The sequence below is a fragment of the Muscardinus avellanarius genome, assembly GCF_963383645.1.
Source record: "Muscardinus avellanarius genome assembly, chromosome: X".
NCBI classification, from domain to species: domain Eukaryota; kingdom Metazoa; phylum Chordata; class Mammalia; order Rodentia; family Gliridae; genus Muscardinus; species Muscardinus avellanarius.
The window spans coordinates 74,257,838-74,402,016 of NC_137792.1; the positions used below are offsets into that span (position 1 = coordinate 74,257,838).

General features: G+C 36.4%; 1 protein-coding gene across 2 annotated transcripts; it reads left to right on the plus strand.

Annotated features, from left to right (window-relative positions):
- Positions 1–21,553: 21,553 nt before the first annotated feature.
- On the plus strand, positions 21,554–91,813 carry MBNL3 (muscleblind like splicing regulator 3; the record flags this gene model as incomplete). Of its 2 annotated transcripts, none has more annotated exons than XM_080718777.1 (8): positions 21,554–21,730; positions 58,696–58,860; positions 79,976–80,167; positions 81,255–81,491; positions 85,474–85,624; positions 88,258–88,293; positions 90,721–90,815; positions 91,757–91,813. In XM_080718777.1, the coding sequence occupies 8 exons, from the start codon at positions 21,554–21,556 to the stop codon at positions 91,811–91,813; spliced, it is 1,110 nt and encodes a 369-aa protein (XP_080574903.1). The 2 variants fall into 2 exon arrangements, with proteins under 2 accessions (XP_080574903.1, XP_080574904.1); XM_080718778.1 differs by having other exon boundaries at positions 85,579–85,624.
- Between the last annotated feature and the right edge of the window lie 52,366 nt (positions 91,814–144,179).

Below are 144,179 nucleotides of genomic sequence, written 5' to 3' on the forward strand. Positions count from 1 at the left end.
TTTATTCTTCTTTATTGCTGAGAAGAATTCCAATATGTGTATTTCCTATAATTTTGCAATCCATTCATCTGTTGATGGAGACCTAGGTTAGGTCCATATTTTGGCTATTACAAATTGTGCTGCTATCAACCTGGGTATGCATATGTTGCTGTAGTTCTCTGTTTTCAACCCCTTTGGAAAAATACCCAGGAGTGGTAGAGCTGGATCATATGGTGGATCTATTCCCAGTTTTCTAAGGGATCTCCACACAGATCTCCATAGTGGCTGAACTAGTTTGCACTCCCACCAACAATGTAAAAGAGTTCCTCTTTCCCCACATCCTTGCCAGCATTTATTATTGTTTGATTTCTTTATGCTTGCCAATCTGACTGGGGTTAGATGGAATCTCAGTGTAGTTTTGATTTGCATTTCCCTGATGGCTAATGATGAAGAACATCTTTTCATGTATCTATTGGTCATTTGCGTCTCTTCTTTTGTGAAGTGTCTATTCAGTTCAGTTGCCCATTTCTTGATTGGGTTATTTGTTTTGCTAGTGTAGGGTCTTTTGAGCTCTTTGTATGTTCTGGATATTAGCCCTTTATCACAGTGGTGACTGGTAAGGATCTTTTCCCATTCTGTAGGCTTTCTCTTTAGGTTCTTGGTGGTTTCCTTTGGTGAGAAGAAACTTTTTAGTTTGATGCCATCCCACGTGTTAATTCTTGCTTTAATTTCCTGTGCTTTGGAGGTCTTGTTGAGAAAGTTACTCTCTGTGCCTATATGTTGGAGTGTTGAGCCTATGTCCTCTTCTAATAACGTCACACTCTCTGGTCTAATTTCTAAGTCTCTGATCCATCTCAAGTTGGTTTCTGTGCATGGTGAGAGGTAAAGATTTAGTTCCATCTTAATACAAATGGATAGCTAGTTCTCCTAGCATCATTTGTTGAAAAGGCTGTCTTTTCTCCCGCATCTGAGTTTGGCTCCTTTGTCAAAGATTAATTGACTATAGGTGTGTGCGTTTGTTTCTGTAACTGCTATTCTGTTCCATTGATCTGTATGCCTGTTGTCATGCCAATACCATATTTTTTTTTACTACTATTGCTCTGTAAAATCAGGAAGAAAACAAGGATGCCCACTATCACCACTCCTTTTCAATAAAGTACTCGAGACTCTTTTCACAGCAATAAGACAAGAGAAGGATATCAAAGGAATTCACATAGGAAGAGAGGAATTAAAATTATCCTTATTTGCAGATGACATGGTTCTTTATCTAGAAGACTCAAATAACTCAACCAAAAGAGTACTGTAGTTGATTAACCAATTCAGCAAAGTTGCAGGATACAAAATCAATCTAAAGAAATCATTTAATTTTCTATATGCCAACAATGAATCCACAATTAAAGTAATAAAGAAAAAAATTCCATTCACTATATCCTCAAAACCAATAAAATACCTAGGAATAAACCTAATCAAAGATGTAAAAGACCTCTAAAATGAAAACTATAGATCATTAAAGAAGGAAATTGAAGACTTTGGAAGATGGAAATATCTCCCTCGTCCACGGATAGGCAGAATAAATATCATCAAAATGGCCATTTGTCAAAATTATCTACAAATTCAATGCAATTCCTATCAAAATACCAAATACATTTTTCATAGACCTAGAAAAATCAGTCATGAATTTTATATGGAGAAAGAAAAGACCCAGAATAACCAAAGCAATTTTTAGGAATAAGAATAATGCAGGAGGCATCACAATCCCTGACTTCAAATTATACTACAGAATAATAGTATCAAAAGATATTTATTCTTAAATTGCAATTGCAAAGAGCCTACAAAGGCTGCTTATTTTCAACTAGTTACTATGCTTGCAATTCCATTCTTTGCCACTAGGTGCCTGGTTATAAATAGTAACCATTTAGGGACCCATGTGTAGGTAACAATGAGATAGGTTCATAGTACAGCACTGAATCATGCTAATTATTTCTATGAAAATTAATTTATTATTATAATGGGCAATATAAATATTCAATCAACAATTATAGGCTGGTTGATACACAATTTTAATAAAAATTTTGTGGTACTAGGGATTGTACCTAGGAACATCCTACCTCTGAGGTATGCCTCAGCCCTATTTTTTGTTCGTTATTTCAAAATAAGGTCTCACTAAGTTGTGGAGGGCCTCACTAAGTAGCTGCGGCTGGCCAAAAAGCTCTGATTCTCCTGTCTCAGCCCCCCTCCAAGTACTGGGATTACAATTAATAATGTTTAAATAAAGAAAATGCATTAGTTATGAGCATATTTCTCCCACCAGACATTACCTGGTGGTAATTATCTTGTATGCTTTCCTTCTGTGATTTTCCCTTTAAGTAGAATTTTTCTTTTACCCCAAACGCTTTTATTTGTAGCTTTCTCTCTTACTGCCCTAGTTAATTGTTTGGCTACTAATTCTGATTGCCCTAAATAATGAAAGTCTAATTTATTTGGGTTTTAGATACAGTGTTAGTCCCTAACACTTTTTATATAGGAAATCACTGTCATGTATTCTGTAAAGTGTCTCTAGTTTGGGCTCCCTTTCTACCAACAGACCTTAAGTCCCCCCCCCTTCCGCCATACACAGCAAGTTCACTAGCTGATCCCTTGCACTACTATATAACTGTGTAATGTATACACATGAATATGTGGCTATATCTTCCCTTGGACTCTGCAACATCCTGTGGAGGGCTCTGTTCTACTAGCTAGCTGCCAGCTTCTGTCACTCCTTCTAAGTCCTGCTTTCTTTTGGACTTTGATGCTTGAATTAGTATTAAAAACTAATTTGCATCAAGAGAAAGATTATCTATTAACTTCTGTAGCAATTTCTCTGTCCTTTTATAGTTTGTTTTGGAAAAAGAGAACATTACTCTATTTCTTCTGAAAAATGGAAATAAATTATATAAATTTTTAATCCAAAAAATAGAACGGCTTTTTTTGTGGTACTGGGGTTCCTGGAAGTCCTTCTACCTCCGGGCTACACTCCCAGACCTATTTTATAATTTTTTATTTGGAAACAGGGTCTCTTAAGCCAGCACAACTGGCTTCGAACATGTGAGATCCTCCTTGTCTCCGCCTCCCAAGCATGGGAATTACAAGCGTGCGCCACCCTGTCCGGCTAGAATGGCTTTTAAGTAGAGACAGGGGCTTCAGTTCTTATGACCATATGTATACTCACTCCATTAAAATTAAGAATTTTTCATGCGTGGTGGCACACACTTATGATCTCAGTATTTGGGAGGCCGAGATAGGAGGATTCCAAGTTTGCGGCCAGCCTCAGCCACCTAATGAGGCCCTCTGCAACTTAACAAGAACCTGCTTCAAAATAAAGAATAAAAAATAAGGCTGGGTGTGTAGCTTGGAGGTAGAATACCCCTGGATTGATCCCCAGTTCTGCAATAAAAGTTAAGAATTAGGCCGGGCGCGCTTGTAATCCCCGTGCTTGGGAGGCGGAGACAGGAGGATCGTGCAGGTTCGAAGCCAGCAGCGCTGGCTTAAGAGACCCTGTTTCCAAATAAAAATATAAAAAGTAGGTCTGGGAGTGTAGCCGGGAAGTAGAAGGGTTTCCAGGAACCTCAGTACCACCAAAAAAAAAAAAAATTAAGAATTAAACTGTGAAGGAAAAGAGAGAGAAGGAAAGAGATAAAAAGGGATGAGAGAGAGAGAGAGAGAGAGAGAGAGAGAGAGAGAGAGAGAGAGAGAGAGAGATATCAGGAAAGGGATCAAGATTAATATGCTTTTTCCAAGGTATAGAACAAAGTGTTCAGCTCTGTCTCTCAGAACTGGACTCTCTTGCTAGCTCTGTCATTAACACCTTTTGTAACTGTGACCAAGTCATTTATTCTATGTAGTCCTGTCATCATCATGAGTAGGTCAGTAGATCATCACTTCTCTTATTAGAAGTCTATAACTCAGGCTTTCATAATAAATGAAACTAAAAATGTGGGGGGAATGAATCTTAGCTTTAGCTTTTGGTCACAACTGAATAATTCAACAAAAACATAAATTTTTGTGCATAATAGAAATATGTGAGCTTGGCAAGGTGATGCATGCCCAGTACTTGGGAGGCTGAGATAGGAAGATTGCAGGCTTGGGGCCAGCCTCAGCTACTTAGTGTGGCCATCTACAACCTAATGAGACCCTGTTTAAAAAAAGAATAAGAAAATAGGGCTGGGGTGTAGCTTAGAGATAGAATGCCCCTGGGTTTAATTCCCAGTACTGCAAAAAAAAAAAAAAGTGGGTTCATTCTTTTTTATTCCTGCATTTTCCAGATCTTCTCTTTTCAGTATAGTGCTTTGCATTTGGGAGATCTTGGTAGATAAAACACTCTCCCATTGTTAAAGGTAAACAAGAACCTTGCAGTGATTATTTATTTTGTTCATATAGATAATGTCATTTCAATTTATAAGAAATATTATCTTTATCATTTCTAGGAGCTTGTGGTAATAAAACAGGTGAGACTCAGAGCTTAATTATATATAATCTATAATAGTTTTAGAGTGTAAGATTATCACCTAACCAGATTATAAATTCACTGATGAAACAGCTGACTTGTGTGCATTTTATTTTACACCCAAACCAAAGACATTGCTATGCACAAAACACATAAGTTAATAGTATGTTTATTTTCTAATACTATAATAGAAAAAGGGCTGGAAGTATAGCTCAGTAGGATAACACTAGCTTAGCATGTATGAAGCCCTGGGTTCCATCCCCAGCATGGAAAAATATTTAAAAAGTTACTGACAGCCGGGCGTGGTGGCACACTCTTGTAATCCCTGTGCTTTGGAGGCTGAGACGGGGATCGCACAGGTTTGAAGCCAGCCTCAGCTACTTAGTGAGGCTCTCAGCAACTTAGTGAGACCCTGTTTCCAATATTATATAGGTCTGGGAGTGTAGCCTGGAGGTAGAAAGCCTCTGGGTTCCACCTCCAGTACCACTAAAAAAAAATACTGACTCATGGCATCCTTAGCCTTGTGTGATAATTTTGAGATTTCTGGCCCACATTTCCATCCAACATGACAGAAACTCAGTCAAGAGGAATTTACCACCTAGTGAAACAGTTCAACATACTTTTTCAGGTTGTGAGAACGCACTAAAATGTATCTCTCCAAGGCTTTCACTTATAGATCCTTCTGTGAAAAGAGAAAACAAATGAATCACTTGCCTTTATTATTTCTTATTCATCTCCAGAATTTCTCATTTTGTGTTTTTATAAGAAAATTGATTACTTCAGAGAAAAACACATACCAAATCATTTTTTTCAAAATTCTGTCACTGTATTGGACACAGTGTTGCATACTTGTAATCCCAGTACTTGGGAAGTTTAGGTTGTAGGATTGCAGGTTTGAGGCCAGCATGCAATATCTTAGCAACACCTTGTTTCAAAATAAAATAATAAAAATAGCTGGGTGTGTAGCTCAGTAGTGGAACACCCCATGGGTTCATTCCCCAGTAAAACACACACACACACACACACACACACACACACACACAATTTGTCATTGTAAAGTAATGGGATGTGTCTTATCAGATTCCTATCTCCATGTTGAACAAGATGAGTCAGTCGCTTCAGAACTGCTTGGTGTTTACTCTTCACCAGACATGATTCCAAGTGCTTTATAAATACCAACTTATTTCATTTGACAAAACAACCTACAAGATAGATATTACTATGCACATGACTTATAGATGAGAAAATTGAAGTACAGATTGTTTAAGTAACTTACCCTAAGTCTTTTAATTAGTAAGAGATGGAATTATGAACAAGGCCTTCTTGCTCTACAATCCTATTGTTAACCTGCAGACTCTGTGCTGGTGTACCTTTTATGGGTTTTAAAAAAAAATGGAAGACATTCCAATTTTTCTTTTTTCTCAGAATAAGTATTCAGATGTTTAAAGTTTCTAATGTTCAGACATTATTTACTTATTTCAAAAATAATCTTTCTTTTAAAAGATCTAGAAATGGTACTGCCCAAAGACCTGTTACTAGTTTCCTTTGTTCTGCTTATGCCACCTTGAAGCACTGTACTTTTATTTTGATTATATACAACTTCTACCTATTTAACGGACATTGCTAATATATAGGTAAGTTTTGCTATAGTCTCTAAGGATGCTATTACATCAGCTCTGTGTTCTGTCCCTAGGGTAGCTGTTTACTTTTTCCATCTAGGTCTTTTGCACTCTCTCAGACTGACTTTATTTCAGTGTTCACTTTGGCAAGGCAAGCCTACATCACCATATATACTCTAATTTTCTCACTTTTGATTTTGAAAAATTTCCCAAAACCCACCTACCATGTCTATTACCTTATAATTTCATTAACTGAGATCTTGATTTTATTGAATGATTACTCCCTACCAGAGTTTTGCACATCTGTCAGATGATTTATCCTGTGTAGGTAATATTGCTGCACTGAGATTAAATATCTTGACTAAAGTTCACGCTCATGTCTTTGTGATTCTAAATTTTATTCTCTAGGCTAAACTCTAGCAGGTATTTCCCCCAATTTTCTGAGCCCTATTTTCCATATCTAAAAAATGAAAAAAAGTGGACTGAGAACTTATTGTGTCAGGCACTAGTGGAGATCTTCTCTGAAAAGTTAAAATCAAATAAGATGTTTGGGCAGTGTTTTGAGCTCCTATTGATGCCTTTGGTTTGGTGAATTTAGGAAGATAATTTCAGTGGAATGAGTAGGATTTCTCAGGAAGTATATTCCACAATTTTATAGGATATTAAAATGTGGTTTTGCATCTGTGTGCAACGGTACACACCTGTAATCCCAGGACTTGAGAGGCTGAGACAGGAGGATTGAAGGTCTAAGGCCAGTACACAGTAACTCAGTGGCACATCTGTTAAAAATAGTGTTTAGGGTGTAGCTCAGAGTTAAGATGTCCCTAGATTCACTCCCCAGTTCCACAATCTATGTTTTTGCCCATAGTACTTAATACCTATTTGCAAAATGAATAAAGGAAAAATTTTGCAAAGAGTCTCTTATCTGTACATGACTGACAATTTGAAGTTAAATTTAATGAGTCATTATCATATGATATATACTACCAACTTTTATTTTTTAATATTCAACTTACACAGTATTTGTTGAGAATCTGGATGTGTCATGCGCTGTCCTGGGGAGATAATATTGAATGTACCTATAGTTCTACAAAACTTTAACTCAAATTAGTGTTCTTGAATGCAGCCATTAAATCATGGGCAGTTTTAATAGAGTATTTTTCACCTACTCTTCCTCTAGTGATAAAGGCTTTGAAAGCATTCCTTGTGAGAGGCAGAGTTTAAGACATGTGGACATTTGTTGGAGAGAAAGAATTGCAGCTCAAGAGATAATAGGAAGATGCCTAACCCAAGGAATGAGCAGATTACTAATGATATTATTGTTTAGCCTTGTCACCAATAATCTTGTAAGCCTAAACATTTTTTTTTTTTGGTGGTACTGGGGTTCCTGGAAACCTTCTACCTCTGGGCTACACTCCCAGACACGTATTTTTTTATATTTTTATTTGGAAACAGGGTCTCTTAAGCAAGTGAGGCTGGCTTCGAACCTGCGTGACCCTCCTGTCTCTGCCTCCCAAGCACTGGGATTACAAGTGTGTACCACCACGCCCGGCTGAGCCTAAACATTTTTAATGGAGGTGTTTAATGACATCTGAACTTCTAAAATTGTATCATTTATCCACAAACACCTAATCATGTGTGCCCTGAGTTAGTCCTTAATAAATGTTTATTTAGTGAATATATTAATGAAAATTTAATTATGGGTAACTACTAATGATATGCATTTAATAACTGGACATAATTAATCTACTCGTAGTAGTTCCAAGGCTTCACTCCCTACTTGCAAGTTTGAAATTAGACTTGAGATTTCGGGATTACTTCCAACTTTAAAATTCTCAAAGTCCTTATTCGTTGCTAAATGAGTCTAATTTGGCTTTTGGCAAACCTGCTAACATGAATTGTGTTGTCCCAGGTATCACTAATGTGAAAGCTGCCTCGTTGCTTGTGCTTGAGGATTTTTAGTGGAGTCAGTGTAGTGCATGTACTTGATAATACCATCTATATTAGGACCTTGGGGATTTAAGCCCAGTTTTATGCCAGTGCAAATTGGAGAAGTTTGTTTTACTGAGAACCATTATGATGTTTTGTAGGATTATATTGTTAGTTTAAATGGAAAAAAGACATTTTGGCTCTCTTCATGTATATATTGAATTACATGGCTGTCAAATTTAATCACCTAAATAATTCAATACAAGCTGATAGAGATAATATAATGCTAACCTTAATTTCTTCCTCACACATATAATATGTATTCACATGGTTTCAAATTGACGAATGCAACATGGTAGTTACAAAACAGGATTTCATCCCCTTTAATGGGCATTCCTTTCACATCAGTATAAATTTAAATGCTTTTCTTAAACTAAGTCTTTAAGCACTTCCGACTCTACTTTCTACTTTTTGTCTAGCCATTTTAATTGAGTTGACAATTATGAGATGATTCTTAATCTATACTTATCTTCTTACTTTGTGTATATATTAATACTTAAATGGTGTTCATACTTCCTTGCTGATCTAACTCGAGCATCATCCTTGAGTTTTACTTTCAAATTATTCCTTTTTTTGCTTTTAATCAGATCTTGTCCTTAAATATTCTCACAGCAAAATAGTTTCTTTTAATTTTGCCCTAGCTGTATGAATTGCATATTCTAGGTTTTGCTGTAGTAAACTTATGTTAGCAAAAGAGAGTTAAGTATTTGAAGGTATTGACAGCCTTATTGTAGTATTATAAAGTTACATATACTTGGTTTTATTTCCTAAATTAAAAAATTAAATTGGTGCATTGCAATCATACATCTTAAAGGAGTACAAGATAGTAGAGGCATACCTACACACATCGTTCATTTAGCCCTTTTCCAATTCCCACCCCTTTCCCTCCCCCTCCCTCCTTCTTGTGTTTGGATTACCGATTGAATTTGATATGTTTGTGAATGTACATCATGTATATTAGGAAATTTTCCTCTCCCCCCCTCACATCACCTCCCGTTGGGCATCCTTATTGCTCATCTATGATTTTTTTGGGGGGTGGTACTGGGTTTCCTGGAAACCCTTCTACCTCCAGGCTATACTCCCAGACCTATCTTTTTATATTTTTATTTGGAAACGGGGTCTCTTAAGACAGCGAGGCTGGCTTCGAACCTGCATGATCCTCCTGTCTCCACCTCCCAAGCACAAGGATTACAAGCATGCGTCACCACGCCTAGCATGCTCATCTATGATTTATTCCCTTCATCTAGAGTTCCTTTTATGACCCCTTTTCTCCCTAGCTTCTGCATATTAGGGAGAGTATTTGATTTCTTACCTTTTGTGACTGACTAATCTCACTTAGCTTAATGTTTTCCAGTTCCATCCATTTCCTTGTAAATGATGTAATTTTATTCTTCTTTATGTCTGAGTAAAATTCCATTGTGTACATATCCCATAGTTTTGTACTCCATTCCTCTTTTGAAGGATATCTTGGATGGTTCCATAGTTTGGTAATTGTGAATTGTGTGTCTATGGACGTAGATATATATGCATTAGTTGGTAGTTTGGTTTTCATTGTTTTTGGTAGATACCCAGAAGTGGTATTGCTGGATCATATGGTAGGTTCATTTCTATTCTTCGGAGGATCTTCCATACTGTTGTCCAAAGTGGTTGCACTAATTTGCGATATCATCAACAATGTATTAAAGACGAAATTCAAATGGGCAATAAATATATGAAAAAATGCTCAACATTATTAGCAATCGGAGAGATGCAAATCAAAACTACGCTGAAATTTCACCTAAGCTCAAGTATAATAGCAATCATTAAAAACACTAAGAACAACAAATGATGGCAAGGATGTGAAGAAGTGGTAAACCAAACTACCAAACTAATGCATGTGTATCTATGTTCATAGCTGCACAATTCACAATTGCCAAACTATGGAACCAGCCAAGATGTCCATCAACAGAGAAATGAAGTACAAAACTATGGGATGTGTACACAATGGAATTTTACTCAGCCAAAAAGAAGAATAAAATTACATCATTTACAGGAAAATGGATGAAACTGGAACACATTATGTTAACTGAAATTAGTCAGTCACAAAAATAAGAAATTGGATTCTCTCCCTTATATGAAAAAGCTAGGGAGAAAAAGGGTCATAGAAGGAACTCTAGATGAAGGAGGAGAAACAATAGATGAGCAAACAAAGAGGCCTAACTGGGGGTGATGGGAGGGGGAAGAGGAAAATTTCCTAATATACATATATACATCCATAAACACATCAAAGTCAATCAGTAATCCAAAAATGAGATAGAGGGAGGGGGATGGAACAAAGTGGGAATTGGGGAAGGGCTAAATGAGTGTTGCATGTTTGTATAAGTCTACCATCTTTTACCCCCATTAAGATGCACCAAAAAAATTTTAAAAAGAAAATAAAAGGATTCTGTCAGGCCTGCATGAAAATTGGGAAATAGATAATTTAAGATTCAGTTCTGTCTGTGCTCCCAGTATTTTATTACTATCTTGTTCTTAAAGCAGCCAGCTTTCCAATGAACTTTAGAAAATTGATTTATAGATGTGTATGCCTGGAATGTGAGATAATGCCTTCTGAGGCAATGACTTCAAACACTAAGGTTTAGAGCTCTTGTATATTCTTTCCTGGAAACTTCACTATCCCAAAAAACTTCTTTTGAGCCTACTAGGTTTATCATTGGTCTTTGAAATCAGATAACATTCATGACTCTCCTAACAGTTTCAGTCACAATGCTTTTTTTAAAAATATCTTTTTAATAGTTTTATAAGTGTTCCTAATAAGGAGTAGGTCTTTAGTATTGAGAATGAGAATCTAAATTAATTGGCTGTAATGCCATGATGAACTCAGGTAAGGAAGCCCTTACTGGATACCTACTAAATACAGGGAATCTGTTTACACCATGAAAATCACTTAGATGTTGCCCTCAGTTTACCTTTGACAAATCATTGCCCTTATGTGGCTCACATGTTTATCTACAAAAGTACTTGGTGGCTGGAATTGTAGCTCAGTTGGAGAGCACCATCTTAACATGCAAAGGACTTGGATTAGATTTTCCAGCACTACACACCAAAAATTGAGTTAGAGAGGTACTTGGACTGTTTATATAAGGACTTTAAAAAACAGCATTTAGTGAAAGCATTTTATTATTATTTTTCAAAATGTGTATGTATTGGGGGATTGTGTGTGGGTTGAACAGTGAATATTCAACCAAATCTTATCAGTAAGTACATGGGTTTTGAAAATTAAATGCAGTTTAGTTCAATGTACATGTTGGGCACAGACATTTACAATCCCCTGGGGTGCTGGTTAAAGTCCTATAGCAGAAATTTAAAGGTTGTCATGATACACAAATTGTTACTATGAATTTTTAAGTTTAGCTCTTGGTATGAGCTTGTTCTCTAGTAAAATATAACCCCAAAAACATTTTCAAAGGAGATTTCACTATAGATAATATGATTGAAAATATAGATATTACGATTGAAAAAAAATATATATATATATATATTTTGGTGGTATTGGAGGTGGAACCCAGAGGCTTTCTACCTCCGGGCTATACTCTCAGACCTTTTTTATATTTTATTTGGAAACAGGGTCTCACTGAGTTGCTGAGAGCCTCACTAAGCAGCTGAGGCTGGCTTCGAACCTGTGCGATCCTCCTGTCTCAGCCTCCCAAGTGTGGGGATTACAAGCATGCGCCACCACGCCCGGCTGAAAATATATTTGAATCAATTCAGAGACTGAAAATGCAGTTATGAAGCCGGACATGGTGGTGCATGCTTGTAATCCCAGCATTCAGGAGGCTGAGACTAGAGGATCACGGTTCACGGACAGCCTCAGCTACTTAGTGAGGCTCTCTGCAACTCAGTGATTCCCTGATTCAAAATAAAGAATAAAAAATAGGGCAGGGGGTGTAGCTCGGAGGTCAAACGCCACTGGGTTCCATCCCCAAACCTGCAAAAAATAAAAAAAAGAAAGAAAGAAATGCAGTTATGCCCCCTTAGTGACTAGATCATTGCTAAATGGGTACTTAGCAAAATTCACTCTTCATTTTTTTCACTCAATCTTCTGTTCTAGCTGGCTGGACCTTTCATGGCCTCACTGTGCCTGTGAAGTGAAAAACAACGCTCTGACCTTTATACACTTCCCCTGTATCTTTTGTTCTTCCAGAGTACGTTGGGTGCATGAACTTTACTCTTTGAGTTTTAAGCTCCTCAAAGAAAACAATTTTCCAAAGGCAGATCATTGTTAATATTCTACATTTATGGCCACTTGAGTCACTACTGAACTTCAAGACTTTGGGACAGACTCCTGTTTCTATACTAAATATACACTCACCTTACAGGTCCTTCAAAAAGTACTCATATGTTATTTCTGTTCCCCAGTATGAAGTTGCCATCCTACTCAGTCCATGCATGCTCAACATTCTACAAACGCTTTGCACTCTATTTGATCTTGCCCGCATGCATGCTGTTCTTCCTAGGAATGCTCTCCACCCTTCTACCCCCAGCTTCCTTCTCATTCCTTAAGGCCCAGCTTCTTTTTCTCCTCCTTGAAAACTTCCTAGACTAGTCCAGGCCTTGAGGACAATTCTGTTCTCAGAACTCTCATGCAGTTTGTTGTTGGTCTTACTGAATTTTTTCCTTCATTGTCTGAATTGTTTGCTTGTATTACCTGTGTCATGTCCTTCCTTTTCCAGTGGGATTAGGGGCTTCTGGAATGCAGAGGCAGTGGCTCAGAGGTTTTCTAATTCCCCAGAGGCATATGACCCAGGTCTGTACCAATAGTTAGTAAACAATATTTATTGATTGATATTTTTCCCACATGAACATTTTTTTTTGCAGGTCTGGGGATAGAACCCAGGGACATTCGACCTCCAAGCTACACTCCCTGCCCTATTTTTTATCTTTTATTCTGAATCCAGGTCTCACTGAGTTGCAGAGGTCCTCACTAAGTAGCTAAGGCTGTCCGCGAATTGCAATGCTCCTGTCTCAGCCTCCCGAATGCTGGGATTACAAGCGTGTGCTACCATGCCCGGCACTACATGAACATTTTTAAAGACTTCACTTGCCTTGATAATATTTTGTTCCATAAACAAAAAGAAAGATGAATATTTTTCTTTGGTTTCTGCTACTCTCCCTATCTTCACTTGCTGCAACCCACTTCAAGGTATGACTCAGAGGAGAAGATTTTATTTTATCTTATTTAGATTTATTTTCTTAACACCCACCTCAGTGCCTGGGTTGTGTTAGATGCTCATTAAATATATGTTGACTGTCTTGTCAGAATAATCATTTTGCATATATTAAATGCAGTTGGTCTTGTCACTCATTTTTTATTTCACTCAAATGTTCAAGCATTAGGGGATAGGAAATGCCCAATATGTTAAATTCCTACTGTTTTCAAGTTTAAATACAGGATTTGGTGGAAGGATCGCTTTTAGCTACACTGAAATTTCTGTCCCATGTATGTAAGCAAGCACTTTACCAGTATTATTTAAAAACAATGATAATAACAGCTACTCTGTGAATTCAGTTTAAGACTGGGATGTGACTCAATGGTAGAGTGCTTGCACTGCCTGTGTGAGGCCCTGTGTTTGATTTCCAGCATTCCAAAAATAGTATATAAGTTGTTTTATATTAAATTGGACTGATTTATATATTAAAATGGCACTTATAAACAAGTTCACAGAATTATGTATACTATTCAGAAATAAACATACCTTCAAAAGAAGAACAACTCCTTTGACGAACAAAACCAGGAACATCCATTGCCACAACTATGTTCAAAAGAAATACTGAAGCACCTGGTTTTTCCTCATCACCATATGTATTAATAGGCTGATTTACTTGCTTTATAAAACTGAATGATTTGACTTAGCTGTTTTTGTAAAAGGCAAATAAAATTTGTTATCTAAGGACTATTTGAAAAAATGTATAAAAACTTTAAAAGAAACTTAATGAAAAACTTATGCACCATGGACAAAATATTCAAATGGACAAGAGACTAGAGTAGACTGGGGTTTTTTGTTGTATGCCTGTGAGACCATGATTTCTGTCCACCATGCTGTGTATCTCTTATAGGTATTAAAGAAGGCATGGTGGTGTACCACTAACCAAAACGTGGGTGGGAGGAAAGTAGAACCTGAAGCAAATCTTAAAACCCAAAGGCTTTTAAGTCTTGTCAGTCTGCCAATTCAAGCGTGTGTGGCAGGTGTGTCATTAATTTGCAGAGCCAAAATAAATGTCCACAAGAAATTCAGTGGTAATACAGATGTTTGAGAGAAGCTTAAAATAGAAAGAAAGAAAATATTGTTTTTTATCATTTATTCAGCAGTTTGATAAATCTTTTCAAAGGAATGCCTCTCCAACTAATGGTTTGGGTGCCAGATAGTATCTTTGTGACCTTCCTGACTATGCATTGGTCATGTTTTCTATGTTATATACTTGCTTGTGAAGAGAAGGCAGAAGAAAGGAGGAGACGAGAAAAGTGGGGCAAAAGTAGCTGTCACTAGTGTTCTTAAAAACAGAACAAGTCCTTACTTCTATATGATCAGTAGAAAATATTTATTTCTTCTTTTGTTTCACCTTCAAGATAACTCCAATAATAAAAGTTGTGAAGCCTTCAAAATATTCTACTTTTTATTCAAAGGATGCACCTAATAGTGAATCTAGTCCATATGTAATTTTAAAAGCGCTTTTATAGTTTTCCTTGTCTTAACTAGAAGTCTTCTAGATGAACACTAAAAAGTCAAAGCTAACTTTTATGTTCAAGGAAAAACATTTAGGGAATGTTTCTTTCTGTGGCTCAAAGTGAAATAAATTTCCCCCACCCTCACTTCTACTACCAGTTCAGTTTCATTTTTGGGCAAAAACATTCCAAACTTATACAACATTATTTATGGAAACTGAATGCACTGTATAGCAGGAATCTCAAGGATTATCATCTCATTTGGAAGTTTAGAATAGTTAGAAAATAATCAACTTTCCAGTTCCAATGTACTCAAAATATAGAGAGGTAGCTGAACCTCAGCCAGCCTAGAAGGTGCTCAGTGATAAAATTCCTTTTTAGCAAGATGTAACAGAAGGATTGATGTTAAATTACCATTTAATATTAATACCTTTTAAATCAGGAATTTGGGGGAATTCTCTAATGCTCTAACCTCCAGTGATAAGATAGAGCCAGTAAAACTGAATAAGACCTGATCTCTACTCTCAAGGATTCTACAGTCTAATAACAGAGCAGCTATAATGAGGAAAAATTTGATCATGCCGTAAGAGAGACACAATACTGTGGCATGGTGAAGGGGGGGGGGGGCTCTGAATCACCTACTGTCTACATAAAGTTGTTTAAGTTAAATAACTTAAAAATTTCCACCTTCATTTCCCTGTCTATAAGGCAGGTGCAATAGTACCCTCTCCAAGAGGAATCCAGACAGCAATGAAACTTAGTATGAGTAATTCCAAGTCATTTTTTCAATTACTCACTTCTATATAAGTGTTTGATTATGGTTTTAAGAATATTAAGTTACATAACTTGGTGCTTTATGCATGGCGAATTAGAGGCATCGCTCATAATACCTAGAGTGCAGCTCTTCATAAATGTTAATCATCATTCCACTTCTCTGTGCCTTATTTTACTTTCTTTATTTAAATAAATATAGGAAGTTCCAAGAGAGCTGGGACTTTATCAGTCTTGTTTCAGTATCTGGAACAGTGCCTTGCACATAGTAGATACAACATAAATGTTGGTTCAGCACAACTCAGAGATATTATGAGAGTGATGATACATTAGTCAAGAATGCCATTTTGAGAACGTACCATAAGTACTCTATAAAAATGACTGACTTTCCTTATTGATTCCCAAGGAAGATAAAAATGTTCTCCCTTTCATTCTCTACTAGGATCTTTGTGTAAGATTTGGAGGGAAACGATCCTACCTACAATCTTGGCTTTACCACTTAAGGCTTAGTAACTTCAAATAAGTAATTTAACCTCTTTAAACTTCATTTTCTTCATCAGCATCTTTGAGCAAATTATCACTTATACTTTAGAATATTTTTTAAACAACCAGCATGAGGCCTTGGGTTTGATTCCCAGCACTGCAAATCTTAGAGATTCAAAGATAAGTGCAAAGCAAGCCCCTGTAAACGGCAATTACAGTAAAGTACAAATTTTCTGAGAAATGGTAACTTGAGCTGGCTGTATAGCCCAGTGGTAGAGTACTTGCCTAGCATGTTTGAGGCCCTGAGTTCATCCCTTGCACTGTATAAAAGTAAGTAATCATGTTCTACATTGAACTATAAACCATACAAAGCAAAGCTATATTCCTATAACTCAAATCTAAAGCAGTAGAAATTCTCTAATGCACATGATGTACTTTAACAAACACATCAAAGTCAATTACTAAGTCAAGCATGAGAAAGAGGGAGGGGCAGGGAATGAAGTAGGAATTGGTTAAGGGCTAACTGGGTGATGTATGTCTCCACCATCTTGTATCCCATTAAGATGTATGACTTCAATGCACTAATAAAAAATTAAAAAATATAAAGCAATAGAAACAAATCTGTACTGTCCCCTCCTTCTCAAAATGATCTTAATACAGTGAAGACTGAACCTATTCCCTATCCTTTATACACAGGTCCTTTATACACAGGTAAAGCAAAGATTCATGAGAGAACTTCTCTGTGTCATCATACAGGCACTCTATACTAGTTGCACCTAAGTTTCCCTGAGCTACCCCTAAAAATATTTCCAGTCTTCAGGATGACATTTAAGGAATTGGCCAGGGTCCCCCAGGTTAGAGGCCAAAAAAATGCCTCTTCTCCCCTTCCTGATCTTACATAAAATGCAATGATAGAAGCCAGTTCTTGTTTGCATTTTTAATTTGTAAAAGTTTAAAATTCAAATTTATTATTCATTATCTGTTTTGTTACTTGATGAACCTCTATAAAAAGTCTCCAGATCCTGTCGGGGCCCACTCGGCTGGACCGAGATGGCACCCAGCCTTGTTGCCAGCGTGGATTCAAGATGGCACCTAGGCTTGCAGCCAAGTCATGAGACTCACAAGATGGACGTCTCCTTGAGCATGCGCAGTGTGCCATGCTACGTGCCTGCAGTATGATCAGTGATGCAAAGCCTCATGCTATAACCAGCCTGCCTATGAGAGAGTCAGAAATGTGCATGCCCTAGCTGTGGAAGCTTGGGGTTGGTAGGGAATAGAGGGAGGGATTATGATGCTGATATATATTGTGCTTGTTGTACGCATTGTCGGACATATAAGACATATTGAGAGACATATGAAGAAGAAACATATTAAGGATCCATTAAAGAAGAATTCATATTTCAGCTGAAGAGGTGTCTGTGTCGTTCTCTAAGCCCCTGCGGGTCGGAGTCTTAGGGGACGATAAGATCCTGGCTGTTTATGTTCTGAAAAATTTCAACCTTTATATATTCCTTTTTTGCTTATTTTTCTTTCAGATGTGTTCAGGCAGCCTATATAACTTAATTGTAGGATTAAATTTGATTATAAACTTACAAACTCACATACCATACTCTTTTTTTAAACAAATTTTTATTGAACATAAATGGTATACATTTAAACTATATTTGGTGCCCTCTCCCCCCGCCCCCATTTTCCCTTCCCCCCTCCCACCAATGGTTGTCCAGGTTAACCATGTCATATACATACCATACTCTTTCAGCAGGCTATTCATTGTGTAAACTAACTTACTATTAAAACTTAATTTAGTAACTAACACTATTTAAACATTTTGTGAGCCAGGCGTGGTGGCGCACACTTGTAATCCCAGCACTTGGGAGGCTGAGACAGGAGGATTGTGCAGGTTTGAAGCCAGCCTCAGCTACCTAGTGAGACTCTCAGCAACTTAGTGAGACCGTGTTTCCAAATAAAATACAAAATAGGTCTGGGAGTGTGGCAGGAAGGTAGAAAGCCTCTAGGTTCCACTCCCAGCACCACACACAAAAAAAAATTGTGACTATGGAGAATCTATAAAAGCTCATAGTAGCCAACCCCATTACTCATCAAGCCTTTTTTTTCATCTTTTTTGGTTATCATGTCTCTTTAGACTTTAAAAAATATAATAAACTGGGTGTGGTGGGCCATGCCTATAATCCCATACTTGAGAAGTTGATACAGGAGGATCACAGGTCCAAGATCAGCCATAGCAACTTAGCAAGACTGTCAGAAATCTAGTAAACCTCTTGTTTCACATTACAAAATAAACTTAAAAAGGTGGCTGGGAGTGTAGCTCAGAGATAGAATGCCCATGGATTTAATCCCTAGCATCACACAAAAATAGCCTTATTGAGATGTTATTCACATACTACTAACGCATTCATTCAAAGTGTTCAATTCAGTAAACAGATTTAAAGATCTATAACCATATCCACTATCTAAATTCAGAATATTTTACTCACCCCAAAGAAAACCCCTTGACCATTAAAATAGTCATTCTCCTTTCTCCCTTCCCCCCAGCTTCTGGAAATAACTAATCTACTTTCTGTCTCTGGATTTGGATATTCAGGGTATTTTCCATAAATGCATTCATACAATATGTGGCTTTTGTGACTGGCTTATTTTAATTACCATAATATATTCAAAGGCTATTCCTGAAAATAGAGAATAATGAGAGAATATTATTCATTTCTGTGGACATATACATTTTGTTTACACATTCCTCTGTTGATAAACACAAGTGTTTCTACTTTTTTGGCTGTAGAATTAATGTTGCTGTAAATATTAACATACAAAGAATTTTTGAACTTATTTTCAGCTAATACTTAGGTATGGAAGTACTAGATCATACAGCAAGTCAGTTTAACATTTTGAGGAACTCTCAGACTATTTGCCATAGCAACTGTGATATATTCTCACCCAAAATGTATGAAGATTCCAGTTTTTTGTAATTTTTATGTCTTTTTATTATAGTCATCCAGGTGGTTGCGAAGTGGTTTTACATTGTAATTTTCATTTACATTTTTCATCAGTCTGTTTTTTATTAATGTTTTTAGTGGACATTTTTCTGAAAATCGTAACTTTCAAGAACATGGTTGTACATGTAACACAAAAGGACCTTGAGAAGTAGGAGCAGTTATAGAATTTCTTCAGGGAAGTCTGCACCTTGCCCTTAGGCTTCTCTTTCAGTAACTATTATTAAATTTTCATGATTAAAGCCAGGTGTAGTGGCATATGCCTGTAATCCCAGTACTTTGGAGGCTGAGACAAGAGGGTTGTAGGTTCAGGACTGGCACATAGTTACTTAGTGAGACCCTATTTCAAAATAAGAAATAAAAATGGCTGAGAATATAGCTCAGAGATAGAGCACCGCTAGGTTCAATCTCCAGTACCACACATAGAAAAAAATATTCATGATTGATCATTAGGTTTCCAGAAGGAAATTAGAAAATTCCTTATGGAAGATACTGTGACGGTTAAGAGAAGTTACAGTAGAAGTGACATGTAACAGTCTACCACTGAAGAAAGACAACCTTACATTCAGTATATTTAAGAAAGCAAAATGTTTTATAAATCCTTTTAGAATTATTTCCATGAAGAGTGTCAGAAACACAGCTTTGCATCTTTAATAGATAAGCTTGCTTGAATTTTCTAGGTACTTAATTTTGCAATGATACCTGAAAAATCAGGAGATAATAAAATCCTCTTGTATATGGAAGGACAAGCACATTTCATAAAGTTATTGAAAATATTGTCCAAAATGTTAAGTGAAATGTTTTTGTGACTTTAATTCCACTTTTTATGACATTAACAATTAGTTGATTTTTTGGGTGCAAATAATGTGTTATTTCAATATGCATCATGGTATGTATTTCTAGTAATTTAACTATTTGTGTATATTCTCAGCTGATTGCTTGTACCTGTTGCTGGTTGACAACACAGGGTTAAACTACCATCCTTAAAGCTGCACATTATTTAATGTATTACTCAATGGTGCCTTCTGTCTCACTTATTTCTCTATGCTAAAATCTTTTGCACTATTCCAGTTTCCCTTCATAGAGACTAAGAAGCATACCGATAAAAAAAAATCAGTATCTTTGCGAATGATTTTTTTAATCTGAAAAAGATTTTATATTTCCATCTTCCACTCTATCTCATATGTAGTTAATCTCCTGGTACTTGTGTTATGTCTATTTTATGTAGTTACTAGTGATTACGTTTCTAATATACACACAGGTTACCTACCACTCAGAACAACTTAAATTTTCTTAGCAATTCCTGTTTTCTGGATATTGAAAGCAAATGTTCAAGCCTTTATTTATTTGGTGCTGGGGATGGAACCCAAGTCCTCACTGATCCTAAGCTAGCACTCTACCACTGAACTATATGCCCAGCCCTATAGTAAGCATTTAATCATACCATAATAAAGTTAAAATCATGTCTTTAGTAGCCTCTAAAAACCAGAGACACACAAGTGGAATATGAATTCATAAGGGACTGTCATGTTAAGCTCTGGAATTTTCTTCACAGGGAACACCAAAATAATTTTCTACCCCAAACAGGTAAAACATACTATTTTTTTAAATTGACACTGTTGCCCAGTTTGATGCTGCAACAGTAAATCAAAACAGTTGCTATGCAGTTTTACACTGGAAAAGGTCCCTTTTATTTATAATAGCTGACTGTACTGTGTTGCACTGTCAGAATGTAGATGCTTCCTGTCTTAAATAGGGTAAGGTGACTTTCCAAATCTAGATTTTGAAGTGGAAGCATTGTAGTATTTTAGCTAATTTTACTTATTTTTTTCTTGCAGGTTCTGAAAAGTGCCTTTTCTGAAAACTCTGCTGCTTGGATTCTACTCTAGAGCTGTCTCTTTATAAACCCCTCTCCCCTTCATACTCTCCCCTGTTCCGCATCCCCTACAAAACTTGGTGTGCTTCTAGTTCACTGTCAGTGACTTGTCCATTGATTTTTTTCCCGTGATTCCCAATTTTCTTAGTCATTTTTCTGCCCCTTGATTTTGCAGCAAAACATTTTCAGGTTGTAACAACCTTCCCCAATTTCACTCTTTAAAGCTAACACCCTTGCACAAAGCAAAGGGCAGCCAGCAACGTATGATTTTTGTAAAAATAATTGAAAACATCAACTAGACAGCACAGAATTCTTTTGAAAGCCTGCCAGGTTTTTGAAGCAAATTCAGAGAAGAAACAAAATAAAGTATTCAATATCTTAACCTTTGCAATCACCTTCTAAAGAGCTAGTAACTAAAATTTGATTTTTAGTTACTCTGATACAACTTTGATATTACGAGTGGCTTTTTGTTTGACTAGATCGGCCTGTACTTAAAAGGAAATTAAGTGCTAACAAATAGACATTCCACCAAAGCAATCTGGTGTCTCTTCACATTTAACTTGAACTCATTTTTAGTCCTTTAACAATCCACAGTGATATTGTCCTAGAGAGGGTGCATTTGAATCTAATTTTGCTTTCAATATGACGGCTGTCAATGTTGCCCTGATTCGTGATACCAAGTGGCTGACTTTAGAAGTCTGCAGAGAATTTCAGAGAGGAACTTGCTCTCGAGCTGAGACAGATTGCAAGTTTGCCCATCCACCAAGAGTTTGCCATGTGGAAAATGGTCGTGTGGTGGCCTGTTTTGATTCTCTAAAGGTGAGCACCATCTGTATGTGCATAATTTGCGTTTGATGTTTTTTCTGGCTTTTGAAATATCATGTGCTTTGAAATTAGTAAAATTAATAACATCGTGAAATCAGTAAATTTTGTTTATCTTTTAAGATGGGATGTAGATTTCATGTTTATCTAAATGAGTATAAATCTCATTCCACCAAAGCCCACTTAACAAGATAGATATACTTAAGGAATAAAAGATTCTAGAATCTTTGTGTGTGAGAGGTTAAGTGCAGTCACACTTTACCTTTTTGGTGTGGAACTGGGGATTGAATCCATGGTTGTTCAAGCTGTGAGCCCAGGTCCTTGTTTTATTTTTTATCTTGAAACAGTGTCTCATTAAGTTACCCTGCACTATTCTTGAGCCTGAAACCCTTTTGTCTCATCCTCCCAAACACTGGGATTACAAGCATGCTTTACCACACTCAGTTTATAAATTACCTTTTTTATAAAAAGTGTTTATATTTTGAATATAGTGATCAAAATCCTCATTATAATCTAAAGAAGCCCTTTACTGAATTATATATAGTTTATTATCCATAGTATAAAATATGCTTGGCAAAGCAATCAGTTTTCAGATGATAAAGTCAGAAATAGAGAATGTAAGGTGAAAATCTCACCATTCAGCAGGAAGATTATGGTATTTGGAAGCTTATTAGTAAAAAATATTTTTAAACTTTAACTTAAGCATACTTTTACAAAACTAGTTCATAAGCTGAGAATATAGCTCAGTATTATAGTACTTCCTTAATCTGTGCAAGGCTCCTGGGTTCCATCCCTAACACCTCAAATGAAAAGAAAATCCACTGGGTTTATCTTAAGTAACTGATTGACCAAATTCATATTTGAGAGCACATTTTATAAGGAAAATCCTACTGTCGAGTTCATCAACCCTGAACACTGTGTGCCGGAGTATAAACAAAATAGGAGAGAAGATGAGGTAGTATGTAAAATAGGACATCCATATTGAAGAACAAGAAAATGCAGATTTTTATAGTTTATTCATAGTAACTGTGTACAAATTAAAGCACAGAAGCAAAAAAGCACTAATGGGTTCTTGGCTTAATAAGATTTTCTACAATGAATTTACAGTTTTTATAAGATATGTTAAGATGAATTAAGCTTAACAAGAACCTTTTCAACTTTTTGATACTGTTTTAGCTTCATTATGGCCAATTTTATAACATTAACATTTTTATGGCTACATTAACGAATAGAGATGTACTCCTTCTTGTGATTGTTTTCTAAGAAAACATTTTCTCAAACGACATGCTACAGGTTGAGCATCTCTTTTTTGAAATGGTTTGGACTAGAAGTGTTTCAGATTTTAGACCTTATCAGTTTGGGGAATATTTGCATGTATATTATATGTCTTTGGATGGGACCCAAGTCCAAACATGAAATACATTTTTGTTTCATATACATCTTATACACATACACTAAAAGTATGGGTATATAATACTTTTAGAGCAACAACACCATTTTGACTACAATCCCAAGAAGCCAGTTGTGGAGTTTCCTGCTTGTAGCATCATGCTGTTGCTCAAAGAGTTTTGAATTTTGAAGCATTGTTTTAGTTTAGGGATGTTCAACATGTACTTAAGTGGTTGTTTTTAATTATTTCATGGTTACTACTTTTTATTTCATATTATTCCAGTTTAAAAATTGGAAAATTGTTATGGTAAAGAGAAAGGTAATTCCTACCATCGAAAATCTCTAAGTTGCTTTTATTTGAAAAACACATGATGACTGAAGTACTTGATTTGTTTTCTTTATTTTGGAGTCATTCATGTTTCATCTATAATTATTTTGTATGTTATTTAAATCTACTGCCACAGGATTTGGCAATGTTTTGTAGCAGAATAAAGCAATGGCTTAGCTTGGGAGGAGGGTAGTTTATTTCATCTAGTTCATATGGAGATTAAGGCACTGTACTAGGCACTTTACATATGTTGTTTCTGAAGATCTAGAGCATAGTCCCAACTCCAAAACTGCATTTGACCTCAAGCTATGTAATTTCACTCGAGTAACTTCATGTCTCTCTACCTAATACTTCTCTAACAAACTTTCATGATCACTATTTAGATTTCAAAGATATAACACAAATGAAAAACCATCACTTTGTAAATAAATTAAATGAAGTGTTATTTTCTTATTATTAACTGTTTTTCGAATTCTTCAAAAAGGTTTCAGTTAGTTAGAGTTTATTACTTAAAACTATAAACTCATGTTGCAAATAAACATGCCAAAGTCCAGTTGCCATGAGCATGGTATTAGTTATTCAAGCTTTTAGCTTGTGATTGTTTTTATTGCTTACTCTTTACTAAAGAATTCCTTTAGGTTAATATTCTCATTGAAAACAAAAAAGGTACCATATACTAAATGCTTTGAAGAAAATAATATGGAACATGGTTGTTCAAAAAATTCATACTACACTTTAAGGCTTGAAAATGTTTAATTCAGAAACCAGCCAATATGTCTATCACCAGATGAGTGGATTACAAAACTATGGGATATGTACATAATGGAATTTTACTCAGCCATAAAGAACAAAATTATGCCATTTGCAGGGAAATGGATGGAACTGGAGAACATTATGCTAAGTGAGATTAGTCAGTCACAAAAGTAAGAAATAAGGATGCTCTTCCTAATATGAAGAAGCTAGGGAGAAAAGGGATCATAGGAGGAACTCTAGATGAGGAAGGAGAAGCCATAGATGAGCAAATAAGGTGGCAACCTAACTGAGGTTGATGGGAGCAGGGAAGAGGGAACTTTTCTAATGCACATGATGTACATTCGCAAACATATTAAAGTCAATCAGTAAAGTAAACAAGAGAAGGAGGGGGGAGGGAATGGGGTAGAAATTGGGGAAAGGCTAAATGAGTAATGTATGCATGTATGCCTCTACCATCTTGTACTCCGCTGAGATGTATGACTACAATGCACCAATAAAAAATAATAAATTACCTAGATAATGGTTAGTGAATATAAATAACCCCCTAATAATTTAAATAAACTGTCTAAGCTGAGTGTTGTGGTGCATATCTATAATCTCAGTACTTGGCAGGTTGAGACAATAATATCTCAGGTTCAAGGTCAGCCTCAATTATTGAGCAAGATCCTGTTTCAAAATAAAGAATAAGGAGAGTGAGAGATATAGTTTGAAGGTAGAATACCCCTGATTTCAATTCCTAGGACCAAAAAAAAAAAAAAAAGCTAACTACTCACTGTATCTGATGCTTTAAAAAAATTAGTGTATAATGTCAATATCTTGATGACTTGTCACAAAGGATGAGGATAATTTGCATGATTCTTACATTTTGAAATGTTTAATGAAAAACTTAATATTTCAAATATACAGAGCCTTTTAAACAATTATTTACTTTGCCATTTAGCACATTCATCTTAGTTTCATGCCCCAAAAAAAGCTTTGTAGTTCTCTTTTATACTATTTTGTATCCATGATATGCATGAAAACTATAGTAAGTTGAGGGTAATTGACCTATGGGAATTGTACTACTGTCATAGCTACAATTCACAAAGAACAAACCTCAATGGTTACTGCAGCATTTGCTGCCCCTCTTGAGTTTGTAAAATTGAAAGACCATTGAAATTCATCTGTGTACTATTTCTTCTTCCATGACTGGTAAGTAACAGAAGCAATCATTTAATGAGTTTGGGGCTGCAGCTTTTGTGTTTTGTTTTTGTGAGGATTCCATTAGCAGTAGCTATTCTACCGGATGATGGCTCTTTGCTTTCATAATAGGTACAATAGGCACAATGTCCTTTACCCACCTCATAATGGGGGATGTTAAGAAAATAAGGGTGAGCTGGATGGCTGATTGTACACTGTGCTGAAGTGCTTTTCACTTGCTCCATAAATGTTGAGTTTTCAATGATGAAGATTGTATCATCTTCAGAGATAAATCTAGGCAGTGCAGCCTTGTGGGTTAATTTCCAACTGCATAGAAGAGTCTGACTTCATATTAGCATGCTGTTTTTTATTCAGTTGTCTTGTCTGCTTGGCATGGTTTATTTCAAAAGTTATCTTCAGAATGCTGCGTAATCAATTATATGTCAATTTCTTTATATGACAGTTTATCATTGATCTAAGTTGGTAGTTTTAGTTACTGTCCCTTGAATTTAATAAAGAAGCATCACTTTTTTGGAGGTGATCTTGGGAATTGAAGCCAGGGCCATTCTTCCTCCAAGCTACACTCCCAGCCACTTTTTTCCTTATCTTTTTTTGTATGTTTCTTTTGAAATAGGGTCTTGCTAGAATGTTGAGTGTCTCCTCAAGTTGTTGAGGTTGGTCTTGAACCTGAAATTCTCCTGTCTTAGCCTCCCCAGTACTGGGATTACAGGCATGCACCACCATATCCACCTAGGAACATCACTTTAAAACTAAATCAATCTTTGTGATTATTCTTCTTCAACAATGTGATGTGTTGAGCCTTCATTCAATTCCATGCTTGAATTAGTATGTGGTATCAGCCACCTGTTATTTGGAAAGGATATAAATTGTTTCATTATTTAATTATGACAGATCTACACCCATCACATCTGTATACCTTACTTGCCACTTCAGCCAGTTAAGGCCATAGCAGCAGGACAGTCATGAATTTATGCTGTGGTAAAAAAGTCTATTTAATAAGATTTTTTTTTGTACTGGGAATTGAACCCAGAGGCATTCTACCTCTGAGCTACAACCCTAGCCCGATTTTTATTCTTTATTTTGAAGTAGAGTCTCACTAAATTGCAGAAAGCCTTACTAAGTAGCTGAGGATGGCCACAAACCTGTGATCCTCCTGTCTCAGCCTCCCAAGTACTGGGATTACAAGACAGCACATGTGGATTCCTTTTACCATTACAGGTAAGCAAACTGTAGAGCCTGTGAGGGAATGGCAGTTACTCCAAGTCGTACATACGGTTATCAAAAGATCCCTCCTAGACTCCACTGCTCTTTTTATCATTCCTGTTTTTTTTCCTATAGAGAAAATGGAAATGGAGAAAACATCAGAAGTTCTATTGTTTTTACTAAGGACAAAAGATCAGCTCTTATCAGAGCCTCTTATGTGGGTTGAGGCTGTTCCACTTAACATTAGGATACACTGCCTGTGAAGTTTTATAGTTCTCCTTGACTTTTTGTACTTAGAGGGGGGACTTGGAATGAGAAGCCAATGTTTTCTTTCTTAATCCCTCCCTCCTCTATCGTTTCATTCTTTATTTAGAGTAAAATTAAAATTAGGGTTCATGTTTAGTTCATTGATAATCATTCAGACAATTTGTTTTGAAAAGGAAGAGGAAATGAAGCACGATATTATTAATTTGTAGACAAAGTTATTTAACTGTGATACTGAGCTTTGCATAACACTGGGTCAAGTTGTCTGTGCTCTCTGTCATTGTGCATTTCTGGATTAGCTGGCCAGAATTTGAGGTTATTATTGCATAATATTATGTGATTTCTGATTCTGTCCAGCTAGGGTGGTAAACTGTTAGATCAGCTGAAAATATTTCAGTAGCAGTTTAGTCTTATAATTGGTGATTTTTATTGCAAATAACTTGGTATCTAACACAACCTACTTAAAATGATTTTGGGGGCTCATAGATCAAGATCATTTCTCTCTCCATCATGCAGCCAAGTTGCAACTGGGCATTTGGTGAGAAGTAACTCAGGATATGTTTAGATATGTATTCAGTAACCACAGTTTGATTATACAGTCCCCATCAAGTAGGAGATATTTGCAAATTGGAAAGTTGAAAAACTGGATATTACAAGTCAGCCCTTTTGTTTGGAAGAAACTCTAACATGATAGAAAAATGCATAAATGATTCTTTTCCTATTAGCATAGTTGTATGAAATCATTACGAATATTGTGTTTATACAAGATTTTTGTGAAATGTGGCTAAAAGTTACTTTTGTGCACCTGGAAACAATAATTAGCTTATCTAAGAACATGACTTTGTTCTTAAAACATCATTCACTTACTACTCATTTCACCTTCTATATCTACCATCTTTGAGAAGGACCCTGCATATATATATATATAATCAGTGCCATTTGACCCTTGACTTATGGGATTATGTATTTCATTGGAATCTTAGCCATCTGCTTTTTTCTCATCATCTATAAATACTCTATCCATTTTCTTCTCTGTTTCTCTCACTAGGTAATCAGTCTTCAGTTTTTTTTTAAATTTGTGTTTTTGTTATTTTTGCTATATAATCTAATCTTGCTTGGCCTTTCAATTAGTTTTCACCCCAGGGCCAAGTTTTACTGCTAGATGTGATTAGAAGTTTAACTCATGTTTGCTCCCATCTTTCTTGATATTGTTTTCTATAAAGCCAGTAAATGATTCCATGTGTTTGAGAACTATTTTATTTTCTAAATGATGTGAATATATATATATTTGGCTTGATCATGTTGTCTCTGGAGATGATCATTTTCCAATTGTTTATGATGAGTTTGTGTAATTTTGCTTTAGTGTCACATCTAATCTGTTACTTAGTTAAGTAGATATGTCTTCAATAACACATATGATCATAAACACAGTAATACTTAACAAGTGAAACCTATCATATAGGCATATGGATATGAGTCTGTCCTTGTATGTAAAATTGGCCCAAGATATCAATATATTATATATTAGTACCACTAGTCACAGAAGTATCTACTAGTTTAGAAATTTGACTATTTTGATTGACTGATTGTTACCAGGGATTAAACAAAGTGGTGCTTAACCACAACCACTAAGCTACATTCTCAACTCTTTATTTTTTATTTGAGGCAGGGTCTCGCTAATTTGCCTAGGCTGCCCCCCAGCTTCCTGTCTTAGCCTCCAGAGTTATAGGAGTGTGCCAACCCACCCAGCTAAAATTTGACTGTTTTTAACTGAATATTTACTCATCCCTATTTGGTAAGGGAAAATTTACCATAAACCAAACTTCTACCAACATAATTCTAAGGATCAACAGACTACACAAAATGTATCAACATTTATAAGCTCCAACAGAGAGGTGCCTAAACACTGAGATAAAACTTGTCATAGCCTGGGCGTGGTGGGACACACTTGTAATCCCAGCGTTTGGGAGGCTGAGACCTGAAGATCACGGTTCCCAGACAGCCTCAGCTACTTAGTGAGGCCCTTTGCAACTCAGTGAGACCCTGTTTCAAAATAAAGAATAAAAAATAGGACTTGGGATGTAGCTTGGAGGTCAAATGCCTCGGAGTCCCATCCACAGCCCCGCAAAAAAACAAAACAAAACAAAACAAAAGAAAACTGTCATCCTGTAAATTGAGGAAAATAACACTTTTAATACTGACCTTTAAAAGGAAGTATTCTTTACTGAAAAAAGTCACTACTATTTTGGACATTTCAAAAACTTTTGAAAGAAAAATAGAATTACAATTAGTATTTAAGTAAACAAATAGTGCTAGCTTAGCCTCATTGTTTTTTAACTTTTTAAAATAATTTGGACTTACATAAAATTTAAAAATGGTGCAGAGAGTTATAATCTTCACCCAGATTCCCCTCAAGTCAATGACTTACATACTGTAAATAGAACAGCTATCAAAATCACTGTCTAAAACATTTATTTATTTATTTATTATATTTATTTATTTATTTATTTATTTATTTATTTATTTATTTTTGGTGGTACTGGGGATGGAATCCAGGGGCCTTCTACCTCCAGGTTATACTCCCAGACCTATTTTTATATTTGATTTGGAAACAGGGTCTCTTAAGCCAGTGAGGCTGGCTTTGAACTTGTGCGATCCTCCTGTCTCAGCCTCCCAAGCGCAGGGATTTCAAGCATGCACCACCACGCCCGGGTGTCTAAAACTCTTAACAAGAAATCTTATTTTTCTCAACTTTTCTCCCTAATGTCCTTTCTCTCTTCCAGGACACAATCCATGATCTCTTGTTGTATTTATTCATTATATCTCCTTGGCCTCTTCCAATCTGTGATAGTTCCTTAGTCTTTTCCTTTTCTTTTCATGACCTTGACACAAAGAAAGAGGCATTCCATAGAATAAGCTGATCAGTCTGATCCAAAGTGTCCTGGTCATAGGCATTAGGTAGAAAACTGGTGAGACTAAAATAAGATCCTTAGTTTATTTAAGAGTCTTTTACTAATGTTAACAATTTCCTGGATTGGGTAATAATTTTATGGTTATAGAGTTTTTTGGTGTGTGTGGTACTAGGGATTGAACTAAGGGGCATTCTTCCACTAAGCTATAGCCCTAGCCCTATATTTCTTTTTTTTTTTTTTTTTTTTTTTGGTTTGGAAACAGGGTCTCACTAGATTACTGACAGCACTGCTAAATTGTTGAGGCTAGCTTTGAACCAGCCATTCTCATATCTCAGCCTCCCAAGTACTGGGATTAAAGATGTGCACTACCACACCAGCCATAAATTTTTAACATTAAGTAAATCTAGGTGAAGGGAATAATAAGACTCGAAGGATTATTTTTGCAATTTTTATGGGAGTCCAAATTATTTCAAACTAAAATTGGGGTTTGGCACTAGTGATTGCACCAGGGCCTTGCAGATGCTAAGCACACTCTCTGTCACTCAGTCCCTCAAAATAAAATGTTTTTAAGGTTACTTTGTAAAATTGTACATGTTTCAGGTGTATTCATTCGAGTCACCCCTCCATGCCAGTCTGGTATGGAGCTGTACTTATCCTCTGTATTTCTATCTTTGTAATAAACTTCTTTAAATCTTCAGCAACAGAAAGTAAATAAATAAATAAAATTGTACACGTTTCTACTGTCCTTTGAGGCTTAGAAATATGTGCAGTACTGCTTTTCTTTTCCTGTTTCTTTATTCTTTAAAAATAATTTGGTGTCTCATAAAAAGAAAAGTCTAAATTCTATGCAATGGCGGATGCAGGAATTGTACCCCCACCACACAAAAAATTATTGATGAGTCTGATAATTAGGGTTTTTAAGGTATTTGTACCCATATTCTTATAGGCAGTGAAAGTGAAAGCAGTTTTATGCTGTGAAGGCAATTCATAAAATTAAAAATGTAGATCCCACAGTACTATATAGTTGTTTTGAATGATAAAATCTGTGTCAGCCATATTTACAAAGTTACAAAAGAAGAGGTTCCTACTTAACCTCCTAGGTTGAGATTGCCCATGTTATGTACCATAAGTAAAGTATAAACTTGCAGTTAAAAGAGTTCAAGAAGAAGGGCAAGGACTGGGACTACATCTAGTTGTGAGAACTAAAGCTGCAGTGGTGAGAGAAGTACTGTTTGAAGTATTATTTTTTGGGGGGAGGGCATTCTGGATATTTAACCCAGGGGCCTTCTACCTCCAAGTTACACCCCCAAACTTTTTATTTTTTTTATTTTGAAACAGTATATCACTAAGTTCCTGAGAGTTTTGCTGAATTCTTGAGGCAAGCCTTTAACCTGTGATCCTCCTCTTTCAGCCTCCCAAGTACTGGTATAACAGGCATTCCCCACCACACCCAATCTTGAAATTTTCTTTGAAGAAGGAATTAGGGAGATATTGTAGGGCAAAGCAGAAAAGTTTAGCAGTGACACAGATAAAAAACTGATGTGTTTGGGAAGCTGAGTGTTAAATCTGATATTGGAACTATAAGAAATATAGCCATCTTGCAGCATAGAACTGGCAACATCTGCCTTTGCAAGAAAATCAGTAGAGTATAAAAGACTGGTGAGAAAGGACCTTGTAGAAGACGTGTAACATACTGAAGGTATTAAATAATAAAGAGCTGAGTTAGAATGTGGCGGCGGAAAGAGACAGCCAGTGATGGAGCTGAAAAGTCAGTTAAGCCACTGTGGTTAAGTAAGAGATTGTTGACGTATCACTTTAGCCTCCAGCTCTTGTGCTCAACTTACTATAAGCTTGCTTTTACTAAATTGGAGCACATGTTTTTAAAATAATTTCCATTTCAGGCATTTTAAGATAAAATGAATACTATAACATTTATAAGATTTAATGGTTGCCACTCAGAAAATTTTATAGGTTTATAAAAATTAAAAAGAATTTTTTATTATTTATTTATTGTGACACTAGGTATTGAACCTAGGGGTGCTCTACCACTGAGCTACCACCAGCCCTTATGTAATGTGTGTGCATGTGCGTGTGTGTGTGTGTGTGTGTGTGTGTGTGTGTGAGTGTGTGTCTGTGTTGCTGGGCATGTACCACCACTCCCAGCTTTAAGTGAGTTTCAAGTGAAGGCCTGCTGTGCTGGCTTTTGTTTCATTTTTTATGAGATGGTGTTTAGTTCACCACATTATCTTTTGTGCCTAGCATGTAGTAGAACCATTGGAATATTTGTTGAATGAAAATGAGCTTGTTGAATCATTTAGTGAAAGAACAAGTATGAACTTAACTCACAGGTTTTCGGAGAACTTTCCATCTACATCTATACTTCTGTCTCGGTCCGGTTTTTATTTAAATATGGCTGAAAATTGGATAACTCCATGTACCGACATTTTTGCATTTTAACCTAGACTTAATGGCCTGAAGGCTGCTGATTTTTGCACATGTAATTCTGTTCTTCAGAATCATAGAGATGATCTGTGTCCAAAGGCTGTTGGACACTTTCCCAATGTTGCACTTCAAGTGCTTTTACCTTCTATAAGGATTAAAAAATGAGTGGGTATTGTTAAATATTACTTGAAAACAATTAGTGTGATCAGATAGTCATATTTAAGCCTTATTTTTTCCTAAAGTGTTTAAAATTGAATTTTACAACAGATAGGTAGCTCGAAAGTCAAGGCATTGCTGGAAGCATGATTAGTTCTAATAAGGTCAGTCTGAGTCAAGTACAAGGCTATGTTCTGCAGCAATGGGTTTTGTGGAAAAGGTGACTACCCAATCCAACAAAATATATATTTAAATTTCAATCAACAACTCTTGCTCTAAGGAAACAGTGATATTTTAAAAATCTCAAAGAGCTTGAGAATAGAAAAGCAAAAGAGAATTCTAATAGAACACATGCTTTGACACTTTTAAATCTTCCTTTAAATGAAATGAGAAAGGGGTTGGGACTTAGCTCAGAAGTAGAGAGGTTCCTAGGCCTAGGGATGCACAGAGTTTCCATTCTCATCATCAAAAAAGGAGGGATTAAGAAAGTCCTGAGATGGAATTTTAAGGAAGACTATTTCAGCTTATGAGCTGTGTCCTGGAGTTTGGGAAGTCAGCCCAATCTTTTACACCTTCTCCATTTTTGTTTCCATTCCTGGATAGTAATTGCTGGCTTTTTTTAGAAGAGAGTATCCTGAGGCTCTGATGCAATACTCAATAACCAAGATAAGATTTTGTTTGGCAACTGACTCTACTTTCAAAAACAGGCAAGATGCCCGGAACATTTTAGAAAAGTATTTCAAACAAGAAGGTAGCTTAAAATTATTTTCTAAGAATTTAGCAGTATTTGGCCGATGTCAGCATTGGGCACTGATTTACTTAATTGTGACTCGAATATGTTAATAGGCAACTGGCAGGTAAAACCAAACCAAGACTATCTCCCACTTTTTCCAAATTTTTGAGACCTCACTTTGGTGGTGTGTGACATTTACTTCTACTTTGCAATGATACTTTATACCAGTGATATCATAATATTATATGTTGTGAACATATTTTGCAAATTTCTTTCCCCAAATTCTCTATTATTTCACTAGAGAAAAAATGAGAAAAAATGACATTACTCTCAAGTGAGAGATTGTTAAAAAAGACAAGAAAGAAGAAGAGAAGGAGGAGAGGAGGGGAGGTTAAAGAAAGGAAGGAAAGAAAGAAAATAGGAGATATCTATTGAGAAATGTTTTTCATCCTGCAATACTTCAGCGCTTAGCAATAATGCATTTCAAACAAAACCAGAATGAATTGTAATGAATAAAATAACATGAAAGGTAGGTAATAGAGTGGGACCCCTGTAAGAGAATTATTTGTATTGCTTTTATCATACATCTGCCATTATCAACTCCTCTGCTTTTCATGAAGCACAGAAGGAAACTGTGAGTTATTATGGTTCAAAGAAGCCTCCTCCCCATTAAGCTTGCTTCTCCTTTTCAACAGCACTGCTAGACATGACCCCAGTCACCTTTGATTTCTCCTCCATCCTTTACAACCTCCAAACTGGTGTCAAGTCCTAGGTCCCCCTCAGCAGGATTCCTCAAGCCTCTAGAGTTGCTAGAGAGAGATTTTAACTCTTTGTGGATATGTTTCTTTGCTCAAGCAGAAAGAATAATGCATTCCAGTACATTTTCTTGTTTACTGTGGCTGCCAGACAGCTCAGGACAATATTTTGGGTCCAGCAGTTAACTTTAGTTTAAAATTGTTTCGATGTCATTATTCCCATCCTCTCACTTTCCCCATGATTTCAGTCTTGTTCTTTACACATAATGTAATGATCTTTTGGAAAAGGTATCTTTCCTCTAGTCATTCTCAAGCCTTTTGGAAGGGTGTAACTAGTAAGAGAGCAAGTCTGCAAGGGAGGGGGCTAATTCTATTTCTGATTTTTTATTTTCAATTTATGACACTTTCAGAATGGTTTTCATTTATACATTTTAGTTAATGCATTCCAGGCATTCCAGTACTGGAAACAGAGAGTCGCAGTTTAAAATAGGCTTCCAGTGATACTCAGATTTTATCATTACACAGTGGATACATAAATTGCAATAACACATTGTACCCTATAAATACATGCAATTATTGTATATCAGTAAAATAAAAATAAAAACAATCAAAAGAAGAAATTAAATGCAACTGACATTACTCTTAATACAGTAAAGAAAGATTAAAGACTACTTAGAACTCGTTAGGTAGGTGTTTATCTTCTTTATTATAAAAAGTAGGATGGCAAAGACAGGGAGAAAAAAGGGGGATGGCTAAGTGTGTAGCTCAATGGTTACATGCCCAAAGTCTTGGGTTAAGTTCCCAGCACCATGGAAAAACAGAAAAGGAGAGAGTATTGTCTTGGATTTTTTTTTTTTTTTACTGTAGAATGTACCTGGTGAATTTTGTATTCAGTGCTTTCTTTGAGGGTTAGGAATCTATTGATGCTTTAGTTTTTGATTATCTGTGTTGGAACACTTTTGTCAGCCTTTGATTGTTTGTTCGTTTGATGTGAAAAATATTTTCCTCCTTTTATTTTGTATTTTCCAGATATATTTCTGAGGGATAAGTTATAGAGGTAATGCTTTCAAATGATCAGTGTTTCCACATTACATGAAGGTATAAATTTACGGGAAAGCTGAGAATTTTTTAGAAAATCCTTTCTTTCCATACATTTGAAAACATACCATTTAGAAAAAACATTCTGGAAGGGCTTGTAGAGAAAATGTAAGCAGCATAGTAATGGATCTCTCATATACTTACCTACAATTATAACTAACAGCCCTACTTTTTTTTTGTGGGTCTGGGGATGGAACCCAGGGGCATTCTACCTCTGAGCCACACCCCCTGCCCTATTTTTTATTCTTTATTTTGAAACAGGGTCTCACTAAGTTGTAGAGGGCCTCACTAAGTAGATGAGGCTGTCCCCGAACCATTATCCTCCTGTCTCATTCTCTCAAACGCTGGGATTACATATGTGTGTGCCACCAACACTCAGCTAGCAGCCCTACTTTTGTAAACAGAAAATGAATGCATTTCTTAAGAGTAGTAGTAGCAGCACTGGTTATGAGAAGCCAAATATTCCTTTTTTAGTGAGCTGGACTGGCCTCCTTTTGTATGACTGCTAACATCATTACTGATATCAGAGACAGAGAATTAAGATATCCAAATCCCTTCACTATGACCCTCAGAAACTGAATGATCAGTAACAGAAGAAAATGTTTAGTAAATGATTGAATTCACTGTTCAGTAGGACAGAATTCCCTTCTAGCAGAGGTTCTTAGCAGTGTGGCAGCAAAGCAGCTTCACCTGGGAACTTGCTAGCATTCCAAAGTATCAGGCCCCACCACACATCTATTCAATCAGACACCCTACTAGCTATCTTTTTTTTTTCTTGAATCTCTCCTAGTGATTCCAATGAATGTTCAAGCTGTAGGACCACTGGTTTAGAGAAAACCATAACTTCAGGAGAGTTTACATTAGTTTCAAAATTCTCGGTACTCAGTATTGTTGTTCCCTGGATTCCTCTTTCTTCCTTGCTACTTGTTCAAATGACATTTTTCTTGGATGATTGTTTATATCCAGATCTAGTGGAAGAAAAATAAAATCCATTCTGGGGTAATTATATATCTTTTCAAGCCTATTATGTTTCTTCCCACAAGAAACATCATTATGCTTATTAGCTGAGAGAAGAATCTGAGTCGTACTGTATGAAAGAGAGAAGTTTAGTGCTTTAAACCAAGTATTTTTCAAAATTCTGTGTCCACAGAATCCTATTTTTGTGGATTATATAGGAATGTCTCAGGGGATATTGCCATACAGATGACTGGACAAAAATCATGTTGGTGGTAAATATGTGAGACTAAAAAGAAATAAGTTAATAAATAAATCAGTTATTTATTATAACCTTTTGGAAAGATTAGTGACATTTCATTTTTGTACTCTATAAGCTCTATTTTTGGGGGTACTGGGAACTGAACCAAGGGGCATTCTACCTGCAAGCTACATCCCCAGACCATTTTTTTTGAAACAGGATCTGGCTAATTGCTGATCGTCTTGCTGAGTTGCTGAGGCTGGCCTAAATTACTGCAATCCTCCCGTCTCAGCCCCCCACCAAGTACTGGGACCACAAGCATGCACTACTATACCAGCTTTATTTATTTATTTATTTATTTATTTATTTATTTATTTATGCACATATGCATTTATTTATTTTTGATACTGGGGATTAAAATCCAGGGGTGTTCTACCTCTGAGATACACTTTCAGCCCTGTTTTATTCTGAGACAGGTTTTTGCTACATACTGGTATGGTTTTTGCTACACTGCCAAGGTGAGCCTCAAACTTTGATCCTCCTACTTTAGCTTCCTCAGTTTTAGGGATCACAGGTGTGTGCCAACATGCCAGGCTCTATGAGCTGTATTTTAGGTGTTGCTAGCTTCCATGAGTAAACTTGCAAAATTTTATATTCAGCAAGTGTGAGGACAAAAAGAGTATGCATAATTTACGGGAGTGTGTGTGTGTGTGTGTGTGTGTGTGTGTGTCTGTGTGTCTGTGTGTGTGTGTGTGTGTTTGTGTGTGTATGTGTGGAGATTCCTCTCTGGGACTTGGGTAGGAGATACCTGAAATGAAGGACCCGGACAATTGCCTCTCATGCAACTGACAATTTTATTCTTTGAAACTAGGTTTTTTATACCCTTTTTCCAACTAACTATCACATTCTCATGGTTAAAAACAGACACCGCAATACCATGAGGAATGTTAGAGATAGGGAAGGTACCATAAATCACTAAAATACAATCATCAAAGAAAACTAACAAACTAACAAACTAAACACAGGGGAGGACAGAGTGGCCCAGTAAAGGATTGAGATAAGCTCCCTCTTTCACTGGGGGGCCTTGGTGTGTGAATTCTGAAGGGGACTGGAGTTCTGCCTGGAGTCTTGGGGGAGTCTGACCTTTCGCCAGCCCCCTTTTAACTCCTTTGGAATCTTTCATTCCTCAGGCTTCGTCCATGTCCTCTGTCATGTATGTGTATGATTTACATTTATATGACTCAATCTTGGCTTCTAAAAGGTTATCGTTTTGCATTGAGATGCAAAATAGGAGAAGGAAAAATAAGCTTAAAATTTTTGTAGAGATTAAATATTATTCTTTTAGCAGTTTATATAAAATATTTTAAATGTCTGCTATAATTAATCAGTAGTTAGTATTGTAAGCACCATTAGCATGTTCCTTTACAGTCTATTGTTTGCTTTATCTTTTTAACACGAGAAACAAATGAATTGCCTGATTTTTTCACTTTAATGTATGTCGTATATGAAATATAACAGTAATTATGACCAAGTTAGAATAAAAGCAGAAACAACCAAAGAATGTAATGCTCTATGTTTTTCACATAATAGAAATTATTTGAATGCGTATACATTACGATGCTAAGGTGAATTTTTATCTTATGTGTGTGTGTGTGTGTGTGTGTGTGTGTGTGTGTATTTATGTGGTTAGAACCCAGGGCCTTCTACATATTAGTGTTCTATCACTAAGATATATCATCATCCCTGTTATGTTAAAACTTTTGTGTGTGTGTGTATGTATGTGTGGTGGTGGGAATTGAACCCAGAGGCATTCTACCTCCAAGCTACACCCCCTAGCTCTATTTTTAATTCTTTATTTATTTTTTTATTTTTTTTTTTTGGTGGTACTGGGGTTCCTGGAAGCCCGTTTATCTCCGGGCTACACTCCCAGACCTATTTTATTTTTGGAAACAGGGTCTCCTAAGCCAGGCATCGATCCTCCTGTCTCTGCCTCCCAAGCGCGGGGATTACAAGCATGCGCCACCATGCCCGGCAAATTCTTTATTTTGAAATAGGGTTTCACTAAGTTTCAGAGGTCTTCTGCAAATTCATGATCTTCCTGTCTCAGCCTCCCAAGTATTTGGATTATAAGTGTGTTTTATCACACCCAGCTATATGCTAAATCTTCAAGTAAGAATATCATGCCCAGCATGGTAGTGCACACTTCTAATCCCAGCATTCGAGAGGCAGAGACTGGAGGATAGTGGTTCATGGACAGCCTCGGCTACTTAGTGAGGCACTTCGCAACTCAGTGAGACTCTGTTTCCAAAAATAAAGAGATTAAAAATAGATCTGGGGGTGCAGCTCTGAGGTGCAAACCCCTGGCTTCCATCCTCAGTACCAAAAAGAAAAAGTCACGCTAGTAGAATAGTATCTGTTGATTAGATAAATTAGTCTCACAAGTAGATACTGTTTTGTTGCTAGGTGTAAAGAAAAAGCAGTAATAATTATTTTCTCTTAGTTATTTGCAAAGATGAAATTAAAGCCCTTTCACCTATTATGCCATTAAGCTGTGAAAGCAGCAACTGCTCAAAATTATATCCACGTTTAATACAATCTATTCTCTTATTTTTTATTTTTTATTGTGGTACTGGGGATGGAACCCAGGGGCATTCTACTTCCGACCTATACCCACAGTCCTATTTTTTATTCTATATTTAGAAACAGGGTCTCATTGAGTTACAAAAAGCCTCACTAAGTAGCTGAGGCTGGCTGCGAACTGCGATCCTCCTATCTCAGCCTTCCAAATGCTGGGATTACAAGTGTGTGCTGCTATACCTGGCTTTGTTCCCTTAGGTTTTTTTTTTTTGTTTTTTTTTTTTGGTGGTACTGGGGTTCCTGGAAGCCCTTCTACCTCCGGGATACACTCCCAGACCTATTTTTACATTTTTATTTGGAAACAGGGTCTCCTAAGCCAGCGCGCGGCTGGCTTCGAACCTGCGCGATCCTCCTGTCTCCGCCTCCCAAGCAGGGGGATTACAAGCGTGCGCCACCACGCCCGGTTCCCTTAGTTTTTTAACATTATATATAAGTTCCTTCTCTGTGTGGTGATAATTTATATTGTTCGTACTATCCAGAACTATGCATGTACTAATTATTACCAACTGTGGAAAGATAAAATTATGGAAATAGTTATAATTTGTCAGACTGTTTATAGTTAATTCTCAATATTTTAGTTTTTGTGTTTTTTTTTGTTTGCGGGTCTGAGGATGGAACCCAGGGGCATTTGATCTCTGAGCTTTACCCCCTGCCCTATTTTTTATTCTTTATTTTGAAGCCGGGTCTCAATGAGTTGCAGACGGCCTCACTAAGTAGCTGAGGCTGTCCGCGAGCCACAATCCTCAGGTCTCAGCCTCCCGAATGCCGGGATTACAAGCGTGTGCCACCACGCCCGGCTAATATTTTAGTTTTAAGGTAAAGAATTAATGAAGAGAAATAAATACAATATTTTTTACATTTGGCAATATTTGCTTCCAAAACATTGATAGTGCTCTGCTTCTATATTCTTTCAAACTACCCATAAAGTATCTAAAGGCAGGAATTATTTTAGAGAAATTAATTAACAGAATTGGAAAATAATTCACCCACTACCTAAAAGTAATTAGAATTCAGAGCCCTTGGATCCAAGTTTATTATTCTTTCCAATAAAATACAGATTTCATATTAAATTTTATTTCTTCTTTGTCTAGGAACAAATATGTTAAAATTCAGGCCAGGCGTGGTGGTGCACTATTATAATCCCAGCATTTGGGAGATTGAGACAGGAGGTTTGTGGTTTGAAGACAGCCTCAGATACTTAGGCCATTTGCAACTCAGTGAGACCCTTTTTCAAAAATAAAGAATAAAAAATAGGTCTGGGGGTGTTGCTTGGAGGTGGAATGCCCCTGGGTTCCATCCTCAGTATCACACACAAAAAAAGTCAGAATGTGAATTGAATGGTCTGTGACCTCGTTCCAAGCAACTGATTACATATAACAATAGATTTATTTGTTACTGACATTTTCCCTATCATATTGTCTTTAAAAGTATAAGTACACTTTTAGAATCTGCATGCCCTGTTGTTTAGTCACCTTTTTTTTTGGTGGTACTGGGGTTCCTAGAAACCCTTTTACCTCCGGGCTACACTCCCAGACACCTATTTTTATATTTTTATTTGGAAACAGGGTCTCTTAAGCCAAGGATGCTAGCTTCAAACCTGTGTGATCCTCCTGTCTCCTCCCAAAGCGCAGGGATTACAAGCATGCGCCACCACGCCCGGTGTCTAGTCACTTTTAATAAGACCCAGATCCTCTACTGTCGTGATCCTTTGTTTTAAAAGTTGCAGAAAAACCTAAATGATAAATTAGTGAACAGTACCACTCTGTTTACATTATTGACATGCTTATAAGATACAGCCACATATTCCTTTGTGTTTGAAAACCTTTAATTTTATTTAATGAATAATATTCACCTAAGAAACAAGGAACTAGAAATAGAGAAAAATAAATAAATAAATGTAAATATTGTTCACTGATTATATTTGAGCACCTAAATGTCAAACCCTAGTTTCCAGATCCCCCACACTTTGCACTGTCTTAAAGTATCTTAAATAAAATTTCTCTCAAACTTAACTTTTGGTGGCGTAGGGTAGTTTTTTGTGTGGTATTTTAAGTGAGATTTTATTTTCCTCTCTTCTCACAGGAATGATGAAATGCTTCAGAAGGATACTTTGTACCATTTTGTGACAAGGTTCATCTTTTGTCATAATTTGGAGGCTTTTTCCTCTCTTTGTGACAGTGTTGAATTTAGCAGCACTCAAACACTTGTGGTCTAAGTATACCTGCTTCTGATGGCACTACTGTGGGCTTTTAAAGAGATTCTTATCAGGCCGGGCGTGGTGGCGCACGCTTGTAATCCCTGCGCTTGGGAGGCAGAGACAGGAGGATCACGCAGGTTCAAAGCCAGCCGCGCTGGCTTAAGACACCCTGTTTCCAAAAATAAAATAGGTCTGGGAGTGTAGCCCAGATGTAGAAGGGCTTCCAGGAACCCCAGTACCACCAAAAAAAAAGAGAGAGAGAGAGATTCTTCTCGTAGGGTAGTTATAGTCACAAAGTACACAGACCCACTCTTTCCTCTGCCTTGTTTCTCTTTCTCTTGGTTCTCCATAGAATATGGCTAGAATATTCCTTTGATGGGTCATGGAGGTTTGTCCTTAAGCTCTCATGACCCAGCTCCTTATAATTTGACACTGCTTCTCACAAATCAACTGGCAAATTTTTATTTTTCAAACCTTTATCAAAAAGCTGTTGTTGGGCTTTGAATTTTAAATGTTCCCCCAAAAGTTTATGTGTTGAAGCTAGGTCCCCAGCTCATGGCCCTGTGAGGAAGAGAAGGACATTTTAGGGGTGACGCCTAGGTAGAGAAAATAAGTCACTGAAGTCATGCCCTTGAAGGTGATATTGAGGCCCTTCACCACTACTTCCTGTCTGCGAGGAGGTGAACAGCTTTGTTCTCACTTATGCTTTCTACCATGATGTTCTTTCTCTTCACTGGCCCAAAAGCAATGAAGCCAGCCGATCCCAGACTGAAACCCTTAGACAAAAGAACATTTTTTCTCTGTTTAAGTCGTCTCAGGTCTTTTGTTACAGCAGCATAAAGCTAACTACAGTTGTGTTGAGAATGGGCATGTTGCTAGGCATGGTTGCACATGCCAGTAATCCAAGTATTTGGGAGGCTGAGACAGGAGGATCATAGGCTCGAGATTAGCCTTGGCAACATAGTGAGGACTTCAGGAATTTAGCGAGACCCTGTTTCAAAATTAAAAAAAAAAAAGAACTGGTGGTTTAGCTCAGAGGTAGAATGTCCCTAAGTTCAAGCCTCAGCATCATGTTTTACCCAAAGAAGGAAAGACATACTAATTGTTCTGCTTCAGGAAGGATAGGGACTTAATTTTACAGTTGATCACCATATCTGTTTCCAAGTCACCTGAGATCCCTAAATACTTTTAAAAAAGGATATTACCTACCAAATTTGCCTATTACTTAATTTCCGGACACACCTAATATCTAGCTCAGTCTTTGTTATAATTTTAAAAGGAAAATGGTTGTTCAAACAATAGAAATATTTTAACCAGATATTCAGTTTAACTTTATGAAAGTACTTCAAGGCAAAAAGTGTCCTGATCTCAAGAATGTGAACTTTCTGTACCTAGGTTCAAATCACAGCCTTGCTACCATTTTTCTTAGCTTACTTGATAGTGAAGAATAGGCATAATAAGGCATATACAGCAGTTTCACCGGTGCCTGATACATGGTAAATACACAGAAATTTAGCCACTAATATCCAGGTTGATATGGTGTGAAAAAATGCAAAACGAATGGCAGCATGTCTATACTTCTCTCAAATGAGTTATTAAACCACTTTCATGATGTTAATAGAAAATATAATTTATAGGGATTTCAACCTCATTTCTAAATGTGTGTTAACAGTTGTCCAATGGCGAGTGATATAAATTAATACTGCACGTATAATTATTCTCCATCACACTCAGAAATGATCTGAATTAGTTCATAACTGAGGGGTCATTTGACCTTATTTGCCAGCATCTAGTTAGTATATAAGTCAATGAAGAACATGAAAAAATGTAAGACACTTACATTGTTCCAGTTATCTTTATTATTTTTTATTACTGGAGATTGAAGACAGGGGCATTCTATCTCGGAGATACACTTCTAGCCCTGCTTATTTTTATTTTTTATTTTGAAACAGGGTTTAACTAAGTTACTGAGTGCCACACTAAGTTGCTGAGGCTGGTCTCAAACTTGCAGTCCTCCTGTCTCAGCCTTCCAAGTACTCAGATTATAGGCATGTGCCACCATATCTGGCTTTCAGTTACCTTTAGTAGAAAATGAAATGTGAAATATTGACGCACTGTTTTATGCTATCTATCTTATTTTACTGTGTCTATTTTATTTTATTTTTTTGGTACTGGGGGTGGAACCCAGAGGCTTTCTACCTCCGGGCTATACTCCCAGACCTTTTTAATATTTTATTTGGAAACAGGGTCTCACTAAGTTGCCGAGAGCCTCACTGAGCTTCTGAGGCTGGCTTTGAACCTGTGCGATCCTTCTGTCTCAGCCTCCCAAGCGCGGGGATTACAAGCGTGCGCCACCATGCCCGGCTTACTGTGTCTATTTTAATCAAATATTTTCTGGCATGGAATTTGATTTACTTTATATAAGAGACAGAAACATCCATTTATTTTTTCAGAAAAATATGTTTCCTAATTTTATCTAATTTTATCTTGATTTTCAGAGAAAGCACAATGAAACTAGAATATATTTATTTTATTTTATTTCCTCACTGAAACAAGAATTTCACTCATTAAAAGATTAACAAAGGTGGCCCTAATTACCCTAAAAATCCTTTTGGTGCCTAATTTAAAGGATGCACAATTTTAAAGAACATCACATCCAATCTGCTGAGAAGTCTTCTTGTTCCAGCTGTATACTGACATAGTGCAATTGATAAATTTTAAAGTGAAGTAATGAATTTTCTCTGTTCCATCAAATATTAACTGCTCACTGAAAGATGAGTTTAACAAGGTTGTTGTAAACTAGGAAATGATCATTTTAAAACACATATTTTTTAAAAAAATTTTATCAGTTTCATATAGTATTTTGTCCATTCTATTCATTTCACATCTCTGAGACATATTTTGTGTGAATCTTAAAACATTTGGGAGCTGGGCGTGGTGATGCATGCTTATAATCCCAGCATTTGGGAGGCTGAGACAGGAGGATCGTGGTTTGTGGCCAACCTCAGCTACTTAGTGAGGCCCTTTGCAACTCATTGAGACCCTATTTCAAAATAAAGAATAAAAATAGGGCTGGGTTTGTAGCTCAGAGTTAGAATGCTTCTGGGTTCCATCCCCAGTACCAAAAAAAAGTTTATTTGGGGGGACATCACATGGCACACATCTGGAATCCCACCCACTTAGGAAGCTGAGACAGAAGGACTGAATGTTCTAGAGCAGTCTGAGCAACTTAGCAAGACCCTTTTTAAAATAAAATTAAAAGGCTGGAAATATAACTCAGTGAGAGAGTATCTCTGGGTTAAACTCTCAGCATTGCAAAAATGAAACAAAACAAAAAACGTGGTAGTTTTTTTAGGCCAGGCAGAATAGATTTTTATTTTTAGCCGGGCGTGGTGGTGCACTCTTGTAATCCCCTCACTTGGGAGGCAGAGACAGGAGGATTGCGCAGGTTCGAAGCCCACCGTGCTGGTTTAAGAGACCCTGTTTCCAAATAAAAGAGTATAAAAATAGGTACTGGGAGTGTAGTCCGGAGGTAGAAGGGTTTCCAGGACCCCCCCCCCAAAAAAAAAGAATAGATTTTTATTTTTAAGAATGAAAGACTTAGTGTCAATGAATTACTCATTCTCATGTCTATAGAACAAAAATAGACAATAAGTTGGTGTAATTTTCCAATGCATTTTATTTATTTATTTATTTATTTATTTATTTATTTATTTATTGGTGTCAGGAATAGAACCCAGATGAATCCTACCTCTGAGCTATGCCCCCAACCCTAATTTTTTATTATTTATTTTGAAACAGGGTCTCACTGTGTTGCAAAGGACCTCACTAAGTAGCTGAGGCTGTCTGCGAACTGTGATCCTCCTGTCTCAGCTTCCCAAATACTGGGATTACAAGCATGCACCACCACGCCCAGCTCCAATGTATTTTAGAAGAATAATTTAACTAAAATGGCAATTTATGTCAATACACAATACTCTTTGACTTTGAAATTTTTCTTGGGGATTTGTTTGGTGCTCTAAAACCCCTACAGTTTTAATAGTAAGTAAACAAAAAGGTATCATTAAGGCTTTCTGTTGATAAAAATATATTATCACTAACAAAGTTGAGACTTGGTATGTGCCTCAAAGTATTTTGATTGCAGTCCATGTCACCAAGTAAAACTTTCTGCTTTGAAAGTGCATTTTTGGTATTTGGCAGTAGGATAGAAAGGTGAGGAAACTTATTTAAAATTGGGTTCTAGCCCGGCGTGGTGGCGCACGCTTGTAATCCCCGCGCTTTGGGAGGCTGAGACAGGAGGATCACACGAGTTCAAAGCCAGTCTCAGCTACTTAGTGAGGCTTTCAGCAACTTAGTGAGACCCTGTTTCCAAATAAAATATAAAAAAGGTCTGGGAGTATAGCCCGGAGGCAGAAAGCCTCTGGGTTCCACCCCCAGTACCACCAAAATAAATAAATAAATAAAATAAAATTGGGTTCTGCCAAGTATAGTGACACATGCTTGTAATCCCAGTACTTAGGAGACTTAGACAGAGAGATCGCAGGTTTGAAGTTAGACTCAGCAACTTAATGAGGCTCTCAGCAACTTAGTGAGACCCTATTTCAACAACAACAAAAACAACAACAACAACAACAACAACAACAACAAAAGTATGGCTAGGGGTAGGCCTGGAGGTAGAAGCCCCTGGTTTCTACTCCTAGTATCACAAAAATGGGGGTGCTTGGGGCTTTGAAACATAATCTCACACTTATCAGTTTAGCAAGTGTTTGTTTTGGTATCATGCTTTTCCATTTTGATTTGGTTTTCCATTTCTTTATCTGAAAGAAAAATTCATGTTTAGTATAAAAGTGAATGATTTTCATCTTTATTTCCCTGATTTCAAAATGCAGTGGTAAACCAATAATTGTATCTTCTCTTTACATAATCTTCAGATGCAAGGACATGTGGCTGGGTATAGAGATATAATTATTGAATTTATTCTTAGCAGCTTATCCCTACAAAAAGAAACTTTAAATATAAACAATAATTGGTGCCATTCTGACCTTATATTCTTTTTTTGTTAATTTTTGCGGTACTTAGGATGAAACCTAGGTACATTCTACCTCCTAGCTACACCTCCAGCCCTAATTTCTTATTATTTGTTTTGAAACAGGGTCTCACTAAGTTGCAGAGAGCCTCACTAAGTAGCTGAGGCTGGATGCAAACCTGCAACATTCCTGTCTCAGCCTCCCAAGTATTGGGATTACAAGCATACACTACCATACTCTACTCACTTTATATTCTTATTACAAGTTTGTAAGATATTTGTCTAAATTAAATTTTTATCTTTAACTTTCTTTTTATGTAGAGACTGAAAATTTAATTTTCTCAAGTGGAAACCCCAATGTTTCATTGCACAGCTAAAACACTTATGAATTGAGGGAGGCTGAGCGTGGTGGCGTATGCTTTTAATCCCCGCGCTTGGGAGGCGGAGACAGGAGGATCGCGCAGGTTCGAAGCCAGCCGCGCGCGCTGGCTTAGGAGAGACCCTGTTTCTAAATAAAAATATAAAATAGGTCTGGGAGTGTAGCCCGGAGATAAAAGGGCTTCCAGGAACACCAGTACCACCAAAAAAAAAAAAAGGACAAAAGAATTGAGGGGATTGCCAAATACCTTTCTACTTCCCAAGTTTTAGTACAGTTAAAACTCACTCAAGACCCTTACGTACGTCATGGAAAACCTAAAGTATCTGTCTCATTTTTTTAGGAAAAGAAATCACAATGTATAAAGCCAGTTAGAGGAGGCTTGAAATTTTTGTTTCAGAAGTTGCCTGAGCAAAGGCTTCAAACAAAATAAGAAAGCAATAGCAGCAGATATTTGGAAAGTCATTATGAAACTTATAGCTTCTGAAAGAAGTGTTGGCAAAATGATTGTGGGATGTTATAGTATAGAAATCATAGGGAAAATACCCATCTTGTTACCTTTTGAGAGATAAAGTATAAGCAAAAATATCATTTCAGTGGAATATATAATCATTTTCAGTTCAGTATTATTTTAATTGGGGAGAGAAAAAAAGCATGAAGAGAAACTAAAATGATCTACAAAATATCATGTACCTTGTTGTGAGCTTCAGTTTCTTTACCTGTAGCATGAAGAAGATGAATTAGATAAATATTTTCATAATGCCACTCTGGAGACATGTTCATAGGCATTTGGCAAATAGTGGGGGGGTCTGCTACTGAACAATGTTGGAAATCCTGGGCTAATAAAGTAAGCAGTTTTATTTCCTCTAGGACATGTGAGAAGCTTTATTATACTCTGTTGTATTGTCATTCTCTAAGAGAGCAATACAGTATACCATTTTTTCCAATTGTTGTGCCAGAAAAACCTAGTTTTTGAGAATCCTTTCTTGAAACTAGTGGTACTTGGTCCACATTTTGGTAAAATCTAGACTAAAAGATTTGCAAGAGTCTTTCCAACTTTTATCATTGAATGTTTCTATCATATGTCTATACGTGTGAAAAAGCATTCCAGAGTAATATAATTTCATTCATTCTGACTTTTGTAATTCTGATTATTTGGTATTTCCAGTGAAAGATTCTGCATTCTTGTGTTTGGAAGGTGGGTGGGTGGGGGTACTCTGGATTAAACCCAGGAGCATTCTACTTATGAGCTATACTTCTAGCATTTTTTTTTTTTGAGACGGGTCTAGCTAAGTTGTTGAGGCTGTCCTTAAACTTGCAGTCCTCCTTCCTCAGTATTCCAAGTACCAGCATCACAGGTGTGTGCCACCATGCCTGGCTGAGTCTGAATTTTGTATTAATTTAAAACATTCAGGAGCTGGGCGTGGTGGCACATGCTTGTAATCACAGCATTCGGAGGCTGAGACCTGGAGGATCGTGGTTCGCAGACAGCTTCAACTATTTAGTGAGGCCATCTGCAACTCAGTGAGACCCGGTTTCAAAATAAAAAATAGGGCAGGGGTGTAGCTCTGAGGTCAAATGCCCCTGGGTTCCATCCCCTAACTTGCAAAAAAAAAATCAGAACTATGTCATAATTGATTCCTAAATCTTCATGCTAGCCACTTCTTGTGAAATATAGCAATGTGGAGCTACTACAAATTGCCATTTTCACCCAAGATAGTATTTGGTTCATTAGAATTAGTCATGGCTCTTGGCCCCTTCCTCTCTTTTAAGATGAGTATATTCTGAGTTAATCAAGGATTGAATGAAAAGGAAATATGTGCAAATAGTGACTATTCATCTGCCTTTTCTGAATATATATATGTGTGTATAGATCTTAGCATTCATAGAAACATGTTGCTAAGCAATCATTTTCCTGAGTTTCAATGGGTGACTTTTGCCTGCATTTCAGTATATCATAGACAGAGCTACAGAAAAGGTTAACTTCTACACTAATCCCCTCCCAAACCTTAAAAAGCATAAAAGCCTCATCTTCATGTAATAATCAGATGTTCATAAAACTTTTGTGGAAACTTAGAGTCAGGCTGGGGATATTGCTCATTGGTAGAATATTTGCCCAGCATGCAGAGAGCCATGGGCTCCATCCCCGTGAAAGAAGGGAGGAAGGAAGGGAGGGAGGTAGAAAGGGAGGGAAGGAGGGAGAAATTTCTAATAGCCAAATTATGGAACCAACCTAGATTTCCATCAGTGGATGAATGGATTATAAAACTTTAGTATATACATACAATGGAATTTTACTCAGTCATAAAGAAAAACAAAATCATGCTGTTTGCAGGAAAATGGATAGAAACTGAGAATATTTTACTGAGTATAGCCAGTCTCAAAAAAATAAGTAGATGTATGTTCTTTCTTATATGTGGGAGCTAGAGAGACATTAGGAAATAAGGGCAACATCTAATAGATGAGCAGAGACTCCAAAGGAATGACTGAGGGGGATTAGGGAAAAGGGGAAAGAAGTCATAGGAATGCAACAGTTGGAATAATGCTATGAATGTACGTATAGAGAAAACTACCCATTCCTATTTCAAAGTCATGTTCAGGAAGAGGAGCATAGAGTTGTTCCCATGTATTTTTCTAACACCCTGTACCCGAATACAGTGTAAAATTACAATGCACCAATTTAAAAGAAAAAAGAAAAAGATCTTGGTCACATACCACACCCCTCCTCATCCTGACCTAAAGAGGGAGCTCCAGCAAACACAAAGTCATAAGAGAGTTCTTGGCTCCTCTAGCCTTTAAGTTTTACCTCCTTGAGTAGGAAAGTGGAGTGAATGATCAGGTAAGGGATTGGTCGACAGCCTTTGGTAGGAGGAGCTATGGAACAAAATTTGCCTTCTCCAGCTTTCAACTTCCTTCAGTTCCTTGTAGCAGCCAAGGTAAGCTGGGGATCTAGGGTCTTGGGCCTCACTCTGGGCAACTCAACTCTCAATCTTGGGCTGATTACATGGAGGGCGCTGCTTCGGACCTTATGGGAAGGGGGATGAAGTGGTTTGGGAGGATTTGACTTCTTTTAGCACAACTCGCCAGTGTTGAACAGATAAGGGAAAGATTGCCAGATAAAATCCTGTTTGTGGCATACTCACATTTAAAAAAAGTATTTATTATTCATCTGAAATTCAAATTTAGTTGGGACTCCTGTGTTTTTATTCGATAAATCTGGCACCTCTAGATAGCATTCTAAGTGCAGAAGCCCTAGTCGAGAAGAAAGGACATAAGCTGCTGGTGTCCCTTTTGTCCTGGTTTTTAAATCGCTGTGGTAAGATGCTGGATGGAGTGTCCAGAAAAAGTATGAGGGAACTGTTAAAGCAGGACACATGACTTATAGGCCAGAAATATTTGACTATATTGTTTTGTAAAGAAGCCTGTATAATAAGCAGCTTTGTGGTTGTATGATTTTTATGTGTATGTGTGTGTATGTGTGCATGTGTGTGTGTGTTATTTCTCAGAGTGACCAATTGAATGTCATTGCTTTTCTTTCCATGTTTCTGTATTTAATGACATTGTTAGCCGTTGTCAGCTGGTCCAAAGGCAGCTTTTATGAATACTTACCTTGAAGAATTCTTTCTGACTTGTGGCAGTTTGCTACCAAAGTGCTTCATTGTCCTTGAGGTTTTAATTTTATTCTGACTGGCTGTTTTGCAAGCAGAGATGAGACATTTTCTATGAGCTTATTCTTGACCAAACATCTGGTTAATATTTTCCTAAAGCAATTGAAGTTACTTGATTAGAGCTGGAGTAAAAAGTATGTATGCAGAGTGAAGGGGGACCCAAAGCAGATTTAGGGTATTGGTGAGGCAGATTTACTTTCCCCCTGAATAGCAACTAGTATTTTTAGTGTTGTTTGCTCTTCAAAAAATTTCAAATGAAAGTTTCAAGCTCATGATTATTTGAAAATAAATGTTTACTATTACTGGAGCTGAACATGGGCAGAACATTTTTCTAGTAAGGGTGTGTTTGCAGTAGAGATCTACATGAAGGCACCACCTGCTATAATTTTCCTAAAACCATATATTCTATTCTGCCCTTGTCTAACTTCAGGAAAATTGATCTAAGTAAGGGCTTGTCCCAAGCAGTTAAGGGTGGGGGCACGGCTATGAGGAAAGCAGTATATTGTAAACTGACCCAACAAATGCCTCAGGTGCTGATTAGATATGGATCTACTACTGTTTAGTTTAATTCAGCCAGTGGAGCCCTATATCCTATGGGCTCTTGGTACCCCCCAAAATTAGACTAGGGTTCCTGTGTTGATCGCCAGGGTTATAGCCACAACCAAATAAATAAAAAGTTGCAAGGTCATTCTTTTCTAGACTTGAATCTGGTAACAGTTCTTTTCAAGACCACCAGAAATAACCTCAGACACTTTTATATAATTATCTTTCTAGAGCGAGTCAAAAGATCTTAGGAAATAGCACAAGAAGCATTTAGACTTTTTTTTTATGGTACTGGGGTTCCTGGAAACCCTTCTACCTCCGGGCTATACTCTCAGACTTATTTTTTATATTTTATTTGGAAATATGGTCTCTTAAGCCAGCAAGGTTGGCTTCGAACCTGTGTGATCCTCCTGTCTCCACCTCCCAAGCGCGGGGATTACATGCATGCACCACCACGCCCGGCTCATTTAGACTTTTAAATGTTATGTTTTAATAGTTATTCTTACAGAGTTCAGCAAACTTGTATGGTGTGGCTACTATTCAACATGTACAAACACATCCCTGGAGATTTAAAGACTGAAGATATAATTATACCTTTAGATAGCTTCAAATTTTAGTAGATATTGATATGCAAAAAATGTATTGATGTCTTCAGTGATTAAAATAAAAGCTATGGTAATCTGAGTACAGGTGCAGTTTAAAACTCAAAGGCCAGAGAGATAGGGGGTGGGGAGATGACTTCTGGAAAAATTTTTACAAAAGAAAAGTCATTTGAATCCAGAGTCCATATTGGGTAGTGAGATCCTGGAAACTTGCTTGGCTTTTTTGCTTACTGAGCTGCTTGTAGAGCAAGTCACCTCACCATTTTGACCTTGACTTTCTCAGAGGTGCACAAGATGTTCCTTAATATCTGAGTTAGATCTAAAATGTTTCAATCTGAGAAATCAAATGATCATAATGGGATATTTCTGAAAAATAGTGACATTGTTGAGCCTAATCATTCTCTTCATCTTTTGGAGTTCACAATTGGAAAAAATATCTTGAAATAGCTAGGCAAGAAGATTTTTCTGTCTTTCCAGGCTCTTGCCTATTCAGTCTTGATATCACTATAGTTATTTACCATGTATTTGTATGTATGGTTTGTGTGGAGAAAGCTAGGGAACCAACAGCTTGGGGAAGGGCCATGATGTACTGTTCCTAAAGATAGGGAGTACTTAGCTGGCCCATTCTATGAGGCTCTATGTTAAGCCTCATGAATCTCACCTTCAATATATGTTAAGACTTATACCCAGGTTTCTTACCTGCTGTGTGTGTGTGTGTGTGTGTGTGTGTGTGTGTGTGTGTGTGACTACAGATCAATCTCAACTGTGTTCTAGTACTGAAGCATATTCCCAGCTCTTGTTATTTTTTGTTTGTTTGTTTGTTTTGAAACAGCCTCCCAGATGACTGGGATATCAAGTGTGAGCTACCATACACTGCTGGCTTCTCAAATTAAAACAAAATTGTATGCAGAATTTTAAAGATGTTTTTGTACATAATACTTATTGTTAATAGAATATTTGGAGGAGAAAAATGATGCAGATTCTAATCTATTTTGGTAAGGACAGAAGTCTAAGGGAAAGAAAGTGGAAAGTTGCCATTAGTATGTTGATAGCTGGCTGATAACCAGTTTATGTCAATGTTGACACACATTACGTCTTCCAAGTTTTTCCTTGATTTTAATAAATCTGTGATGGTTATAAGAATTCAGTGCCAATTATTATAATCCTAACATCACTGTTACTTCCTCTGAAAAGCTGTATATATACACATAAGTATATTACAGTGGGAGACATAAATAAGATTTTTCATTTAACATATGCTTATTAAAATGGAATAACAATTTTTTTTCAAAATATACCTAATCTAAGCCAGGCCTGTTGGCTCACATTTGTAGTCCCAGTATTTAGGAGTTTGAGACAAAAGGATCACAGGTTCACAGACACACTCAGCAACTTAGTGAGGTTCTCTGCAACTTAGTGAGACACTGTGTAAAAAAACAAAAAAGGAAAAATAGAGCTGGGGGTGTAGCTCAGAGATAGAATATTCCAGGTTTCAATCTCCGCACTACACACACACACACACACACACACACACACACACACACACACATGCACACACATGCACACACACAGAGAATATAATACCCATCAACTGAGTGGTGTGCTTAACATTTAAGTCTCGGTAGTCAAGCAGATCAGTGCAATTATGGCTTTTAAAATGTAATCCAGTTATAATTGTATATGAGAGAGGATATTTTGATATTTTCCCCTCCCTATAACTCCAAATGTATTTAAAGAAGCAAGTAATTTTTCAAACAGCTTAAGATACTGTGACTGACAAAGGGTAGTTTTTAGATTCCTAGGGTCCTTTTTTTATTTTGATGGATGGTTAGAGCTTTCTCAGGAACATAAAAAGTACTTTTCACCATGTTTTCCTACCAGGGAGTGCTTGAGAAGTCTTGTTATAAGAGAGACCTTCATTCTCTTAACTCCCTTAGAGGTAGGTAGGATTTTAATCACTACAGTGCTACTTTTCTATCTTAGTCAAAGACTTTGTATTCATTTGTGGAAAACCTGAAGGTAAGAATATGGCAATAGATTGAATATTGAATATAAGAGATTCCAGAAATGCCCTGCAACTTTTTCCTTCATCTGTTTCCATTTTTTAATGGAGATTTGGTTCAGAAATCTCTTTGGCCATTCTTTCCCTCACTGCTGCATTTCAAAAGACATAGGTGAGAAAAGGCCACTGGAAGATGCTAGGGTGTGGGAGTACTTACTTCAGCAGAGAACTACTGTCCTATTAAATCACTCTGGTATTTTCTTAATTGAGTAACAGAAAATTCCAATGAAAATGACATTTGTAAGGACAAAACACAATGAAAGAAGAAAGAAATTCGGGCATAAATGAATTTGCACTCTAATGTCATTAATGTTTCCTTATTTTCATGTTTATATGGGGGAAGGAAAGAGAGAAAGAAGTACTGATTTGCATGTCTTGTAAAGCCTTAGCTATTTTAGGACATAGCCTGCTCTGTTAAAGGGTGGCAACTGTCATAGGTATAATATCTATTAATCCTTTATAACATGGTCTTATACTTTGCACTAGAGTTGACAGTTTTGATCTTGCAGGTCTAGATTGAAAGGAGTACTTGGGACACCATTGATTGAGCTAGAAAAACCTCAGAGGTGACTTTTCAAACCCAACATAGTTTCTGGGCTGCTATAAATTCACTGTGACAGGGTATTTTGTGACTGGCTCAGAATGCTTAACTGGCCCAAAGAAATCACTGGAAATTTTCCAGTCCAGGGTCACTGGTTTTCCAAAGGACAGGAATAATGGGTGTTAGGATAGTCCTTCCCCTTCCACACTCCATACAAAATCCTCCCCTGCAAGGATGAAAAGCAGGTGTTACTGAATTTCAAAAAAAAAAAAAAGCAGTTTACCCCCTACAATGCCAATTAAAGTATTTTGCCCTGTGGGTAACTTTGAGTCTCTTGAAGAATGGATGCTATCTTGAGAAGGTTTATTATCACCAAGTGTTCTGCACATAAATACACGTTATCCTGAGTTCTAAAGTTCTTTTGGAAAATTACAAGGGGCTTGATTTTCTTTTGTAAAATTCTATTTTACAGATAACAGAGATATCAAGTTATTTGGTCTCATTTATTGTTTTGATAGAAAATGTAGATTTTTTATTTGATAAGCTTATTTTAAATCAAGGAATCATCGCTGCTAAGATGGTACTGCTATGCGTTTGCATTGTTATAGAATTAAATTATGGGTTCTGTCATTCAAAAAGGAATGCTTTTTAAATCAAGTAAAATTTCTTGACTAAGATGAATATGTTTCTTTAAATCTCTTACTGCCTCATATTCCATACTTTAGTTTTATAGCGTAACTTGATGTAATTTTTAAAGTGTAATTTTTTCTTTTCTATTTCTATGTATTGTTTTTGCTTTGAAAAATGTCATTAGTTTCCCAAGGAAACACTTAAGAAATGTTGTTCTATGTAAGGAAGAGTGATATAAAAGCATGGAGGCAAGTTCAGTTTCCTAAACTGAATTGATAGAAAATGTGTCAAATATGCTGTATTCCCTATCTCCCTTTCCTCTTTTTTTCTCTCTCTCTGATTATATTCATTGTAAATGATACTAAACTGCAACAAATTATGAAATCCAAATTATTCTTTTTTAAACTAATATATTGTTTGGTATCTGAATAAGATAGTTCTTACATTTTTGTTGTCCTTGTTTTTATACATATTTACATTTTTGCAGAGGAACTACAAATTATATTCTATGGTTGTTTGTACTATTTTTTTTGCAGAAGTGTTACGAATTTTATTCTTTGGCTGTGTATGCTAATTTGCTTTTGCAGAGGAGTTACAAATTGTATTCTATGGCTCTGTGTCTTAAACTATCCAAGTAGCTTGACAGTCCTGCTAAGCAGCAGCCAAATCACTGCTGCTATGTAACTGTCCCAAAGCACAGTGATTGGTGCAATGGTCCAGAATATATGTGTGTAAGGCAAGATGAAAGATAGGAAAAAGAGGTGAAAGGTCAGGGGTATGGATGGTATTTAGTTCTGGCTAGGCTCAGGATCTTCAAATGCGACTGCAACTGGTGATACAAAGGACAAAAATTCAGAAGAGAGGTCAGATGGAGAGAGATTTAAGATCTGAACTATTTTGCAAGGTTGGATGAAACTCTGGAATAATTTAATTTCTCCAGGAAGGAGATGAAAAAAGAGAGTAGAGGATTTAGTCTTCAACCTTGGGGAAATGTTTGATGTTAGGATATGGGGAGAGAGAAGGATATAAGGAGGGAGAAGAACCCAGGAGTAGAAACATAAACTAGCATGCCTGCTGGTGGATGTCACCAAGTGCCATACCTCCTCTAAGGTATGAATTCTGAGCCAGATAACCACAGTTATGTGGGTGGGGGGTAGAGGATATAGGTACAAAACTTTTGAGGCTCTGATTTGTTACAAGATATGGTGGGTGTAAACCAAAATTTATGGTTTACCTTTGGCCACATTAATGAGCTAAATACCACTTTATTATTTTTTAGAACACATGAGGATTTCCTTATAGTCCTTATAAGTGTTGAGATTACATAGATATTTCCAAGTTACTTGTAGGAAGTCAGGCAGATAATGAATATCATTCTCCACTCATATCACCAATACATTCCTTTTTCCTAGGATTCACAGAGAAATACAAAGGTACACTGAAATAAATACATTATATTTGGTAAATAATTTAATTTTTATTAAAACTAAAGCAATCAGCCTGGTGCACTGGCATCTATCCCTAATCCCTGTACTTGGGAGTCAGTCATAGGATGATCTCAAGTTGGAGGCCAGCCTGGGCAATTTAGTGAGACCATGCATCAAAATTAAAAAATAAATAAATAAAATAAAAGAGAATGGGAATAGTGGGTATATAACTCTGTATAGAACATCTCTGTATTCAGTCCAATTCAATCCCCAGTCCAAAAAATAAAACACACTAAATTGATAGTAGAAACAAAAGGACATATGCCATAAATAAACAATAGTGCAATTTGGGAGACTGAGACAGGAGGATCACGATGCACGGACAGCCTCAACTACTTAGTGAGGCTTTCTACAATTTGGTGAGAACTTGTTTCAAAATAAAGAATAAAAAATATAGAACTGGGGGTGTAGCTTGGTACTGGGTTCCATCATCAGTACGGGGGGGGGGATAATGCTACTTTTTACTTGTTTTAATTACTCAAGCTTAGTTTGTTTTACTCAGCTAATTGCCAGGAAAGTAAAACAATAGAAAGAAAAACACTAGTCTCTGTGATCTAAAAATAGGCACAGGGGTACAGTTGGATAGGGGGAATAGGTGACTATAGGTGACTATAATTGAAATTATATATTTTAAAATAGCTAACTAGAGAAGATTTTTATGTTCCAAGCACAAAGAAGTGATCTGTTCAAGGTTATAGACCAGTTATCCTGATATGATCATTACAACTTGTTTATATATATTGAAATATTAAACTATATTTATTTCATAAATATGTACAGTTATTATGTGTCATTGAAAATTAGAATAAGTAGGACTTGGGATGAAGATAAGTGGTAGAGCATTTGCTTAGCATGCATGAGGCCCTGGATTCAACCTCCAACACCACAAAAAATTAAAGTATTTTTTAAATGTTTTAAAAATATTGAGGACCCCCTCCAAAATTGAATAGCAGCAATGCATTTGGATTTGTATTATATGGGGCTCTATAATAGTTTTGACACACCTTGATTCTCAGTGAAATGATAGGAACGTTTTCACACAAGAAGACTAAATATGGAAAAGTGACTACATACATTTTTTAGGCATTATAAATAAGGAAAATGTATAGCATGTGTTCAGTGAAAGCACTTGGTAAACTAACTCATTTTTCTCCTGGGAATTCAAGTAGCCTAGCAACTTGCACTCTAGGGTGTAAAAAAAGAATTGCATTCTCTCTCTCTCTCTCTCTCTCTCTCTCTCTCTCTCTCTCTCTCTCTCTCTCTCTCTCCTCTCTTTTTCCTGTTTCCTTCTCTGATAACTTCAGGCACTGTAAAGAATCAGCACCTGTGGGAAAAAATAGTTTTTCAATTGTGTATGTCTTAAAAGGATTATAGTGGACTTGGCAACCCAAATGAGACAATTGTTAGCTGCTACATGTACTACTCATGGGCTGAACACAATAATGGGTCATATTATGACAGTATGATAAACAGCCTAGTCTAGTGACATTCTTTGTTACTACATGGTAAACACCATAATGAGTGTCAGCATTCAGGTAACAGAAAGGCATATTTAATTCTATGGAACTGACATATCCTGTCTTCAAAGTATTTAAACCATAAGCAAAATATTTAAATAGCTGAAAACCTAAAATATAATTTGTCTGAGTTATCTAAGTAACACAAGGCTATTGTTTCTTGAACCTAAAAAACAATATAGCTGTCAGATAAATAAAATTTTATTGTCAGATAAATTTATTATTTGAATAACAGAATATCAATGGATATCAGGATTTTTTTCATATTATATAGATTGGGAAAAAGAGCACTGCAGCATCGATTGCCCTAAATAATGGAGTTCAAAAGTTATATGAGTGTGATTGTAAAAGTATCTTTCCTGAATTTTTTGATGATTTGTACAATTAGATCCAAATTCTAAGTCGTAATTTAAACATGTATGATTTGTTGGATGATTTAATCTAAAGATATAGCTTTCATTTAAATTTTATGATATGCTATTCCTAATATTTTATGATCCAAATACAATTTGATGCATATGGAAATAGAGCAGAGTGGCTAAAAGAAAAAATATTTTATAGTTTTTAACTGATTTATTTACTTGCTTACTTATGGTGCTGGGGATTGATCCCAGGGGCATTCTGCCTCTTAGTATACCCTTATCTCTACTTCATTTTTTTTTTTACTTCAAAACAGTGTCCACACCGGGCATGGTGGCGCATGCTTGTAATCCCCGAGCTTGGGAGGTGGAGGCAGGAGAATCGCGCAGCTTAGAAGCCAGCCGTGCTGGCTTAAGTGACCCTATTTCCAAACAAAAAGTATAAAATAGGTCTGGGAGTGTAGCCTGGAAGTTAAAGGGTTTCCAGGAACCCCAGTACCACCAAAAATAAAAAAAATAAAAAAATAAAAAAAACAGTGTCTACTAAGTTGCTGAAGTTGACCTCAAATCTGTAATCCTCCCTGTCTCCGCCTCTCAAATACTGAGATTACAAGTGTGCAGGACAGTGGCCAGCTGGTTTGGGCACTTTCTATCTACGTAAACAGGCACAAATCACTTAGCCTCTCTTATTCTCAGTTTCTTCAAATGGAAGATACAGATTATTAAAGTATCAGTTTTATGGGGTGGGTGTGAAGATTAAGTGAGTTAATTCAAGTGAAGTACTTAAGTTCTTGGTACATAAGAACTTCATAAATAAGCTCATATTTTCTTAACCATGTCAGATTTTTAGAAATAGTAAATGAAAATGTGTCTACTTATTCACTATTAGGGTCGGTGTACTCGAGAAAACTGCAAGTACCTTCACCCTCCTCAACACTTAAAAACGCAGCTGGAGATTAATGGACGTAACAATCTGATTCAACAGAAGACTGCGGCAGCCATGTTCGCCCAGCAAATGCAGCTCATGCTCCAAAATGCTCAAATATCATCCCTTGTAAGTTACATTTGTGTCTTTGAAAATTGCTGGTGCATATTCTGGGTTTTGTGATGCCTAGGACTGGACTCTGGGTTTGCACAAGCTAAACAATTTTTCCGCTACTGAGCTACACCCGCAGGGCCAAGCAAGTTTTTTTTTTTTTTTTATGGTACTGGGAACTGAACCTAAGGGCATTCTACCTTGGAGCTACATCCTTACTCCGATTTTATTGTTTATTTTGAAACAATGTCTCACAAAGTTGTGGAGAGCCTCCTCCCAAGTACTGGGATTACAAGCATGTGCCAACACACCCAGCTCAGGTGTTCATTTTTAAACATATATATCTATATTGTAATAACCTTGCAGGGCCTTTGGGAAGTTAATTACCACAGGATTTAGGATATAGCTCATAAACTAATTGACACTTCAGAGCTGTGCATGTGAAAGGAGTCATCAGGTGTATTGGACTTAAAACCCAGTTGCATGTATGCATGAGTTCGGTTTCCAGAAGAATATTAATAAGGAGCAGAAGCATTTTAACTTGAAGAGAAAGTTCTATTATTATTATTACATGGAAACCTTTGAAATCGAGGACATTAATTCAAACAAAGTTCTCTGTTCTTTGATAGTTTGGTAGTTGTTTCTTTATAAAAATCTTTTTATTTTGAAAATAATTTTAGATTAATTTGCAAAACTAAAAAGGCAGTACAGAGAGTTTCTATATTACACCTCACTCAATTTTCCTCACAGTAGTGTGTGTGTGTGTGTGTGTGTGTGTGTGTGTGTGTGTGTGTGTGAATGGTGCTGGGGACTGAACATTGAACTCAGGGCTTTGAACATACTAGGCAAGCACTCTACCACTGAGCCCCAGCCCAGCTTACCCTACAGTTAATATCTCATAGTACCATGGTAGATTTATTAGAAGCAAGAAACTGACATTCACATTATTACAATTAAACAAACCTCAGGCTTTATTCAGACTTCACTGGGTTTTCTATTAATATGCCTTTCCTATTTCAATGTCTGATCCCAGATATCACAGTGCATTTGCATTAATTTTGTCTATTATTGTCTCTGATCTATGGACATCTCTCAGTTATTCTCCAAGTATTTGATAGTGGTTGTATCCCTTAAAATAGCTACAGAATTTCTCTTCACAGAAATTAAATGAATGGTGCCATTCTAGGCAAGTATCTAGTATTTTTGTGGTTCACTGAGTCTGAACGGATCATTTAAAAAGTAATTAAGCGCTATCTGTTCATATTGTCCTATTGAAAATCAATGTTGTCCTGATACCTTAAAATGTAAAGTTGCATTCTGGTCTGACACTTCTCAGGGACAATTAAAAACTGTCTCCTTTCTGCACTGGTTCTTTAGGTCCCAAATTTAACTTAATGATATCATTGTAATTCCAGCTAGCCTACTTTTTTAATGCAATACTGAGGATTTAACTCAGAAACGCTCTATCACTGAGCTACATTCCCCAGACTTTTTTAATATTTTGAGAGAAGGTGTTGCTAAATTGCTGTGGCTGGCCTTGGATTTGTGATCCCCATGCCTCAGCCTTGCAAGTACTGGAATTATAGGCATGTGCCACTACTCTTAACTTTAGCCTAATCACTTTTTTTTTTGGCGGTACTGGGGATGGAACCCAGGGATCTTCTACCTTCGAGCTACATTCCCAGCCCTACATTTTATTCTTTATTTTCAATTAGGGTCTCTCTGAGTTTCAAAGGGCCTCACTAAGTGGCTGAGGCTGTCCGCGAACTGTGATCCTCCTATCTCAGCCTCTCAAATGCTGAGATTACAAGCATGTGCCACCATGCCCAGCACCTAATTGCTTTTTATATCACTAACAATATCACTTTTTCAAAGGGCTCTGTTACCTTCATTTGTTACCCTAGTCATCAATGACTATGTAATAAACATACTGGAAGATGAAAGTTGTATATGCTACTTAAATGCAATGAAAATGTGAGAATACCATAATCTGCTCTTTTCAAAGCCTGTCTATTATAAAGTAGGTTTTCATAATTCATGGAGATCTATGTTGATACTTGTTTGTATACATAAATGCAAAGCAGGTGGGTGGAGCATTAATGAGTAAGTAACCTTTTGAACCATGATATTCTTTTTCCAGAATGTCTAGAAAGATTTAGGCAAAATAGATTCTATATACTGCACAATTAGGTTGCCAAAATATTTTCCTTGGAAAGTAGTACTGATTATGTTGATAAATTAATTCTCAGGTCACCAGGAGGATTTTTAAAGCTCCTCTTTGACCTTCACTAATACTTTACATGGTTAAAGCCCTTGTTAAAACTCTTTCCTAGTTTTCCCTATACTACAGAATCATAATTCTTCTTCCCCTTCTAAGGTAACAGGAAAGAGAATGGCTCCTAGATACTGAGAATAATATGAATAAAACCACAGAGTAGGAATGTGTGTAGTGAGTCCATAAAACATGAATACATGGGGAATAAACAAGGAAAGCTTTTACCTTTTACCATTTTATTGAGGTATAATTGAAAAATAAAATATATATTTAAGAATATTTATGATGTACAATGTGATAATGTGATATCTGGATACATTGTAAAATGAGACACCATGAATTAAGCTGGAGAGCATTATTCTAAATGAAATAAGACAGATAGAAAAAGACAATTACAGAATGATATCACTATGTGTGGGATCTTAAAATATTTGAACCATGGGAACATAGAATAAAAAGGTGGCTGCTAGAGGCTAGTGTAGAGGAAACAAGGATGTTGGTCAAAGATGACTGTAACAAGTAAACATTATTGCTCCCAGCCTCTCATGAGATGTCCTACTTTCAAACTGAGTCAGGGATTGGAGCAAGATTTTATTATCAAACACCTGAGCCAAGCATATCTTATAGTACTTGATACAGCAAATATCTTTTCAAAGGTGAAGGGAAAGTTTCAGGACATCAGTCAAACGCCCTCTTTCAGGGAATCAGAAAGCAAGGGGAGAGGAAAGTCAACTATGTACCTGCTATGCAAACTCTGCTAGGGTCTTCATTCTAAGTCTCAGTTCCTTCATGTAATTGATCACGCTGGATCCAACTGGAGAAATAGAAGTGACTTTTTTAGAATCTAATAAGAAATTCATTCAGTCATCTAGTCTCTTGTTTGTACTTTCTAATTTGATTCTCAATACTTTTTATAATAGAATACATTTCATTTTTTTCTTCATTTATGGTAATTTCAGATTCCAGACTGCAGATGATGACTGATAGGACCCACAGGAGTACAGTTTATTTTATGGCATGTCATAAGATACAAGGTATTACTCAGAATACCCAAGGGAACAATTAGTTATTGTTTATCTACCTCATGGATTATTAAAACATAGCTGTTGTGATGTGGTAAACTGATAAAAGATTAATTTCTGCAGGTATTATGTGTGTAAAAAAATGACCCAAGATGCATGCTAGGCTTCTCCTCCACATCCTAAGAAGGAGCTTTGTAGGTGTGCTGTAATTGAACTAGTGTGATCAATTTTGAGTAGCATTTAGTAGCTGATCTGGAAGAAGGAAGAATTTATTATGGATCTGGATCTTGATATTATTTCAGAAATCACATAGAATTTTACTTAATTTCCCTGCTACCTACTCTCCTCCAAATAATGCTCTATCTTTCTTAATCACCTCCCTTACCAATAATCTGAAATTTGGCCATAGGATAGTCCAGCTTTTACTTAAAACATTTCCAGTCTTTATATTTTTGGATGATAGCATGTTAAGACCCATTTGTGTCAATAGCTTGAGCTTTAAGTCTTTCTACAGAGCACACTTTGTGTTCTCTCTCTCTCTTTCTCTCATACCAGAAGAGCATATCTGTCTTTGCAAAATGAAATACGGTTTGCTTATTATAAGCCCCTAGATAAAGGAAATGTCAACTTAAATGGGATAGGAGCTAAAGAACAAGATTATAGTCAGTGTGACTGAACAATGAATAAAAGCCACACCTAGTCAATTTGGGTGGAATGCTTTCTGTAGCAGGCAAGTTTGTTCACTGTATTTTACAGGTCTGCACTGACATTTGCTAGTATAAATCCCACCTCTGAAAGTTTTGGCTTTATTAAGAATTTTTAGCAAGGGAAACAAAGGATGTAACTCCCTAGTATTTTTTCAGTGTAGTTTAAGAGAAATCATTTCTAATGTTCACAGCAAAAAAGGGCAAACATGGGCACTTTGAACAATGTTAAGAAAAGTAGACACACTGAATAATTTTAAAGCGAACCAAAAGTTTAAATTTTTTTTAGTCTCTCAACTAGGAATTTTACCTATGAGATAGAAGTATTAAAATAGATATGATGTTATAAGGTTTTTAACAAATTAACATAATTTTATTTTAACATTTTTCATATATGGACCTCTCCATATCTGAGAAATGTCTTTAGTTTCTCTTTTTGAATGTAACAATTCCCATGGAAGCAGATTCTGACACACAGATGTACTTGACTTGTGGAGTCAATTCACCTGACACTTTGATACAGATGGTGCTAGTTCAGCACATTCAAGGTTCCACTGGTGTGTGCTAAATCCACTGGTGTGTGCTATTGTGTTGCATGGCTTTCATTCTTGTAGCCAAGTGATGTAATTCAAGCAACAAAAGCTATGAACAAGTGTTCCACTTGCTGGTTTTTCTTTATCTCAGATTGAAATCTGATGTCTGTCAGGAGCCCCTGCCCATCTTTTTACATCATTTTTGTAATTCTATTTACCAAGTATATTTCTCAGAAACCAGATTATATGTTTATCTGGCATTAATATAACAAGGAATGAAAGTGATAGAACATTGCAGAACCAAAAGAAAAAAAAAACTAGGCAGTTCAATTACATAGGAAGAAGGAAGGTAGACTAAGTATTTGCAAATATTATTTAGACTCCAATGTCTTTATATTATCTTCTTTAATTAAATAAGAGGAAGAAGGTAGTACATTACTCTGTGAAACCTTAGAATGTAACAGTTTTAAGTGACTGGAAATAAAATTGTAATATATTTATTCTTTGATTTTTGGATATAAGTAATTGAATGATTTAAGAGTTGGAAACAGTAGGATAGCTGGGCGTGGCGGCACACACTTGTAATCCCATCATTGGGGAGGCTGAGACACGAGTATCCTAGTTCTCAGACAGCCTCAGCTACTTAGTGAGGCCCTCTGCAACTCAGTGAGACCCAGTTTCAAAATAAAGAATAAAAAATAGGGCAGAGGGTGTAGTTCAGAGGTCGAATGCCCCTGGGTTCCATCCCCAGACCTGAAAAAAACAAAACAAGACAAAACAAAACAAACAGTAAGATAATCCGCTTCCCACACCAACATATAGTATGTTTTGCAAATTTGTGGTTGTTTTTGTTTTGTAGGTTGAACCTAGGAACATTCTACTTCTAAGCTACGACCCTTTTTATTTACTTATTTTTTGAAACAGGGTCTTGCTGAATTGCTGAGGCTGGTTATGAATCTGTGATCCTCCTGTCTCAGTCTTCCAAGTTCTGTGATTACATGCTTATGCCACTATGTCCTTCTATTTTTTAAAATTTGTATTACAGTTACAATTATTCTAGTTCATGTAAATTCACTTTACCCACTTGTGTATTTATACTACAAAGAGCAGTTATTAGCTGGGCATGGTGACACATGCATGCAATATCAGTGCTTGGGCTGCTAAGACAGGGATCACAGGTTCATAACCAGCCTCAGCAATTTAGCAAGGCCCTCACCAAATTATCAAGACCCTGTTTCAAAATAAAAAGATAAGTAATAAATAAAGTAGGACTTGAGGTGCAGCTCAGTGGTAGAATACTCCTGGGTTCAACCCCAAATACCACAAAAAAGAGTAGTTATTGTCATGATCCTTTTACTAATAATTTCTAAGAAAATGGTGGGTCAGGAAGTTTGTAATGGAAAAGGAAACTGTCCGTTGTTTTGAACCACCTATTCCTAGTGTGAGGACTGGACTAAAGGTGCCATGAACTAATAAGGCAGATAAATCAAGGATTATACAAAGGGCAGTTTCGATTTACTGGGGGACATGATGACAGAAACGTGGCCCTAAGTGGCAGTTAGATCAGCAGGATTCTCACAAATTGGTTCAGAATGAAGGGCATATATATTGGTGAGGACAAAAATTACTTTATCCACCCAAAAGTACCTGGTTTATTTTAATATCAAAGATTTAATGCCAAGCATGGTGGCGCACGCTTTTAATCCCCATGCTTGGGAGGCGGAGACATGAGGATTGTGCAGGTTAGAAGCCAGCCGTCCCGGCTTAAGCGACCCTGTTTCCAAACAAAAAATATGAAAATAGGTCTGGGAGTGTAGCCCGGAAGTAGAAGGGTTTCCAGGAACCACAGTACCACCAAAAAATAAATAAATAAAGATTTAAACATATTCCTGGTGCCAAAGTCCAGTCTTACAGTTCTATAAACATATCTATTTATAGTTTTCTGGGGAAATTCAGGAAATACTGACTAGGGACACTGAGGCAACCACGGCCGCAGTCATTTTAAACTGAATGCATACATCTGATATGTTCCCGCTTAGTGGTCTCATAATATAGAAGTTATCATATACCTTAATGAAGGCTCTGCTGCAAGCTTTACAGTTTACCTATTAATGGGATGATAAATGATACCATTTGGTTTTCCATCTCAGTGTGCTGACATTAAATGTTCTGTAATTTTTGCAAAATGTTCAAGTCTAGAAAACAGGTGTTATGTAATCCTATGTAAGGTTAATGTGCTCTTAATGTAATTATGATTGTCATTATCATATAAAGTTCCACATTGACTGAGATTGACCAAATCACACCGCAAGTGTGCTTAGCATGCTTAGTATAGGATCAAATATTCACCTGAATTTCGCTACATTTCCTGAAAGATAAGATTTACTTCAAGTTACAGCAACTGACATTTGTTTATTTGCTTAACAAACATTATTCCCAGAGGCCAATGGAAGTTCAGGGCCCCACATTTCTGCAATCCTCTTCTTTTTTATTTTCGTGGTACTGGTGATGAAACCCAGGGGCATTCTACCTCCAAGCGACATCCCCAGTCCTATTTTTTATTCTTTATTTTGAAACAAGGTCTTACTGAGTTGCAAAAGGCCTAAGTAGCTGATGCTCTCTGCGTATTGCATTCCTCCTGTCTCAGCCTTCCAAATGCTGGGATTACAAGCATGTGCCACCATGTTTGGCCTTCTTCAATCTCCTTATAAGGCCCTGAGATGGGCCCTAAGACTGTCTTTAAAAGGTGTTTGTGGCAGGTGGAATTGTGGTGCACACCTGTAATCCCAGTACTTGGGAAGCTGAGATGGGAGAATCTCGGGCCAGCTTTAGCACCTTAGTGAAGCCTGCAGCAACTTAGCAAGACCCTGTTTTAAAATACAAAGTAGGAAATTTTAATGCACCAATAAAAGTATAAAAATAAAAATAATGGGGCTGGAGTTATAACCCAGAGGTGGAAAGCCCCTGGGTTCAATTTTCAGTACCACGCACAAAAAAAGGTGATTGTAAAATTTGAAATAGCTTTTTTTGTCCTAATAGCACCCTACTAAACCCAGTGGTCTAAGCTTCAGGTCCCACAGATCCTTATTTCACTCCTAATGGCAATTACTGGCCCAAAGTAGTCATTCAAGTCCTTTTCCTGTGACTTTGCATGTCACACATCTTAAAGTTCCTTTTATATTAAAGTAAAATAAATCCACTAGCAGTGGATTTGCTGCCTTGCTCAAACTCTGTCAATAGGGAGTGTAAAATGTGTTTGTTTCAAAAGTTAATTGAAAGTACTACACTTTTGCAGCCAGAGGAAATTTGTAGGTGATAATCTTTTACAGTAATAAGTTCCTTTGATAGTAACAAATCTCAACATTCTCCCTTTACTCTCCTTCATGTATTCCAATTAAATAAATTAGACATTATCTCTTCTTGGTCCATTTTGTGTCCACTTCCTCTGGGTCTGGTTAGCTCAGTCAGTTAAACCTGGTACTAATGAGACGATGTGGGGTCCTGTTAGCTTTACTCTTCCTGGTGTCAGTCTAAACTGTCAGCCAGCTACCTTAAAATGACTTGCTGTTTGGAATTCTCCTTGTGGGTCTCTTTCCAAAGGGACTGAAATCAGAGAACTATAGTAAACTATGCATACCCATGTTCATAGCAGCACAATTTACAATAGCCAAATTATGGACCAACCTAGGTGTCTATCAACAGATGAATGGATTATAAAATTATGAAATATTCACACAATGGAATTCTGCTCATCAATAAAGAACAAAATTATGACATTTGCAAAAAAATGGAAAGACCTGGAGAACATTATATTAAGTGACATTAGCCAGTCTAGAAAGTGAAGTGTCATATATGTTCTATAATATGTGGAAGTTAGGGAGTACTGGGGGTACCAGAGGGACTCCAAATAATGGAGGAGACAAATCAGTGGAGCCAGGGAAGTGGTCTAGGAAAGAGGAGGGAAAAGAGGTTCATTGAAGAAATTACTACCATCGGCTATGTGTACATATGTGAAAATACCAATGTCAATCTCAGTATTCTATATGGGAAAAAGGGGAGATGGGAAGTCAGCAGGGGGGCACCAAGTACTGTGTGCATGTATTTCACTGTAAACATGGTATACATTATGATGTGAAACTAGAATGCACCACTAAAAGCATATTAAAATGACTTGCTGTTGATCACAATTGAGATGAAGACTATGAGTTTGGAGGGCTTTGTGAAAATACTTTCCCCTGAAAGAGGATGAGTAAAACCACAACAAACTAAACCAATGCTCAAAAATCTCAATGATAAAGAATTAATTTTTTCCTTATCAAAGACATCTTCTTGCATAGGTGGATATAATTCAGTACTGCCTCAGTTGGAGGGCCACCAGAAGACCTCATGTTAAAACCTGCGGTTGCCCAGCCATCTAATAATCTTTTTTTAATGTGTGTGTGGGGACTTAGAATGCCCCTTTGAGGTGCACCCCAGCCCTTCTTACTTTTTGTTTTCAAATGGTCTTTCTGGTTTGCTGAGAGTTTGGCTAAGTTGCTGCAGCTGGCCTGGAATCTGTGCTCCTCCTGTCTTAGCCTCCCAAGTACTGAGATCACAGGCGAGCACTACTATGCCCTTCTTACCTAATAATCTTAAAGTTGTCACCTTAACATTCTTAATTTCCCATAATAGCATTTAAATATTTGTTTAATACTAATTTAAGTCCTTCCTTTACATATTTTTTTCTCTTTGACCATTCTGTGGATACCAGAAGTATTAGTAAATCTCTAGTGCCCTCTAACCATACAATTTTTCATAATAAAAGTTACACTTTTTGCCAAATGATCTCACTTAGATATGAAATCTACAAAGGTCTTCTCTTAGAGAATAGAACAGTGATTATCAGAGAATAAGGGGAGGAAGGGTAAAAGGGATGACAAGAGAAATTAACTAATGAGTATAAACTTGTTGTAGCTAGGAGAAATAAGTTCTGATGCTTCATTACACAGTAATGTGACTATAGTTAATGATAATATAATGTGTATTTCAAAATTAGCTTAAAGAAATTGCACCAAAAATGATTGTTTAAGATAGTAGTTATGCCAGTTACACTGATTTTTATCATTATATAACTTATAAATGTATTATATACATCATGCATATATTTTTTCATGTATTATAAAATACTCTGTACTTTTCATACTGTTTGATCTAAAATTACTTTTTTTAAAGCTAGTTTGGGGGTTGCCATCTGCTTAAAGTCTTCCTCACGAGAGAAAAAAAAACTGACGTATTTATTCAATCTCTCCGCCACTACCTTTATAATACAATGCACCAATAAGTGCATATCCTGTGTTTTTCATACTGTTTGATCTAAAACTACCTATTTTTCTCAAAAGCTAACTTGGGGTTGGCCATCTGCTTAAAGTCTTCCTCAGAAGAGAAAAAAGCTGACGTATTGATTCAGTATCTCTGCCACTACTTTTTCTTTTGTAATACAATGCACCAATAAGTGCATTGTAGTCATACATAAAGAGTACAAAATGGTAGGGACATACATGCACACATCACCCAATTATCCCTTACCCTATTCCCAAACCATTTCTTCCCTTCTTCCTCCTTCTCATGTTTGGCTTAGTGATTGACTTTGATATGTTTGTGAATGTACATCATGCTACTACTTTTGAAACTACTTTTGTTTCTTTTGCACTCTGATTTTTGAATAGGACTTAGGTATTTGGTAAACTAAAAATTAGTTACAATATCACTAGAATATATAAGGAATATCTTCATTCAATTCTGTAAATATTAAGCATAGACTCTGTACCAGACATAATGTATATACAAACAATAAACATGAAACAGTCTTTACGCTCCAGAAATTTGTGAACTATTTATGAGGCATTGAATGAGTATTTTTCTGATCCCCTTTATTTCTGATTTATATCTGATCTTCCATATATTTATAGCTTTGGGATTTTATTTTACCATAATAAAGTTATCTTTTTGTGTGTGTGTGGTACTGGGGTTCCTGGAAACCCTTCTACTTCTGGGCTACACTCCCAGACCTATTTTTCATACTTTTTTTATTTGGAAACAGGGTCTCTTAAGCCAGTGCGGTTGGCTTCGAACCTGCGCAATCCTCCTGTCCCCAACTCCCAAGCACGGGGATTGCAAGTGTGCGCCACCAGGCAGGCTAAAGTTATCTTTTGAATAGCCATACAAAATTTTGTTTGATTACTGTTTTTTGTTGGTGATAGTGGTGATGATTGTAATTGTCCAAGTCCTGATCACTTTAACTGTTAGCAACCATTTATCCTGGACTTGCATTTAGATGTTTGGAGTATCTAGGTTTCCTGTGGATTCTTGATCTACTTATATTTTCCCACCCTCTCCTCAAGATTCACATTTTGTTTCAAACCCTGTTAAACTAGATAACAAATAGATTTTTAAAAATTTTTAAACTTTTTTTTCCCCAGTGGTAGGAATGCAACCTAGGGCCTCCTGCATAATAGGCAAGCACTCTGCCACTGAGATATACCCTAAGCCAACAACTTAATTTTAAAACAAAACTACTTAATCAAGGTATCACTGATGCTACCGCATCTTTTTCAGATCTTGAGAAAGCTCGATCAGGGGATCCGCAACGGCGTAGATCCCCCATGAAGTATGTCTAGCATACTTCCTTCATAAAATTCCTTCATAAAAATTCCTTCATAAAATTCCTTCATAAAATTCCTTCATAAAATTATTTTAGGATTATTTGGATTAATATGTATAATTGGAATTTTATTTATAAGCATTATAACTAAAATCGATGGGCAGCGACTTGTGAGAGACTCAGACAACAAAGATTCTTTCCCAAGGATAAAGTTATTTGGCCAAACAATAAGTTCAAACTAACCTTAGTTAGAACCACTGTATAAGACTAAGTTTAAAACAGCCTTGTGAAGTGAGACAAATCATACTATGTCTGGCACCCTTGCCCTAAACTTTATAGAAAATAATAACTTTTTCCCGTCCTTGGCAATCCTGCTTGCATGACTATGCTCTTGCTTTCTGCCAACAAAGAAAGTATAAAAACTGTAACAAATCCGGAATAAAAGGGAGAAAGATTTGATCTCGTGTGTCATTCTTCTTTCATCGGCCTCGGTTTCCCCCCTCATCAACACACGAACCCCAACTCTGCTAGGGCTGGACCCTGGCACATTGACACACAAAAAGTTGAATATATTCTTTTCATACAGTTTGATAAACTTAGAGAAGAGCGAATACCTGTAAATAATCACCATAATCCATGCCACAAACTTAATTTTTTAAAAAAAGTTATCCTTTTCTACTGGAATACTAAAGCTAATTGAATTATTATGGCATTGAGATTACCAACATGTTTTTTAGATTTCTTTCTTTTTCACTCCTCAAAACAGGTAAAATTATTTTGCTTTTTTAGGTTTCAAACTGCCTGCCAAAGGAAGAAGTATTAGCTCTCTTCCTGTCCCAATCTATAGTTAGGTACTCCATTATAATTTCTAGCCTTTTTTTTAATTGGTGCATTGTAGTCATATATCTTAATGGAGCACAAGACTTTAGAGGCATACATGCACACATCACTTTAGCCCTTACCCAATTCTTACCCTATTCCCTACCCCCTCTCTCCCTCTCTTGTTTGGTTTAGTGATTGACATTGATACGTTTGTGAATATATATCATATACATTAAGAAGTTTCCCTCTTCCCCCTTCCTATCACCCCCAGTTAGGCCTCTTTATTTGTTCATCTATGGTTTCTCCTCCTTCCTCTAGAGTTCCTCCTAGGATCTTTTTATCTCTAGCTTCCACATATTAGGAAGTTATTATTTTTTGTGACTGACTAATCACACTTAGCATAATGTCCTCCAGTTCCATCCATTTCCCTGCAAATGGCGTAATTTTTTTTCTTCATGGCTAAGTAAAATTCCTTTGTGTACATATCCCACAGTTTTATAATCCATTCATCTGTTGATGGACATCTTGGCTAATTCCATAGTTTGGCAATGGCTAATTGTGCAGCTGAGAACATAGATATGCATGCAATAGTTTGGTAGTTTGGTTTCCTTTCTTTTGTGTAGATACCCAGAAGTGGTATTGCTGGAACATATGGTATGTTGGTTGCCATTTTTCTGAGGATCCTCCATACTGTTTTCCAAAGTGTTGCACTAATTTGCAATCCCACCAACAATGTATTAAGAGTTTCCACTTCTCCACATGCTCACCAGCATTTGTTGTTGTTTGTGTTTTGAGTAATTGCCATTCTATTTGGAGTTAGGTAAAATCTCAGGGTAATTTTGATTTGCATCTCTCTGATTGCTAATGATGTTAAGCATTTTCATGCATTTATTGGCCATTTGAATGTCTCCCTTCATGAAGTGTCTATTTAATTTGCTTGCCCATTTTTGATTGGGTTATCTGTTTTCTTGAGTTCTCTGTATATTCTAAATATTAGTCCTCTATTGGAGGAGTAGGTGGCTAAATCTTCTCTCATTATTTTGGCTCTCTGTTGAGGTTCTTGTTAGTTTCCTTTGCTGTACAGAAGCTCTTCAGTTTCGTGCAATCCCATGTATTGATTCACCTTTTAGTTTCTTGTGCCTTTGGGGTCTTGTTGAGAAAGTTTTTATCTGTTTGTATGTGTTGCAGTGTTGGACCCATGCCCTCTTCAAAGAGCCTCAAGGTCTCTGGTCTAATGTCCAAGTCTTTGATTCATCTAAATTGACTCTTGTGGAGGGTGAGAAAGTGGGATTTATTTCCATTTTTCTGCATATGTTTAACCAGATTTGCCAACATAATTTGTTGAAGAGGCTATTTTTTTCCAGTGTTTATTTTTGGCCCCTTTGTCAAAAATCAATTGGCTGTAAGTGTGTGGATTTGTTTCTGAGTCTTCTATTTTGCTCCAGTTGTTCTATGTATCTGTTTTTGTGCCTGTATTATGTTGTTTTTATTACTATGGATTTGTAGTATAGTTTAAAGTCAGGTATTGGGATTCCTCCTGCATGGTTTTTGTTACTGAGAACTACTTTTGCTATTCTGGGGTTATTTGTTGTTCCAAACGAATTTAAGGACTGATTTTTTTCTTTGTCTGTGAGAAATAACCTTGGTAATTTAATGGGTATTTTATTGAATCTGTAGATCACTTTTGGAAGAATGGCCATTTTGATGATATGTATTCTACCTACCCAAGAACATGGAAGATCTCTCCATCATCTAAGGTCTTCTTCAATTTCTTTTATCAGTGTTTTTAATCATTTTCTTTGTAGAAGTCTTTTAACTTCTTGATTAGGTTTATTACTAAATATATTTTGTGGGATATTCTCCTTCTAACAAATAAGGGTAGATCTGATCCATGGTTTATGCTCTCTTTTGTGCCATTCTTCACACCTCTTTTACCTACAATAATCTATTGCTCTTTCACCTTTCTATCTTTAATGCTTCCTCTTACATGAATACAACATTGATTATTAAAATCAGAAATGCAGGGTCAGGTATGTAGCTCAGTGATAGAGTGCTTGCCTAAACCTGCACAAGGTCCTGAGTTTGATCACCAGTACTGAAAATTAACATAATTCAGTTCTAGGCCAGAACAATTATTCAATTTAGACCATTGAACCTCTTTTCTAGCTCTTCCTAGAACCACATTGACTTACTATTTATTAACAAGTATGACTAGTACATAAACATCATTACTATCAGTTTGCATCTGCTTATAAAATTAACTCTCAATTAGTGAGGGACCTATGGACCAGTCCTGAGGTTTATGTGGGCCTCCTGTAGTGAGCCACTTTGGTCCCCACAGAACATCACTCAGAGTGTGGCAATGATCAAATAAGAACTGTGAAACAAAGATTATTCAGTTGGCTTTAAGAAAAGTTGAATAGAAACAAAGTATGCATTATAGTGTGCTTTGAACTTATGCTTAGAAGAACCTGATGATGGTAAAAAGAGACTTACTTCCTTTTATACTATATAAATGATTACACATGCACAATAAAAGGTAGATATTATAAATGCTAGTAAAATTTAAGAGTGCTATGTTTCTGGTATTAAATCAAGTTAACAAATTGTTACCAAATGTTTAACTTTCTATAAAGGAAAATGTTTATTCAAACACCTCTATACAGGAGCTCAGAGAAGGCAGGCCCAATTACTTTGTAGATTTTAGGCCAGGATGTTGTGTAAGTGACTGAACGTAGTTTGCGTTCATCTATCAGTAATCATTGCTCTTGGTTGTTATTAAGGTAACATCCAAGTAAAAGAATAGATAAATCTATTCTTTGGGGAAGATACTAAAATTGATTTAGCATAAACATTTGATTTTTATTTCTTCTTACTAGCCTGACAAATAACATGTTTTAAGTACTGTTAGTGTCCCTAATATGTGTATAAACCACATTGATTTGAGAAACAGTTTTTCTTTTTAACTTTTCAATTGATGCATAATAGTTTTACATATTTAGTACAACTATTCAGTATAATTCGGTACAGTTATTGTATAGTAATTCAGTATGTGTACAGATCATAATGATCAGATAAGTGTAATCAGTATGTTTTCCTCAAACATTTGTCATTTTCTATGCTTGGGAATGTTCAAACTCTTCTTGTTATTTTGACATATATCATAAATTGTAGTAGACTGTAGTTACTGGAATGATTACATTCAAGAGATACTTGTGCTTCTATTTTTATTGCAGTAATATTCACAATAGCCAAGATAAGGAATTGGCCAAGCTATCTATCAACACAGAAATATATAAGACTCTGTTTTTTATTTAATTCTTTTATTATTTAAAAGTACTTTTCAGTCATCAAAAGCTTGGTATCAGACAAATGAAACTGTTATGTGAGATTATCATTTTTAATTTTGGATAAATTACTATAATACTAGATGTCAACCACTAAGCCAAGCATGGGAGGGAGGGATAGGGAGGGAATGGGGTGGGGATCGGGTGGGGGCTGACTGGGCGATGTGTGCATGTATGTCTACAAAAGTTTGTATCCCACTATGATGTATGAATACAGTGCACAAATAAAAAAATAAATTAAAAAGAAAATAAAAAAATAAATAAAATAAAAAAGTAATTTTCAGAATCTTTTCAGATGAATATGTAGTAGCTCCTAAATTTTCACCTTTTTAGTATTACAACCACTATCTCCACATTGTTAATGGCTGAGTCGTGATCTATAAAATAGTTGAGCTCTTACTTTTAATAGCTATTTAAAAGAACATTTTAGTGAATAACAACTTATGGGCTATAAATCATAATACTATAATTGATCAATTTCTCCAATGTTTAGAATATTACCAAAATATTAAATTCCCACCAATGCATTTATATTATAATTACTACTTTACTCCAGAAATTGGGATATTTTAATTTTTGAATACTCCAGAAACAAGTACATTGGATATGGCCAGATAGTAAATATTTAGGCTGTATGAGACAAGAGGCAAAGTTGGGAATATTTTAAAGTTAAGTAATGCTAGGTGTGATAGCACATGCCTGTCATCCCAGTACTTGTGAGGTTGAGGCAGGAGGATCATAGGCTTAAGGCCTCAGCAATTTAGTAAGATTTGCATCAACTTAGTGACACCCTATCTCCAAATGAAAAATAAAATATTGCTGGGAGTTTAGCTTGGAAGTAAAGTGTCCCTGGGTTCAATCCCCAGTACCACAAAAACAAAATAAAAAAAAATCAACGTCAGAGAAAACAAATATTTTATAATGAAAGTCTACTAATGAGCACAATGAAATCTATAGATGACACTAAAATAAGAATTTAATATAACTTTCATGCATTACTAAATATTATTATTATTATTTTGCTATTTTTTAACTATCTAAAACTGTAAGCACAAATTGCTGGTCAAATAAAAACCGAAGCAGGCCCTATTTGGTCCAGGGACCCTGGTTAGTGGACCTTACTCTAGAGCATTTAGCTTGTCCAGTAAATAGTCCAAGTGTCATGAGGTCATTGAACTTCCTGAGACCACAGAGTACGTTCAATGCACAATGAGTTTCTCAGTAGACAGGGTTTGCAGCTTTCATCTGATTCTCAGAGAAATTCTGGACTCAAACAAGATCAGGAGCCACTGTTCTGAAAATAATTTCTTCATTTTTAGGTAGCATTTTCTGAGTGCCTGATAGTTTTTAGGCACTAAGGAAGTTGGTGAGAAATTATGGGAATTTCTATCATAGGAGAAAATACAGCTAGAGATGCTGAGGCTAAATAATTGTCAGGTGCTCATCTTATTCATAAAATTGATTGTCTCTACCATTCTTGCTGCTTTACAAAGTTCAGAAAGATGAAAAGACAACCAGGGATGGTGGCACACACCTTTAATCCCAGTACTTGAGAGGCTTCAAATGAGTCCTGTCCACATGTTCAAGGCCAGCTTCAGCAACTCAGGGAGGATTTTAGCAACTTATCAAGGACCCTGTTTACAAATAAAAAGAAAATAAAATATGACTATGGGTGTAGCTCATAGGTAGAACAACCCTGGGTCCAATCCCCAGTACCAATAATTTTAAAAGAAAATGCATATCTTTGGTTCTGGAAGGAAAAGCCTTCTCATATTTGAAATATTTGTTAAATAACTTAGGTTTAGAATATCTAAACATAGCTAACTCACTTAGGTTTTGAATATCTGAAACATAAACATGCTGACTCTCTGAGCTATGAAGAAACCTTAATAGAATGAAGGAAGGGGACCTAACTGAGGGAGAGGAAAAGGAAGAAGAAAACATGAAGAGGGAAACACCTCAATGGACATGATGTACATACACAAATTTATCAAAGCCAATCAATGTATGGAGCATGGGAAAGTAGGGAGAGAAAGGGAATGGGCTGAGAAATGGGGGAGGGCTCAACAAGTACTGTGTGCATGTAGGCCTCTATTAACTCTAAACGTCATCAACATGTATGATTACAATATACCAATAAAAAAGGAAGAAAATCAGATTCAGCATATAAAGAACTTATTTTTTGAGTGTAGGTTGTAAGTCAAAGGTAGAACATATTCTTGGCAACCAGAAGGCCTTGGGTTCAATTCCTTGCATCAAAAGAATTAAAAAACTTTTTCTTTAAAATAAGGATTAACCCACAGATAGGTTTATGTTTGTTCAACTGACATGAAGGCCTATGATTAGATAGAAGAAATATTAAGTTGCTTAGTAAGATTAAATTTGAGAGCTTGCAGGCTGCCTGGCTTAACCTGTGGATGTTAGTCAAAGTTAAGCCCATGAATGTTCAAATTCATAAAATAGAGTAGTTATCCTGGGGCAGAGGTGGTGGTGAGAAAACAGAAATGTCTACTGGAAAATAAATAAGCAGCTCAGGAGATCCTGCCTTTGCCCCAGGGCTGTGAATGGAAAAAGTTGTTTCTTCTCAGTAAACAGTGTTATAGAATAAAATTTATCCTCAAGGAGGAAATGATCATAAAACTTACCAGACTCATTTTAAGACTCAAAGACAACACAGTGTAATTTGAGGCAAAATCTTTAAAAGATCCAAACATTTTAGCCAGCCCTTTACAATTTTATATAGACATTATTTACAGCTTTTTTTCTTCATACACTTGGAACATTTAACATATAAGCCATTGCTTACATGTATATTAATCTTAAATACGGATTGCCCATTAATTTAATTAATAATTTGTTCATGACTAATTCTTTCTTTTTTTTTCTTTTTGTGGTACTGGAGATGGAACCCTTCTACCTTCGGGCTACACTCTCAGACCTATTTTATATATTTCTTATTTGGAAACAGGTTCTCTTAAGCCAGCAAATGACTAATGCTTCTTAAATTTGGAAAATCCAGTAGTTTAATAGTTAATAGATATAATAACGACTTTTTTCCAGTTTTGTGAAAAGCAAAAGAAAAAAGCAGCCAGGAGAATAAGATTTTCCACAAAGTCCTGGAGAAAACAAAAAAAAAGTAAAACAGTGTATGCTTTCCAAATGTGAATTTCTTTTTTACTTTCAGAGATCCTTGCTAATTTTGACTGACTAGGAATCATTGAAATAGTACTCTGCCCTGTTGCTGAAGCATGCCTGTATGGCTGTTTCCAAGAGGTTTCGTTCTCATTAAATAAAATAATGTCAAGCCAGGCATTGTGGCGCATGCTTGTAATCCCAGCATTTGGGAGGCTAAGACAGGAAAATCACAGTTTGCAGCCAGCCTCAGCTACTACTTAGTGAGGCCCTTTACAACTCAGTGAGACCCTGTTTCAAAATAAAGAATAAAATTTGGGGCTGGGGGTATAGCTTGAAGGTAGAATGCCCCTGTGTTACTGGAGACTGAAGCTAAGGGCGGTCTACCTCTGAACTACACTCTCAGTTTTTTTTTTTCCTTCTATTTTTTATTTTGAAACAGGTTCTCATTAAGATGCAAAGGGCCTCGCTAAGTTGCTGAGGCTGGCCTCGAACCCACAATCCTCCTATCTCAGCTTCCCAAGTACTAAGATTATAGGTGTGTGCCACTATGCCCAGGTACAAGGGCTGTTTTGGAGAATGCTTTGCGGGTGAAAATTTCAAGTGAATGTGGAGGGTGGAGCAGTGAGTAGATATTGTGGCTTCTGACCCTACAGCTTCCTATACTCCCTATATTTATTACAGTTCCTATTAATGAGTTTTAGCAAGTTTGGGCACAGCTTAGCATCAACTTCTTAGGCTTGTTTTAGTGAAAGAAATAAAAAAGCAAGAAAGAACACATAGAATTAGTAATACACAATGAGACACCATCAGTTTTGCCATAGCTGCCTTATTGACTCACTATTTGAAATACCCTACAGTTCATCAGATGTATTATTCATTCATTAACTTCTTAAAATTTACTTTAAAATTTTGTCAATTATATCTGTACAATGTTGATTCATTGAGTATTGGGTACGATAGAGGAGACAAGAAAACTATTAAGAAAATTATAAGACCATTAAGAAGTAAAGACACTAACATTTGGAACCAACTGAAAATAGCACAGTATAGTGATAAATTATGTGATTGCAGATAATAAAGAGGGTACACATATCAAACTCTGAATATAGGACTTTAAAAATGGGAAACTTGAGCCAGTTGTGGTGGCGCACGCTTGTAATCCCAGAGCTTGGGAGGCTGAGACAGGAGTATCGCACAGGCTCCAAGCCAGCCTCAGCTACTTAGTGAGGCTCTCAGCAACTTAGTGAGACCCTGTTTCCAAATAAAATATAAAATAGGTCTGGGAGTATAGCCTGGAGGTAGAAAGGCCTCTGAGTTTCACCCCCAGTACCACAAAAACAAAAACAAAAAGATGAGAAACTCAATAATATCCTTTCATATGTCTAAGGATTTTCTTTACAAGTTCTGCTCTAGTTTGTGGACTACACAATCCTGTTATCTCTTCTTGCCTAACATGATTCCTTGTAGCATTTCTAGGGCCTCCTTTTAATTACATGATCTGCCTTCTATACAAAAAAGGCTTGGCAAGTCAGATTAATTTGTGAAACAGAATCTCTAGTTACAAAGATAAAAAATAAAATGACCATATCAATCTTGTTTAGGTAGATGGCAAAAAATATTGTTAAAGTACTTCTTCTAATCTTACCTTTTCTTCCACAAACTCCTTACAATATACATAAACATCAGTGGGCCAAGAAAAAAAGCAAAGTCAGTGTTTGGGAGTAAAAGATAGAACCTATGATTGGACTGGCAGCCTTAGAGTCTAATGGTAATGGAGGGGAAGCAGAGGGGGAAGGGTTAAAGAAAGGCAGTTTGCAGAAAGTCCACTTCCAGAGCCCATGCCTGTGTGAGGAGATAAGGGAGATTGTCTGTATATGCTCTCTTACTGGTAATATTTTTAATTAAGAAAAGAAGTACAAGACAGCCAAGTGTGGTGGTGCACGCTTCTAATCCCAGCATATGGGAGGCTGAGACAGGAGGATCGCGGTTTGCGGATAGCCTCAGCTACTTAGTGAGGCCCTTTGCAACTCAGTGAGATTCTGTATCAAAATAAAGAATACAAAATAGGGCTGGGGGTGTAGCTCAAAGGTAGAATGCCCCTGGGTTTCATCCCCAGTACTGAAAAAGAAATACAGAAGAAAGAAGTGCTAGGATACAATACATCTGGAGTAATTAGATTTACTTGGGCTGATTTTGTGACTACTAAAGTTTTGTGACTTTTTAAAAATCAGTTCACCAATACATCCATTACCCATTGCTTGGTTTACAAGCAATTCCTAGAGCCAGGCATGGTGGCACTCACTAGTGATCTTAATACTTGGGAGACTGAGACAGGAGGATTGCAGGATTGAGGCCAGCCTAAGCAACTTAGTGAAACCTTGTTTTAAAATAAAAAGTAAAATAGGGCTGGGGATGTAGCTCAAGAGTAGAATGCCCCCTGGGTTCAGTCTCCAGTACCACTAAATAAATAATAGATAAATAAAGCAATTCCTATGTAGGAATTAGTAGAAAACTAAAACTAAACCAAATCAGAAGAAACAATGGTAAATTTTGATATGGCTTAGGATATTCTGATATTTCTACAAGGATGCTGTCTTGTGTAATAACAAGAATTCAGTTTTTTCTAATGCCTTTTCCCTCCTTTTAAACATACAGTCTTCTTTTCCTGTGAATCCATCACCTGTGGCTAATCCTGCCATGGCTTTCAATCCTTATGTACCTCATCCTGGAATGGGCCTGGTTCCTGCAGAACTTTTACCAAATGCGCCTGTTCTGATTTCTGGAAATCCACCTCTTGCATTGCCAGGAGTTGCTGCTCCAAAACTGATGCGTTCAGATAAACTGGAGGTATTTGTGAAGAAATATATAAATAACTCGTAACCTTATGGATAAAATAACATTTTCAGAGCCCAGTGTGTTTAATACTTTATATAAGTACACCCAATTTCTTTAGCTTATGGAGTATAACCTCAGAGAAATTTTAATCATCTTATGCTACACTTATACCTTCTTATTAAATGGATCAGCTCAGTTATGCAGTAGGTCAAACAATGTTTTAAGTGTACCCAGCCTAGACAGTGTTGTGGCCATAGGAAGTCTGGCCTGGGAATGTTCCTCGTACCCAGGCTCCAGCTTCACAGAAAAGCTTGCTGTATTTGTTAATGAGTCTCCACTAGCTAGAATAAATCAACTAAAAATGAAAATTTAATCTAACTTTCTACAGTTACAGAATGTAAAGCTATATGAATGCAGAATATAAATGTGTCTTTTATCTAAACTTTTTTCTCTAAGAATAATGTACGCCATAATAAATAGCCCATGATACATAAGGATTTGAAAAGAAATTTCAATCAACTTTTTAGTTTATTGAAGTTCTTCGGTTTTCCCTTGCAATTTGTTGTAAATTGAAATAAATAACTAGTCAATTCCTTAGAATGTTTGCTCCATTGGCAGCCTCTTAAATGCCTTGTAATGTATTATAATGGAATTCAATTGTACACAGAATTCGACCATGGTTCACAAGTTGCCTGTGGAATGCTCCCAGTGCATTACTGTGTGATAGACTCTTCTCAAACCTTATAAAAACCTATTTGCACTTGAGACTGCATAATAACTAGAAGGTTAAAACAAGTTTCCAGTAACACTTTTAAGTACTTTTATTTCAGTGTAAGGAAAATAGAAAAAAAACTTTCTTTTGCAGATAATGGAATTTTTTATATAGAAATAGAAACCGCCTATTTATATCCCATAGTGAATCTGGCTCTGTATTTCCCTCCCCCCACTTTTTCCTAAATAAATGGAAAAAATGGATAAAATCACTCTTGTGTCCACTTGCAAAGTCAAAGTGGTCAAGATGATGATGATGATGATGTGTGTGTGTGTGTGTGTGTGTGTGTGTGTGTGTGTGTATGTTTTGACTTTTTCTCTTTTTAAGGTTTGCCGCGAATTTCAGCGTGGAAATTGTACTCGTGGGGAGAGCGATTGCCGCTATGCTCACCCTAGAGATGTTTCCATGATTGAAGCGAGTGACAATACTGTGACTATCTGCATGGATTACATCAAAGGTCGATGTTCTCGGGAGAAATGCAAGTACTTTCATCCTCCTGCACATCTGCAAGCCAAACTCAAGGCAGCGCATCACCAGATGAACCACTCAGCAGCCAATGCCATGGTAAGAATAGGCCAGCACTCATGGCTTCCCCATTTTGGGGTAAATGATTAATGCATCCCCCAAATTGTCTAATATTCTGTGAACCATAATGTTGTTTAATCATAAGTGGATCTTAATATGAACAGTTATAAGCTACCAATCAGTAGAACCTATTTATTTAATTTTATTTACTAAGATCTTTAAAAGGTAATTATTTAAAAGCTTCACTAATGATTTTAACCTACTGTGGCTTTTCCATTTTCAGAGAAAGAGTAAATTATATGATTTAAGCAGTAAATTGTTTTTGAGTGCTTTTTATAGTCTAACTACCCTTAATATCCCCAAAAGGCAAAAAGTTGCTTCTCAGTGAGCCACTTTCATGGGCACTTTGCTACTCATATCCTTAATGCCTTTCAAAAACAGCACTGGAAATATGGGATATTAAGTAAGCTCTAATTTCTTAAAGGTTAAGGTTACCTTTCATTTTCAAAGGCACTTTGTAGGCAAAGGAGAAAACAAAGTCAGAAGCTTTTAGGCTGGGGGGCGGGATTTGTACGTGGTTAAGGGAAGAAGTCTGGCTTTTGAGTTGCCCTAGTAAGTCAGTTCTGGAGCAAAGTTAGTTCTGCTTAATAACACTGAAAGGTAGGAAGTAGGAAGAATATTTGTGCAACTCTGCACTATGATGAGTTGAGAAACAGGATTACTCAAGTGTGTTCCAGACCTTCATTATTTTCATGTGCCATTTGTTTATTTCCTTTTTTTTTTTTTGGTTCTTTCATCTTTCTATCTACTATCATTGGTTTATTTACCGTACATCTTTGGGGACTGAACTCAGGAGCATTCTACCTGAAATTTGTATCCCTGCCCTTGTGTGTGTGTGTGTGTGTGTGTGTGTGTGTGTGTGTGTGTATGTATCTGTGTGCTGGAGATTAAACTCAGGGGCTTTCTACCTCTGAGCTCCACCCCCAGCTCTATTTTAGTATTTGTTGGAAACAGGGTCTCAGTTGCAGAGGGCCTCACTAAGTAGCTGAGGCTAGTCATGAACCTGTGATCCTCCTGTCTCAGCTTCCCAAGTACTGGGACTACAAGTGTGCACCACTACACCCAGCTTCTCTACCCTTTTTCTTTCTTTTTTTTTTTTGGTACTGGGAATGGAACCCAGGGGAATTCTACATTCAAGCGACACCCCCAGCCCTGTTTTTTATTCTTTATTTTGAAACAGGTCTCACCAAGTTGCAAAGAGCCTCGCTAAGTAGCTAAGGCTGTCCGCAATCTGAGATTCTCCTGTCTCAGCCTCCCAAATTCTGGGATTACAAGCATGCGCCACCATGCCTTGCTTCCTTGCCCTTTTTGAAAGTTTTATTTTTAAACAGGTTCTTGCCCAGGCAAGCCTTAAACTTGCCACCCTCTTGTCCCAAACTCCTGGGTCACTGGTCACTTCACTGATACTATGTCTTGTGATGCCTGGATCTTTCCTCATGTAATAGAGTACAGCAACTCAATGAGGGACAGAACCCAGAGGAAACCCCATGCTCTCTGACTGTAACAAGTGTCTACATGACCCTGAAGCCCATAAAATACAGTATGAGCCAAATATCCTCACATATATGTATCATTCAGATTCCCTCAGCAGAAACATTGCCTTTCAGCAGAAACACACAAGGGAAGTCCATTTCTATTCAAATGGTCCTATTGAAAAAGATTACTTCACCTTGAGTCAAAATGTATCCTGCTCTAACAGGAACTTCACAAAATAAGTCAGCTTTTATCCTGTATGAGAGCAACCTCTCAGGTCTCCTTTTTCCTTGTTAGTTCAAAGACGCAGCACCATTTTTTGACTGGCTCTGCCCTCTTTTTTGAGAACTGAACCCATTCCTTTCTTCATGAAGAATGTGAACATCAAAATAAACAGGCATAACTTTCTCCTTCGATGCAGGCAACATGATTTGTCAATGAATATGGATTGTTTGTGTGTGTATGTAGTACTGGGGCTTGAACACAGGGGCATTCTACTTTCGTGCTACATCCCCAGCCCTATTTTTTATGGTGTTTTTTTTTAAACATGGCCTAAGTTGTAGAGGGCATCACTAAGTAGCTAAGGCTGGCTGCAAACTCGGATCCTCCTGTCTCAGCCTCCCAAATGCTGTGATTACAAGCATGAAACGCCACACCTGGTGAATGTGGATATTTAAAAAGGCTTCACCAAATATTTTTTGTCTTTAACGCTACTGGCTACTGAATGAGGGACTTTTAAGCTACAAAATAGCAAGGTATCCAGAATTTTCAATGCAGAATGTAAGCCTTCAAATTTGTTTGTTTGTTTGTTTGTTTGTTTGTTTGTTTGTTTAATTTGCAGTACTGGGGATGGAACCTAGGGGCATTCTACCTCCAAGCTACATCCCCGACCCTATTTTATTTTGAAACAGGGTCTCACTGAGTTGCAAAGGGCCTCACTATGTAGCTAAGGCTTTCTGTGAACCGCGGTCCCCCGTCTCAGCCTCCCAAATGCTGGGTTTACAAGTGTGTGCCATCATGCCCAGTGCCTTCAAGTATTTTTAAAAAGTAGTATCTAGCTATGTTGCCCGGTTTAGCCTCCAACTTCTGGACTCAAGTGCTCCTCCTGCCTCAGCCTCCAGAATAGCTGGGACCACCGGTATGCTACTATACCCAGAGCCTTACCCATAGATACCAGTTGGATATCTGTCTAGACCTTGAGTCAATTTGTAGTTTTCCAGACAACACAAGCTTGTTTCTGGTGACCGTACCATGCTCTTTAAAGTAACTAGAGGTTTCGAGTCCTATTCTATTAAAATTTGCAGAAAATCCATGTTTCCTTGATGGCAATAAAAGGCATTTGAAATGATAAATTACATTTCACAGTTTATATTAGCCATGACCTTTGCCAGCTGTTCCTTTCACATACATTTGAAAATTATGAATCTCCAAAGCTACCTCTTTTATTTTCATCTCGCTTTTTTAGGAAGTGAAAATAAATTAATAAAAAGCAGAGCTCTTACACAATGTGCACAGACGGCGATTTCTAGAAGAAAATTAAGATAGCCTTAGGCCTTTTTTATCCACAGGAATGAGGTCATGCCATGACCCTCTTTGGTACATGGAAGGCTAGTTACTTGGCAAAAGTGTTGAAAAATGTAATGTTAAATTTTTCCAACCAGCCGGACATGGTGGTACTTGCTTATAATCCCAGAATTTGGGAGGTTGAGACATGAGGATGATGGTTCGAGGACAGCCTCAGCTTCTACTTAGTGAGGCCCTTTGCAACTCTGTGAAACCCTGTTTCAAAATAAAGAATAAAAATTTGGGTTGGGGCTGTAGCTCAGTGATAGAATATCCATGAAGTATTTCCCCAGTACCACAAAAAAAAAAAAGAAAAAAAATTCTCCTACCAATCTGATCTCGGAGCAAGTTTGAATGTTATAAACATAGTGAGATTTTGATTAGGAATTGTAATTTTAGGAATATTCAGTTGAACTAGATGTCTTGGTATTAATTAGATTTTGCTTAATAGGCTGATGGTATCAGACTATACCAACATCATTTATTATTATCTGTATACCATTATTCTCCTAGATCCATATTGAAATTTTAACTGGCAGAATTAACTTTCCTGCTATACCTGTTGCTTCTGCTAATCTTATTTTTATAGATTAATAGATGCGCATCTCTGAGATGTTATTTGTAAATGTATTTGTTGTAATAGTTTTCAGTCTCATACTGTCCAGATGTGGTCTAAATGAGTGATATCTAAAAGCTCTTATTCCCTTGTATTTTCATTTTCTGTTCTGGACTATCCAAGCAGCAAACTGCTGCATCTCTGCTATGTACATTTTGCTGTGCAGTCATTGCTTACTGAATGTCTACTTCAGTGGATACCCTTTGCAGAGGATTCCTGGGCCTTACTTTATGTAACTGGTGCTTGCTTCATTTAAGTATATTTTTTTACTTTCTCTAGTACTGGTGATTAATAAATCTGTCTCTGCAGACCCTACAGCCTGGTGCACTTCAACTGATACCAAAGAGAGCTAACCATGAAAAGCCCAACGGTGCCATTCCGGTCTATAATCCCAGTGTTTTTCACTGCCAACAGGCTCTGACTAACGTTCCACTCCCACATCCGACATTTATACCTACAGGTGAGAACACAGCTCTCTTAAATGGTGTTGTGAATGTATGGGATGCCGTGCAGCTTGCAAAGGGCTTTTATGTGAAGAACATTCACATATATTTTGATTGAAATAAAAGAGGTTAATTAAGCTCAATATGTTATATCTAGAACAACCTGTTGTTCAATAATTCTGAAAATTAATGATTTGGAACCAAAGCAGGAGCAAAAACTAATGTTTTTTCTCTTTAGCATTTCTTAGTTTTTGCTTCTCATGATTGATTTGCTTCTCATGATTGATTTAGTTTTATCTCAACTAGTTCCTCGACTCTTAAGTATCACATTCATACACACAGAGATTTGATGTCAGAAGTAAAACTCCCAAACCAGGCGCAGTGTTGTATATCTGTAATTACAGTACATGTGAGACTGAGACAGGAACATGACAGGTTGGATTCAACTTAGTGAGACCCTGTCTCAAAATAAAAAAATAAAAAGGACTGGAGATAGAGCTTAGTGAGAGAATGCCCATGAGCTCAATTCTTACTACTACACAGATGCACAAAATTCTCAGCTTTGGTATTACAAAATTCTGTAGTTACCATAGCTCTGCTAGACCAATGGTAGTTATTTAAAAACTAACCTTAAATGTATAATAAGTACAGTATGACCCAATACAGTATATATAAAACAGATAGTTTTAACTTCTAACTCCTGAACAAGTTAAATAAAAATAGCAATTTATTAAAATTTCTGAAACTTTGCAGCTTTTTTGTGTGTGGTACTGAGGATTGATCCCAGGGGCATTCTACCTCTAAACTACACCTCCAGCCTTTTTTTAAATTTTGAAACCAGTCTTGCTATGTTGCTGAGAGTCTCATTAAGTTACTGAGACATGTCTGGAACCTGTGATCCTCCTGAATCAGCCTCCTAAGTACTGGGATTACAAACATGCATCACCACACCTAGTTTGCAGTATATTTTATATTGTCTCCCACATTCAACTATATTTGGTAATATAACAGTTTTGCAAAAACTTGAGTAGAAAATTTTAATCCAGAATTGGGGGGAAATTTTCTCCTCCTAGTTCAATAGTTTAAGAATGAGTATATAATATTTTCAGAATAAATTGAATATACTAACCACTGGGAATATGATGGATTTTCCCCCAGAATCCTAAATGCCTTATTTTAGAAAAAATTACTAAATTCACATAACATCTCCTTTAAAATTAATTTAGAAATTCATATTAGCTATAAACATGCTAACCATGTAGTATTATATACTTGGACTTAGAAAAATTGTTAGTTAGTAAATCAATCTGTTAATTTCAAAAGTCTTTAGGACAGGGGATGTAGCTCAATGGTAGAATACTTGCTTACAGTGCACAAGGCCCTGGGTTCAATTTCCAGCACCACAAAAAATAAAAAGAGTCTTTAGTTACTGACCACTTTGTGACATCATCTAAATTACACAGTTTTTACACATTTATATTATATTTCTAAGAAAGAAAAATAGAATTTTAGCACATTTTTTCACTCATAAAAAGTAACCACTGATGTCTAATAATTTAGACATTTTCCTAAAAGTAAAAAAAAGAAAACTCATGTAATGTTGACAAATCAAAAGAGAAAACCAGCATGGGTTGAAGAAACTTTACTTCTGGCATATTTTCCTCTTCACTTTTGGTAATTTACCTGTCCATTAGATCTCTCTACTTTGGCTACTTCCAGTTTGTCCAAAAACTACAGAATGAATTTGGTAGCAAAGGAGGTGTAGCCAAGGTACACGAATATGAAAAAATGTACATTGTACACTCTAGGTTTTCTCAATCTGTTACTTTGCTTAGAAGTTACATTTCATTTTTGCCAAATTTGGGCACTAAAAATCTAGACTCCCATGCAAAAATCTCAGGAAAATATATTTCCCTTTCATTAACAGCAAAATTAAAAATTTGTCTGCCTGAAAGACCCTCTTAATGGAAAGCCAATTGCCATATATTCATAGTGAAGTCCTCAGATTCAGTGAGATAGAGGAAGATGTATTAATAGATTGATGCTCTAAATAGAAAAATATGCCTCAGAGAGCAGATTGCAAAGCATATTCTGAAAATATGCATAACAAACTAATATTTATTTATTTATTTATTTATTTAGTGGTACTGAGGACTGAACCCAGGACATTCTACCTCCAAGCTATACCCCCAGCCCTATTTTTATTTTTTATTTTGAAAAAGTTCTCACTAAGTTGCAGAGGGCTTCACAAAGTAGCTGAGGCTGGCTGTGAACTGCAATCCTCCTATCTCACCCTACCAATTACTGGGATTACAGACATGTGCTACCATACCTGGCATATTTTTCCTTTTATGATAAAAAATACTGATAATACATTTGTCCAGAATAAATATGTAACTTGAATGAGGTAAAGAAAATTTAAAGTTTTTTTAACCTAAGAATCCAGGAGTTACTTTGATTAACTGGGTTTGTTAATGTTGTTCATGGTAATTTGTAATTACAAGCATGAAAGGTTACTGGGTTTGCATGTGCTGATTAATTGATAGTGCAAAGAAAATATCTTTTTTAAAAATTTACTTCTATCTATAAATTCTTAATAATTAAATATTTATTTTCTTTCCTTACTTTTCACGCTTTTCTGGGTATACAGGGCCAATACTGTGCATGGCACCCACTTCAAATTTTGGTAGGTTTTATACAAATATTCTCATCCTTTTCTAATCTGAAAAAGTTGTTTTTCTGCTGTGACTATGAGATGAGTGACTGAATGATATCACTGAGCCTTTTCTGCATATTTAACATTTAATATGGTGCTTCATGTTCTATGTCTTTGTGGAACCAAAATAGTCCAAATTTCTCAAGTCCTAGTTAGTTGCCACTGAGGCCAAATACTGATCCTGACATTTCTCTATTTTTACCTCCAAATACTAACTTAAATATTTAAATTTTTTTCTTTACCTAAAAAACTGGAAAATTGTGTTCTTAGCTTTTCATGTATTAAATATGTGTGTGAAACACTTCAAATTCATACTTTATAAACACAATAGAATAGTTCTCCCCCCTAAAATGTCATCCATATGACTATTCAATACTCAGATGCTGAGAAAGGATGATTTAAAGCACAGATAGAGTATGCTTCAGTGGAGTTCTAGAATGAAGTGCCAACTGCACAGAAACTAGGCACAACAGAATCATTTCAAAAGAACTTTTTAAGGGTTATGTGATTTATTTATTTATTTATTTATTTGTTTATGTTCTGGGGATTAAAGCATGGGACACTCTACCAGCAGGTTATACCCCCATCCCTATTTTATTTTGAAATAGGGTTTTGGCTAAAGTTGCTGAGACTGACCTCACACCTGCCATCCTGTCTCTGCCTCCCAAGTACTGGGATTACAGGTATGCACCACCATACCTGGCAATTATGTATTTTAACCACTAGTTATACCAAGATCCTTTAGTTAGACACCAACACAATATCAGTAGCCATCTCTAAGCCAATTTGTATATATATCATTGGTACGGAAGAGGATGAAAAAGCAACCAGAGAGTTCACATCTCCTAAAACCCTCTTGGGCACCAGAAACAGATCTAAAGAAAATAGCTTCGTTCAATGCAGGAAGGAATGATCCCATCCATCTTATATCAAGGCAGTCACTCCCATCTTTTTTGAAGTTTGCAACAGCTTGCTCTCCAACTCATTGGTGGACTAGAATAATTATAGAGTCTGAAGGGTACTAATGGGTTTACTGAGATAAACCAAAGTTCAAAATGATGACCACATAGAAGCATACTTACTACATAGTCAGGTCTGAACCTTGGCATAAGGGGTGAGGCCTCTGTTATTAAGGGACTAGCTGACCCCTGTAGGAATTAACATTACTTCCACTGGTACTAACATTCTATGCATGTGATCAGAACAGACTTCTGCAAGTCTGAGCAATGTGTTTCTATGTTCACCTTTGGTGACCTGTTTCCTGGGGGATGCTTCCTTGTCCTCTCACTTTCAGAACTCTGCTTTAAAAATGTAAATTGCATGCTTTAGCACTGCTGCTTCTTGTACAGTTGCTGTGCTCCCAGATGGGAAACAAACATGATTTTAGAAATGGCATGTGAGACAATATGGAATAGCAATAGGTAATAGGGAACTAGAGGCCAGTGGAAGGTAGATCTATGGAGTTTCTGGTAATCACCATTTGGGGTATCATTTTGGTTTCTATAACATTGTGTGTCTTGATTTTCCTTCTTCTGGCAATTCGCTTTTTCAGTAGACTTTCAGAAAATTTGAATGCAATTGATGATGACAATTGATGCCTGTCCTTCACATATTGCCATTCACACTTTAATTTCCTAGCTGGCTTTCCAAAATGAACTGGAAATTAAAAGAGCATCCAAAACTTTCACACTGAAATAGAAACTAGAAAAGGCAAAGGAAAATATCCCAAAAAAGATTTTGCAGCTGCTAGACATTGTCACTAATATTTGCTATGAGGATGAAATTAAGTTTCCAAAGAGGCATCCTTCAAAACCTGTGCAAGTGTTCCACTGTATTCTTCATGTCTTTTCCCCTTCCAAACCCATCAATTGAACTGTCACCTTTTTACATGCAGATCAGGTAAGTCTATATAAAACTTCCACTTCCCACGTGCAAATCTAGTGACTTATGGCATTCACGGCCACAGATCAATGAAACCCCATACCAATTCAATTTCCGAATCTTCTTTAAAATGTGCAGTGTTACTTTTCTGCTTAACTAGCTTCACCTAGGTAGGCCTGGTAGCATCAGATTTTTTCCCCTATGCATTCATTATAATCCCTCTTGAGAATTTGGCTGTTTGATTCAACTACAACGTGATTATGCTAAAAAATGTTGAGAATGCTTCCATTTTTTTCTTAACGGTAACTATAATTGGCTTTCCCCTTTTCTCTTTTTAAACTTCCCTTCTTCCATGCTGTGTTGCTTTGCACTGACTGTGATTGCATGTTGCACCTCATCGTGATAATGTCACATGGCTTGTTGCTGTGATACCTACCACGCACCATTCCATCATATGTTGTGGTTTCATAAATCTCCACCCTACCGTGTGTTGCTTCCATGGTGTCCTACTGAAAGTGCCCATGATGCACGGTGCTCCACCTACCACTATGTCTGCAGCAACACCACCTGCCACCAGCGTTCCCTTCGTTGCAGCAACTACTGGCAATCAGGTTTGGCCATTTATTTCATCTGTTCAGACCTAGATAACTACAACATGTTGACAAGGCACAGTGTATGCTTTCTGGATTGGTGAAAGACATTAGTCTGTATATTGATGTGTTTCTTAAGCAATTGTCACATTTAGAAGTTTTACTTTTGTGTATATTCTATGGCCTTGTATGCATTTATTTTGCTATTCATCTTGAGGTTACTCAGTGAAGTGGAATTGTACTCATTTTTAATTAGTGACCAGATGTCATTCTTAATGTTCTATATCCAAGTTTTGCTAGCACACCAATCCTCAAATGTATATACTGTACTAAATGTTTCTTAAATACTGTCTCATTGGTCAGGAGGAGAATCAATTTTATTTTAGTGCCATTTTCGTTATTTTGTTTGAACTTAATATAATCATAATATTTACTTTCAGATCTCCTGGAAAGGAAATGAGATTATCACATTTCTTTCCAAGACACAGATCTCCTTATCATTACCTGGTGATTGCATCAGACATTCCTTCTCATACAGACATTAGATGTGCTTGTGTTTTGATTTTCCTTCGCTTTAGGTATTTTCAGGCAAAGTCACGGGCAAATTGTTAGTTTTTGAGGATTCTTGAAATTGTAAGATGATACATGAAATAATTACTAAGACATGTAATGGCCATCTGCCTTATCAAAGTGCTAACCATCCCTACAGACTGCAAGTTCCACTGCTTTTTTATTTAGTTACAAGTATGATAACCATGAACCACAGAGAGCATTAACTCGCTGGGGGAACAAACCACATTCCAATCTGTGCTTTGCAAAATTAACTATTGGAGGAAGTATTTTATATGTCTAGAGTTTTCTGTGAAATTGATTCTGGTTATTGATTTCCATGTCCAAGCGGTGAACAAAATAAAATTTTCTCAAGAAATTATTTTAATCTAAAATCTTTTTTACTACTATAGATACCCCAATTATCAATAGATGAACTGAATAGCAGCATGTTTGTTTCACAGATGTAGAAGTTACCAGTAGAACAGTACGTTTCTTTAAGTATTGATATAAATAATATTTGTAGGTTATCTTTTATTGATACAATTGTATTTGCTAAAGACTTTGGTAAATATTTTCATTTATGGACATTGCTTATAACAGAGCCTGATTTACACATTGGAAATTTTCCAAATTGAAATTTGAAGCAAATATACATTTCTTTTTTATGGAAATGACAGCTGGTACTGTATTTTCCCAATGAGATGACAAATTATAAAATGTTTTCCTGTTTTGAAGGGGGCACAGCTTGTTAGCCAAAAGCACAGATCACTTCTGAAATTTCAATCTTTGACATTTTTTTTATTGAAGGAAAACAAAAGTAACTTCCAAGATTTGACTGTGATTATCATCTTAGAGACAGTGTTACGCTTCTTTGACACTGGAAAAAAGTGTTTTTGCAGTCAGTTGTACTATGTTGCTTTCAATGTAAGCCAATCAGAATTGCCCCTGCTGTTTTGAATTTCAAGTCTCATAATTTAGTGATTTAATCATTATTTTCACTCAGATTTTGTTTTTGTAAATGTGTGTTGTTCTTAGAATTTTTCTGCTTTCACCTTTCATCTCCTCTTTGCCTAGTCCAGAGCCCATAGTAGCACACACTTAATTCAAACATTCATTTCTTGGCACATGTATTCTTTGCAGCCACTTAAGACTCTTAGCTACATTAATTCTAGGGACTTACTAAACAAGTGTACTAGATCCAAATTGTGTATGTACATTACTCATTAAAGTCTGACGTTCTCATACCTACAATGTTATTTGGTTGAAGGAGGCAGGAGCTGCACTAGTCCCTGCAGGACTAGTTCCCTAGATCCCAGCTAATCCTGCACTGCTGAGACCACAGACACTAACTGTGTGGACAGAGCTGATAGCTAGCTGTACAGTGAAGAAATAGGTCCCCTTAGTCATAAGAAATGTCTTTAAAAGATATCTCTGAATCCAAGAAATAACCAAAGGAGGTATACATTGTAATTGTTTTCAGGGGTATCATTTGGGATAGTGGCAACTTGGGAAAAGCACCAAACATAAGAATGTAGGTTTGGCCAACACTTGCTCCAGTCTCATGGACTTCTGTACATCAAGGTAAACATGTATGGAAGGAGTGATTTTTGCTTTATTCTATTAGAAAATGTAGTGGTGTTTGGCAGAACATAGACTCTTCCATATGTGACAGGTGATAAAAGTTTTTCCAAAGGTCAAAAACCTAATTTGTACATTGGTATATATCTCACTGTATACTGCAACTTTCTGCACAGGTTTAAAACACTCATATTAATAATTATAAAGTAATTTTTAATGTTGACATATTGCAGAGTGGTATTCAGCATGTCTTCTTAATATACTGTTAAAGGAAGGGTAACCAATGTTTGAATGATTATCAAAGTGTTTTGACTTTGTGTAAATGATGCCTTACACAATGGACCCCAGCTCTATGCAAGGAATGTCTCCACCTTACCTAAGAATGAGAACTTCCCATTGACTTTCACAGCACTATGGCTCTTTGGGGATCAATTGGGACAGCGACAGTTTCCCAGAGGTAGAGTTTGAAATTCAGTATGGGAAGTATCTTCGCATAGTTTACTCATATAACTGGAACAGGAACCAGTCTCCTGACTCTTAGTTTGATTACCCTTCAATATTTCTCACTTTCTTTTTTCTTCATTTCAGTTGTAATTCTGAACAGCAGAGTCACAGAACATCGGAATCTCTCAATGAAAACCTCCATATGGCCTTTCTATGTGTCCTCTTCTACCAACACAACAATAAGTATGGTGCAGTCAATATATTAAACAAAACAAATGTACCAGGCAACAAATTGGAATGAAATAAAAAGCATTAAAATCACTGGTGATATTAAAACACAAGTAGAAAACTAATAACTACTATCCATCTTATTTAAATTAGCAAATTGAACAAGATCATAAAATTTTGCAGTTTTTTCCAGTAATTATTATGCTAAATGATTTTCCATAGTTTCTGTGGCTTAACTTTGTATTCTCGGTGGCTAAACTTTCAACTGATTTTGAAGTGTTACTTTACCATTTTGTTTACAGGATAGTCTATTCTGTTAATTTAGAATGTAATAAGTATATCCAGTACCATTTTTCCATTGTTGTATTGGGTTGGGTTGGGTTTAGTTTTTACATAGTAGAATGTTTTGCTATATATGTGTGTTGTTTGATATATTAACATGTTATTAGTGGAGAATTGTGCTTGAAAAACATGACAGGTTCATGTTAATATGCTCTCTTTAGAATATATCTGCAGATTTCTTGAAGTGCACATTTAACAGTCTCACTTTTGAATGTGTGCAAAACCTGTTCATAAACATGCATGTATACCTGCAGATCTGACCTTGCATAATTCAGTGAACTTACTAAATATCCTACAAGAGAATAATAATTACCTACACAAAGTAGGGAATATCTTAAAACGTTAACCCTTAATATACTCCTCTCAAACAGCTTGAAAAACAAGAATGTAATGATGTTCTCAGCATTTGTACTAAAAATTATGTGAAGTATGCATTACATTTTTTGTGTCTCAGGAATCCTATCTCCTAGACTGAGTGTCTAAAATTGAGCCATTTGTCATCTTCAGCTGAGAAATTGGTACTTGAGATCTTGAAGGTATGCTAATTGCAGGTTATAAATAAAACAGAGATGGAGGCATGGAGAGAGTTTTTATATACTGACAGAAAGTGTGTAAAACCATTGCAATGTAATCTTTTACACAAATGACATTTTTCAAATGCAAATGGACCATGCTCTTTAGACTATGCTTTGAATAATAAGTAAGATGCAATCTAGCATAAGTGAGCTAGGGTGAAAGAGAATTGGTTCCAAATGAGGCCTTTCCTCCCAAAGTGGACAATCTTCTATATTGATCACAGAAAGAGGCTGAGTACAGGTTTGGAGAAATGGCAGGGACAGAGGGCAGGGAAGCATTTAAAGTTACTCTTAGATTTATGCAAAAAGAACCATAAAATAGGCGCTCAGTTGTCATTAGCTACAGTTTAACTAAATTTCCAACTTTATTAAATGTTTCAGTGAAGTAGCATGTGGCTGTGATACAGGGTATTTCCCTGCCTAAACTTTGATATAAGAGGCTTTTGCATCATGACCAAATATCTTGTTTTGTTTGTTTAGACTCATTTGACTTTATATGGGCCTTGAAATTATGATAAAGATCTTTTAGCATCCTTGGGTTAGTAAAGACTGACTATATTCCACAGAAATGAGCTGAATTCTCATTACTAACACTTAAGTAAGAGTTGTGCAGAAATAAAATAGAAATCAATTAATTCCTGTGGTCTATAGCATACCTCCCACACTCCGCTCAGTTCTTAACATTACTATTATTATGCAGTGGTGGAAAAATACAATATTTTATAGAAACATAGGTAGATTTCATATTTTCTTCTAAACATACATATTCCCACTGGAAATTATAAAACCATCAAATTTAATACATTATAAAATGGATTTTTTCTCCTTCATTAAGATGACAATCAAAGAGAAAATCTGATTCAGAATGATTATTTTAAGCCAACTGGTTATTTAAATTATAGAACAGTGAAGTTGGCAAAGGCTTTTCACAGCAGTCGATAAAACTAAGACCCAGGGCAAGTGACTTGCCTAAGGGTACTTAGCCAGTCATGGGACCCAGAACCATTCTGGTATTCCCAATTATTATTTCTCCTCACATTGTGCTTCAGAACATTTGAGACTCCTTCGAAAAGCAGATCAGATTGGCTCAAAATATAAAGAACAAAATTATCTCAGATAGTTTGTATTTGACTGATCTTAATTATCAATCCAAGCCCTGGCCAACTGGAATTTTTTAATAATCTTCCTTATATTGAGCTATGGTCATCAGGTAACAGTGTCACCTGGAGTTTGAGATGAAGAGTTGTCCTGACTTATACCTGTCAACTATGGACCATTTAATTCCCCCTTCCTAGAAACTTAAAAGTACTAGAGAAGAAAGTAGAAGATGCCTTTCTGAAATGGCTCATATAGGGAACTGAATTTTGGTCATCTGTGCCAGATATGATCATATCCAGGCAGGATGACTCTAAGCTAATCAATGGAGATAGAATGTTCTGTGCAAAATTAATTTTTGTGTAGTTCGACATTTTGAGGCAACATACTATCTCATTTGACTTTTTAAACTGTGGCAAAGATGCATGTAGACAGTTAACATGCATGTAGACAGCTTTCATGTTATTTCAAGCATTGGAAGATACCAATAATGACTTATTTTTATAAGAGATTCAGTTAGGGATATTCATGGTACTTGTATTGTTGTGCCACAATTTTTTCTATATTGTTGGTATTTTAAAAGTTTCTATGTGAGTTTTTTAAAAAAAGATCATTACTCTAAAATGTTGATAAATCCAAAAGGTTTGAGACAAATGTAATTTTAGATAGCATTCTTTAAACTAGTTGTGCAATGACTTATTCAATTTATCTTTATTCAAGAAAAGTAAAGGCTAAGTCATTAGACTATAAATTTCCAGTGAGACAAAGTCACAAAACTAATCAGTGACTCTAAACAAAAATGTATCGGGTCAGTTGTATATAAAAAATTCTAACCAACTCTGATTCATAGTTAACATTTTTTAATCCTTATATTTTACAAGGGCTTCTATTTTTATTTATCAAAAATTATTATTTTTTTCCATTATTCTCAGCCTTTTGCAAAAATATGCAAAGGTGTGGAAACATGGATAAAATGCGTCGTATATACAGAAAAAGATAATCTAAAAATATCTTCTAAGAGGGTTTTAGTAGTTGCAATTTTTACAAAAAGCTTTATGTGATAAGTATATTTTAAAGAGGGAGTAAGATTTAAAGTAAAGTAAGTGGATTCATAAAATTGCTATTTAAATACAATTTTTACTTTTGCAATAGGAGTATGATTCCACTACCAGCTGTTGCATTTCATTTTATTTTTCTACATTACTCTTTAATTCAATCATGAAAGTCATCTTCTCCCTACTCCATTAATTTCCATCAGTTTTCAAACATGCTAAAGCACTTTGATCTTGGAATAAGTGTTGTCCTGCAACACTAGGCTGTGCTTACTAATGGGGACACTCAGCTCATCTGCTCTCCAATTTGGGAAGATGCCAAGACTTCCTCCCTACTATCAGCAGGAACCAAGTGAAAGCTGTCTTCACAACTTGAATCAGTTTTTAATAGCATGACCAGAAACATGGTGATGTCTCAATAAGGAAAAGCAAATATTATTACATTTGATTAAAAAAAGAAAAGGCTCATGAGATTTTCCCTCTTTGAAGACTGTTGACTGAGGATGCTCTTAAGTAAAGTGCAGGCTCACGTTTTCAGAGTTCTTTTAGTCTGTAGGATAGGCTGATTAAAACTGGAGTTCTCTTTCTTTTTTTATCTCTCACATATTTCACACATTCAAATAGAAACAAGTAAAATTTAGGAGGGAAATCTGATTTCCCAAATTTTGATCAATAAAGATAGTGTCCTAATTTTACTGGTGCCTGTCAAAGGCAAGTAAAAGAAAATAACAGAATTTTTTAAAAATTTAGTTGATAGTTGAACATATAAAGAAATATAACTGTTTTGCAAGTATAGTTGAAAGCATAATCACGTTTAAATATAACTATGTTTATTGGTTCTAAGCACCAACTCAATAATTGGTGCCATTTTTCATGTTTTTATTGTTAGCTGTTAAGGTTTTTATTTCATTACTTTTTATATCTCTATGTAACTAAGGAATTTAATTTTGAACAAGAGTTAGAGAAAGTTTAAATTTTTACTGCATATAGTCAACCCACCTAGATAGGTTCTAAACTGACAACAAAACCTGCTGTCTACACTTAACAGTTGAAGAACAAACCTAACTTTATACAAAAGTAATCTTTGTAAACTAATTATATTTAGTTGTTGCCTTGGCAACAAAACAGCAACATGGCTACCTTTAGACTATTTTTTTGTGTGTATATAAAAATTTTATTTGTAAACTCTATGTGGTCTATGACAGTATGAGTGTAAAGTGGAACAGCTGAAGACTCAGAAAACAGAGCTGGTTGGATTTTGTTAGATTTCTAAGTCCCATGTGCAAGCTTAATTTGTGTCCTGTGTGACTTTTTGGTCAAAAGTTTGCAACACATGGATTCTAGTGTTGGACTTTATAGAACTTGTTGTGTGGATAGGTTTATTCCACAGTATTTTGACTTCAAAACACAACCACTACATATATAAAATACTAACCCTTTTTTATGAATTTATGGTGTAGCATATCAGTAGCTGCAAAAATCTATTTTCTGGAATTATGTACATACATAAATATGAGTATTAAAGCATGACTAAAACATATTTTGAAATCAATTCATATTTACAAAACTATACATACAGATACTGTGGAATGACTCCCTGCCAGTGTTTAAGATACATGCTGTACTTACCTAATTGTCTCAGTTAGGGTGCGACTGTGTGAGACACACCTTTATTGCACTTATGTACATAGTACATCAAAGGGAGTTTTTTTTAAGTATAAGAAGTCTGTGATGATAGTTGAAAAGTTAGAGAGTTATTTCAAAGGCTTTCTGATGGAGGGGATTTCTGCTACATGACTTAAACAAAACATGATGTTTGCTAGTGTGGAGGCTTTCTTATTTGCCACAGGTCATCATAAGAAAAGACTGGTAACAGGTGACAGCACTACTTTAGCTAACAGCACTAAACAAAGGTAGAAGAATTTATTTGAACAAGGCCACTTGCAAAAATTGTTTGCTTTTTATATTAGTCTCCACTTTAAACACACATACACACACACACACACACACACACACACACACACACACACACACACCCCAGATGGGTTTCTGGCAGAAGTAGTTTTTTAAATCAATAATTGTAAGCAGTGAAATAATCCTGCAAATTAGAAGATAGTTAATTCTCTATGACCAAATCAAATTACATCCTTCACAGATAATTATTGCTATCTAAATTAGTTTTATCGATGTCAATTAATATATATTTCAGTGATAGTTAGGACTTCTAGTCTTCCATCAAGGCCCAGAACCCTGAAACAAATTGGTTGTCATTGAAAGATGTCATTTACCAGTTCAGCATGTTCAGTGTGGAACAGTTCATTCTCTTCAACTAAAGAAAACATGCTCTTGGCACAACTTTCAAAATGGCTTTATTTACATAATACCTGTTAAGTGGAAACTGTTTTCTGACCTACCCTTACCAGATTACAAAGTACTTCAGTGTCCCACTTTGGCTTCACAATGTTTTGTTTTAATTAAATAGAAAATAACCCGCCAAAATCGTTCATAACATAGGAACTGGAAGAGAATATTTCCATTTGACCATCTCTGCCAGTTTTAGCTTCACATAGACAACCATGGGATGTTTGTGTTACCCCATGTAAATGAGGCCTAGGGAAGATGGAGATTAGAAAGGTTAAGCTAGGTACTTTTGAGTCCTTTGCAGATTGCAACATGTAGCTCTTTGCCTGGAGAAGGAGCCTATCCTGAGGTTACAGGAGTTAGTATTGGGGCATTGGTACTCATTATATTAATTATATTAATGAAAAATAGGGCTTTGGTTGTTGCTAAGTGGTATAGTTCTTGTCTAGCATGTGAAAGTCCCTGAGTTCCATCCCCAGTACTAGAGAGAGAGAGAGAGAGAGAGAGAGAGAGAGAGAGAGAGAGAGAGAGAAAGAGAGAGAAAGATAGAAATATAAGCCAAATCCAAAAAGTAAACCCAGCCTTATAGTTGTTCAAAACTCAGGGCCAGTTGGCTAGAAATTTCTTTTTTCTTTTTTTTTTCCATCTCAGCTCATAATCACTTACCAGAATTTCTGTACTTAGAAACTTCCAACTTCAACCTAATTACCAACATAATTTCCCAATTTAACCCATGCTTTTGTGTTAACACTTTTTTGTGAATTTATAAATCATAAGAATATATTTTCATAAGGTTGATAGAGATATATGAGGGGCTTTTTCGCAGCACTGAGGATGGAACCCAGGGCCCTTCCTGCATCTTAGGCAAGTGCACTACCACTCAGCTAAATCCCCAGCTCAAAATATGAGATTTTTAAGTCAAGAAAAACTATCTATAAAATAGTAGAGCATCGGAAAAGATATCCAATGGATTTACAACATGGAGTATATGCTGACGTCCCCTGGTTTCTAGTCGTTGGAGAGTAAAACAGTGGCTGTGTTTAAGTGAGGCCTAAAATAACCTCTATTAGAGTAGTTTGATTAATTCGTAATTTTCAGCTCCTCTATTTGTCCTTGCTTGAAAGGGAATTACTCATTAATAATCAATAGTTCTATTATTCTAGATAAATTTTATCTTTGTATAGAACCCATCCTCATTTATGGTAGTCCCTCCACAAATGCAATATTGTGAAGTTACCACTCTTTCCAGTTACTGCAAAAATCCTCAGTCCTCTTAATTATCATGTTACTTTAAAAAATACCTCTGTGACAATACCTAAAAGTAACCCAATTATTAAGTAGGCTTTTTCTCCCAAACATATAGCCTAAAGATTTACCTGTCATAGAACTGCATGATTTCATAGCTTATGTCTGTATACAGATGCTATTTGTTAGTTATATAAGTCAAATTATTTTGTTGCTGTCTTTTGTGTCCAGCAGTTGAGAGAATGATGTGACCATCATATTGTTAGATTCTGTGGATGACCTTTGAAAAATAAGTTTCCTTTTATTATTATTGTTTTTACTTTAATTATTAGAGAATGAGACATCTGTTTTCATGCTCCCAATTATAATCATGTAAGTTTATCTTTCAGCCGAATGTGGGGATACATCCCTGTAATTTCATAATCCTAGTACTTGGGAGGCTGAGACAGAAGGATTCAAGGACAGCCTCAGCAATTTTGAAAAACTCTCACCAACCTAGTGATACCATGTTTCTAAATTAAAAAATAGAGCTAGGGGTGTAGCTTGGAGCAAATGCCAGCACCAAAAAATCTCTCTCTCTCTCTCTCTCTCTCTCTCTCGCTCTCTCGCTCTCTCGCTCTCTCGCTCTCTCTCTCCTCTCTCTCTCCATCTGTCTCTATTGCCCAAGTTGGCCTTGAACTCCTAGCTCAAGTAATCCTCCATCCTCGCCTCCAGAGTAGTTGAGACTACAGGCATATGTCACTGTGCCCAGCTTTTATAAATTAAGATATTTTAAAAAGGATACTCTTAAAGATATTCTTTTTAAGGGCTGAGTTTATACATTTATATAACAATAATCTGGAATATAGAAATTTAAAGCACATATTTTGGCAGAAAATTGGCAATTTAAAATTTGTTTACAAAGAAAATTATTAGCCCTGTGGATTTAAATAACGATCAGAATGTTTTATTCGTTTTGCCTCCAAAATCCAATCACTCATTCTTTCAACTGCAGATGTTTTTAATTTTATTTTGTTGTTATTTTTTCAGTTATAGTGCTATACTGCCTGTTTCTGTTTGTGTTTCCATTTAGAAGTATATATTATGCAAGTCATTTTAGTATGCTATGTTCATATCTATTTTTTGTTCTTTTAATAAAGTATGTAAAATCTTTGATTTTGTTTTTATGAATCCATATTCACCCACTAGGAGTTCATTTAAAACCTACTCATGTTCTAGTATATCAATCCTAATATTAGTAATTTTACTATAAAATTTAAATTTATGACTTGGTCCAATGTTTATTTCATACATAGAGTAAAATTTATTTCCAAATGCCTTCAGTGTTTTGAATCATGTAGATAATGCATTCATTGTATTAGATGTATTATACCCAGAAGCTTGGAGTTACTAACATAAGAAATGCAGGCATATTTTAGTATAAGAATATTAAGAATTTTGATACGATGGTTACTGGTTACCTTTGTGCCTCAGTAATCCTCAGGCATGTGCTGAGATGCATCATTTGAAGTGCCAGTTTTTATTTCCATCCTGCACCTTCAGTTTAACATATGAAACCCATGTTCATTTCATCCTCTTCAACATGGGCATCAATGGTTTCATGACAATGAGATTCATGAGTTTTTCCATTCAAATGTTTTCTATCACATAAACTTGGTTGTCTCCAACTAATGATACAGGAATGAAAGGATAATCATTTTTGTTGTTTGAGAATCCTATGGAACTTGATCATTTATTCTGTCAGATTTCTAAACACTTCAAAACCACTAATCCAGAACTCAGCATCAATTTCTCTTCCAGAGTCTGGCTGAAAAAAAAAAAACTGAAGTGAAGAGGGTTTGAATCAGACGTTATAGTGGAATAAAGTATTATTCATCCATCTATTACAGTGAAGAGGGCCAGAGAAGAGCTTGGGTGTACCATAGAGATCACTCTCACTCTTTGTGCCCCACTTTACTTTCTCTAGTATGGTTCCACTTGGTAAGTCAACCTTAAGCCCTTTGATGTGTTACATGTTTTTCTGTGAGACAGATAATTCCCAGCACTAAACCAGTTCAGTATATAGATATTTATGAGAGGCCTTTGGCCTCTCCATAGTTCAGTTGATCTTTCTTTTTGAAGCTGCTGAATTTGATAAGTATGGATTCAGGGCAGGCAAACATTTTCAGTGATTGTCAAATTGGAGGCTCAGGGTTTCTATTGGTCGGAATACAGTGACCCACAGGCCAAACCAAATGTAAATGATGTTTATGTTGGATACTTTTCAACTTCTTTCCACAGTATCATTTTAAGCCTTTCCTTTATTCATCCCTCTTGTTGGCCTCTACCCTTCTAAAAGCCTTATATAGTAGTTTAGCATCAGTCCTGATTCCTCAGATATATTTTTTATTTTGGTGATACTGGTAATTGAGCACAGGGGCATTCTACCTCCAAGCTACACCGCAGGCCTGTTTTATTTTGAAACAGGGCCGTACTAGATTGATGTGAATGTCACCACTTGCAAGGTTGTCCTCAAACGTGTGATCCTCCTGTCTCATCCTCCCAAGTACTTAGATTACAGATGTGTGCCACCACACCCATCTTCAAATAGATTTAGAATGTTTCCTTCCCTTCAGAACTTTACAGATGACATCTTAAGGATGGCAGTGCTCATATGCTCCCCCTCCTGGGACTGTTTCATTTTTAAAGGCATGACTCCCCAGTGGTACAGTATCAGACATCTCTATGTGTAGGTAAAGGAGACATTTTACTGAAGCAAATTTCCAGACATCGAGTATCAGCATTTAGGAGCAACAATCAAATTTCTATGTGTGAATGATTTACTACCACACCAGGAAAGTAAAAAGTAAAGATTCTTGTAATTTTTGTTATTGTCAGGAAAGTTATGATATAATAATGAAACTAAACTACTGCCTAGATTGTGAACATTCCAAAATTTCAGACCAGAATCCAGTCACCTGATCAGCATCTGTAGAGAGCATTACACAGTGACAAGTCTGACACTTGATTATATTTCTAGGGTAATGTAATGCCCATGTTTTTCAATATTCAATACAAGAACACATTCTGATGTTTTTTACTTGGATGTTTCCTGTAGTAGAAGTCCCCACTTAACTGAGGCCTCCATATTTTTTTATTCATTTATTTTGTTTTTCATGGCGTTAGGAATTGAAGCCAGAGACATTTTAACACCAGGTTACACTCCCAGCCCTATTTTATTTTTATTTGGAAACAGGATCTCACTAAGTTGATGAGAGTCTCACTTCTTGCTGAGGCTGTCCCCAAACCTGCATTCCTCCTGTCTCAGCCTCTTGAGTAGTGGGACTACAAGCATGCACCACCACGCTCGGCTCCAAAAAATTTTAGTAACTAATTTACACTTCTCTGTTAGGCAGGAGGACAGTAAATATCTGGGGACGAAAGAAAACAGCTCCAAGTATAGTACTTTATTTATTTGTTTGTTTATTTTTGGTACTCGGATGAAACCCAGGGGCTTCCTACCTCTGGGCTGCACTCCCAGTCTTTTTAAAATTTTATTTGCAAACAGGATCTCACTAAGCTGCTGGGAGCCTCACTAAGTAGCTGAGGCTGGCTTTGAACCTGCGATATCCTGTCTCAGATTCGAAAGTGCAGGGATTACAAACATTTGCCACCATGCCTGGCTCAAGCATAATACTCTAGATAGAAGGGGCAGCCACCAAGACATAAGGTAAGGTAGATGAGAAGTACCATAAATCTGATTCTCATCATTATAAACAAATGCCCAAAACAAAAGCACCAGATTCTGAAGTGGGCGCAAAAATGGTATAAGAAGTTCCAGTCAGAGTAGCCCAGCATTTTTGTGTTGTGTAGGGAAACAGTACAGTGCAGAGGCAGACAGTACACCAGGACAAAATACAGAAGACACAAAAAATGACAGGTTTTTCTGGTTAAAGAGTGAGGTCTCCCTGTAAGTGAGGCAACTCATTGCCTTTTTGCAAAGACAGATTAATAAAAAAATCATTGAGTAACCATGGATGAATAGTAGAAACCACACCTGCTGAAAGTGTTAACCTGTTCATTTAAGACTGGATTTGGGGAAATGCAGTAGAAATCTGAGGTGTACAGTCAGTGTGTTTCCAGAGACGTCAGTTTGTTTCTAGAGACTATATGGCTACAGATGATAATGATCAACCATCAAGGATCGATGTACTTCTTAAGAAGAGGGTGGGGAAGAATGAGATTGAGACCGAGATTTTGACTTTAGTTTTCATGACCTTAACAGTTGTATGGTTATTTGTTTGGAATTGTGCTGTGTTAATTGTATATGCATATGTTATAAGTGATCATTAATGTGCCTTTATTAATTCTTTAATAAATGTGTGCATAGTTCATTCAAAATGTCTCAGTTCTTAATTTTGGCTCACAAAGTTCTGAGATACAGAAATTTATTTACAGCATGTTATAATAGAAAACCCTGAAACCACATCAGTCGAATCAATAGTTATAATTTGGTACTCAAGGTAGGAGCTGTCAAGATAGGGCATTTTTCCTAACAGGTACAGCCCAGTTTTGCAACTGGTGTACAAGATCTTACTGATAATATTAAGCAAGGGTTTACCATAAATGGAGCCACCAGGCAATGGTAGAGTCTACTGTAATAAGTGGACACCATCCGACATATTGTAGCTCTTAAAGAGACTATAAATATGTCTCTCAGGGGTTGAGGGATACTCATACAGCCACTGTAAAGATTTATAGACACTTCAAAGGACAGAGAAGGAGATTTTGAAAGAAAAGGGGAGCAGCCAGGCACAGTGGTACACACCTGTAATCCCAATACTTGGGAGGCAGAGGGAGGAGGATCACAGGATCAAAATCAGCTTCAGCAACTTAGACCCTGTTTCAAAATTAGTAATAAAATAAGACTGGGGCATACTTCAGAGGAAGAATTCCCCTAGGTCCAATCTCTAGTACTAAGAAAGGAAAGAAGGGAAGGAGAGAGGAAGGAAGGAGATGGAGAAAAACCTCTTCCCTTATCTCTTGCTTTGTTTTTTCTGGTACTGGGAATGGAACCCAGGGGCACTTTACCACTGAGCAACACACCCAGTTATTTTTATTTTGAGAAAGGTTCTCATTAAGTTGCTCAGGATGGCTTCAAACTTGTGATTCTCCTGCCTCAGCCTTCAGAGTCACTGGGTTACAGGCTTGTGCCATTACACCTGACTTCTTCCATTATTATCAACCAAATTACACTTTGATCTTTAATTTCTATCTGCCCTTATACCATGTATCATTTTCCAGATACACATCATAGTTTCCCAAGTCTCTGTGCCATTTTTCTCTCCACTTGGAACAGTTTCCTTTCTTCCTCTTCTTTGCAAACTTATCCATCAGGATTTATATCTGTAACCAATCCTTTTTAGGGGGTCTTCTCTGGCCTTCCCTTATACCACTGAGATGCACATAGTATTTCTTTAGTGCTTACCTGGTGATCTCAAAGCTCAGTGGCTAACTCCTCTACATTGTATATGTGCCTCTGCCATTCAACATCTAACCTATAACATCCTTCTACCTCTCCAGCCTTATCTCTTGCCACTTCCTGCCATGGATTTACTGCAACAACTGGTAAGTGCTTATAGTTGCCAGAACCCACGCTCTTTCATGCCTGGAAGCTATTGCTCCTGGTTTCCTTTCTTCTGGAATGCTACCTTGCTCCCTTTTCACCTGGCTAGCATCCTTGAGACTTTTTAGGTTCTATGTTCCTCAGGACGATTTCCATGTATGCTCCTCACCTTTACAAGTGCACCCCTTTTTGAAATTTTTAATACTGCCACTGAACTTACCACAATGCATTTTTATTTCCCCATTAACCTTTGAGTTTCTTGAGGACAGGGCTCATATGTTATCCATTGCTATATCTCCAGCCCCTCACATAGTGATTAAAAAATAGCATCATAGCCAGAGTGGTGGCACATTCCTGTAATTCCAGTACTTGGGAGGCTGACACAGGAGGATCTTAGGCTCAAAGCCAGTCTCAGGAACTTAGTGAGGCCCTTTTCCAAGCTAGAAATTAAAATAGGGCTGGGAGTGTAGCTCAGAGATAAACTGCCCCTGGGTTCAATCTCCAGTACCAAAGAAAAGTAATATCATACAACTCAACAGTGACGACATCAAAACCCAGCTGGAAAATAAGTAAAGTAATTAAACATATTTCTCCAAAGAATATGTACAAATTGGCCAATAAACAAATGAAAGAATAATCGACATCATGAGCCATTGGTGAAATGCAAACTATAATCACAAGGACATACCACTTCACACTCACTATGATGGCTATAATGGAGAAAAAAGGAAAATAAAAATTTTGATGAGAATGTAAAACTCACAATCTTTGTTCTTTGGTGGCAAGAATTTAAATGGGACAGCCATTGTGAAAAGCAGTTTGGTAATTCCTCAATAAGTTAAACAGGCAAAGCATGGTTTCACATGCCTGCAATTTCAGCTACTCAGGAAGTTGAGACAGATGGACTGAAAGTTCAAAGCTAGTCTGGACAATTTAGCGAGACCCTGTCTCAAAATTACATGAGGAAGGTGTGCTGGGAATGAAGATGCAGTTCAGCAGTAGAGCATTTGCCTACAAATTGTGAAACGCTGGGTTCAATTCCCAGTACTGCAGAAATAGTGCATACACACTATACTCATAGAAGCATTATTCACAATAGATAAAATGTGCAAGAAACTCAAATAACTATTTATGGATGAATGGACACGCAAATTGTGTATCTTGAAATGAAATGCATACAAATGTTGTATGCATATGTTAGAAATTGTATATACTTTAAAAAAAGAAATTGTCACATTCAACGACATATGTGAACCTTGAGGACATTAAATGAAATAAGTCAGTCACAGAAGCAAAACTACAGTATATAAGGTATTGAGAATTGTCCAATCCATAGAGACAGACAGCAGAATAGTGGTTTCCAGGGACTGAGGGAGAAGGAATGGGACATTATTGTTTAATGGGATGAGAGTTTCAGTCTGGCAAGATGAAAAGAGCTGTGGAGGTGGACAGTAATGATGGTTGCAGTGTGCTATTTAGTACCATTAAACTGTATGCACACTTACAAATGGTTAAGGTGCTATGTATATTTTGCCAAAATTTTAAAAAAGCAGCAGATGACTTTATGGCTTCTATGCTAAGCTTGACTACAAGAATCCCACTGTCATTACTGAAATGTACACTTCCAAGAAAGCAGCCTTCCTTGATGAACCACCTGGCAATTTCTTTTAAAGATTTTTCCATGTCTACCTGAACACCAAGAAAGCCCAAGGTGTGTAGTACATGAAGAACAAATGGTTCCTGCTTGAGTGCTCTTCCTTCTGTTTGCTCCTCAGGAAGTTTCCAAACCTTTACCCCATTTTTCTTTTCTGTCTTTTCCATCCCCAAGCCTTTCATTTTTTTCTCTCCTTGCAATACTCAAGAAAACTCCTTAAATAAGGCAATGATTGAAAACCTAACAAATAACAACTAACAAAGTAACAGTTATCTTCTTATGCATGGCTCAAAAGGAGAAACAGACAAGGTAGAATGAAATATTGGCTACAATCATGGTATGAGAGGGAAAATACCCACAGCAGGGAGAAAAGACAAAAGTTACTGATGGCAAATGACTTTACAAGTACTTAAACAGCATGGTGGTACATGCCTGTAATTCAGTACTTGGGAGGCTGAGACAGGAGGGTCACAGGTTCAAGGAAACCCTCACCAGCTTAACAAGACTCTCAGCAACCTAGTGAGACTCAGTTTTAAAGCAAAATAAATATAAATGTATAAAAACAAATTACATGGCCAGGTATGGTGGTACACACTTGTAATCTCCACGCTTGGGAGGCTGAGACAGGAGGTTCACACAGGTTCAAAGCCAGCCAGCCTCAGCTACTTAGTGAGGCTCTCAGCAACTTAGTGAGACCCTGTTTCCAAATAAAATATAAAAAATAGATTTGGGAGTATAAACTGGAGGTAGAAAGCCTCAGGGTTCCAACCCCAGTACCACCAAAAAAAAAAATCACACAGTATTAACATTTGGGTTTATATTTGTCAGGGTTCTTTTAGGTATATGTGGCAGTGTTCAAAATGATGCTGCCTTAATAAAAAAGGATATATGTTGCGCCGGGCGTGGTGGCGCACGCTTGTAATCCCCGTCTTGGGAAGAAGAGACAGGAGGATCGCACAGGTTCGAAGCCAGCCTTGCTGGCTTAAGACACCCTGTTTCCAAATAAAATATATAAAGAGATATATGTTATGCCAAAGAGTTGAAAGATCTGGAGGTACCTTGGCTTCAGGCTCAGCACTATACTAGTACTCAGACTGTGAGATTAGGAATCTGCCTCTCCCTTTCTCAGCTGTAACTTTTCTTGCATTAGAAGGTCCATTCTTGCATCTAACTAGATAAACAATTGAGAAGAAGGGAGTTCATTTTTCCTAACAGTTCTAATTTAATTTCTAAGGATGATTCATTGACCAGATTTGTCCATGTGCTTATAAGAGCTTGGATCTCATATTCTTCAAACTAAGGGATGATATCTTCTGATAAGCCAGTTTCAAGTTTACATGGCTAGTCTTTAAACCAGTGAGTTCAGTAGGTTAGGGACTGTACTAGAGGTTGGAAAATCATTTGCTTTTTTAAATTTTTGCTTGTTTTTGTTTTTTGTGATGGAGAGAGAGAAAGAAAGGAAAAAGGAGGGGGTGGGAAGAGGGATGGAGAGCTAGTCATTCAAAGGAAAACCACAGTGTCATTCCCAGAACTACTAAGAATATACACTGAACTCACAAAAACAAAAACATATGAACACAATATAATAATATAATACAATAATATCAAATCCAGATGAAAATGTATTTGCGCCCTCTATATAGAGAGATAATCCAAATTCCTGTATCCCAAATGTATAAACTTTCTTTGCCAATTTTTTTGTGATTAATAGTCATCTTGGACAGGTCAATGTAGCTTCTCATGGCCCCACAACTGTAGGTAAACAACACATTTTGTTTTGTTTTTGTTTTTGTTTTTTTTGCGGGTCTGGGGATGGAGCCCAGGGGCCTTCTACTCCGAGGTACACCCCCTGCCCTATTTTTTATTATTTATTTTGAAACTGGGTCTCACTGAGTTGCAGAGGACCTCACTAAATAGCTGAGGGTGTCCATGAACTGCTATCCTCCAGGTCTCAGCCTCTTGAATGCTGGGATTACAAGCGTGTGCCACCACACCTGGCTTGGTAAACAACACATTTAATTCCATCCAAAAAATACAATATCCAGGGTCCAATGTTGAAGGGGAAACAAGATAAACTAAATAAAACCTTCTATTTAGAAATGAAAAAGATGAAAACATATACAAAAATTATATTATACAAATATAATATCAATTTATGTATCATATATGTGTATAGAAAGGACTCTCTGACCTGGCAATGCAGTGTGGTTATGTTCATGGTCAGCTTAGCTGCTCTCAGATACATCTCCTTGGATTATTTTCCTATTTGGTCACTCCTAAAAAATATATTGCAAAAGCTTGCCTCTCAGGGTTCTCCACCATTTCAGCAACCCACTGCCTATAGGTGTGAGTTCAGTGACTTGGGGTCTGCTCTGAGGGATTGAGAAATCATATACATTTTTTTCTTTTTGATAATTATTGATTTTTCTCTAACAATATATCATCTGTAACGATTTAGTAAGTATACCACTTCATACTATACTTAGTTTCCCAGCTGGGTATGGTGGCACGTTCCTGTAATTCCAGTACTCAGGAGGCTAGAACAGGAGGATCACAGTTTGGAAGCCAACAACTCAACTTAGTAGTGAGACTCCATCTCAAAATGAAAAAAATAAAATAGGGCTAGGGGTATGGCTTAGAAGTAGAATGCCCCTGGACTCAATCCCCAGAATCACAGAACATTAGTTCTCTATGAGGTAAAAATTAAAAAAAAAAATCAGATACTAAAGACTGAAGTTTTCTTCTGTCTTTTGTAAAAGAACAGTGGAAATAGATAAGCTAGAATTGATAAGAAATACACAACTTTTTTCTTGCTGTCTGTTATAGCATCCCTAGAGTATAGCCCTCATTCTCAAGGCCCAAGATGGCTGATACAACTCCAAATATCACATCCACATTCCAGGAAGTAGAATTGGAAAATATGAAGAAGGGCATGACTCCTCCCTTCTAAGAGGACTTTGCCCTTGGATATACCAGCTGACACCTAGAGACTGAGAAAAATCTGTCAAAAAATACAGATACAAACTTCCAAAATCATGAGAAGGAGGAATAGCAAGGGAGCAATGAACTACCACAAGCACACACCAACAGAACTTGATAACACAGAATTGCAGAGACCTCCAGAAGGTCAAATGAGGAATATAACTGTAGAAATAACACAGGAAATTCAAAAAGAATTGAGAGAATTTGAAATAAATAAAAGGATGCAATCCTTGAAGTAAAGGCATCAATTCAAACTATAAACAATTGATTAGACTACATTATACAACATTGAAAAACATTGAGGAATACCTTAGGAGACTGAAAGATCTTCCATGTTCTTGGATAGGCAGAATAAATATCATCAAAATGGCCATTTTTTCAAAAGTGACCTACAAATTCAACACAATACCCATTAAAAATTACCAAGGTCATTCCTTACAAATGCAGAAAATTCAGTCCTTAAATCCATTTGGGACAACAACAACAAAACAAAACAAAACAAAACAGCACAGAATAGATGAAGTAGTTCCCAGCAACAAAAAAACATGCAGGCTGAATCACAATACCTGATTTCAAACTATACTACAAAGCCATATTAATAAAAACAGCATAGTACTGGCACAAAAACAGACACATAGACCAATGGATCAGAATAAAGGACTCAGAAATAAATCTGTACTCTTACAGACAATTGAAAAAAAGAGCCAAAAACATACAATGGAAAAAAGATAGCCTGTTCAACAAATGGTGTTGGCAAAACTGGTTAACCATATGCAGAAAAATGGAAATAAACTCCATTTTCTCACCCTGCACAAGAATAAATTCAAGATGGATCAGACTTGGAAATTAGACCAGAGACCTTGAGGCTCCTTGAAGAGGGCATAGACCCAGCACTTTAACACACAGGCACAGGTAAAACTCTCTCAACAAGACCCCAAAAGCACAAGAAATTAAAGGAGGATCAATATATGGTATTGCATTAAACTTTAACGCTTCTCTACAGCAAGGGAAAAAATAAACAAGAAAATCCCCATCACTTCTGCCCGGGAAGGGGGTACTGAGGATTGAACCCAAGAGTGATCTGCTACTGAGATACACCACCAGCCTTTTTATTTTTCATTCTGAAGCAGGATCTTGCTAAGTTTCCTAGGTTGGCCTCAGAGATACCTCCTCCTTCCCTACCTCTTCTACACCTATAGGGCCTTAAGGAACTAAGTTTCTCTATAAGCCATTACTATGAGAGAGTCTCCTTCCAGTCTATTCCTGTTTTTTCACATATCAATGAGAATTTTAATTAATTTGGAAGGTACATCAATTGAGTAAATATGAATATTGTTAATAATGTAATTTTCAGATGTGTAAAGCAATGTAATAGAAATAGTAACATAAATTAACAATGTATTATTATAATTCAAGACTTTATTTAGTTTTTGTTGGTGCATTGTACTCATACATCTTATTGGGGTACTAGATGGTAGGGGCATACATACATATATCATTTATTTAGCCCTTCCCCAATTCCTACCTCATTCCCTCCTTCCTTCCTTCTTCTCATGTTTGGCTTACTGAATGACTGACATATTTATGAATGTACATGATGTACATTAGGAAATTTTTCTCTTCTCCCCTCACATCATCCTCAGTTAGGTCACCTTATTTGCTCATCTGTCACATGTGATTTCCTACTTTTTGTGAGTGACTAATCTCAGCATAAATACTACAGTTCCATCCATTTCCCTCCAAATGACATAATTTTGTTCTTCTTTATGGCTGAGTAAAATGCCATTGTGTACATATCCCATAATTTTGTAATGCATTCCTCTGTTGATAGACATCTTGGCTGGTTCCATAGTTTGGCAGTTGTGAATTGAACACAGATATGCATACATTAGTTTGGTAGTTTGGTTTCCTTTTGGGAGGGTAGATACCCAGAAATTGTACTCCTGGATTATATGTTAAGTTCATTTCAATTCTTCTGAGGATCATCCACACTGTTTTCCTAAGTGGTAACATTAATTTGCAATCCCCCAACAATGTATTAGAGTCCCCACTTCTCCACATCTTTGCCAGCATTTGTTGTTGTTTGTGTTTTTAATGAATGCTATTCTAATTGGAGTTAGGTGAAATCTCAGGGTAGTTTTAATTTGCATCTCTCTGATTGCTAATGACATTGAACATGGTTTCATACATTTATTGGCCTTTTGAATTTCTTCTTTTGTGAAGTGACTATTTTGTGAAGTGTCTATTTAGTTCAATTGTCCATATTTTAATTGGGTTATTTGTTTTCTTAATGCTGAGTTTCTTGAACTCTCTTTATATTCTAGATATTAGTCTTCTATCAGAGGAGTAGTTGGCAAAAAATTTCTCCCATTCTGTTGGCTCTCTGTTGTTCTTTTTATTAATTTTTATTGGTATATTGTAGTCATACATCTTAATGGAGTACAAGATATTAGATTCATGCATGCACACATCACTCATTTAGCCCTTCCCCAATTACCACCCTATTCCCTCCCCCTTTCTTTTCTTGTCATGTTTGGCTTAGTGATTGACTTTGATATGCTTGTGAATGTACATCATGTACATTAGGGAGTTTCCCTCTTGCCCCATCCAACAACCCCCAGTTGGCCTCCTTATTTGCTCACCTATGGTTTCTCCTTCTTTGTCTAGCGTTCCTCCTATGAGGACATTATGTTAAGTGAGATTAGTTTTTTGGGTTTTTTTTTTTTTTTTTTTTTGGTTTTTTTTTTTTTAGTGGTTCTGGCGATGGAATCCTTCTACCTCCGGTATACACTCCCAGACCTATTTTATATTTTTATTTGGAAACAGGGTCTCTTAAACCAGCCAGGCTAGCTTTGAACCTGCACGATCCTCCTGTCTCTGCCTCCCAAACGTGGGGATTATAAGTGTGTGCCACCACGCCCAGCTTTGTTGGGGTTCTTGATAGTTCCCTTTGCTGTACAAAATGTCTTCAGTTCAATGCAATCTCAATATTGATCTGCCTTTTAGTTTTTTGTGCATTTGAGTTCTTGTTGAGAAAGATTTTACCTATGTCTATGTGTTGAAGTGTTGGTCCTATGCCCTCTTCAAGGAGCTGCAAGGTCTCTAGTTTAATTTCCAGGTCATTGATCCATCTTGAATCGACTCTTGTGCAGGGTGAGAAAATAGGGTTTATTTCCATTTTTCTGCTTATGGTTAACCAGTTTCGCCAACACCATTTATTAAAGAGGCTATCTTTTTTTCCAGTATATGTTTTTGGCTCCTTTGTCAAAAATCAATTAACTGTAAATTTGCAGATTTATTTCTATATTCTATTCTATTCTGCTTTATTGTTGTATGTTTCTGCTTTTGTACCAATACCATGCTGCTTTGATTGCTATGGCTTTGTAGTATAGTTTGAAATCAGATATTGTGATGACACTGCATGTTTCTTGTTGTTGAGAACTACTTTGTCTATTCTGAGATTTTTGTTGTTCCAAATGAGTTTAGGGACAGAATTTTTTCTATGTCTGTGAGAAATAACCTTAGTAATTTAGTGGGTATTGTGTTGAATTTGTAGATCACATTCTTTCCAGTCCATTCTATAGATCCTTGTCATTGGCACCAGTAACTTCTAATGAAAAGCATCATTATACAGTGGTATTTCAAGTCAAACAGCCTTAGATAACAGTCTTGATAGTGTGCAGTTCTTTAGTTCAACCTAACATGGCTGAGGTTGACTTTATTCCAAGAATTAATTGCTTTCAAGATTTATGGCATAAGCTCCAGCACCTTTATGCAGAAGGAAATTTCTGGTCTGATTTCAGAAAGAGGCTATGGAAGAAGATCTGGGTGTGCTGGTTCATACTTTTAATCTAAGTATTTAGGAGGCTGAGTCAGGAGTATTGCAGATTTGAAGCCAGTCCAGTAATTTACTGAGGCCGTCTGCAACTTTGTGGACTCTGTTTCAAAATAAAAGAATAAACAGTAAAGTAGTAGAAAGCGTCCAATCCCCAGTACCTCTGCATTCAATCCTCAGTACTGAAATATTAACATGACTACAGGCAAGCCAGTACAAAAGAATGGAAACTTATTAGCCTGGGCTGGAGTTAAGCAAAGGTTCTAATGACAGGGGTGATGCAACAAAGTAGTTCTTGCCCTCTTTTCAGAGTTCAAGAAGGGATCATCCAAAGCCAGGTGCCAGATTCAGCCCAGAAAAGCATATAAACTAAAGTGTGACAAACTACATTTCAAAGAAAGGCATTAAAGATGAGCCTTTTTAATTTTTTCTTTCCAATAAAATTTATATAATGTCACATTGCTTCTTTTATTAGAAATGTTTTTTCAAGCCCCAGGAGACCTTCTGTCGTCATTTGCCCTTTCCCATCTGTCACCAAATTTGCCAGATAAGTTGTCTGATCTTTTTGCCTTCATCAAATGCAATTCATTCACTTCTCAACCCTCTTTTTATCTTCTGCCTCTAGTTCTCTAGAAAACTTTTTTCATCAAAGTCATCTATGGCTTTGTAGTCGAAGATTTTTACCTAAATCTCTTCCTTTAGTGTAAATAGGGAGTTCTTAGATATAAGACCTGAAGCATAATCCATACAAGAAAAACTTTGATAAATTGGACTTGAGTAAACTATAAACTTATGTGAAGGACATTCTTAAGGAAGTGAAAAGACAAGCCAGAGACTGGAAGAAAATACTTGCAATCACAGACCTGACAAAAGACTTGTATCAAAAATATGCAAAGAACTCTTAAAACTCAAAAATAAGATAACTGAGAAATAGATTTGTAAGTGGGAAAATACACCTCATTGAAGAAAATTGATAGATGGCAAATAATCATAGGAAAATAGGTTCAAAATTATTAACCATTATGGAAATGAAAAATAAAACCACAATGTGATATCTCCACATGCCTATTATAATGGTTTAACAAGTGACAAAACTAAATTCTGGTGCAAATGTAAATAAAATGGAAATTTCATATATTGCTGATATAAGAGCAAAAAGGTATAGCTTTGGAAAACAGTGTCAGCTTTTATGATGTTACACACACACACACACACACACACACACACACACACACACACACATCATACCAACCAGTCATCCCATTCCTGTTTATCCCTGAGAACTGAATATTTATACTCATAAAAAGATGTGTACATGGATGTCTGTTGAGGTTGTGTCAATAATGACAGTCGCCACAAACTGAAACAATCTAAATATCTTTCAATTGATGAATGGATAAACTGGCACAGTCACAAAAATAGAACACTATTAATCATTAAAAAGTAACAAATTATTTATACACTTTAAGTGGATGAATCTCAAATTAATGATGTTGTGCATGCAGCCAAACTCAAAGGTTATACATTGTATAATTCCATTTATATATCACTCTGCAAAGGCAGAATCCTATGTGAATGGGAACCAGATTGAGGGGTGGATGAAAAAGGGGCAGCACAGGGGAATTTCGTGGAGAGGGTGACTAAATTCTTCTATTTTATAATTGTGCTGCTAGTATTTATGTACCTAGGTGTTTTTTAAAACACTAGTAAATACACCACAGGAAATGAAATTTGTTAAATGCAAATTAAAATCATCAAGCAGAAACTTCCTTTGGCTTTCATGACAGCACTTTTAAATTTTTCCCACTTTATAAATAATCCTTCCATGCAGAGATAGTAAATGACGACCTTCAAGGTTTGTTCTAAGATCTCTATCCAGTTTTAAAAATTCTAGCTTTACTCAAAAGTGATATCATCCATTCCGGTGATGGACATCCCTAGCCCAGACACTGCTGAACTTCACTTCTGGTTCACTATAATGTCTCACAAAGTCTCTCAAACTACATAATAGTGAAAAATAGAAATTAGCAACTATGCCCTCAGTCATGCTTCTGTCCTAACCTTTGTCATCTTAATACATGATAGAAATTACTCAGTAGGTGAGGCAGGAGGATTGAAAGTTTGAGAGCAGACCAGACAACTTAGAGAAACCCTGTGTCAAAAAAAAGAAAAACAGTTGGAAATGTAGCTCAGTGGTAGAGCACCCCTCGGATCAATTCCCAGAACTGCAAAAATAAATAAATAAATAAATAAATAAATAAATAAATAAATCCAATATTCACTTACTCAGGCTAGAGAATGGGAAGTCATCCTTAGTGTGCCCTCACTTCCCACATCCAAGACTACCTTTTTGCTTTATGCTCCTCCTTACTCTACTCCAAATAGCATTAATCAAGTTCCAACTCCCTGCCATGTTCTAGATTCTAAACACAGTTGATTCTCTTCAATTCCAGGAAGGCACTAAGTGTTCATACATACTGTTCTTTTTTTTTTCTTCCTGTACTGGGAATGTAACCCAGGGGCATTATACCCGAACTATACCCCCAGCCTAATTTTTTTCTTTATTTTGAAACAAGGGCTCACTAAGTTATGTAGCTGAGTCTGGCTGAGACCTGCTACCCGTCTGTTTCAGCCTCCCAAGTACTGGAATTATAGGCGTGCACCACCATGCCCAGCTCTGTTCTTTTGGGTTTCTTTATTCTTTATTTTGAAACAGGGTCTCAGTTAGTTGTAAAGGGGCTCACTAAGTAGCTGAGGCTGGCCGCAAACCCAGATCCTCCTGTCTCAGCCTCTCAAATACTGGGATTACAAGTGTGCAACACCACCTGGCTTGTTCTTTTTTTTTTAAGTGATGCTTTTTTTTTTTACCACTCCATCTCTCTCAGGCTTAGAAAGATCTCTATAGGTATTAACTGAAATTTCATTGTCTTGGAGAGACCTCTGTCCTTTTAAACTAGGCTACACTCCCCCGCTATCTGCTTCCACATTGCTTTCATCCTCATTCTGAATCACAATGACTTTTTCACATTTTCTCCTCTACTCAGATCTAACCTTCAGGAAAGCAGGGTTGTGTCTATGTTGTTCACTCCACATTTTCAGCGAGCAACATTTGATAACTACTATTTGAGGAAGAAGGATCCATTAGTGAATCAGGAAATTTATAGATTCAGGTGATTTGTCTACCTGGATCTCTTTTAAAGACATGTAATAACACTCCCCTGAATTCCACTCAGCTTTATTTAAAGCCAGTATTCTTAGAAGGCTCATCTAACACTGATATTACCACTCTGTGCTAGGGGAGGGAGATTTTAAAAGTAATGGAAGGCAGCCATTAGGCTGAAGAAAAACATCTAGGTTCATGGTAGTTTCTGCTGGCATCTCTTTGAGCTTGTGCTCATTCTGAACACCTAAATGATCAACTGGTACCCATGCCTTGGAGATAGCAATATGATCCAAAACCATTCCCAAATTACTTAGAGAAAATATAAAGCATGGAACATTGATTGTGGGTGAAGCAGGTCCTGCCCTACAGGACCTGCTTCTCATTCTGTGATAGAAGTGCAGGATGCTAAGTTAGCAGGTCAGAGTTTACCTGAAGAGCTGAAGAAGCATAATCAATACATTCATAGCTCTTCTAGTGTGTGAGTGTGGTCAATGCAAATGAGTCTCTCAGAGCAGATATTGCAAGAATGCAGTAATTAGAAAAGAAATATAAACAAAGAAAAACATATAAAATATTTTTCTGGTGGTAGGTATTAAACCCAGGGGCTGCTGGGCATGGTGGCACACGGTTGTAATCCTTGCACTTGGGAGGTAGAGACAGGAGGATCACGCAGGTTCGAAGCCAGCCGTGCTGGCTTAAGAGACCCTGTTTCCAAATAAAAATAATATAAAATAGGTCTGGGAGTGTATCCCGGAGGTAGAAGGGTTTCCAGGAATCCCAATACCACACCAAAAAATGGTTAAACCCAGGGGCACTCTGAGCTACACATCCAGCCCTTTTTATTTTTATTATTTATTTATTTTGTTTGCTTAGTAACTTAGGATTTACTTTTATTAAAGCATGTTAACAAATATTAAATGTTATATTTGCATTTTGAACATTATGATATAAATACAAAACACAAGATATCCAAAGTTAACATTGATCTCCCATACCTAACTTGAATTTATATACTAAGAATTTTATATAGGAACTTTTTAAGTTTCATCATTGCTTATAATATATACTATTATTCCTTCCCAAAGTCTACAGGAACTTTAAAAGGTTGGTATTAAACGTATATTCTCCTTTTCTTAAATATTCTTAAACCTGCTATCTTAGATTAACCTTGAAACAGGGCCTCACTAAATTACTATGTGCTGGCCGCAAACTCGAAAACCTCCTGTCTCAGCTTCCCTAGTACTATTATTATAGGTGTGTGCCAATGCTCCCAGTGTATACTAAATCATTTCATACAACATTTGGTTTTTATCAAATGCATTCAAGTTCTTCATCTAAGTCCTCTTGTCACTTCCACTCTTTTTAAGGAGCTTCTTGTACCTCCTATTTTTTGCATGCAAAAATGGAAAGATGGAAAGATACACAAATGGAAAGATCATCCATGTTTTGGGATAGACAATAAATAGCATCAAGATGGCCATTCTTCCAAAAGTGATCAACAGATCCAACATAATACCCATCAAGTTGCCAAGGTCATTCCTTACAGACATAAAAAAAATCATCCTTAAATTCATTTGGAACAACAAAAAAACCAGAATAGCCAAAGTAGATCTTAGTAACCATAGCCATGCAGCAGGAATCACAATATTGGACTTTAAAGCATACTATAAAGCCATATTGATAAAATAAGCATGGTACTGGCAAAAAAACAAATACATAGACCAATGCAGTAAAACAGAGGACTCAGAAACAAATCCATACACTTAGAGCCAATTGATTTTTTACAAAAGAGCAAAAAACATACACTAGAAAAAAGATAGCTTCTTTAACAAATATTGGCAAAACTAGTTAACTGGATGCAGAAAAATGGAAATAAACTCCAATTTCTCATCCTGCACAAGAGTCAATTCATGATGGATCAAAGATTTGGAAATCAGACCAGAGACCTTGCATCTCCTTGAAGAGGGCGTAAGTACAACACTGCAACACATAGGCTCATATAAAAACATTCTCAATAAGACCCCAAAGGCACACGAAACTAAAGGACAGATCAGTACATATGATTGCATTAAACTGAAGAGTTTCTGTAAAGCAAACTATCAAGAACCTCAACAAAGAGCCAACAGAATGGGAGAAATTTTTTTGCCAACTATTTCTCTGATAGAGGATTAATATCTAGAATATAAACAGAACTCAAGAAACTCAGCACTAAGAAAAGAAATGACCTAATAAAAAAATGGGCAAGTGTACTAAACAAACCCAGAATTTCTGAATTCCAAATAACTCAATTTCACTTTTTTCAACATTTGATCTGTTACATTTTAGCACCAGCAGATTTGGTAATAGCCTTATGCTGACCTGACAATGAGGTAACAATTGACTGTCATTTTTTAATGGGGTAGCCTACCAACCTCCTTTTCCTTTATTATATTATCACTTGTTTCTTTTTTATTATACTACTTTGTTCTAAATATATTTAAAGCTACATAGTTTACCTGCATTTATGGATCATGTCATATGTCTAGTGAATAAACCTATGAATAGAACTATGGATAGAAGATATATATTAATCATCACCCTAATGATAAAGCCAAATTAATTTTCAATAAGATCATACCAATTTATGCTATCAGCAGTACTGTACAAAAAATCAAACCAATTCACACCTCCTCTAAGATTTGGGGCTGTCAGACGTTCTAAACCACTGTCCATCCAATGAGTAGAAATTGTACTTTATTGTGGTCTTGATTTTCATTTTGCAGATTATAAATGAAATTGAGCAAAATTTTATAAATTTAAGTTGCTAGATCTGGGTGTGGGGGTACAAACCTCTAATTTTAGTACTTGGGGGGCTGAGATAGAAAGATCACAGGCCTGAGGTCTGAGCATGTAGCAAGTACTCGGGAACTTAGTAAGATTGTGTTTAAAAATGAGAAAATAATACAGCCAGGAGTGTAGCTCAGAGTTAGAATGCCCCTGGATTCAAACCCTCGTACATTTAAATAAATAAATAAATAAATAAATAAATAAATATTATGACTCAATATGAAATGTTTGTTTTGCCTCTTTCTCTTTTCTCCACTTTTTACTTTATTTTTATATTGATTTGTAGAAATATTTTACATACTTAAGAAACTAAAAGCTTTCTGAATTGTATATAAGTGAAAAACTTCAAGAATTTCCCCTAAAAACAGAAACAAGACAAGGATGTCCATTATCACCACTTTTTTTCAGTACTTGAGACTCTAGCCAGAGGACTAAGGCAAGAAAAGGAAATCAAAGGAATACAAATAGAAAAAGAAGAACTCAAACTTTCACTATTTGCAGATGACATGATACTATACTTATAAGACCCACAAAACTCAACCAAAAGGTTTATAAAACTGATCAATAAATTCAGAAAAATGTCTCGATACAAAATCATTCTTAAAAAAATTAAGCTTTTCTATGTACCAACCATAAATCCACTGAAAAATAAATCCAGAAAATATTTCCATTCATAATATCCCACACAAAAATAAAATACTTAGGAATAAATTTAACTCAGGAAGTGAAAGACCTCTACAAAGAAACTTATAAAACACTGAAAAAAGAAATCGAAAAAGACCTTAGAAAATAGATCTTCCATGTTCATGGGTAGGTAGAAAAAATATCATCAAAATGGCCATACTTCTAGAAGTGATCTACAGATTCAACACAACCCATTAAATTATCAAGGTCATTCCTTAAAGACATGGAAAAATCAGTCCTTAACCTCATTTGAAGCAACAACAACAAAAGCAACAACAATAACAAAAACAGAATAAGCAAAGTAGTTCTCAGCAACAAAAACCATGCAGGAAGAATCACAGTACCTGACCTTAAACTATATTAAAAAGCCATAATAATAAAAACAGCATGGTACTGGCACAAAAACAGATACATAGACCAATGGAGTAGAATAGAAGACTCAGAAATAAAGCTGCACACTTAGGGCCAATTGATTTTTGATGAAGAGACCAAAAACATACACAGGAAAAATGATAGCCTATTCAACAAATGGTGTTGCAAAACTGGTTAACCATATGCAGAAAAATGGAAATAAACCCCAGTTATTTTCCTATTTATGGTTTTTCTTGATTTTTATAGCAGTTTATTTATTTATTTTCTGGTACTGGAATTAATCTCAGGGATATTCTACATCTGAGCAACACCTACAACCTTTTTTAGTTTTTATTTTGAAACACGGTCTCTAAGTTGTTGCAAGTCTTCCAAAATTGCTGAGGCTGAACCTGCTATGCTCTTGCCTCAGCTTTCTAAGTATTGTGATTATAGAAGTATGTCACAATGCCTAGGTTTTATGACAGTTTTTAAACAAAAATAAGAAATTTTAATGTTCAATTTACCAAACCTTTTTTTGTTTTTGTTCTTTGTTTGTTTGTTTGTTTGTTTGTTTTTTGTGGTACTGGGGTTCCTGGAAGCCCTTCTACCTCTGGGCTACACTCTCAGAACTATTTTTTAATTTTTTTTAAATTTGGAAACAGGGTCTCTTAAGCCAGCGCGGCTGGCTTTGAACCTGCGTGATCCTCCTGTCTCCACCTCCCAAGCACGGGGATTACAAGCATGCACCACCACGCCCAGCTACCAAACCTTTTTTTTAAAGGTGTGGGTTTTTTTTGTCCTGAGTCTAAACTAGCGTAAAATCTTATAGATATTTTCCTATAATTTATTCTAAATATGTTAGAAGATGAAAATGACTTCATAGAACATACTATATCTCCATTTATTTACGTCTTTATTGGCCAAAGTGCACATTCATAAATTTATTCATAGCTGTCTTTCATATATTTTATTATATTATACTGACACCATCATAAGACCTTCATACTTTTCTAGCTATTATAAATTTTATTTCTTCAAGTGCTATTTATGCTAGAATATATACATGCAATTACATTTTTATATTAAAGAGATTATGAATCTGGTTGATAAACTCATTATTTGAAATAATTTTACATAGATTCTTTTCTGTTTTCTATGTAAAATATATGAATTGCAAACAAAAACAGTTGGATTTCACCCTTTTCAATTTGAGTTGTTCCACATTTTAGTCATTAATCCCTGTGGTTTTACTTAGCTGTGGGGTGTGAGGTGATGGTTTTATTTCAGGCTCCATATGGATAACCAATTGCCCTAGTTCCATTTATTGAACAACAAAATCTTCTTGACACAATTTTAATGCCTCTGTCATGTCCTATGATCCTATAGACATGTTTCTGTTCTTGTGGTCTCTATTATTTCTCATTATTTAATTTATTCCTTTGCTTAAAAATTGTATTTTCTTAAGTAGTACAGGTTTATGATAAATTTTGAAGCAATTAGGGAAAGTCCAATTGATTTTCTTCTTGAGGAATGTCTTGTCTGTTCTTAATCCTTTGTTCTTATATATTTTATAATTTGCTTATTAAGTTCCACAAAATGCTTTTAGGAATTTTAATAAGAATTACATTGAAATATAAATATATTTGGAGATAATTGACACATGTAAAATGTAAAGTCTTCATATACATGAGTAGGAAACACCTTTTCATTAACTTAGGTATTCTTTAGTGTCTTCAGAAGAGGAATTTTAACTTTCTCCATAGATCTCTTATACACTTTTATTATATTTATACCCAAGTACATGTCACTATGATTGATATAATAAATGACATTTTTGCTCAAATTGTTAAACATGTTTATTGCTGGTGTATGCAAATCAAATTACATTTTGTACATTGCTCATATAGTTAGCCACATTGCTAAATAGTTTCCCTTTCTAATAATCTGTGCACTCTTTTAGTTTTTCTATATAGAATATCATATTAAATGCTAACAATGGCACTTTTTTCTTCATTCATGTATCCTTAATTTTAATTTCATGTTTTAATGCATACTCTAGAAATTTATAAACTATGTCTAATAGAATTCATTCATTCCTTGCTTTTAATTTTAATTTGAAACTTTCTTCTTTTCTCATTAAAATGGATTATAAAACTGTGGGATATGTACACAATGGAAATTTACTCAGCCATTAAAAAAACTCAATTACATCATTTTCAGGGAAATGGATAGAAATGAAGGACATTATGCTAAGTGAGATTAGTCAGTCACAAAAAATAAGAAATCAGATGCTTTCCCTAATATGTAAGAGCCAGGGAGATATGGGTCATAGGAGGAACTCTAGATGAAAACAGAAATCCTATAGAGGAGCAAACAAGACAACCTAAAGGAGGAGAAAGGAGGGGGGAAGAGGAAAATCTCTAATGCACACAATGTACTTAAACATATCGAAGTCAACCACTAAGACAAGCAAGGGAAGGACGGACGGGGAGGGAATGAGGTTGGAATTGGATAGGGGTTAAATCAGTGATGTGTACGGGTATGTACATACAGGTTTTTTACCCCCAATATGATGTATGAATATAATGCACCAATAAAAAATTAAAAAAAAATGAGAAAAAAATGTTCACTGGATTTTTGATAGAGACCTAATATATGGTTAGGAAGTTCCCTTCCATTTCTCTGTCTCTCTCTCTCTGTCTCTCTCTCTGTCTCTCTCTCTCTCTCTCTCTCTCTCTCTCTCTCTCTCTCTCTCCTTCTTCTCTCTCTCTCTCCTTCTTCTCTCTCTCTCTCTCTCTCTCTCTCTCTCTCTCTCTCTCTCTCTCTCTCTCTCTGGCAGTACTGGGGATTGAACCTCGGGACATTTTGCCTCCAAGCTACACCTTCAGCCCTATTTTTTATTCTTTATTTTTAGACAGGGTTTTACTAAGTTGCGGAGGACCTCTTAATTAGATTAGGCTGGCTGTGAACCTGCACTCCTCCTGTCTCAACCTCTCAAATACTGGGATTACAAGTGTGTGCCACCACAACTGGCTTCCCTTCTATTTCTAATTACTGAAAATTTGTGTCACAAAACATAATTAAAACAATATGAGCAGTTTCTTCCAAATCTCTTTCTAAATTACACATTTTCTGATATATAAATCACGTAATGTGAAATTTCTTCTATTTTTTTGAAGTTTCAGTGCATTCTCAGTTCATGCTGCTTTATTGCTAAACACACACACACACACACACACACACACACACACACGCACGCACACACGCACGTACACGCACAGGTGCAATGCTTCCAACTCATAACAGTTCCTTTTCACATCAAGGAATAAAATTTCTTCTTTAAAACTCCCAAAGATGCACAGATTAAAAAGCAAACTGCCTTTTATAATACTTCTAACATACTCAATAAGATTGTTAACATGACCTTATATAACCCAATGGTGCAATTGAATATGTAAAATGCAAGTAAACAAAATAAACAACTCCTGTACTTAAAGAAGACTAAATTGTCTTAAAAAATTTTCTTCTATTGAAGTAGACATTGCAGAGGTTTGTAGTATATTTATTGAGTTAGGCAACTATCACCACCATATAATCTTAGAACATTTTTGTTACCTCCAAAATCATTCCAGTATGCATTAGTAATCAATACCTTGTGGAACTACTTCTTAGCCTCTGGCATTTCACAACTCTATGTTTCTGTGGATTTGCCTATTCTTGACATGTCATATCAATATCATAACATGATATGTGGTATTTTGTCACTAGCTTGTTTAACTTGCCATAATGCTTTCTCATTTATCTATGTTGCCACATTTATCAGTCCTCCATTTCTTTTTATTGCTACCTAACATTCTATTGTATGGATACAACACATTCTGTTGATTCATAAATTGATGGGAATTTGGGTTGTTTCCACACCTCATCTATGATTAATAATACTGCTATAAACATTTATGTATGATTTTTGTGTGAGTGTATTGTTTACTTCTCATAGGTATGTAACAAGGAGTGAGATTATTCAATTTATGCTAACTCTACATTTATCCTTAAAGTTCCATTGGAGAAACTTCCAGAATATTTTTCAAAGCGGCTGCCTAATTTTATATTTTCACTGGAAATGTAATAGTTTTCTAGTTTCTACACATTTTTGCTAATACTGGTCATTTTCTTTAAAAAAATTATTTTCATTATAGCCATTGTAGTTGATATAAATTTGTATCTTGTGATTTTGATTTGGTTTTCCTTAATGACCAATGATGATAAGCATCTTTTCATTGGTTGGGTGAATGTCTTTGGAGAAATATCTGTTTACTTCTTTAAGTGGCTTTGTTTGCTTTTTATGTTGTATTGTAAAAGTTGTGAACATATTCTGGACACAAAGTTATTAAATAAATGATTTACTATTATTTTCTCTCATTCAGTTACTTGCATTTCATTCTATTAATGGTATCATTTAAAGCAATGGCTTTTCTTCTTGTGGTACTGGGGATTGAACCTAGGGGCATTCTTCCACCGCATTACATCTCCAGCTCTTTATTTTTTATTTTGTAACAGGATCTCACTAGATTGCTGAAGGCCTTGAAAAGTTGCTGAAGCAGGCCTCCAATCTGCAATACTCCAGTTTCAGCCTCACACATACAGGGATTACATGTCTGTGCCACCATGTCCAGCTAATTTGATTTTCTTAAAAAAATCTTATTTCTACATAATATTTATATATAATAATGAAATTCATTGGGGAATGTTTGTACATGCACATAACATAATTTGGTGAATTTTATTCCCTGTTACTTCCCAAGACCAATTTAACTATTTTTAATTTTGACATCAGGATTTTAATGTAATATCTAAAATACTATTGCCTAACCCAGGGTCAAAATGATTTATTTCTATATTTTTATTGAAGAGTTCAATAATTTTTGCTGTTACATTGATGCCATTGATCTATACTTTTACTTTTAATCTATTTGTGTGTGTGTATATATATATATATATATATATATATATATATATATATATATATATATATATTTGGGGGAGTCTGGGGATGGAACCCAGAAGCATTTGATCTACGAGCTACACCCCCTACCCATTTTTTTATCCTTTATTTTGAAACAGCGTCTCACTAAGTTGCAGAGGGCCTCACTAAGTAGCTGAGGCTGTCCACGAACCACAATCCTCAGGTCTTGGCCTCCCAAATGCTGGGATTGCAAGTGTGTGCCACCATGCCTGGCAGTATCTTTATATTTAAAGTATACTTCTTGTAGACAGCATATAGTGAGATCATGTTTTATTTATCTATTCTGTCCATTTCTGTTTTCTTCGGATTATTTAACTGCTGCACCTAATATAATTACTGATAAGTTTGGATTTATGCCTGTCATTTGCTATTTTCTGCTCTTCAATTTCTACCTTTTTGAGGCGATGCACACATGCAAACAGGTTTAAAATTGCTATATAATTCTAATGAATGTAGCCTTTTATTATATGATGACTTCAATAATGCTTTTTTGCTTTAGTCTTTTAAATTTTTCTACTAGTACCGCTATTTTAGATTTAGTTTTATTTACTGCTTTTCCTGGTACAAAATTGCTACCTCTGAACCAGGCATGGTAATACATGCCTGTAATCCCAGTACTTAGGAGGCCAGCCTCAGAAACTTAGCAAGACTCTCAGCAACATACAACACCCTGTTTCAAAATTAATAAAAATGCCTGGGGATACAGTTCATAGGTAAAATCCCCCTGGATTCAATTCCTTATATCAAAAAATCAAGTGTTACCTACAGAGATATTAATCCCTAATAAAAATGTGTTCCTGATATTCAGCATCTTCTTCTGGAGAATTCAACAGGCAGCATCTGTATAAACACCATATCCAACAAAGAACATTTTCAACTAATCAAAAAATTCTCATTCTTCTAGTTAGTGCACAGCCCTCTTCCCCCAGCTCTGTGTTGTTTATCACTGTCTATTCAATTTTTATTTCCTAGAGTTGTACATAGTTGGATTCATAAAATAGGTATAATTTTGTTTCTGGATATTTGGATCATCATAATCTTTTTAGAGGTTTTGATAGATATTTTATTTTATTATTTTATTTTTTATTTTTATAAGTGTAATATATTGAAAGTGGTGTACATTTAGATTGTGCTTCATGGCCTTACCCCTCCATTTCCCTTACCCCCTCCCAAGAGAGAGTGTCCAGGTTAACCATGTTATATTTATACTATTACACATATTTGTATGTAGCTCCTCCATTGAACAACCTCAGCTTTCTTCCTCTCCTATCCTTCCATTCTAGCTTTGCTGAGATTTCCCCTCCATCTTCTGCAATCCCTCTGGTATTACCACTACTCCCTAGCTTGGGCATATTAGAGAAAACATATGTCCCTTCTCTTTCTGTGCTTGACCAATCTCACTTAACATAATGTTCTCCAGTTCCTTCCATCTTCTTGCAAATGCTATTATTTTGTTCTTCTTTATAGCTGAATAGAATTCTATTGTGTATATTTCCCATAATTTTGCAATCCATTCATCTGTTGATGGAGATCTAGGTTGGTTCCATATTTTGGCTATTACAAACTGTGCTGCTATGAACAAGGGTATGCATATGTTACTGTAATTCTATGATTTCAACCCCTTTGGAAAGATACCCAGGAGTGGTATAGCCAGATCAAATGGTGGATCTATTTTCAGTTTTCTAAGGAATCTCCATAGTGGCTGAACTACTCTGCACTCCCACCAACAGTGTAAAAGAGTTTCTCTTTCCCCACATCCTCGCCAGCAATTGTTGTTGTTTGATTTCTTTGTGCTTACAACTCTGATTGGGGTTAGATGGAATCTCAGTGTAGTTTTGATTTGCTTCTCCCTGATGGCTAGTGATGTTGAACATCTTTTCATGTATCTATTGGCCATTTGTATCTCTTCTTTTGTGAAATGTCTATTCATTTCAGTTGCCCATTTCTTGATTGGGTTGTTTGTTTTGCTAGTGTAGAGTCTTTTGAGCTCTTTGTACATTCTGGATATTAGCCCCCTATCAGAGTGATGGCTGGTAAATCATAATCTTTTTAAATTCATATTTATTGCTATGCATGCCAAAGTGCTAACACTCTTCTATTTTATACTATGATTTGTTTTATATACTTACTCTTAGATGGGTATCAAAAAGAACAAAGAATTTAGCTTTCATGCAACCCATATTACCATTTTTATACAAGTGATGCTTTTTTGGAGTTAATCTACATTATTTTTTAACTTTTTTATTGGTGTATTGTAGTCATACATCTTTTTTGTGTGTGTGGTACTGGGGATGGAACCCAGAGGCTTTCTACCTCCAGGCTATACTCCCAGGCATTTTTTATATTTTATTTGGAAACAGGGTCTCACTATATTGCTGAGAGCCTCACTAAGTAGCTGAGGCTGGCTTGGAACCTGTGCGATCCTCCTGTCTCAGCCTGCCAAGCGCTGGGATTACAAGCGTGTGCCACCACGCCCAGCTAGTCATACATCTTAATGGAGTACAAGATGGTGGAGACATATATGTATACATCACCCAATTAGCCCTTACCTAATTCCTGCCCCATTTCCTTCCCCTCCACCCTCATGTTTGGCTTAGTGATTGACTTTGATTGTTTGTTAATGTACATCATGAACATCAGAGAATTTCCCTCTTTGCCCCTCTCATCCCCTCAGGTCACCTTATGTCCTAAGAATTTTTTGTCTACCCCAAGGTCACAAAGATTACATCCAAAAATGTACCGTAGAATGTATTCATTATTATTTTTTATGTTTTTTTCCCATTGACTTATTTCAAGTAAAATTTGTGTATGGTGAGAGGTAAAGCTTGAGGTCCAGTTGTTCCCTGGGTTGTTAAAGAGCTTATTCCTTTCCCACTCTTGAGAGCTTAGAAATTCATCAAAGAGTAGATCTGAAATGATACAGTCTCTTAGAACTTCTAGATACCATATTATTGGAGTACCATTGTATATTTACTGAGTTTTCTGTTGATGAACATTTTCATAATTTTCAATATATGGCTTAAAAATAGGCCAATCCTTATATTTGTGTTTATGTACTTGTCAAAATATTTCCTGATTTTCTTCATTGCTGGGGATGGAATCTAAGGTCCCATGCATACTAGGCAAGCACTCTTTCACTGAGCTACATGCCTATCCCAGAATAGCATTGCTTCAAAACATTCCTTAGCCAGGGGCAATTGCACTCACCTATCATCCCAGTACTTGGGAGGCTGCAAGTTTGGGGCCAGGCTCAGCATCCTAGCAAGATCCTCAGTGACTTTGTAAGACTCTGTTCCAAAAAAAAAAAAAAATACAAAGGAGTGGAGGTATAGCTCAAAGATAGAATTCCCCTGCATTCTATCCTCAGTACTAAAAAAAAAAGAAGGAAGAAGAAGAGGAGGAGGAGGAGAGGAAAGTAGAGGAAGATATAATGAAGATGAAGGAGAAAAGAAGAGGACAAGGAGAAAGAATAAGGGAAGGAAGGAAGAAAAGAAAGGAATAATGAAATTTCTTAAATGAGGGAATGCCAGCCTTTATGAAAATATGGGACCAGTCTAGAGCTGGTCCCATATTACTAGTATTTTCTTTTGCCATATTTCTCCAGTATTTTCTTTTGCCATATTTTTAATCTAGGATTTTAGTTTCATAGGTTCAGCACTGTAAACCAGCTGTAGAGCACGGGAGACACAGTCTGTGGCTGTCTTAAATATAGAAAATGACTATAAGCCCAAATTCAAGACTGAGGGAATGTTAATTATATGGACCAGCAAAAAATGAATTTATGAAAAACACTTAATTTTGATCTGGTTACTACCACCTGGACATTGTAGAACATGCTACCTCTTCCATTGGTTAAAAAAAATAGACAATCAAAGGAAAATAGAAAGATAAGGTTTTTAGATTTAATCATCCCTTTAAGCATTACATCTTTGATTCAGCAAATATTTGGGTAGCTTCTGTATGCTAGGAAACTCAGCTCATAATGTATACTGAGGTTAAAAGAACCCAGAGTTGTTATTGTTGTTGTTGTTATTATTATTATTATTATTATTATTATTATTATTTTTGGTGGTACTGGGGTTTCTGGAAGCCCTTCTACCTTCGGCTACACTCCCACGGGCTACACTCCCAGGCCTACTTTTATACTTTTTTATGTGGAAACAGGGTATCTTAAGCCAGCACAGCTGGCTTTGAACCTGCGCGATCCTCCTGTCTCTGCCTCCAAAGCGCGGGTATTGCAAGCGTATGCCACCACGCCCCGCCAGGGTTATCATTTAAAAGGCATGATTTTCTTGTTTTATGCTCCCTGTATTGCTCTGGGTAGGGTAACCCAATTCTTTTTATAAATATACCTTTATGCCGGGCGTGGTAGCGCACGCTTGTAATCCCTGCGCTTGGGCGGCAGAGACAGGAGGATCATGCAGGTTCGAAGCCAGCAGCGCTCGCTGGCTTAGGAGACCCTGTTTCCAAATAAAAATGTAAAAATTGGTCTGGGAGTGTAGCCCGGAGGTAGAAGGGCTTCCAGGAGCCCCAGTACCACCAAAAATAAATAAATAAAAATAAAAATAAAAATAAATATACCTTTATTGATGCATTGTAGTTCTCATATCATGGTGTAGTTGATAATGACAGTGGCACATATGCACACAGCACTTTGTGGGCTTTCACTTGGTTCCCTCCCCATTTCCTCCCCTTCCCCATACAAAATATAAAGATTGGCATTGGTATTCTCATATATGTACATAATGTCAATGGAAGTGTTTCCTTCAATTAATTCCCCCTGTCGTGCCTTCCCCTACACTACCTTTCTTGCTCCAATGGGATTTCCCTTCCTTTATCTAAAGTCCCTCTTATATCCCAATTCCTCCCTAGATTTCACATATGAGAGAAAACATATGACCCTTCACTTTCTGTGACTAGCTAATATCATTTAATATAATGTTCTCCAGGCCCACCCATTTTCCTGAAAATGACACAATTTTGTTCTTCTTTATGACTGAGTAAAATTTCATTGTGTGAACCTGGGTGTGATAGTTCAGGCCTCCCAATACCTTGGAGGCTGAGACAGAAAAAATCACAGGTACAAGACCAGCCTCAGCAACTCAGTGAGACCATGTTTCAAATCTAAAATAGAAAAAAATATGCGGGTATAGTTCAGAGTTAGAATGCCGCTGGGTTCAATCCTCAGTACCACCAGCAGAAAAAAGCAAGAATTCCACTTTGTGACTATTTCATAATTTTGTTATCCATCCATGTATGGAATTACCAAGGCTGGTTTTGTGATGTGGCTTCTGTGATTTGTGCTGCTATAAACATGAATATGCATGTATCACAATAGAATTCTGATTTCAGTAACTTTGAAAAGATAAGAGTACCCCAAGTTTAGCTTGGTTCCTCAGAAACTAACTCCCCAAGATAGCCACCACTATACAGCTGATCCTGCTCCCCTGTAGGTATACAGAAAAGAGAATAGGATGAGGTTCAAACACCCAACAGCTCAGGAACCATAGGAGCTGAGGCTGGTACATTAATATATCAGGCTTGAAAACAAGCCTATTGACTATCCCATTAAACTTCCAGCCCAAAGGACCACTTTGTAAAATGAAAAATGAATTAAGAACAGGCAAAATTTCATCATCCACTTGCTCCTGCTAAAGCCTAGGGCTGCTTCATCCATCAGTTGCAAATTGTAGTCCAGGTCACTTGATCCTGGGAAACTAAAAGGAGTGGGGATCACTGTTCATCCCAATCACAGGGCACTTGGTGAAGACTGCAAAAAGGTAGGCCTTTTTGACTTTTCCTATCTTCTTTATCATATGTCATCTTATCGAAGGACCCAGGTTTCACCATGATGGAAAATAGCCCACTTTTTCTGAGAAGGGCTTATATATGTTTACAGGAAATCTGTTTTATGCATCACTGGTGGTACATTTTAAGGGTAGAAGAAAATGACAGTAGTGTTCATGGCAGTAATTTTATTTCTTTCCTTCCCTTCTTGCCTTTACATCATGAATCAATTAACCAGAGGAGCTACATTTGAAAATGTGTATAACTGTGAAAGTATCATGGTCAACCTGGATACACTTGTTGGGAGGGGAAAAGGTGAAGTGAAGGGGAGGGCACCAAGCACTATGTAAATGTATGCTATTTTCAATATGATCCACATAAATTAAAAAATAAAAATAAATGAATATAATTAAACTACAAAAATCATGAATCAAAATTACTAAGTAGGGAAAATTGTAATAATGCTATCAAATTCAGATTTTAATACTATGGTAGCTGTAGAAATACACTGATTCTAGATTTTAAAAACCATTTTAGAAGTATATTGGGACTGAGTTTTAGTGCTATGATTAAAATCCAAGCAAATAAATTTAATAAAAACATAGTTGTCAGTGATTTTATATGTTAAGACACAGGATCTAGTGGCACAGGATGTAATCAAGGGTTTCTGACTTTACTAGTGTTGGAACACAAAGTTTAAGCAGTAAAATTTCCAATTGGTTGGGAGTTTGGTGTAAAAACAAAGACAAAATGGCTGAACTGTTACAGGTACAATAAGCAAGAATTAACACATCAATGAAATTCCGCATGCTGATAGCAGAAGCCTGTATCTCAGTACTGAGACAGGAAGATCACAGGTTTGCGGTCAGCCTTAGCAACTTTCCAAAACCCTCAATAGCTCAGCAAAATTCTGTTTCAAATTTTTAAAAAATTAATTTAAAGGGCTTGGAGTATAGCTTACAAGTAGAATGCCCCTTGTTTCAATCCCAGTAACAGAAAATTAATTAATTAATTAATTAATTAAAAATTTTAAAAGGGATGCTGTGGTAAGCAGAAAGAAAAACTCTAAAAGGGTCACGAACTGATAACTTTGCAAATGTGGTTGGCAGGTAAAAGAAGGGATTAAAGGAAGAATTCTTTTGTAATAGGTGGGGTTGAATAGCACTACGAAATGGAAAAATGATATGTGACTAAGTCTCTATAACGAAATTTTAGAAATATTCAATTTGGCAATAGTTAGCACTTATAATTCAGCAATATATGCCATGCCTGGTTTTAGATGATCAGTTTAATTGCATTAGTTTTCATTTCAATTCATTAAGAGGTATTTTCACTCTTATTTAAAATGTTCTAAATGTCACCTGATACATTCATAATGCTTGACTCATCAACAGAATTGACCCCAAACCTCAAAACCTTTCAATATAGTCCTCAAGACTCTTGCCACAGCAATAAGACAATTGAAGACTATCAAATGAATTTAAATAGAAAAGAGGAAGTAAAATTATCCTTGTTTGCAGATGACAAGATCTTTTTATCTAGAAGACCCAAAGAACTCAACCAAAAGACTACTAGAGCTGATTAACCAATTCAGCAAATTTGTAGGATACAAAAATCAACATAAAGAAATCAGTTGCTCTTCTATATGTCAACAATGAATCCACAATGAAAGAAATAAAGAAAACAATTCCATTCACAGTAACCTCAAAACCAATAAAATACCTAGAAATAAACCTATCCAAAGATGTAAAAGACCTCTACAATGAAAACTATAAAACATTAAAGAAAGAAATTGAAGAAGACCTTGGAAGATGGAAAGATCTCCCTTGCTCATGGATAGGCAGAATAAATATCATCAAAATGGCCATTGTGCCAAACATGATCTACAGATTCAATGCAATCCCTATAAAAATACCAATGACATTCTTCATAGCCCTTGCCCTATATTTTATATGGAGAAAGAAAAGACCCAGGATAGCAATAAGAACCATGCAGGAGGCATCACAATCCCTGACTTCAAATTATACTACAGAGCAGTACTAGTAAAAACAACATGGTATTGGCACAACAGCAGGCATACAGACCAATGGAACAGAATAGAAGATACAGAAACAAACCCACACACCTATAGTCAATTGCTCTTTGACAAAGAGGCCAAACTCATATGCTAGAGAAAAGACAGCTTTTCAACAAATGGTGCTGGGAGAACTGGCTATTCATTTATAGAAATATGAAACTAAATTCTTACTTCTCACCATACACAGGAATCAACTCGAGATGGATCAAATACTTGGAAATTAGACCAGAGACTATGAAGCTATTAGAGGAGGGCATAGGCTCAGTGTTCCAACATATAAGCACAGGTAGTAACTTTATCAACAAGACCTCCAAAATGCAGTAAATTAAAACAAGAATTAACAAGTGGGATGGCATCAAACTAAAAAGCTTTTGTTCATCAAAGGAAACCTTCAAGAACCCTAAGAGAAAGTCTACAGAATGGGAAAAGATCTTTACCAGCCACCACACTTATAGAGGGCTAATATCCAGAATATACAAAGAGCTCAAAGACTCTACACTAGCAAAACAAACAACCCAATCAAGAAATGGGCAACTGAATTGAATAGACACTTCACAGAAGATGAGATGCAAATGGCCAATAGATACATAAAAATGTTCAACATCATTAGCCATCAGGGAGATGCAAATCAAAACTACACTGAGATTCTTTCTAACCCCAATCAGTGGCAAGAATAAAAAAGTCAAATAACAATAAATGCTGGCAAGGATATGGGGAAATAGAAACTCTTTTACACTGTTGGTGGGAGTACAGCTGCTATGGAGATTAGTTTAGAGATTGCTTAAAAACTGAGAATGGATCCACCATATGATCCAGCTATACCACTCCTGGGTATCTTTCCAAAGGGGCTGAAATCATAGAACTACAGTAACATATGTATAGCCATGTTCATAGAAGCACAATTCACAATAGCCAAAATATGGAATCAACCTAGGTCTCCATCAACAGATGATTGGATTGCAAAATTATGGGAAATACACACAATGGAATTCTACTCAGCAATAAAGAACAAAATCATGGCATTCTCAAGAAGATAGAAAGACCTAGAGAACATCATGTTAAGTGAGATTAACCAAGCATAGAAATATAAGGGACATATTTTTTCTCTAATAGGCCCAAACTAGGGAGTATTAGGGATACCAGAGAGACTTCAGATAATAGAGGGGAAACCTCAGCAAAGCTAGAAAAGAAGAGTAGGAGAGGAAAAAGGCTGAGATTGATTAATGGAAGAGCTACATTTTAAAATGTGTATAAGTGTGAATATAGCATGGTCAATCTGGACACTCATTTTTGGGAACAATGGGAAGAAAAAGCGGGATGCAGGATGGCACCAAGTAATGTATGAATGTGTGCCATTGTAAATATGATTCACATTATGATGTGAAACGATTGTGTACCAATAAAAAAATAAAGCTGTCACCACATCCAAATTCCAAACAACCATTCCCTCTGAAAAGCTTATTTCCAGGAATACTATCACATAAAATCACTCAAGCTGCTGCTCTTGCTGTTCTTAAAATAATGCTACTAGGTTCCTCACATGTGTGTGGTGACATCTCCAGTAAGAACTGACCTATTATTTTTGTGGCGGCCTAGTGTAAAATGATTGTTTCTATGGGACAAGGCTGGACATCAATATTCTCTTTCTTCGTCTTGTATATTGTACCTTATTTTCCTTTAGAAATGAAATGCAACTTCCAAACCTAACCCTAAAATTTCCGTTCTTTTTTTCTCCCTAGAAAACTTCCATTGGTATTCTTAGATGAGTCTTTGGGCTCCAGGTCAACAAATTTGGTCTTATGCATCTTTACCTGAAAAATTAATGTTGTAATGTCATCCCCAAATGTGACAGTATTTGTAGGTTAATAGGTGAGCAGGGCCCCACCTCCATGGATAGGATTAGTGTTCCTTTTGCTGTTCCTCCCTTTCATTATGTGAGGACACAGCATTTATCCCTTCTGACAAGCAAGGATCCAGTAAGAAAGCACCATATTGGAAGCAGAGACCAGGTCCTTCCCAGATCTTCCTTGTAATAGATGTATACTATTCAATTTTATGTATATACCACATTTTGAATATCCATTCAACAATTGATAGACATTTTGGTGGTTTTCACGTTTTGGTTATAGGAAAAATACTTAGAATAACATCCTGACTTCTCCTAGTCCACCAGGCTCTTACTAACTGCTAATTATTGTACCTATTTGTCCATCATTGCTCCTTGCCCCTCAGTCCCATTAGCTTTTTGTTTGTTTGTTTGTTTGTTTCTCAAATATTCCATGGCATATTTCCATCTCAGGACCCTTACATTTGTAATTTGCTATGCCTGAATGCACCTTCCTCCAGTATCTCTATAGTTGGTTTCTTTTTATGATTTTGATCTGTGATCAAATGTTTTATCAGAAAGATTATGTATGTCTAAACAAGTTTTTTACCCCATTATGATATATGAATACAATGCACAAATAAAATATTTAAAAAAGAAAGGTTATCACTAAACATCTTGGTTATGACACTGAGAACACACTTTCTAGACTTCTGTGGGCTTCTATATTCTGCTATTCTGGAAAATTGAATGAAAATTAAAACATGAGAAGACACCAATGGCATGGGGAGGGCTAGTGCCTGCATGGATGATCTTAAAGGTTGATTTTCTGATGCTAAGAAGATTTTATTTTGCTCTCAAGACACTTTTGGGAGGGTACTGGGGATTGAACTGAAGGGCATTCTACCTCTGATATATATTCTAGTCCTATTTTACAATTAATTTTAAAGCGGGGTCTTGCTAGGTTGCCAAGGCTGGCCTTGAACCTGCAGTCCTCCTGTGTCAGCCTCCCAAATACTGGGGCTACAGCTGTTCACCACCACATCTTGAAAACTTCACTGTCAACACACTCAGACTATTTAGCTTCAACTAGTTCTAGCCTCGTTTTCCGGTGTCTGTTCCCACTGGACCTCCCTTCCGAGAGAGCAGCAGATGAGGCACAGGTTTAACTGGGAAGCAGGACAAACATGAATGGCATACTCTTTATCTCCTATTAAATCTGTTCAGGCTGACTTGGAGGAAACATTGAGGCCAAGAGCTGGAAAAACAGGTTCAGCAGTTAAATGCTGGTTTTTCTGAAAGGAAACCTTTTGCACAAAACCTGAAAGGGCTTTTCTCATCCCAAGGGAAAAAATGTACTTTTGTGTCCAAAAGGAATTTCTAGAGCCTTCTTTCTAATTTCTGGGGAATTAAGTAGAAATTCGAAGTAGAACTGCTCTACATCTGAGATACACACTCAGCTATATATATATACATATATATATATATATATATATGTATATATATATATATATGTATATATATTTATTTATTTATTTTGAGATAATATCTTACTGTACACTGGCCTTGAACCTGGGGTCCTCCTGTCTCAGTCTCCCAAGTACTGGGATTACAAACATGTGCCACCATGCCTGGCTTATGTTAAGTGCTTTTATGGTGAGAGTCCATTGCAGGCTATTGTTCTCTTTCCTAGAAATGACTGGTTTTGCAAGATGCTTCTGGAGCTTTTGTGTCAGGTCCACTTACACTGAAAATCTCCATGTTTGGACTCAGAGAAATGCATATTAGAACCTTCTAGCACATGTATTTCTCTGCCATTTTTGTCTGACCTTGGACAAATCACATGCCCTCTTTGTGCCATTTCTCCATCTATAACATAGAAGAGTGAACTACACTGTTATTAAGGGTCCTACCAATCCTGACATTCTATGCAACATTTCCTAGGGCCATGGCAGTGATGGCTACTTTTGATAGAGAAAGTCTTCATTAGACATTATGAGAGAAGAATGTTCTGTTGTGTGTATGTGTGTTCTCATACATTTGACATAATTTAACAGAATGGGTCAAATTTTCCAACAGTTTCACTTTGCTGCTTGATTTTCTTTCAGGAAAAGTATGCTATCCATTCTGGTATTGTAATAAAACAAGAAGTAAAGGAGAGGACCCCTCTCTTCTCAATTGCCAGGGATTCTAGTTCTCCTCAAAGGTGGAGGTACATTTGCATGGGGAGCTTGGTTTTGAGGGATCAGATGACTTCCTGGTGTGAGGATCTATCAGCCTTGTGAGATGACCACATACATGACATGCATTGAGGAGCAATGGAGGGACCACCCCTGTAGTATACCATCTCCTCTAGTGTTGCCATCATGCCTCTAATATTTCACATTTCCCATGCATTTACATTGGTCTTTCCAGATGGCAGTAACAGGTCACAAACCCAGAAGTTGCCTGCTGTAAACCCACAGTGCTTCCTTGGGCAACAGAGTTTCCAAAAAGCTGAGTGTGTTTTGAATATCATAACTTTCAAGATTTTTGAGCAAGGAAGCCTATTCTCTTCATTGTTTAACAGATAGGGAAATTGAACTAAAGTTTAAGAATTGGATGAGATTAATTCAAGGTCTCATGACTAAATAATGGCTGATAAAGAGAGCAATGTTTAAGAAAAACATGTCAGGCATAAACAGTGGGATTTCAGGTTCTGAAATCTGCAGAGAGAGAGATATGCAAGGGAGTGGAAGGTATGCTCGGTATTTCACTGATCACACCAATGGGGAATCCCAGGTCTTTTGTCAGTTTTGTAATACTTTGAACATTTTTCTTTATGTAACACCATAATTATTTTTGCAAAGTACATTGGGATCAACTGTAAGGTTAGCCCATTTCTAACCAATCTGAGATTCCAGAGGATAGTAGAAAGCGGATGGGATATTTGCTTTATTGGTTCAACATATGTTCACTGAGCTCTTTTTACTCCGAGCCACTAATTTTTTGTTGGTGATGAAACAATAATTCCTGTATTCAATTTGCATAGATTTTCTATGCTTATGTTTTCTATGTTTATGATTTAAAGTTAGAGCCAAAGAATAGTAATGCTTACCTCTCATAGAAAGGGAGAGATTTTGAATATGTGGAAATTTACCAGGGAAATTTTTATTATTATGTATCATTTTCTCCTTGTAAATTATCTAGATCATCTCACATCCGTACATTTTTTTTTCTCAAAAGTTGATCAAGATGACCTTTCTGCTTCCTAGAAAACTTGATGACACTCATCACTATGATTTACAACCACTCAATTTTGTCTCCTACAAAGTGTTATGTTCAGGTACATTTGAGGCATTGGGTAGAGTTTGGCTAGAGTAGAAAAATAAGGGTCAAGAAGAACTGGTGCTTGTATTTATAGTAGCACTAAGTGAAATCTGGGCCAGGGTAGGGTGAATGGGAATGTTATGCACTTTGGAAATAAGGTAGTTGAGTGATCAAAATCAATTACTAAGACAACATTCAAAGTAACAGTTTTTTTCTGCAGGGTAGTCATTGAAGAGATAGAGTCTCTGCAAGAAAGACTCCAGCATATGAATTAAGATAAAATATCAAAATGGTACATGCAGGAGTAAATGTGCCACATAGCAAATGAGTAGTAAATCTTTTGAGCCTTTCATTTGCATATACCCTTTCAAAAGCCCTGAGACTTCCATTACATTTCCCATACTGTTAGATGAGGTTACAGCAGCTGTGGAAAATTTTAGGATCTCTGTGACATGCTTAGATCTGGTAGAATCCCCTGGAAATTTTTAGATCATGGTCAATATTAAAAGGAAGAAAATGAAGGTAAACCAGTTAAACTCTGGACTACTCTGATGCTATTCTTTTGGAAGAAGATACTGAACTTCATTCCAAGAAACTTGTCAGAACCTGCAGCTAAGTAAAACATGTGTTTGCTAATATCAAGGGACATGGAAATTGGCCATTTGAGAGAGAACTGAGAGGGAAACTGTATAGTGTACAGAGACAGAGGGTATTTGTTCTATGTGTGTCCTGCATATAGCCCCTGCATGCAGGGGAGTTGCAATAAGATGAATGAGATGAACTATCTGGAACAAGCTTACAAGGAAACATTATTAAAAATGCTGATATGTTATTAAAAGAACTTGCTCAAAGAGGGACTTCTGCTTCCAGTTAAGAGTATTAGCCGGCTGTGGTGATGCACACCTGTAATGCCAGTATGTGGGAGGCTAAAAAAGGAAGGTCACATTTTCATGATTAGTCTCAGCAATTTAGTGTGGCTATAAGCAACTTAGCGAGACCCTGTTTCCAAATTTTAAATTCAAATTTTAAATTTAAAAAGTAGGGTTGGGGTGTGGGTGTAGTTTGGAGGTAGAATACCCCTGGGTTCAATTCCAGCACCACAAAAGAGGGAGAGAGGAAGAGAGAATAAGAATGAGAATGAGAATGAGAATGAGAATGAGAATGAGAATGAGAATGAGAATGAGAATGAGAATGAGAATGAGAAGGTGGAGGAGGAGGAGGAGGAGGAGGAGGAGGAGGAGGAGGAGGAGGAGGAGGAGGAGGAGGAGGAGGGGAGAAAGAAGATGGAGAAGGAGGAGGAGAAAAAGAATAAGGAGAAGGAAAAGAAGAGGAGGAGGAGAAGAAAGGGGAGGGGCAGAGAGGAGAATAAAGATAAGGACAAGAAGTAGTAGAAGAGGAGGAGTATCGGGGACTAGATTTATTTTCCCACCTGAAATAACAACAAAAAATGAAATAATGCTTTTCACCATTAATAATCAGAAGAGCAGTATTTACTTAGACATGTGAAATAAATTGTGTGAGCCCTATGATTACCGCAGCTTACTGCACTGATACACCTTTCAGGTCATGATTCAGGAAGAGGCATTCCAATTAGTGTCAGACAGACTCCTTGAGTTCAAGAGATAGAGATAATAACATGGGGAGGCTAAGGATGCTGAAGGTCTGAGGAGATTACTAGAGCTGAGAGAGCCATGTAGAGAGAGGACTCAAAAACTCAAGAATTAAACTGAGTACTAAACAGAGCATGAGAAGAAACTACCTGAAAGAACCACCAGAAAGGATCAGAAGTAACTGTTCTTAGCATTCACATTGGGGCCAGGAATAATTCCTATTTCCAGACAGCCAGACTGGAAAATCTCCTTACTCCAGGGCATTGGATAGAGTATCCAGAATGATCTTGCCTTATTTATAGAGAATATTTAGCCCTAGACTTAACAGTATTTCAGTTCTGTCTAATAAATTATAAAAACTAGCAGGGTACAATAGTACTTACCTGCAATCTTTGTACCTAAAAGGACAAGATGGGTGGATGAAAGATTCGAGACCAGCCTCACCAACTTAGTGAGGCCCTTAGCAACTTAGCAAGATCCTGTTCAAAACTAAAATTAAAACTGGGCTATGTTCAATCCCCAGTACCAAAAAAAATTAAACAAAAAAATTAAAAACAAGTTATAAAGCAAAAACGAAAAGGAATCAAATTATTAACCAGGTGGTGGCACATGCTTGTAATTCCAGCATTCGGGAAGCTGAGACTGGAGAGTCGCAGTTCACAGACAGCCTCAGCTACTTAGTGAGGCCCTCTGCAACTCAGTGAGACCCGGTTTCAAAATGAAGAATAAAAAATAGGGCAGGGCGTGTAGCTCGGAGGTCTAATGCCTCTGGGCTCCATCCCTAGACCCCCCCAAAAAAATTAACCAGGTAACTTAACTGTATCCCAAAAGAAAGCATGATAATATTTATTAGGAATACAAAACTATTTGGTAACCAAAGAGGTAAAAGTCACCAATAGCTGGCATCTAATGACATATTACCAGGTATAGAAAGAAGCAGGGACATATGACCTTTAACAAAGAGAATAATTGTATTAGGATTATCAGAAAAGGATATTAAAATAGTTATTTTAACTGTGTTTTATATATTGAAGAAGCTGAGTAGAAATGTTGGGGTGATAGGTTCATTCCTCACTTCAGGAACTCAAAATTGGCAGAGTCCTTGGCTTTCCTGGCAGAAAAGAATTTCAGCATGTGCCAGTCATACACAAAAAAGGAGATTTATTTATTAAAGTGGGGGATACATGTTCAAGGGAGGAGGTGGGCCATCTCAAGAGGGAGAGAATGACTCTGGGGTCTTTACAGTGCTTTTCATGGTAGACCCCATGAGGGGGTGGGCAGGGACACATGACAGGGATCGGGATCCAGTCCCCTGTTTTTAAATCCTTAGGTTAACCTATTTCACTGATGGGTGTTGGGTGATGCCTGATCTTAACCTATGTAATACTTTTTGGGGAATCTTTTGTTTACCAAGCATCTTAGGAATTTCATGTGGGGAGAGTAGCCACTTTATTAAAATTGAGGATTTTTTGCCTAAGAAAAAATAAGACCCTGTAGGGTGAAGGATTATGATGTTTCTAGATTTTAAAACTATAATTCCTCATTCCTTTGAAGTGTGCCTCCTATACTACATATTATTTTCATTTTTCTTATCCTATTTCAAAGACATGGAAGAAATAAAATAGAGCCAAACAGAACTTCTAGAGATGAAAATTACAATGTCTAAGATGAGGAATACACTGGATGGGACTAATGTCAGAGTAAATATTACAAAAATAAAATTAGTGAATATGAAGATATATCAATGAAAACACAGAAAGGTGAGACAGAGAAAGAAGAAAAAGTAAAATTAATAGAATTTTGATGAGCTTGGGGAAACAACAAACAGTCTAATATACATGTAATCAGATCTACCAAGGTGAAGAAACAGAAAAAAAATTTGAAAAAAGTAATGGAAACTGCTATATGACCCAACTATAGCATCCATCATTATTTATCCAAAATATTAAAATCAGCATACCATAGAAATGCATTTATACCCATGTTTATAGTAGCATAATTCACAATAACCAACCTAGGAATCTGTCAATAGATGTATGAATAAAGAAAATGTGGTATATGCATAGTTTTACTCAGCCATAGATAATAAAATTATGTCATTTATAGGAAAATGGATAGAACTAGAGAATATTATGCTAAGTGATATCAGCCAGGCTCAAAAACACAAGGGTTACATGTTTTCTCTCTTATATGGAAGCCAGAAAGTAAAAAGTAAAGAAAAGGAACCCCACAAAAAGGAGAAGAGTAGAATAGTGAGAAGGGTAGGAACAGGGAAGAAAATACACGAAATTATGTTATGTCCATATATGAATGTATCACTATGAATCTCACTATCATATATAATTATAATGTACCAGTAAAAATTTAAATAAGCAAATGACCACCAAAAACACTACCTGAACTTTTCAAGATTTTATGTAATCTATAAACCCACCTATCCAAGAAATTCAATTAATCCTAAACCCAAGAAATAGGAAGAAAACTATAGCCAGGCATTTCATAATAAAACTGCCCAAACACAGTGATAAAAAGAAACTCCTAAATGTAGACAGACTGCTTTTATCATAGAATGGGCAATATTTTGCCCTTCAAGAGTCTAAGCCGGGCATGGTGGCACACGCTTGTAATCCCAGCATTCGGGAGGCTGAGACCGGAGGATCGCGGTTCGCAGACAGCCTCAGCTACTTAGTGAGGCCCTTTGCAACTCAGTGAGACCCTGTTTCAAAATAAAGAATACAAAATTGGGCAGAGGTTGTAGCTCAGAGGCCAAATGCCTCTGGGTTCCATCTCCAGACCCGCAAAAAAAAAAAGAATAATTAATCTGATTTGGTGTCTGATATGTGGTAATGTTTCTCTCACAGCCAAGAAATTCACCGATTAAGGTGGCAATGTGAGGGGCACCACTCATAGGCACTTCTAGTAATCCACTTAGTAATGTTCTCTGTCCTCTTCCCATGATGTTATGATATATTAGACTAGAAATCTTAGTTCCAGAAAGCCAAATTATTCTGCCAGGAGAAATAACAATGAACTTAAAAATCTTTCATGAGCTTCAGGATGGCTGCCTAGCCACTTTGAGTTCCTTGTGCCTCTGAAAGAACAGACAAAAAAGGGTGTTATTGTGCTGGCTTGGGTGACTTATCCTGACTACTGAGAGGAAGTTGAATTATAACTCCACAATG